Source organism: Sphaeramia orbicularis, chromosome 21, assembly GCF_902148855.1.
Source record: "Sphaeramia orbicularis chromosome 21, fSphaOr1.1, whole genome shotgun sequence".
Classification (NCBI taxonomy): Eukaryota; Metazoa; Chordata; class Actinopteri; order Kurtiformes; family Apogonidae; genus Sphaeramia; species Sphaeramia orbicularis.
The window spans coordinates 22,857,555-23,001,733 of NC_043977.1; the positions used below are offsets into that span (position 1 = coordinate 22,857,555).

The window sequence follows — 144,179 nt, forward strand, 5'->3', positions numbered from 1 at the left end:
ATGGGATTTGTTGTTTTAGTTCCATGTCAGGCAACACAGTGGACACTTATGCACCATCCCGTACACTCCAATTCACATCATTACAGTAACTTTGCTGTTCTTGATAAACCTGATCTGCAGTAACATGCTTGAGTATAAATCAATTGCTTGTCATTATTATTCAACAGTTTTGGGGTTTTTTACATAAAGGTTTTTTTGTTTGTTTGTTTTTGCATATTATCTCCATGAGGTGAGTAATGACCAGTATTAGAGTACGTTAAAATGTGAGAAGACATCAGATTAGCTGCATTAAAAGTGTTGTTATTTCATAGTTTTCACATGATCTATCAGTAAATACAGGTTTCTTTTCTTCAAAAACTAAATGCATGGTGTCAAGATGAGTGGATATTTTTGGAACTCCATGAAAAATAGATTCATAAGAAAAGTTTCAATCGAATTTTTTATTTTTTATTTTTTATTTTTTGTTTTTATTTTTATTTTTATTTTTATTTTTATTTATTTATTTATTTATTTATTCATTTATTCATTCATTTATTTTTAATTTTTTAATGCCTAAAGAGAGATAAAAACACTCGGGAAAATGAATCTTGATTAAGGTTCTCACAATTCACACATGAAAGGGTTAATTTATGTTTTTCCTGAAGCATTTTGTTGGTAAACTGTTATTTTAACGGACAGACTTATATATATATATATATATATATATATATATATATATATATATATATATATATATATATATATATATATTAGATAAATCATAAATTAGATAAATCATAGTATAATCAATATTTGGGCATGATTTCTCATCATTTCGACATTCAAAGTCATTATGCTGAGACAGACCTCATTATTTTGATTTGCAGGGTCTTTTTTCATGACTGAGGCAGAGATTTACTTCCACTCCAGGACTTAACTGTTGCTTCTTTTGCACACTGAGGTGTTTTTTCTTTCCTCTGCTGAAACTGGCTTCATATTGATAATAGATCCATCAGTGTGGGTGAAGCCTGTGGTGTGTGCGGTTGTTCCTGGGCAGGTGACATTCAGCTCAGCGGTGACAGACTGAGGGTTGATGGTCCCCCCTCCTCTCTCCTCCTCCTCTCTCCTCCTCCTCCTCCCTCCTCTGTGTTATCCTCTTCTCTTCTCTCTCCGCCGCAGCATCAGCAGCACGATCGCAAGATGGTAGCAGCGCACACTTCTTCTCATTCGTCGGAATCCGCCGAGTGGATTGTATGTCTAGATAAAAGGTAATCTTTTTATACAACCTATTCAAATCAAAGCTCCAACTCATTTTGTATGAACGAAGAGAACATGGGGTTAACACCGTTTGGATCAGAAGTAGCTGGGGCGTTGTTTCCATATGTGCATAAACAATAATATGGACATAGTTTTAATTTCCCAGCGGATCCTGACTTCTTTTACCAGAGCTTTAATGGGGTCACGATCACAGACTATTGACAGCTGTTAATATAACGGCGTCACCTTATAGGAGAACTATAGTCTAATGTACAACTGCAGTGACTCCAGTGTCACAGCAGGTGAAATAATGGAGTAAAGATCTGGAAATAATGACTGACCCTTAATTTGCTGCAATTTTTCTTTTCTTCTTTCCACATGATATAGACTGCATCAATCAGAGTGGGTTCATCACTTTCTTATTATCATTGATAATGTTAATGCAATTAACACTCTGAAGGACCATAGTCTTTGCTTAGTCTTTATTGCCATAATCAATAGGCAAATGTTTCTGAAAGCTGGAGAACACTTATGCATTTTTATGTCCTAAATCAGTGGTTCCTAACCTTTTTTTTTTTTTTTTTTTTTTTTAGCTCGTGACCCCATTTTAACATCACACATTTCTGGCGACCCCAGACATTCAAAACGGAGACTTTCTTTGTTGCTAAAACTGATCATGTTATAGTTTGCTATACTATGTTGCAAATAAAGGTTAATTTTAGATGACATTTAGGTTATATAATGTATATTATTATGGACGGAAGCAGAAAAGCCAGGTGTAGATTACTGCACAAAGTGAGACTTTTATTTTCCTTGGTCAGGATATGTACAGTCAGACCAGCTTGTATTTACAAGGCTGACAATTACTACTAAAAAACAATAACTCAAACTATGAATTATGAAAGAGCTGCAGCATCTGAAACCGACCACAGTGAACATTTGAAAGATAAACAGTACCACAGTGCTTCAGTTTCAGCTTCAGAGTTTGTCATGTCTTCTATGTAATGTGATTGTCTCTCTCAACTCATACATTTTTTTATCAGTAAGTTTTTATTTTTATGTTTATCAATTACTAGAAATTTCAGGTGACCCCATTTGAATTCCAGGCGATCCCACGTGGGGTCCCGACCCCAAGGTTGAAAAACACTGTCCTAAATTCATTCAATCTATAAATCTTATACAACTGGCTCTTGTTTAATGTTGTTAAAAATGTTCTGTGTCTGTAGCAACTGGATTATGAGAAGCATACTTTCAGTGGTTTGTCTAATATTTTGTCCTACTTTTAAAAATAGTAGATTTTTTTTTTTTTTTTACTGAAAATAGCTTGTTTTTTTCCCCAAGCCCAAATTAGATTTCTGGTCAAGATCTGTAGTACGTGTTCAGTACAAACAGTACAAAATAGTGGGACCCATCAAAAAAGAAGGATCACAAATCACAATGCATGTTTTACAGGTGATAGTTCTTGCAGATAAGAGACAAAGTTTATATTTCTAAACATTATGAATTATGCTGTTATAGACACTTGTCCAAGTCAGACTAAAGTTACATCCAGATTAAAAAAAAAAAAAAAAAAGCTGCAACCTCTTGCATTTTTACATAATAAACTGAGGAAATTAAAGAGGTTGTCAGTCATCATCATTTGTTGCTGCCACTGAAGCTAAAATGCACATTCATTTCTGTCATTTTGTGTTATTGTGCTCTTGACATGGCTGATAACTGATACACTCCAGAATTATTGAAGGCGGTGTCAGGTGTATAAGTGATGGTTGTTAAAACTCCATGGCTCTTACAGATAAAATGGTGCAGAGTGTGACCGTAGAGCCGTCGGTGTCAAACATGGAGGGACGTTGGATGCAGCTCAGGTGTAAATGGGCCACTTAGACACACAGTATGACGAAGGAGAAAAGGTGCACGTCACAAAGGCAGGTCCAAAGTACATCAGCTATAAACAGCCAAGTGACGCAGTATGCCAGATGTGTTTACACAGTAATATCCTCTGGTTAGATGTTCAAGCCACCTGTGCCACTCAAATCAGATGTGTGTGTGTGTGTGTGTTTTTCTTTTTTTTTTTTTGTATGACTCACTTTTTCCAAAATAGCCCTGATCTTGTTATTCTGATAGCAACTTTACACTTATAAAATATAAGTTTTAGATATAGTGCACTGTAGTCATATGAGGATTGTGCCATTTTGTAGTTTCAACACTGCAACAATCTGTTTTGTGATGAAAACACATTTGCTGGCTTAGTAGTTTCTAAAATAGTCCCTGGCTTCAAAACTTGTTCACATTATCTCTCCTTCTCTGATGTCCTCATGGTTTCATGTGTACATTTTTGAATTAATGGAAGGAAGCCGTATTGTTGTTCATCCAAAAATGTTATCGAAATAGAGCTTTGGCTTTCACACCTCAGATGTGACTGTGGGTGTGATTATAAAGTCCAGTCGGGAAGGGCATAGTATATATAATGTGACTAATGGGATTTGAAAGGTTGCCAAGGAGCACATGATGAAAAGTCATTTGGTTGCAAGCTGTTGCTCAGTGAACCGATTCTATTGTATGACTGCAGAGCTGATAATTGTATAAAATATGATAAATAGTTTTCAGACTTACAGGAAAACTGTATGTTGCAGTGGGCAAGCTGAATCATTGATACTACTGAGTTTAACTTTTTAGAAAGGATGGATGTGGATTCAAAGGTGATGTAAGCTACAGTACATCCACCCACAACTTACATCAGAGGACCTGGACTGAGCTGGGTTTTGCAATATGGGTGAAAAGCAAAGACTTTTATATGAATATCTGTCAAAAGTAAACAGAACACTGGTGTGAGACAGCCTCATGAGATTAGGGTTTTTTTTATCGTAAAAGAAAATTATAAAAGGAATTTTCTTATCATTTCACATACTTGGCAGCCCATGCGTATGTCTTTCTATGAGATATATTAAAAAATGCAGCAGTATAGAAGACTACTTTCCAGGGCTTCATAATATATTGGTTCAACATCATCATTGTGTGCACAGTATTCACACTACAACTCTTTTATTGTCAAAAAGATAAGCTCCTGCCATCATGTGATAATGGATTTTTAAAGGCTGCTATAATAATGATATTACTGAAAAAGATAATAGTTGGTGATTCAGCTGGTGTACCATGAACCTTAATCATTTAAAATGTGGGTGGAAGTAATTTTTATTTTTAACCCCCCCACCCCCCAAAAGGGGAAGTAAGGGGGGTATTGTTTTTGGTTCGGTTTGTTTGTTTGTTTATTTGTTTGTTTGTTTGTTTGTTAACACTTTAGCAGCAAAACTATTGGTTGAATTCATAGCACATTGGGTTTTATAGATTGCCAGTGACCCAGAATAGATCTGATTACATTTTGGGAAAAGTAGGTCAAAGTTAAAAATTTTTTTATGAATTTTTAAAATCTTTTTTCCCCCATTTACGTATAATGGGCAAAATTTCAAATGTCTGTATCAGCAAAACTATTGGTTGAATTCATACCAAATTGGATTTATATAGTTTGTTTCAATTTACTTCAAACTTGGCACAGATACGCCTGACATCAGCAGAGGCATAGACATGGTGACATCAGCTGGATCAATGCCAAAATAAACAAAAATATGTGCGAGGGGCATAGTTTGTTGAGCCTGGCACCACTTGTTTTTATTATCATCCCTCAAAGTTAGAAATTACAGTTGAGAATTTTGTTTTTATATATTAGTCAGTATTATTCAGACAAACCCAATAACTGACCAAAACAATCAACTCATACCCTTCTTATTTTCCATGAGTAATCTACAATAGAAGTCTGTTATATAATTTACTCTGAAAACCATCAGTCACTTTCATTCTTGATTTGTTTATTCACTACAACCTGGAAATGAACAAGTAACAGGACAAAAATGCAGAAAAGGTGGATTATACTGCAAAAAGTAAATAATAATTACCAAAACAAATTTGTCATCAGTGCTTTGCATTACCAAAACACGAGGCAATATGACTCGTTTGTTTTATTATTTTAATTGATACTAAAAACCTCTGCTACCATCTGTCAAGGATAGATATCTTCTGCAAGTGTAACTATTTTCATGGACATCATTGCTCAGGGACTAAATGGTGTCACATCTGTCACGCAGAGGTTTTCAGAATCTAGGCCAAGTTGAATATTTGCTGCTTTGGCTGCTGCAGCCTACTTCCACGCCTTGTACAGTATATGCTTATCTTAGCAGCTACCTGAACAATGTTCTCTGCTTTTCTCACTTTCAGACCAGCCGAACGCTCCGGGGAAGATGTTGACATAATCCTGGCACGTCTTAAAAATGTGAAGGCCTTTGAGAGATTCCACCCCGGATTGCTGCAGCAGATATGCCTGTGGGGGTTTTATGAATGCTTGGAGAAAGGCATCACCTGTAGGTCAAAACACTTCTCTGAAAGTCTCATTTCAATGAAGACAAAAAATAATGATAATCAGTAAAGATTAACATTTTAATTATTCTCTCATTTCTTAAAACGTGTTGTTTTTTTGGGAAATCTGTGCAGTGTATCGTCAAGGAGACATTGGCACCAGTTGGTACGCTGTCCTCTCTGGATCACTGGATGTCAGAGTTTCAGAGACATCAAATTATCAGGTAAGATCACAGTTTAAAAAACAAATGGAGCTGATATTAGAACAGAATAGAATAGAATAGAATAGAATAGAATAGAATAGAATAGAATAGAATAGAATAGAATAGAATAGAATGCCCTTAACTGTCATTATTCAGAATGTACAACGAGGTTGGAGGTTGGTGTCTATATATAAAATATAAGGTACAATAATATGTACAAGATAAAGTCCTACAAGACAGTGCAGTTGGCTTTATATACAATCTGAAGATAAAAGGATAGAATTGAGAATATAAAAAAATGTAAGAATGAATTGTACAGGATAATTGGATATATACAGAATAATTATAGTGCACATGGTGATTAATATCTACAGATGGTTATCTATTTAACATGTGATATTTATATTACATGTGGGAATGATTATATTGCACGAGATGAATGAATGTCTGTGCTCTCAACTCTTTTTATGCTGTTGACCATAAAGTTGGAATAATTTTTGTTTGCAGACACATTCCTCTTTTTATTCCTAGTTATACACATCAGTAATTACTTTTAATCAAGTGTAGTGATTACATAGTGAGTCCCAGTTACACTTTATCAATCATGTATAAATCACAATGTCACAATCATTTCATGAAAAGAAGCAAAAATGTTTCATTACAATTTATGACTTATACAGATCGTACTTTTCTGTAACTGCATTGTCTCATATATTATCATTATTACTTTCACTGACCTTTATTTAACCAACAAGCCCCATTGAGATTAGAAATCTCTTTTCAAGGAGTCCTGTCCAAGGTAGCAGCTATACAAAGTCATAGCTATATAACACACATACATGATACACAATGACCAATAAAGCAAATGTCAAAGTCTTTCATGGAAGATATGAAGAATTTGCACTGAAATAAATAACACATATTAAAGAATGCACATTCAGCCACTCTCTTGTTGAGAGTGTGGGCTGAAAAGAACATTTCTTAAATGTCACTGAGGCCTGCTGAATGACTAGTTCTGTATCTACTGAAGTGTTTCTGATCCTGTTTTTCAGTAGAATAAGGAGATAACATTAGTCATACACCACTTCCCTCTCCTTCACTGCTTATAATAATAATAATAATAATAATAATAATAATAATAATAATAATAATTGTAATAATGATGGATTAGATTTCTGTAGTGCTTTTCAAGGGACCCAAAGCGCTTTTCATTATTGATCCATTATTCATTCACTCTCATATAACACCATCCACGTATTTCCGCTGTTGCATATATCTCATGTAGGATGCTGTTACTATATGCACACTGGGGACGGGGACTGCGTTTGGAGAGTCCATCCTGGATAACACCCCCCGACATGCCACCATTGTTACGAGGGAATTCAGCGAGCTCCTACGCATCGAACAGAGGGAGTTCAGGTCTCTGTGGGAGGTGAGTACCTCCGTCTGCTCAGCGTGTGCTTTTATCAGCCTACAGAATTCCTCTGGTAACTTTTATTTTTATGACACATCTGAGAGATTAACTCCATTTAAATGTTAACAGCAGAAGATGTGAAAAGGCTGCGTGCCTAACACAACTTTTTTTTAGGCTTGTTTTGTTTCACTATTGTCTGAAGGTTAAGATTTTAGAGAAATTAATGTTATTTAATCTGTCTGGAAGAGAAACATCTTTCAAACATCATTACAATTTTAGATTTCCAGTGATTGGAATGATATAAAAAAGAAAAATAAAATGACAATTTATTCTAATTACAAAGAAGGAGGGAAAGGCGTAATCACAACAATGGATAAACAGTGATTGTTGATTTCACTGATTATAGATCCAACAGCCATGGCAACTGTCTTTAAAAATATCCTCAGATGTTTTAACCGACAGGGGGCTGCTTAACACCATGGAACATCCATCTTTTCTAGACTGTTCTTAAAGGACACAGATTCTTTTATTTGTGTCGTACACAAAGTCGCCCACCCTTAATGGTTTACAGGACACAAAGCCAAGCTCCAGCGGTCAAAATATTTCACTACATTTCATTATAAAATCACAGGTTCTGTTACAGCTCAATCTCAGTATAACACTCTGCTTTCACCCAGAGGCTTGGCAAATAAAACCTGCTGCAAAAACGGTGCCCTTTAGGAGGCGTAGCTAATTTTTCATAAGCATCCAGTCGAAATAAAACCACATAATGAGAGGATATTTTATTAAAAAGTAAATCTCATATATCCTTGTAGACAAGTTGGTAAAACAAAAATATTTTCAATAAAGAACGTCTGCTCTGGACTGGCATTAAACCTGCTGTTCTCTTCACTTAATATACAGGGTATACAGCTCCCCTTCTGCTCTCTCCCCATACACACATATACTACAGTAGTTATTACCTCCACCAAGGAGGCTATATTTTCATCAGGGTTTGTCTGTCTGTTTGTTTGTTTGTTTGTTTGTTTGTTTGTTTGTCTGTTAGCAGGATAACTCAAAAAGTTATGGAGAGATTTTGATGAAATTTTCAGGAAATGTTGATACTGGTTCAAGGAACAAATGATTATATTTTGGTGGTGATGTGGGGGGGGGGGGGGGGGGGGGGGGGGCAACAATGACGACACTGATCAGCCTTGGCAGAGGTCTGCGCTCTCCAAGTGCTTTTCTAGTTTATGTTGTTTTTAACTTAAAATCCATGATCTTGTAAAATATTATACAGCAATAACCTTATTTAAAGCGTTCAATAAATTACTACCAAGTAATATACAAAAAACTTCACAATTCAGGAGAGTACTCATAATTTGAGAGGCTTTGGAGATTTCACATTACCCAAATTTCGAACCACTCGTAAACGCTTTTGTGTGTCTGTATGTGGAGTGCAACTTTGGAACAGTCTGGACATCCAACACAAGCAATACCAAAATATCCACCGATTTAAACTGTTATACAAAAATATGGTCTGGTCCCAGTATAAAGATGGAGGGTCATAATACTGATGTTACATCAATATTCTGTCTTATGTGTTAATGTGTGCTTGTTGTTCCTCATCTAGTTGGTATGTGTTGTCCATTACCATCTGATATTGTTCTTAAGTAAAGTAAAGTAAAGTAAATTTTATTTATAGAGCACTTTTCACAGACAGAGTCACAAAGTGCTTTATCAATTCAAATCAGAATCAAATTAAGTTTACAGAGACCCAACAGAATCCTTCAGGGGCAAACACTTGTGATTGGTGACAGTGGCGAGGAAAAACTTCCCTTTAACGGGCAGAAACCTCGAGCAGACCCAGACTCCTGAAGGATGGCTGTCTGCCTTGACCAGTTGGGGTTAAAGAGAGAGAGAGAGAGTAAAGGAGGAGAAAAGAGAGAGCGATAGAGATATAGAGAGACTGGGGGGGGGGGATGACACATGGAGTACGTTATGATGAATACATAGAGTGTAATCAGTCTGTGGTGGTCCTGGGTCAGGTGGGAGACTAAAAAGCCTTTTTGAACAGGAGGGTTTTGAGGTGTTTCTTAAAGCTCTCTACAGAGTCCATGGACCGTAGGTGTAGAGGCAGGTCATTCCATAGACGTGGTGCCACAGCTTTAAAAGACCTGTCACCGCGTGTGCTAAAACAGGTCCGTGGAACCATCAGCAGGTGCTGTCCTGAAGACCTCAAGTTCTTATGTATGTATGTGCTGCCCTTTACCATTAGTGCTATTGTAGTTTTTTTTTTTTTTTTTTTTTTTTTACCATTGTTGGTATGTAATTATTGCTGTTCTTTACCACTTGTAGTACTGCAGTTTTTTTTGTTTTTACCATTGTTGGTATGTAATTATTATCATGTAAGTTGACGGTTAACTGTTACCTGTGGTAACACCACCAGGAATGTACTTTGTTTCTATTTTTTTTTTTTTACACACATTTGGTTATGCAATGTAAATACTGTCAAATGAGTTTATTCTAATTTGGTATAGGCCTATTTTGTTCTATTTTGTCCATGGTTCTGGCTTGAAATTGAAGGACAGGAGTGAGTATTTAAAATGTTATGTTCAGTTATTTGATGATGAGAATGGGGGTGGGATTAAATAAGTTTTCCTTCTTCCCACTCCTTTTCGAGTATAAATGAATGATTTTTTTTTTTTTGGAATTGTGAATTTGTTTGTATTCTATAAATGCTTGAAATAAACAAACAAACAAATGAATGAATGAACTTCATAGTCTCTTCACCATTGGTTGTGAGTCTTGGATTCATCTGCACTGTTTCTTTATATCTGTTTTTCTTTTGTTTTCTTTTGTCTTTGTTTTTGTCTGTTGGGGCCTCTTGCCAGGTCATCATAGTAAATGAGAGGCTGTTCTCAATTGACTTTACCTGGTAAAATAAAGTACTGAATGCTAATTTGAAATATGCAAAATAGAAGTCTTTTGCGCATGGAAGTGTAAGGGTTAATATGAGATCTGTCACCATCGATGACAAGTTCCACTGCTCTTTTGCTTGCATACATGAAACAGGAAAAAATAATCACATGTTAACCCCCTACCATCCATACAAACATTTCAGACATCGGTGAGAAACTGAAAATTAATAGCAAGATTTTCTCAGTGAGTCAACATTTGGGTTTTTCACTTCAGGATTTTAGTTGAAGGTACACACTTGTGTTAGTCGAAGGATTCCAGCTCATTTAATCTTCCACATGGGCCCCGTTCCTTAACAAAGCAAATTTGTGCCCTCCTTAACATATCTGCGTGGTTACTGGTCTGTTTCTAACAAATGAAATTACCAAGAGGGAACACCCAGATGACGCAATGAATTACATATGCTGACTGAAATATTTCAAATTTCAAATAGTCAGCTCAAAACAAGCTTCAAGAATCCTCACTAACAGCATTAACCCCTTGCATTTGGCATGATAGACTCAAAACTGTTGTTAAAGTGAAATATTTGTATGGATGGTCGGGGGTTAACATGTAATTATTTTTTTTCCTGTTTTATGCATGCAAGTAAAAGACCGTTGGAACTTGTCATCCATGGTGACAGATCTCATATTAACCCTTACACTTCCATATGCAAAAGACTTATATTTTGAATAATTCAAATTAGTGTTGTTCACTGAAGCATGAAAACTGCAGGACACTGGTGTCAATCAAAAGAGAATTACATGGTCAATAAACACATATGACCTGATTTTTAAAATGTCTTCTCATTTTGGTTTTATGTTGTTTTTTCTAAGAGTCTACTTCTTTTCATTTCATTTCATTTATTTTATTCACATATCTATTAAAAGATCCAAGTGTAAAAACATTACATTTTACATTTACATTATATGAAATGAGACACCCTGGGAAGCTGAAGAGCTTTTTGAGGGGGGCCCAGGCACAAATAATAAAAAACACATGTAACAATAATGCAACACATTTTACAGTAAGACAAACCCCAAAATACCCCCCTTTTCAAGCACCCACACTCTCATACAGAACAGGTTAACATGATTTTTTCTGATAAACCCTGTAGTACTGAATGCTACTTTAAGTAGAATTTTACAAGTCAAACTCACAATTTATTGTCAAGATGGTAAAGTAACATGTAGTTTAGTGTGAAACAGCTGAGTGGACTGGATCCCTTGTTTCATGTAGCACTACCTTGGCATATTTCACCTCGATCTTTGAGAATGAGGTGCAAAAGTACTAAAAAAACTGAAAATCAGCACAAATCGGGTTGTATCAAAACTGCAGAGAGATTTGCAGTGACTCTGAGCAGGTCATGGAGAGACATGGTAGCAGTAATGAAGTGTAGCCTTATACTGATACTTCAGCAGATTTACAGCAAAGTACCTTTATTTGCAAAATGATCTTTGGTATTCAAAATTCAAGATTAAATACTCAAGATTTTACTGTCATATGCACAGGAAAAAATATAGCAGTCATACCATACAGTGAAATTCTTGTCTGCTATCCCTCTTTCCACAGTAGAATTAAATACTTACCCATAAAGACCCAGTGCTACTTTTACGTCACTTCCCAAATGACTTTCTTCTCTGTATTCAACCTATCTTAAGTGATTTATCCCCAGTTATTATAATATTATCCTCTGTATTTTGCATTTTATTAGTGGTTCAGAAGTGACTAAACATTTTACATCAGTAGATGGTTTTGGTTGCCAATGGCTGTTTGGGTCTTTATGGGTTAAAAAAGAAATAGAATACAATTAAGTATATTTACAGTTAAACAGATTAAGTGTATTTAGTGTGACAAACATAACTCAAGTCAAATGAGATAAAAAAACAAAACAAAACAAAAACAAGCAAAAACAAATCATTAATCTCAAGCCACTGACAGTACAGTAATACAGTTATTTCTCAAATCAGGTCCCACCGTCAGGCACCGTCAGAAGGGGCTGTATTACAGTGCTACAGTTTACAATATTTATAAGTTAATTAGACAACACATGTTTTGTACATACAGTCATTGAAAAAATTATTAGACCACCCCTTGTTTTCTTCCATTTCTTGTTCATTTTAATGCCTGGTACAACTAAAGGTACATTTGTTTGGACAAATATAATAATAACAACAAAAATAGCTCATAAGAGTTTAATTTAAGAGCTTATATCTAGCCATTTTCCATGGTTTTCTTGATAATAACCAAAATCACTTAAGTTCTTACATCAATAGCTATGGCGTTGTACTGGCAAAAACAGTGCTTTTAGGCATTTCATGTTTTTTTTTTTTCTGTCTGTTTTAGCCACATGATACACACAGGAGTTAGTACTTGATTGCATAACTATTGTTTTTGAAGACTTTTGATGGTCTAATAATTTTGTATATTATATAATAACAGAATATTTTGTATTGGAATTGGAATTTTGGATGCAAAAACTTATAATTGAACTAAGTGCAAGTCAGATTATATGTGATGTTTAGTTCTTTTGTTTTGATGTTTGTTGCAGGTTGGATTATGATCACATTCATTGCCTGCAGAAAATCATGCACAAGTCATTGTAATCTAATACCAGGTTTATTGGGACACTTGAGGTCTGCTCATTGTGGCCACTAGATGGAGGTGCAGCTCTGTAGACTCTTCTATTTCTGTGTTGTTGCTGTTGCATGCATTGATTCACTCATCCCAACACAACTTTGAGACAGACTCGCTGTTCAGATGCAGTACTATCGCATGCCGTATAGCTTGCTGTGTCAACACAAACATGGGACAGAATGTAAAAAACTGTAGCAAATAGCTCTGAAGAAAAAATGCATGTCACAAGATACTGAAGAGAAACAGCATTGTTTACGGACAAACAAGACTCGTCTGGTGTTTTGCTCGGTCTCAATGCATCCCTCATCTCCACTTCCACAGCTCCATGCTGTTTGGAAGGTGTCGTGCTGTTTGTGGCCCCTCTCATCCTAAACCCCCTCTGCTCTGGGCTGGTTTCCTGAGTAAGACAGCCCATTTCCTCTGGGACCGAAGGGCACATGGGCTGTTAAATTATGGGTCTGTGTCAGTGCACTGGTCAGCAGTGGGACTGAATACTTACCCTGGTGTGAATGTGTGTTGAGGATGATGTGGCAGCACATCTAAGCTACATTTTTATCTCTTCCTTGGGGTGACCTTTTCAGCAAGGTTTGTTTCACACAAGATTTTACAGCTTCTGATTGTGATGTTTTGTTGTTTTTTTGTGATACAATAACAGAATGTTTATCATAGGGCTGCTGAGTTCTGCAAATACCTGACATGGTTGCAAATTTCACAGTTTTTGCAAAAATATTCTTGTATATTTTATCATTCATCCTGTCTTTTTGTGCATACTGCTAATGTGTTTTCATCATTTATACTGTGGAGGTTGTTGCAGGCTCTAGAAAATTACATTTATTTACCTTCAGTAGAGTTGTACACTGTTTCCAGATGTACTTCAGCCAGTAGCCATAACAGTTACAGCATTAGCGTCGATGCATTGATCTGAAGTTGTTAAGAGTGCTGAGTTGGCTTTGTCTCACAACTTACTGAAGCTGTGAGCAAAAAGCTGTGGAGTCTGACTTAACGTAATCAACCTGTTGACAGATAATCATTATGCTAGCTCCCAATACAAGTTGTTCTTTGGTTATTTCACATTGTTCAACCTGTCAGTGATGCTCACTTTTTTCTCACAGTGATGCTGCAGAGCTGAGAGACTGTTTAAGAAGTGTCCTATTACTGGTGGCGTCAAATGTGACTCCAGTTCTGTCTTCAACTCCTCTGGGGTTGGTTTCCCTGCTGTTTTGACTGATCATTTGAGCTGCTTTATATTTGTTTTATTTAAATTTAACCTATAAAGACCCAAACATCCATCACTGACCAAAAGCATCTACAGATCTAAACTGTTTAATAGCATTTCATCCACTAATCCAATCAATACATGGAAATAATTGGTGTAAAATACAGATTGTCGTCTTTTCATGGTCATCAGATATGACCCATTTGGACATTCAGAGGCTCCATAGTGAACATGGAAACACCGTCATTTTCTACAGCATTGGTTCACCAGTAAAACCCATGGAGTTGGATCAATGATAGTGAATGGAAATGCTTGATTTATGTTCAGTTAATGATAGATTTTACTGGGGGAAAAAAAGTCCCTTTTCCTGCCGTTTTCTCTGTTTGTTTTTTTGTTGTTTTCTTTAAAACTCTTTTTATTGAAATTAGAATAATGACAACATAAAAAAGTCATATATAGTATCCAATATATGTGATGTCAGAACAAGAACACTACACCTGCACTCACTCACATATACACACACACACACACACACACACAAAGGGCAGGGGGGTCTGCCTACTTACTTCATATTAAAGTAATCTACAAAGGTTTGCCAAATTGAATAAAATAACTTTACATTATCTTTTAGTGGAAACTTGATTTTCTCCAAATGTAAGTGTTGCATAATATCTTTTAACAGAGCCTGATGAGTAGGAGGATTTTTTCTCTTCCAGTTTAACAGAATAAGGCGTCTGTCCAGTAGTGTCACAAACTTCAAAACAACACTCTGTTTAGTTTGTCTCTGTTTTTGATATAATAACCTTCAACTTTAATCTGAGCTTTTATGAACATTTTCATGGTCAGTAAACAAAATACCTGATTTATACTGATAAAATGCAAAATACAGAAGATAATATTAGAACAAATGGTGATAAATCACTTAAGAAAGGTTAGATATAGAGAACATTTCATTTGGGAACTGACACAAAAGTAGCGCTGGGTCTTTATGGGTTAATCACAGTTTGTTATGCATGAAAAACTTTTAGCTGAACGAGGTTGGTAAATATAAAGACAAACAGTAGATCCTTGCAGTGATTAATGCTTGTAAGGGACTACAGCAAAAGAGAAAAATTTAGCCAACAGTCTCACCTCAAAGTCTAAAACACACTGAAACACCTCCTCATTTTCCTCCCACTTAGATCTGGCCTCCTGCAAGGCGCCTGTGGCCAAGTACACTTAGGAAAATATGCTACAGTTAAAACAGTGTCGTCCTAATGAACCACTGGATAGCATATCCACGCTACTGTGGCTGTCTGTGGCAAGTAAGGATTATATCTTTGTCCTGTTTTTGGTTCTTTCCCTTACACATTTATCAGAATCATCTTATTCCCTAAGTATGTGAAGACAAAAAAAGTTATTATTTACTGGTAGTTGTTGTTTCTCTAGTAAATTAGAAATACAAGATATAATGAAAATTGTACTTATTTACAGTTATAGTGCAATTTTTGTGCAACTGTGGATAATAAGGGAGAGTGTTAACTGTTCATTGAAGTGACTGCTGTGGAGAAGAAGCTACTCCAGTGCCCTATGGTCTTGGTCTAAGGATCTAACTGTTTGATACTTCTGATTTATATTTGATTGTTTTAATTCATATAAAACATGCTATACAGTGTACAGAGCTGATATTGAGCATATAAGGTATTTACTTCTTTCCACTCCTTTTAAATAACACTAAAATTGTTTAAAGTATTTCTTTTGTATAATAGGATAAATTTACAGTTTTTTTTTTTTTTTACTGCTTGTTCTCTGTTGATAATTTGCTTTGGGTATTTACTTGGTAGGTGGTTGTATTGAGATTTTTATGTCAGGAAAAAAAAAATCATTCATTCATTCATTCATTGATGCATGTTTTAAAAAACAGACTTCTACCATTTGGTTTCAATACATTATAAGTAACTATGACAAACTGCATTATTGATGGTAGATGGATGCATTGAGTTTTAATATTTATTCTCCACTGCTACATCCACTATGGTGATGGCTTTCATGTATCCCGGTGGTCGACAGAAGCTGGATTCTGTAACTGAGAATGAGCAGCCGTGTTCTTGTTTGTTTAACAGAGCAGACATGAGCCGAGCTCAGCACACCCAAAGCCTGGATGGCCTGATCATCAATTTGCTCTACACTTTGTGTCCTGCTTCCGATAGGCACTGAAGCTGAAACAACAACATTGCGATTTGTGTTTTTAGGGACGTAAGGCATTTCTTTCACTGTCCTTTCAGCCTACACGTGACAAGAAGCTTTGATGTTTTAGGTTAAATTTCACAGAACAGACAACCTGTGAGTGTAGTTTTATACTGTACATGTTGTCAGTAACATATTTCTAATGCTTAAATGCTGCCTGAAGTGTGTCTGTCGGTTGCTGGGCTGAGACAGTGGGTGGTGGGTTCGTGTGTCACTATCGTCAGTCCATAAAAGAAGCCTGGTGGGCAGCCAGTGGAGAAGGCTGATGAACAGGAAGTGGCAGGGACGCAGCGTGGCCTCTGGTGTCTGAGAATTGGGTGCATGGGGGGGTTGGAAAAACAAGGCCACATGGATGCTCTCGGGGTTCAGCGTCTGAGTAACACGCTACATCTGAGACCACAGCTCCTTTAGAATGTGTACCCGAACAGCAGGAAGATTGCATGAAACACACTGTTTATTTCGTTATTTCCGCTCAGAATTGTTGCATCATTGCCTTTCTTTAAACGTCTCCACCCTGAGATTGCAGATGATCTACCTTGTTTACACACCCACTAACCAACGGATTTTTGTTTTTTCTCTTTCAATTTTCCAATCAACAGGGTCATGAGGAGGTTAGATTAGTGAGCTTTAAGATCTGAAATAGAATGTATTAACTAACTATGTATTTTCAACATTGCATCTACCATTATTATGTTGCTTAGCTTATTTGGTAGAGAGAGAGAGAGAGAGCTTTAAATATATTTATATATTTTTCTTTTTCGGTTGTATTGGATCATTTGTTCCTGCTACTTTATATTATACTTGAATGGAGCGACTGTAACACCCAATAATTTCCCCCTGGGATTAATAAAGTATTCTTTCTGATTCTGATTCTGATTATGTCATTAAAGTAGTTGTATGTAGTACTGATATTCCAAACTCAACAGCAGGGCAAAGTTGCATACCAGAACATATTCAGGACTACCAAAACCACCAACATTATGTATCCACAGACTCTGTCACTAACTGAATAAAGTACAAAGCTCATTGTTTACACACATCTGTATTATGGAGTCGTCAAGTTTTCATCTTCAAATCCAAAGTCAGAGCCAGTTGTTCTGACAGCATTTTGTCTTATAATCTTCATGTACTGCATCAGCTGATAGTTTACATTATAGTTCTGCCACAGTAAAAAAAAAAAACAACAACAACTAATCACTTCGTCTTCAGTATAGTTTGTGTTGTCAGTAGCTGCACTAAAAGTCTGTTTGGAATCATCTAAAACAAGGCCAGAACTTTCACAGCTAAATCTGAACATGGATCAACAAATGGCTAACTTAGCAAAGATAATAACATCACATGATAAATTTATACCTTCTTTAGCCTCATAATCAAACTCACCTATGTAGAAGAAACTTTGTGATTTCAGCATCAAACTCCATTCTTCTTATTTGGGGCTGCGTCCAGTGATGACAACAACAAAAGTGCTTCTAGATTTATCACTTTCTTTGAGTCCAAAAGTTGTTTTCAGTGGCTCTCATCTGGTCACTTTTTGATGCTTTGGTCAAAGGGCCCGTGGCATTAGTTTTCTCTCTCCATGGGAGATCAGCAGAGTGACTCACTACTCCCTCTAGTGGTCACCTAAATCCCCCAGATTATTAGTGTAAATTAATTCAGTGTATATGTCTACAGTCTATACATTGGTATCTTTGGCAGAAGTTTGGAGCTCTTCATTCTAAACACTCTAAAAATAATTTCAGGTCATTTTTTAATATTTGAAAGTGGGAATACAACACATAGCCCCTTTACTACAGATTCAAATCACCAAAACTTTCCATTTTCAGAGAGTGGTTGCTAGCTCAGAGGTTGTTGTTTTGCATACTGAGGGGGTCATTTAAAGTGGTAACACGCAGACAGAGGAAGGAGAGGAGACTGAAATCTGTGAGTCAGACTAGTTTGCATCCAAATCCAGATTTACAAGATAAGGATATATGTGTTTGTCACATGCGCGTGTGTGATGTATTTGTATCAATAGCTTCTGTCTAAACAACCCCTCACTAATATGCTTAGTTTCTTAGTTGAAAATGCAGCTGTCTTGTGGTTTTGATAAGTAACAAGGTCAGAGATAAGGCACCATCTGGTCTCTGTCCTTGAAAGGAAGGAGCTCAGTCAGTGACAGGATACTGGATGATGAATTTAGCATTGTACAAAGAATAAAAGCTGAAAAAGTTACAAGTTTAACTAAATTCTGTATGGGTGGTCCTCAGAGGGAAATATGTCATAGAGGAGTTTAAAGTTAATAGAGGCAGAAGGGATGTTATCGCAATTTATTTTGATATGTCCGCTTGTTTATCATCAGTGTTCATGCTGGGATGAAAATGAGCAACTGTTTTATGTGGTCATATTAGAGAGAGAGAGAGAGAGAGAGAGAGGTAGACAGACAGACAGATGTATAGAGTGTGAGAGAGAGAGAGAGAGAGAGAGTTGGTGGGAGTGAGAGAAAAGAGAGAGAGTGAGAAAAGAAGAGAGTGAGAGAGAGAGATAAGAGAGTGAGTAAGAGAGAAGTAGTGAGAGGGAAAGGGAGAGAGAAAATGAAAGAGTGAGAGAAGAAGAAAAAGAGAGGGAAAGATTCAGTGAGAGGGCATGAGAGAGAAAGAGCAAGAGAGTGAGTGAGTGAGAGAGAGAGAGAGAGAAAGAGAGAGAGAGAGTGAGTGTGTTACTCCCGTGTGCTCAGACAGTGGAGTTGAGTAATCACCTAGCAACTGCTGCTGTAAAGCAGTCAGCAGCTGACTGGCACTGGGCTGTGTTCACAGGCTGACACAGTCTGCTCACTCTACTCTCAGACTGGGATCAAAGCTGCTGGATCTTGTAGGACTGTGCTCGATATGACCCACGACTAGAGTGTCACTCACTGGACCTACATGCTCACAGTCTGGATTAAGAGGCTGCAGAGGATCTTTCACTCAATAACAGCTATAGGCTAAGCACATACATGGGACGCTGGTAGCATCTTTAGGTAATGTTTGCTAAACTTTTTAAGCAATGCACTGCCTTTGTTTAATAGGACTATATTATCAGTTGATTGAATTTTTTGCAGAATTGCATTTGCTAATGTTTTAACACTATCTCTATCTCCAGAATTTGTGCTTTAAGTGTCATAAAGTGAACATATTTGATTCAAAAAGGATGATTCAAAGTGGGGAAATGTAGTTTTTAGTTCTCTAGCTGTTTCTGTTTGGAGAGAAATGTAACAGCGCTGAAGTGAAGTGAACCTCATGGGAGGGTCTTCCCCCAATTGTTCCCCAGAGTAGCCTGAAGTGTGTCTGCCCGGAAAGAGTTCAGAATAATCAGAGAATGCTTTGAGGACATCTTGCACTTTGTAGGTTATGTAATCTGGGGGGTGAATTATTCAAAATTCAAGAGTGCATTCATGCACAGTGATGCTCACAATGCAATAATCTGCTCAAGCATGAAAGACTGAGGAGTTGGAACTGAGATATGTATCTAATATTATGGCACAGATGAACTCATCAGCTGACTCTTTAAGTGCATCCATTCACACTGAATACATGAGATGCATGCTGTATATTCAACCCAGTAATCATTTTACACCACCATATTTCACACAAATAATTCTCTCAGTGTAGTAGCTCAGAGTTTAAGATGTTTTTGAGGTCTCCTGCTGCTGTGAACACTGAAGTCAGTGTATCAGAGCAGATGAGCACAACAGTTGACCGAGCTTCACTGGAGGAATACAGAACATCTGTTATTGCAGACATAAACTCCCCATTTATACAGAGATAAAAGCTGTTCAATGATGAATGCAGAATCATACCTTAGTGCACTCAGATCTAACTGTGCACTCTGATTATTATTCAGTTTGACCTTTCATTCATTGTGCTTTGAATCAGGATCTGATGTTTATCATTGTAATATTAATGTGTAGTTAGTTTAGTTAATTGACTGTTTTACTTACTGGAGGAAAATTAGACGTCATAACAGTCCAAAACAAATACATAACACAAAAGTACAAAGTAGCAACAAATATGTTAATGTTGCATAAGGGTATGATAACACTGCCTGGTTTAACAATTTAGAATTTTGTTAAGAATGCCATTAGTTAAGAAAATATAAGACTCTTGAAGACAAACCCAGTAACAGTGATGGAAATGAAATTAGCAGGTTCACTTCAGAGTTTCTGCTGCCTGGAAATGACAGATTTTCTGTCAGAGTTAATTGTGTTGAAGTGACCCTTTTAGCCACCCTCGGGGTCAAAGTCTGTCTGAAAAATCTAAATCTATAGAGTTAACTTTCATTTAAAGCGTCTGGATGTGATTGGATTAGACTTTTACTCTTTTACTTGCGTGATCACATCCCTTCAAACATCACGAGTCCTATTCTGGTCATTTCTAAAACACATTTCAGCCAATTAAAACAGTTACTGCAGCAAAGTCTAATCCATTTTTGCGATTGCATTAGTTTATTTACATAACAAACTGTAAACTGCTTATCAAACCTCTGTGTGTATGTGTTTCTGAGTCACAGTTTCATGACCTTGTCCAATAAGGTTTAGATCATATGGATTTACAGTTGTTATCCACATGTAACAAGATGATACACTGAAGTAGATCTGTAGAAATAACTCATTCTATAAAGCATATGCTGGTACATTGTCCTTTAACAAATGGAGATAAAAATGATAAGAACATAGAGCCTCTTACAGTATTATTGTCATATATAGTGACAGAATACATGACGTAACTGCACAAATCTGAACCACTCACTGTTGTATTAGGGCATGAAACACTGATGTAAATATTGGAGTTTGTGTATCAACAAAAGACAATTTTGGATTTAAAAAAAAAAAAAAAATGTTCCCACTGTATTTACAATTTTAATTTTATCGTCGACACTAACTAGTAAACTTTCTTACTTATGTTTAATTTAATGGTTATTAATTTAATGTTATGGATGAATAAGGTTGGGTATCATTCAGACCTGTTTGATGTTGATTCTAAATGATAACAAATACAAAACTACACAGCCCTCCATTGGATAATTATCGCAGTGATTAATATGTTTTAGGTGTAAACGATTTAACGGATGCAGTGAGTAGCTTCTCATTTCTTAAACAACTATCAGTTTGTAGAGAACATAAAAAATGGGCTGTGTTTCAGTGTTAAAAGGTCATGTGGTCTGATGAGTTCAGATCAACCCTGTTCCAGAGTGATGGATGGAGTGATTACCCATCATGCCTAGGGCCTTACAGTACAAGCCAGTGGGGGGAGTGTTGTGATCTGGGGTTGCCTCAGTTGGTCTGGTCTACTGTAGGTTCAGCAACATTATGTGACCAAAAACTAATGGAAGTAAATATTGTAAGAATACACAGGCTTATCAAAATGAATCCATAATGAAAGAAAAGCTAAAAGTTGTCCAGAGAAATAGTAGTGTGGCACTTTTTTTTTTCTTGCGCTATGTATATTACACATTATGTTACAAATATTAATCATCATCTGCATTTTTACACATTCAAAGCAGTATTTTAACATAAAAATATGAACCTATTTTCTTCAGTGCTCTGTACGTTTTTGTTCTACGTTTTAGCACCCTATCCTAACCATGACTCCAAGTTACTTGTAAACATAACATCATTAACAAAGATTTTACTAATCTGTGCATGTGTGCTGTGTACTTCTTTTTTTTTTTTTTTTTTTTTACTCATTATTTGTTGTAAACCCCCCCCCCCCCCCCAAAAAAAAAAAAAAAAAAGGGGAGGCAAGGGGTATTGTTTTTGGTTTGGTTTGTTTGTTAACATTCTAGCAGGAAAAAAACATTGGTTGAATTCATATCAAATTGGGTTAATAGATTGCCAGTGACCCAGAATAGATCTAATTACATTTTGGGAAAAGTAGGTCAAAGTTCAAATTTTTTATGAATTTTTAAAATCTTTTTTTCCCCCATTTACTTATAATGAGTGCAATTTCACATGTCTGTAGCAGCACAACTCTTGGTTGAATTAATAGCCTACCAAATTGGGTTTACAGATTTCCAGTGACCCAGAATAGATGTGGTTACATTTTGGGAGAGGTAGGTCAAAGTTAAAATTTTGTGTGAATTAAAAAAAAAAGAATCTTCCATTTACTGATAATGGGCAAAATTTCAAATGTCTATAAAAACAGCAATTTTGTTTCAATTTACTTCAAACTTGGCACATATGTAGAGGGAATTGATATGATGACATCACCACATACATAGACATACATCAGCTGGATTGATGCCAAAATAAGCTACAATTTATGCAGGGGGTGGGGTTTGTTGTGTCTGGCACCACTTGTTACCTCCGCCAAGGAGGTTATGTTTTTGCCAGGGTTTGTTTGTTTGTCTGTCCGTTAGTGTGCAACATAACTCAAAAAGTTATGGACAGATTTTGATGAAATTTTCAGTGTTTGTTGGAAATGGGATAAGGAAGAAATGATTAACTTTTGGGGATGATCTGGAAGAAATCCTGGATTCTGGATCACTTTGAAATTTTCGTTAACATTGTGGTAAATGGGGCCAAAATTTTCATTTCCCAATATCTCGCTTAATTATTGACCAAAACTCATGAAATTTAACTCAGGAATTGACAATGGGGTCCTCTATCACATTTCAAAGGCTGATCCAGATCTGATCCAGAAGGCGGATTTTATTTTAAAAAATAAATGTAGGATTTGTATCACCGATTATGTGGGGAATTTTTGCGCTTGGCGGAGGTCTGCGCTCTCCGAGTGCTTTTCTAGTTTAGACTTAATTTGCCATTAAGATATTGAAGATTGGTACTGACACAAGAGTCCTAAATGTTTTACGTCTTTTAGTAACCTGACATTAACTCTTATCTGCCAGTTGCTTACCATCCATGTTGTTGTTTTGTTTCATGAGTAATCTCTGAACTTGCACAATGACAGGAACCATGTCACAACCCATAAACAAAGACAACATGGAAAAACATTAGACAATAAAAAATAAGATGTTTCCATTAAAAGACAAATTGGTTTACACTTTCTAAAAACAGCAGCTAAACCCCAGACTGTTGTAAATGTGGTATATTTTGAGTCACAGGAGTCATTACTCACAAAATAGAAACTGAGTACCTTTTACCCACCTGACAGCAGTTCTAATCTTCCTCTTAAACAACACTCCCACCCCCCCCCACCCCTCCGCCCCTCAGGGATGCTGACTAACCGGCTCAGAGGAGCTCAGTTCATTTGTTCATGTGCTGCTCACTTTAAGTGCTCTTCCCTAATCCGTTAATTGTCAGCAAAGACAGATAAGTGACTTGTTTTGCTGTGTGTCCTTGTATTGATTAACTCTGAATAATTTAATCTGCGCATATAATCTGCTGTTTCAAGGCTCAGATTACAGAAACCACAGTTTTTTACAGCGTGGTGTTGATGTTAATCGCTATCATTCATGAAAGCAGCAAATCAAACCCTCATTTTTGCTTCAGAAGACTGAGGTCACCGAGACATAAATGACTTCTTAATAGTGGAAAAAAAGCTGTACGCCCCTAAAGGGTTGGTAAAGTGATTATCTGGCTTCAGAGGGTTGAATTGGATTTAAAACATGACCTCTGAGAGAACATTAGATCCTGGAACAAATGGCTCTAGAGTCATGGCTTTCATTTGGTCTCCACTGACTAGAAGATAGGAAGGTAAAGAGAATCGGAGTCACTAAGTGGTCCTCAATCAGCTTTTTATTGACCTAAAACTGCTGGGGAACATAATTAGGTTTTTACTCATCTCTTACCACAAATGAATCCCGAACCCTCTACTGGATAAATAGTTAAACCACTCACTTTATCTCCTTTCTCGTGATGTTTTTCTTCAGCATGTTGGAGCCTACTTACTTTCGCATTATGTTCTAGTTCTACTCTGTATGTTGTCACGCAGTGTGTAGGCAACATTTCTTCATGGCTCATTGGCTCTGGTTGGATTGACCTCTTTGTGCTGCGGTGTCATGAAAATATACGTGACATTTATAGTGCATGTGTGCAGTATGTTGACCATTACATAACATCTATGATGCTGCAGGGCACGGTGATTGTAGCTGTGCTCTACTTCCTCCGTGACTTCATCTTATACCACATTAAGAAGAACATGCCTTCTGACAAATAAACCTAATGTAAAACAGGGTTGGACAATATGAACGGAAATGTAAACACAATAAAAATGTTTGCATCAGTCAATATTGATGAGTAAATGAAGGTTGATTTGTGCTTTTGAAGGAAAGAGGAAGAAATCATAGAAAAACATGACAAACAGTATAAACTACAAATCTGAGGTAGAATAAGCTGATCAGTTGCTAAGCCTGTAAACAATACATGCTAACCTTTTTCTATTTTTTCATCTTTGCGAGCAAAGCAGATTAAATGTTACACTGTCCTATTTCTGGCTTCTACTTACTATGGATTTGTACATGCACGTTGCAATTATTGGAAAGGGAATTAAAATTATGTAGCACATTATGTCAAAAATGTGCCATGTTATGTGTTATTCCCAGCCCTTACCTAACATAAAAAAATAGAATAGTAATCCGGTTTTAGTTTAAAATTCTAGGCAATTATTTTTTCGAGTAACAAATATTTAGCAAATATGTATGTGAGTTGTTATTATACTGGGAAAGTTTGACTGAGATAAAAAAAACAAAAAATGTTGATATAAGAACATCCTGAGCAAGACAAGTTGCAGAAAAATTAACAAGGTTTAGACACAGTTGCAGCAATAATGTATGTATTACATACACTGTTCAGTTAATAAAAAAAGGTCACACACATTATTTTGTTGGACAGCCAGGCATTGTTTATGTTATGCAATGGTAATGCGCTTATGCAATGTCACAATGAATGCTAGAACATTTATTTCCATCCATTGTTGCATTAATTTTTGATGTTTTATTGATAAAGGAAGAGTCAAACCACTATGTGAAGTCTCCACATCCCAAAGATCACCAATATCCCATGCTCCCTGAACATCTCTTTCACAATCTGATCCTTTTGAATCATGGGATTGCCATCTTGGAATATACCCATACCATCAGAGACTTAAAAAAAACAAACAAATTTAAAAAAAAAAACAAAAAAACAGTTCAAATCTTGCTTTCCAGTATATTCAGGTATTCATTACGTTGTTGAACTCAGACCTGACCGACTGAATTAACCCCAGATCATAACACTGCCCCACAGGCTTGTACTGTAGGCACTAGGCATGATGGGTAATCACTACATCTGCCTCTCTTCACTGTCACTGTAGAGCACAGTCAGTCTTTATGTTCTCTAACAAACAGATGGTTGTTTAAGAAATAAGATGCCACTCACTGCATCAGTTAGAATCAAAGAACTTGTAGCTGAAACATATTAATTACTGTAGTTATTATCAAATGGAAGTATCTTTACTTATTTGTAGTGCTGTCAAACGATTACAATTATCAATCAGAGTAATCACAGGGTTGCTGTGGATTAATTTCAATAAATCATGATTAAATATCATTCATTTTTGACCCATAAAGACCCAGTGTAACTTTTGTGTCAGTTCCCAAATCAATTTTTCTCTCTATTTAACCTTTCCTAAATGATTTATCACCATTTTATTATAATATTATCCTCTGCATTTTGCATTTTTTCAGTGAAAATAATCTATTTTCTTATTTTTAATTCACTGATCATGTAGATGTTCATCAAATCTCCGATTAAAGTTGAGGGTTGTTATATAAAAAACAGAAAAAACTGACTTTTTTAGTAAAATATATCATTAACTGAACATAAACCAACCATCTACTGTCATTGAACCAACTCCATGGGTTTTACTGGTGAATCAGTGTTGCAGAAGATGATGGTGTTTCCATGGTAACTACGGAGCCTCTGAAGGTCCAAATGGGTCATATCTGATGACCATGAAAAGATGGAAAAACTGTATTTTACACCAATTATTTACATGGATTGAAAGGATTAATGGATGAACAGTTATTAAACAGTTTAGATCAGTAGATAATTTGATCTCTGGTGGATGTTTGGGTCTTTATGGGTTAATCTATATTAATCACATATTATTTTTGAGAAGGCCAGCGTGCTGTTTAGTGTCTTCTATCTTTATGGGTTGGTTCTGCTGCCTGTCACTACCCGATCAACTGCCCATTTGCGCATGCGTGACGCTAGCTTTACTTGGACAAACTACCCAAAATGTGTTAGCAGAGATGTTCAGAGTCATTCTGTGCTGCAGATGGGTCAATTGCATTAAAGTTTTTAATCAGATTAATCATGATGATGGATTAATCCATGTTAACCCATTAATTTTGACAGCCCTACTTATTTGCAAAGTTTTTTAAAAATGTCTGTACAGTGTATATACAAGCATACATGCGAATATCATATTAGCAAGACAATACGTCAGTATAATCAACAAATGTTCATCAAAAGTCAAGTGAATCTAGCAAAACATCTACAGTATAGTACAGTTTCTGTCTACAAGTGAGTTAAAATGATACTGACTGCATTTAATGAGGCCATTTTGTAACTTGTTATAAGCAGTGAAAGCAGCATAATTAAATGCTTTTTCCCCCAGTTCAGTAATGACCTTAGGTACTGAGAGTAAAAATAAATCTTAGGACTTTAGACTGTAACTACCCATACATTTTTAACAGATGCTGACCAGATGAAAGCAGAGTCTTGTGTAGGTCTTTCTCAGAATTATAGTCTTTAAAATTGAACACTTAAATACTTACATAATTCATGATAGACGGTGTCCTGTTTTGATGTGTGTATGTAAATCACATTGCCAAAAAGTTGTTACAAGTCTCCTTTTTGAGCTTCAAAGGAAAAACTAAAGGAGAATTTTAAAAGAAGAACCCAGTTTCCCCTGTTGATGTATATGAAGCACAAGGAAGAAAGAGTCATCTAGTAGAATACCAAGATATCTGCACTGGTTCTTGAAAGTGGATGAGAAGGTTCATCATCTAGGGTTTTACATTAGAAAACAGTGTAACTTAAAATGAAGCATTTGAATAATTTTATTCTTAACAGTTAAAGACAGAACTATTTTTGTGGTGATTTCCAAGTAAAATTTTGTCAGTGTTTAATCTTAATGCTTAGTCAGAATTTAGTCTGTTATCTGTCGGATTTTTGAGTTACTCATGGGATCTGACATGGGAATTTAGGGTAGGTAGGAGGATTGGGTAAGGGGGTGGGAGACTATAAATTGAACTTTATCCCCCTCTTTTTTGAATGTTTTCCTTTCTTTTTATGTAAATGTTTTTGTTGTTTGGTTTTAATGTTGTAGAAAATGCACAATGTAGACTCTACATTGTGCATTTTCTAGTATAAATCAGGTGTTTTCCTTCATGGAATTTGCTGATCATGTAGATATTCATAAAAGCCCAGAGTAAATTTAGGTTATTATATCAAAACAGTGAAAACTGCAAAAATAGTGCATTTTTTCAGCAAAATATGTCATGAACTATAGAAACAAGCAGCTACAACCACTGTCATTTATCATACTACATGACTTTACTGGTGAATCAATATTGGAGATCATAATGGTGTTTTCACATTCCCTACGGAGCTTCTAAATGTCCAGGAAAGACACATCTGATACCAGTGAAAAGCTGAGAAACTGTATTTTACCTATATATAATGAACATTTTAGATCAGTAGATGACTATGGTCCCTGGTGGTTGTTGAGGTCTTTAGGGTTAATATCCAGGACATTTTCATAATAATTCATTACACCCACTCTTCTTCCCTCTTATTAACAGTTTATCCAGTGATTATTAGTCACTGAAGCATTTATTCATTCTGCATGTCAGGACTAATGAGAAGAAAATATCAGCAGATACTCCAAGCTCTCTGTTCTTGTTCTCACAGCCTGCAGTCTAGTGATGTCAGATGAGTGCTTTTTTTTCTTTTTTTCTGAGGGTGGAGGTTTGGGGTCAGTTTGTGGGGAGGGTAAGAGGGATGCCGTGCGGTAAAGATTCCCAGTGAGAACCTACCAGAGATGTTGCATAAGGTGCAGTGACTGGAGGGTTGAGTTTTGACTTAGAGCTTAATCTGCTCTAGTTTCTTTTATATATGGAAACAGACTATTAAATATCAGTCATTTTAGAGTTTTAAGTGCTTTTTAAAAAATGTAAATGTCAGCGTTTGCGTTGGGTTGTTGTACATTAACTTCCTCTGACCTGAATAATTGTACGTCAGAAGGACTGAGGTGCTGGTGTCTTTAAGGTCATGTTTTTTTATGATTAAAGTACAATGCAGTAAGAGATGCAGGTTAATGTTTTAGGTGTGGTTTCGATCAAAATCTGCATTATTTAGGGACTCATTTGTTCCTGTGTTTTCTTTATTTTTTACAGAAATATCATCAGTGCATGGCTGGACTCCTCGCTCCTCCGTATGGTGTGATGGAAAGTGGTTGTAGCACAGACAGTAAGTATTAAATTATGACTGTTTCTGTTTATATCACAATTAAAGACAGTGTGTCGCACATTTTACGCTTCACATTTTCCCAGTTATAATTATTTTAACTGTATTAATCATAACTTAGGGCATATTTTCCCTTAATTGAAAGCACTCTTTTTATCTAAATAAATCTTGATTTTTAGCATAATTGTCCATGAATTAAGCATAAAATATTCTGCAGGTTCACTAAATGTTTAAACACAACAGTTGCCAACAGATGTCTAATATTTGCAGGACTGTCAATAGAAAAATACTCTTTATTAATTAAACCAGTCAAGAATGATTTTGCTGCCAGGATAAAAATATATGATTTTACCTGAATCAAGTACTTTGATTCTAAATCTGAAATCACAGTTATACAGAGATATGCATTAACAACATATTATGCCAGCGTTTTAGTTCAATAAATTCTAAGTGATTAAAATTCAGATGACTTTCAATACCTAAAAGAAAAAAAATGATTCAGTCTGAAAAAATGCAAAGCTGAAAACTAGAATTTTGGCTGGATCACCGACTGGAAACCTCATTGGTGATCCCATATTCTCCTCAAAGCTCAACTTTATGCAATAAACAGCTTTGAAATCATTTGAAAAAGTTGTGCAAATATGTGCTGAGCAATGTCATCTAGTTGAGGACACGTACAGAAGGATGGGTTGCAGAATGTTGCCAAAAATCCAATTCCATCACTTGCAACTTGATTTTTCCACGTCAACTTTAGGTGTTTTAAGTTTTTAACTTTGTGAGTAATTTTATCAAGATATTTCTGAAATGGAAACCAGATACCAAGGCTCTACAACCCAAACATGATGGTGATTAATATTGGTTCCTTTAGCAGGAAACGTCACAACCAACAACGAGAGAGTGTGAAGCAATAATTAGAATAACAATAATTGGACTCATTCTTAGGTGAGCTGATGGTCTCCGTAAGGGTCTATAAGTAAATGTAACCAATTTAGCACATAACTACTAATTGTAATTACACAATAAAAGGTTTTGGCCCTAGATTAGAAAAGTATTGTTTTTTGGTTTTTTTTAACATGTTCATATAACTCCAAATCCTGACATACCCTAAAATTCTCTCAAACCCCTTAAAATGACCAACAGTTCCCAGAACCCTATTATTTATAGTGTTATAAAACCTTTATTAATGTTCACATCCTTCTTATATTGTATGTGTTTAACAGTAGGAAATCAACCATTTCATATTTCTCTGCAAACTGTGATTTAACAAGTTCAGTTCAACTGTTTAATCTTGTTTCATTGTCTTGGTGAGTTCCTCTGTTCACTTTATGAAAATTTCCGCTTTTGTTTTTTGTGAGGACTCTATGTCCTGGATTCTTATCTTCGAATGCCTGACTCCCAGCGTTGTGGGAACAGCTGATGTTTATGCTTTTCTATTGCAACTTAACTCAATATTGACTTAGCTTTGCTCTGACAGAACACTTAAATTGCTGCAAAGTCATGTACCATAAAAATGATGAACAGCAGCATACAGACAGAAAATCCAGAATCTGCCAGCGCACGGGCAGTCACTTTTTTTTTTTTTTTTTACTGTTTGTTGCTATGTATTTCTAAATATATAGAGACAGATTTACTGTATATGACGCAGGTATTTGTGACACATTGCTTCGTCTGTAGACCTGCTGCTCTTTTGAAACTGTCATATTTGCTGTGTGAAATCATGATAACTGAACAGAAACTGAATGAAAACATGGTCCAATTTTGTTTTTATGTCTCTGTTTAGAAAATCATTTTGTGCAGTCAATTAAAATAAATCATGTCCTTTCACAAATTTAGACTCTAACATTTAAACGAGCTATTTTCATTTATTTATTTATTTTGTTTGTACTTAAGGATTCAGCACAGTTATGCGAGTGGGAACTCCAGTGTAAGACCAAGACTGAGTGTATTTTTGTAAAATACTGTAGAGTACTTCGGGGATTTACAGTACTCTATACATGAGTGCACCAAGACAGAAATTACACATGCATCAAGCAGCTGGAGGCTGATGCACTCTCCTGTATGACAGCTTAGTGGTATTCTACAGTGGCTACATGCAAAACATGAATTAAACATGTTTTAAATAGTTTTCTTAGTTGCAACAACACTGCACTTCAACAGCACTTTGGCGTTAACAGATGGAGCTTTTAAGTCAGCATTGTTTCATTTACTCCTGTCACGCATTCACTACTACACCACCTGAGACCCGTTTAAAGCAGCAAACAACACGTTGCTCATATCACTCATATAAGTCTCTCTGAATGTGATATTTTTTCCTGATAAAGTGTAACCTTGGATTTATTTTTTAGTGAATAGACTCAAGTCCTGATGATGTGACACTATAATGAGTGGTGTGTTGTCACGTGGACCACTTTAACAACATCACAAAGAAAATGATGGACACATGTGTTAACTCCTCAAAACAACAGTAAACAAGCTCCCATTCAGACTCACGGCATGTATATATAGAAATGTACAGTCCTCTTTGATGTACATGTGACTCCAGGAGCCAAAAATGAGATTTTCTTTACCATAAAGTGACACAAATCCTGCAGCTTATAACGAGGCAGTCATTATATGGCTTGTGTATTAGTGTGTGCCAAAAAACACCCGTATAATGTTGGCAGAAATGAGGCTTGTATCAGCAGGACATCATTTATGTAAAACTGAATTTAATAGGTGTTTTTTTGTTGTTGTAGGTTTTTTTTTTATATCCTGGTGGTCTGTTTATGTAAAAGCAGCTCAGTTACGTTTTTCCCCAGCGTTTGCAGGAAAATGATGTTTACATGTACTTTAAAAGCATGTATAATTTAGATAGATAGATAGATAGATAGATAGATAGATAGATAGATAGATAGATAGATAGATAGATAGATAGATAGATAGATAGATAGATAGATAGATAGATAGATAGATAGATAGATAGATAGATAGATAGATAGATAGAGTTTGTTCTGTTTATTATATTTATTTAAAGTGTTGCCTGAAGCACTAGTGTTGTATTTCTAAGCATTCTCCATTTTCTGTGTGTTGTGTGGATTTTGTTTTTGTGGTATCAGCAATCCGAGAAGCATGTCCAAGAATAGCTTTAGAGTTTTTCCCTGCAGATACAATTGTGACTGAGCAGCCTTGACAGATTACGCTGTTTGTCCTGGAGGGAACAGTACAAGCTTAAAGCTCTTAACCCTGAGAAGTAACCACACCCCTCTAACAAACCCTCTGCAAGGTTCAGATGGGATAAAAACTGGAAAAATGATTCTTCAACAGTGCTTTTTACTTTGTCTCAACACCAGAGTATAATAGCATGAACAAACACGCCTTAACTGTATATTTTTAAGATTCTTTTACCTCTCACTGGTACATTTGGTGCAGCCTTTTGTGTTTGCTCAGGATAACTTGGTGTTAAACTGGATTTACAATCATTTTTCCAACACTTGGACCCGTAGGGACCTTTTCTCTGGGCGAGTAAAACAAAAAACAAAAAACATGGGTCTTTTATTTGTACTGTCTTGCTTTTTACTTTCTCCCACTATATTATCTGAAGTCACTTCATAAATGTTTCCTCTTTTTCCACTCAGGAATGCCTGACAAAGAAAATATCAGCAACAACGCATTTGTTTCAGTCTCCAAACATCAGAATAAGGTACATTTATTATGTTGTTTAACCTGATACGTGTAATGTTTTGTGCAGAATTCATTTTATATCATTAAATGTAACTAAAAATGAAAGGTCTGTGGATTTCTTTTTTTTTTCTTTCCGCCTGACATAGACTTTGTGTCAGTGTTATCTTATAAACTATGTGCTTGTGTTTTTATTCACAGCTATTATGTATTAAAATGAAGAAGCACAAACTATAATAGAAAACACACTTTATATATACAACATATACAAAAATATATGCAGTGTATTAGTGAGAACTAATGAAGAAAAAGCAATTGCATATGAGAATAGGGTGATTATGCAGATCAATATGTCCCTAAAGGGCACATATGCATGAAATCTGCAGATGCTATAAAATACCACATGACTGTTGGGTTTACATTGTGACAATGTCATAGCTAATGGTCTGTTTAGTTCAGGCACAAAAACAACATAGAGCGATAAAAGAGGGTCAGGCAAAGGGCTGACACAAGGTTTAACACTGGACATGATGAAAAAAGACATAATTGTCATCATGACTGTTACAAAAATACAGTCACGGCTAAAATGTTTAGGAACGGCACAAATACATCCTTGCCTTAGATGTGATTCATTTGTCATTAACAGCATTTGAAATGTATATAATACATGCGTTTACATGAGCGTTAGTCTTCTGTCTACAAATTGCTTGCTTCCAAATAAATGCATGGACCATCTCAATTCCCTCCAGTATTCAACAGTCATAGCCAAAAGTTTTGGGAATGACACAACTTTGGTTTGGTTTTTTAGGTTATAGGTTTCAAAGACTAATAATGCATTTGTGTAACTCCATAAACCTTTAGACATGACTATATATTATTATTATTATTTTAATGGTGAGATCAGGGTGATGTTGTGACTGTTCCACCATGCTATCCTTTACTTTGTCTTATTTTCTAGTCTATTTGTCAGGCATTGTGGGCATTCAAAGTCTCAGGAGATGAATTTGTGAAATAAAACATACATGAACTTCAAATCTCACAGCAGTAGCCATTCATTAGCTTTTCAAATAGGTTAAATAAACATGTTTCTTTATGTAACTGCTTCCTTTATGTCACCCACCTCTCCAAAAAGAGGATGGAAATGAGTACAGAATGTCAAGTTTGTTTTAAGTGGCTCTAAATATAAACCAGCTGACTGGTCTCCATCAATTCCAGTTCCTGTCCCACCTTTCTCCTGTTGTCGTTTCCTGCCCATTGCGTTAAAAACATGCCTCCGCTGCTGATTTATTTTGTCCTGTGCTTTTGTTCCTGTGGAGTGACAGAGTCTCAACATGGCTACATGATTGTTCTGTTATGTAAAGTCTATAGGCTCCTTTTTACATTATGCAACAAACAAACAAACAAACACAGCTTTACTTGTGTTCTTTAACATATAGAAGTCAGTACTTCTTTGGCGACTGCATGGACTAATTTTCTGTTGAATAAATGATGAATAAAGCCTTCACATAAATGCATGAGTTACAGTTTTCTGCTCTGTGAAGTATACAGAATGCATTTTAAATGTCAAAGCCCTACAGCTCAGCCAGTGGACACGGCAGAACTAAAACACTTACACACAGTTATACACTATATCTGACTCCGATTTAAGTACCTCTGGTCAAAGGATATCATCTTAAAACTAATAAAAATGATAAAATTAATAATAACAAGCAATATCAAGTGTGAATCATACAGTGTGACTTTGAAGAGGATGTGAAGTGGCCTGCAATGAGTGAAAAGGTGACTTGTTAGACATTTTACAGCCTCTTAATGGTTCAGAAGATGTTGTTACATAATGCCAAACTTTAATTTTATCCAGTTTTTTTATGTGTTTTTTAAAGTCAAACTCATGTGTCATTGCCATCCATCCATCATGTATTTAATTTCTACTCCACTTATTTCCCATTTCATTTTATTTTGCAGAAGTCATTCATTGAAAGCCCAGCCAAACCTCACCCTAAATGCATTTCTCAGGTAGTAAAACGCCTTCACCTCCTAATGGCAGCGCCTGTTCATGTGTCAGGTTCTCAGCAGGACTTTGTTGTTTTATGCTGATATTTAACTCGACTGCCGCTGTGCCAACCCCTTTTTATGCCGTCAGGTACCCTCAGAGAAGATCCTCCGAGCGGGGAAGATCATCCGAAATGCCATTCTTTCCAGGGCGCCACACATGATCAGGGACAGGAAGTACCATCTGAAAACGTACAGGTTGGTGGATGTGTGAAAGTCATGGAGGTGGAGAAGGAAAAAGTAAAATAAAGTGAAGTAAATATGATGATTTGAAATCACAATGTATTTAGTGATGTTTCATCAGTGTTGAGGAGGACACAGTAGATTAAACAGTTAAAATGTAATTAGTGAAGCAAATATTTTAATTACCTTATCATGTTTTGTTGTTTATTAGGGAAACAAATGAACTTTATTTAGAGAATAGTGCAAGATTATGAGGAGTTACTACAAGACAGAATGAAAAATGTAATTATTGGTCATTTTCAGAGTGTAATATTCAACTTCCGGAGGCATTTGTGTGTAGTGTAGTATGAGTAACGATGTATCTGTAAGAACATATTATCATATAATCAGTGTAGTAAAGTACCTTATATTTCAACTGTAATAACATAGTATCACATCATCAGCATATACATTGACCCTGGTTCAGTTTCTTAGTGTAAAACCATCGGCAGAGTCGTTGAAACTATTGTATTGAGAAAAAATAACAAAGCCCTGATGTATTTCCAGAGACTTTAATTACCTTATCAAAGTAAATTATAGTATGATATTTTATTACTTTTGATTATGTTTACAGCTAATGTTTCAAAAACTAAATCCTAAAAGCTTTTCTGATCTGCATTGTCCAGAAATATGTTAAAAGAAGATACTTGCACAATGAATGTTATATTCTTTGTTTATAACTTCCTGGAAATTTACAAGACACAAAAGTACAGTGGTGTTCACACTCATTATTCTACTCTTTCACAAACTTCTAAGAAAATATAATATATAAGCTTTTAACTGATAAAAATACATCCAGATGTCTTTTGTTACCACACATTTTGATTTAATCTGGCAACATAAATAAACATGTTTCTCAGCAAATATGACTGCTGTCTGATTCTGATTAAATTTATTTTGTGACTTGTTGTCAGTGACAAACAAATCATCAGAAAATTGTTTTTGCCGGAGGGAACCCCATAAAGTCAAAGAACTACTTCTATTTTATTACTTTCGGGGAGAATTTTTTCTGCTGGAGATGATTTTAAATATTGTGTTTGTTCAATATGAGGTCCAAAGTGGTGTCAATGCAAGCCCAGATACATATGGACCTGAGTGTAGATAGATGAGCTGAAGTCATTTCATGCTGTTATGGAAATGTTATGGAGAGTCACATCCAGGTCACTGATCAGTGATTGGTAACTACAGCTGTCAGTCATGTATTTAACCCTCCTAGTTTTGTGAAAACGTCAAAATCAGGGCATCAAGCGATAGGTTTTCTTCCTGACACACAGTGAAGGAGTCGATGCAGAAGTCTCATGTCCTTTTAGTTTAATTGAATTATGATATACTGAATAACTAAAACTACTGCAGCTTTAATTAACCCTTTCATGCATGAATTAATGAGAACCTTAATCAAGATTTTTTTTTTCCTGAGTGTTTTTATTCCTCTTTAAGCATGAAAATTATCTTATAAACCTATTTTTCATGGAGTTCCAAAAATGTCCGCTCAAGCAAAGAAACATGTATTTACTGACATACTGTGTGAAAACTATGAAATAAAAACATCTTTAATGTGGCTAATCTGATGTTTTCTGACATTTTATCATACTCTAATACTAATTATTACACACTTCATGGAGATAATATACAAAAAAAAACTTTTTGTTTATAAAAAAAAAACTCCTGTTGATTACAGTCTAGTAACAATAACAAGCAACTGATTTACACTCAAACATATTAGAGCACATCAGGTTTATCAAGAACAGCAAAGTTACAGTAATGGTATGAATTATTATTAGGATAAAATAAGCCAATTATCAGAATGAATCTAAGATTTTGCTTAGTCTTTATTATTTGTTTTATTATATGATTGTTTAAAACTGTGCCATCTTGTTATCTTGTTTTGTTTCTGCAACTTTTCTTCTTGTAAATAGGGAAGGCATAAATAAGCTGCTGCTTCAGCCTATGCCTTTTCACCCATGTTTAATATAGAAATCCAAACTGTTTGTATGTATATATCATGTTCTGTTAAATGAACGAATAAATTACTACTACTACTACTACTAATTGCAGTGTATTGGATGGTGCATAAGCATCCACTGTGTTGGCTGATATGGAACTAAAACAACAAAATCCATAAATATATAAGAGAACAGCTGTAGAATAGATGTCCACTGTAGTGACCACTATGCATGAAAGGGTTAATGAAATATCTCTGTTTTAGCTGATATTTTTTTTGTCTCTTTCAGACAAAACAAGCGGTGCCAGGCACAGCAAACCCCACCCCTCGCATGTATTGTAGCTTATTTAGACATCAATCAAGTTAATGTCATCATGTCTATGCATGTGCTGAATGTTAGCATATCAGTTATATATGCGCCAAGTTTGAAGTAAATTGAAATGAAATTGATGTGTTTTATAGACATTTGAAATTTTGCCTATTATAAGTAAATGGAAAAAAAAAAAAGATTTTAAGAATTCATCAAAAATTGGAACTTTGACCTACTTTTCCCAAAATATAAAACATCTATTCTAGGTCACTGGCAATCTATAAACCCAGTTTGGTATGAACTCAACCAATAGTTTTGCTGCTAGAGTGTTAACAAACAAACAAACCAAACCAAAAACAGTACCCTTGCCTCCCCTTCGGAGCATGGGGTAATAATCTGTGCAGTATGTGGAGAGTCAGGTGTTTTCTGACAGTTTTTAGGCCAGAGGATTAATTTAACTTATATACGCTGCTGTTTTTCCCAGACAATGTTGTGTGGGAACAGAACTGGTCGACTGGCAGATGCAGCAGAGCTCGTACATCCACTCCCGCATTCAGGCTGTAGGCATGTGGCAGGTGCTGCTGGAAGAAGGTGTTCTCAACCATGGTGAGAGTCTGTTTGATGTGTGTGTCTGCATGCATGAATGTGGGAGGCAGAGATTTCACATTTTAAGCCTGGATGCCCATGTTGTGTTACTGTTCTGCAGTGGACCAGGAGCTGAACTTTCAGGACAAGTACCTTTTCTACCGCTTCCTGGATGACGAACAGGAGGACGCTCCTTTACCCAGCGAGGAAGAGTGCAAGGAGAGCCAAGAGGAGCTGCAGGACACGCTGCTCCTCCTCTCACAGATTGGGCCGGACGCCCACATGAGGATGATTCTCAGAAAACAGTAGGTCTCTGATCCAGTGAAGCAGTAATGTTAAATAAAGTAATGCAGTCATGATGTATTTGACATATTTTCTGTTTATAGTCCATCAGAGAGAACCACAGATGATTTGGAGATTATTTATGAGGAGCTGCTTCACATAAAAGCGTTATCTCACCTGTCCACCACTGTGAGTACACACTGATTCAAGGTTTTTTGTCACATTTGGAAGAACATTCTGATGAATACACTGCAAAAAAGGAATATCTGACTTAGATGAACTGACTTGAATTTGGAATATTTATCTAAAAAGATCCTTATTTATTTATTTGTTTATTTATTTACTTACTTACTTAATTACTTACTTACTTATTGAGACATAATCTTGCTAAGATTATTTGACTTGTTCCATGAATTTTCATCTTAGATATTACAATTTATCTTAAGCAATATTCATAACAAAACAAATATATATGTATATAAGACTTGAAACAAGTATATTCTGCTTAAAATAAGAATTTTATTTTAGCATTCATAATCCTTAGATATATTTTCTTATTTTAAGAAAAGTTGATAAGTGCTATTTTCTTACTGCACTGGCACATAATTTTACTTAAAATAAGACATTTATATCCAATAATGAGTTAAATTTGCTTATTTTTGTACTGGCCTTTTTTTGCAGTGTGCATGCATGAGAGTGATGATCACATACATTTATTAGATTAGGGAGACGTCATGAACCCATCTGCCCTTCATCATATTTGAAATGTTAAAGCAGATGTGAGGACTTTTTGAGCATTACACAGAAACAATGCTGGGGTTAATGCACATAAAAACTGAGAAACATGTAAAAGTTACCGTTTTTAACTCCCCTTTTGAGCCTTTCCATTTATTTCATGATGTAGAATTGTGCTTTCCATATTGTTTTAGTATAACTCTACCTTGTGAAATTTGTAGATAAGAAGTCACTGTTACAGTGTCTAGTCACATTTGTTCTTTTGCTCAAATTCTGCCAAACATTGTTCATTTCCGAACGGAACTGACGCTGCTTTATTGCTCTGTTGAGAACCACCAGACTCACAAGAGCAGAGATTTGTTTCCTTGTGTAACTGCCTCCTTGCTGTCTGAAATGATATAGTAAAGCATCATAATAACACAACAAAACAGGCTGCACAAGTGCACTGTCTTGTCAGGGAACTTTGGTAGATTTAAGAGCACTTCAGGGCCTCTGTTCACAGTAGGAAAAAAATATATGACTGCAAGAAAAAGCACAAAAAATATTCTAAAGGTAAATGAATTTTGACAGATATTTATTAGGTCTTAAACCAGAAGAAAAACTCAAACTAACCCTTTCAGCACCTCATACTGGTCTAAATGAGTGTCTTCTAATTCCCTATTATACTGATGTCCCTGAACTACTCCTGTCTCACATCCACACACTGGTCACCTCCATCTCAGCCTGTTTCTGACTTTTAAGTAATTTTCAGAAGCAGTGGCTGGAGGTAGATGATGAGGGTAAAGCCGCACTTTAATTTGGGTACAGGTATACTTCTACAGATTGCAGGTTATCAGTTCACAAAAATGGGCAGATGAAAAGGTGTTAGTCCTCAGAATCTGGTCCCCAGTATACCTGCAGGAGACCTGACAATAATCACAGACATTTTTTCAAGTGTCAGGCCTTTATTTTTATCACCAATTATATTAATCTCTGATATTATCACCAAGATTCACAAAGATTAGGGGGATGACTTAATTACATGTTCTGCAACTCAAATTAAAAACTATGCATGGATGTCCAAGAAATGCACTTCTGAGGCATCTGTGAGACTGCAGGAAGACTTCAGAAAACATATGCTTCTCCAACAGTGCGCAGATATTTGGGTGCACAGTTTTTGGTTTCTCCTTGTTGCAGCAGAAAGTAGAACATCTTATTGATCAGGCTGGGTTACGCATCTGTCTTTCCTGCTTGCACAGGTAAAGAGGGAACTGGCAGGAGTGCTGATCTTTGAGTCCCACGCAAAAGCCGGAACAGTATGTAAGTAAAGAAATGAAAAAAAGGAAACATGACCCTGAGTTTTATATGAAAACCTGATGGAATAGATGGTTAATATTACTGTTAGATTAGATTAAACTAAAATGTAAAAAAATATCTATTAGGACCATTGTAGGTACATGAATCAGATGAAAGAGAAGCTTGATATTTCAATAAAAACACAGAGTTTCTGAGATTACATGAACAATACAATTAAATGAAATAATGGAGTATCCTAAGTCATAAAGCTGTAAGACAAAACTCAGAAAAGGTCATTTTTTCCAGTAAAATATTGTTGCTCAACAACAACAACAACAACAACAACAACAACAAATAATTCAACAATAATACACAACATAAAGTATTTAAGGGGTTATTTATGACATTATAAGCTCATATATTACATGTGTCACTGTGCTTAAACATAACCATAGCACAGATGGTGTTCTCATACCAAATACACATGCATTAACATTATCTATTTAAGTCATTTCAGTGTTTTCGTCTATTGTAGCTCTTTTTACATCAACACATATACAGGTAGGTTTATTGTATCTGTAGTGGGCTGTGGTTACATTACACACGTCATCCAGCCATCATGCTGTGAGAACTCGATGACTGCTTGTTATGAAAAACATTCTTAAGTCCATTAGAGTCCGTCATCCGTCTGCTTCAGATTTCAGACATCTGTAATATTATCTTTAAGTGTGATATGGCAGGCTACATCTGCTAACCTACAATGCATAAGAAACCTCAGTTTGTCATAGTCATTACTGTGGTTTGGAAAAAAAGGGATTAAAAAACACTTCTTTTAGCTGTAATAGTTTTTGCTGAATCTTGACTCATTTTTCCACAGTCTGCCTCATTCTGATACTCACTGACAAAGGGAACTATCTCACCCCTCATACAGTATCAATCTGTAATATTAGAAACGTTTATTTCTCATTAAACTCTTGTTGTGTCTTTAATCTGGTCTCGGTCTCAGCCTGCTGTGGTCTTGGTCCTGACCTGGTCTTGGGCTATGTCAGGGCTCTGTAACCCACAACTCCTGAACCAGAGCTATGGTTCTTCAGCCTCCAGTGGCTCCATACAACTTTGTCCAAAAAACATATTAAACATATAGAAATAATCCGTATTGTTGCTTTTTTCAAATCATTGTTGTAGACCTTAAGCCATTCTGACATTTGTAAAAATGTGCAAAGAAATACACAGAATTTTATTTATTTATTTATTTATTTATTTATTTTGTGATCAGCAAAAATATTAATTGTCAAATCGTTCATAAAGGCCAAACTCAGTAGCACAATCTCAATGTGTATTTATTTATAGCTGGCACCCCTTCCCTACCCATTAAACAATCAGTCAGTTTAGTGTCTTGACAATATTGATCCCAATTAAAATAATAAAAATCTTGGCCCTTATCTTTATTGTAGTTCTATAATGCGATAAATGCACAGTACATTATATTATTGTTATGTTAAAGTACCAAATAAATACACTGCAGAAGAGTAAATACCTTGTGGTAAAAAAGAGATGGTTCTATATTTTTTTGTTTTCTGGATAGATTTTTTTTTTTCTTCTCTTTTGGGACGAAAATTGCTCTTTAGTTTGGAAAATGTACTGGCCCCTGGTTTAGGTGTTCTATATAATGTTCTCTTTTAGCCATAAAATTACAAATGAAAATTTATTGCAGATACATCTCTCATTCAAGCTCTTGTCAAAATATGAATTACTCGTTTACTATGTGAAATTATGGCATTCATTAATTATCCATTTTATAGTAACTTAAACCATTTTTGCTACAGCACTCACATCTAAACCAGTGAGGAAAGATAAGATCCTGTGTCTATATCATATACTGCATATATTTACAAGGAAAATGCTTATTTTTTCTCCAAAATGGTCCTAATATGCTGTTGCATTCATGTGGATGCTAAATTGTCTCTTGTTTGTTTTCTCTCGCAGTGTTCAATCAAGGGGAGGAGGGCACATCATGGTACATTATTCTGAAGGGCTCAGTCAATGTTGTCATTTATGGAAAAGTAGGTATTATACCACTTGAGACTGTAGTATTTGTGAAAGCAGCAAGCTGATGTTTATTCCTTGGCTGGTGTTTGATGAGGGTGTTGATTTTCACAGGGTGTTGTTTGCACTCTTCACGAAGGAGACGACTTCGGGAAGCTCGCTCTCGTCAACGACGCCCCCCGTGCCGCCTCCATCGTCCTGAGAGAGGACAACTGTCACTTCTTAAGAGTGGACAAGGAGGATTTCAACAGGATCCTCAGGGTGAGTGTGTGTTCACAGTAAAAATACTGCTGCCCTCTGCTGGAAAATACACAGTAATGCAGCCATAAAGGTAATTCAACAGTATTTAAAAAAAAAAAAAAAAACAGGAAATATGTGGATAATAAACTTGTGTTATGCTGGGTTCAATATGAAGGAAGCATTGGGTTTTGGGAGTTTTGTTTTTATCGTATATTTCTTGTTGTGATTGAGAAGCAGCAGAATGTAAACACTTAAAAATAGGATATACATGATAGAATCTGTTGCAAGATAATGATATGATACTAAAACATGTCAGAACATACTATAAAAAGTAGCAATATCCAGAACATTAGAAATAAACCTAAAAACTGCATTATAATATGGTGATGGAGTAGAGATAGTACATGTTTAACAATTGTTTTTATTACTTTAATTACACTTTTACGTCATAAGTGGTGCTGTACTTTTTCATTGCAACTGAAATGTTTTGCTTTTTTAATCAGATCTCATGTGTTTTATGATGATGTATCCTTAAGGTCTTATGATTTTTACTTCTATCGTTATATGTTTATTGTGTTGCTTTTTATTTGTTAATGTGTTTATTTAGTCAGGGACAGAGCACTTCAGTGTCATTGCTAATTTTCAGCCGTTTTACCATGGCCAGATGATGAGTCATCCAGTAAAACAACAATAAATTTGCACAGGAAAAGCAGGAATAACAGAGTAAAATCCTAAAAGAGTGACATGAGCAACAGGCAAAGCAAGACAGTATCAAATAATATTATAACACAGCATTACATTGTACAGAAAAGGCTGATAGTTGTGTTAATTTTTCTTTCCTGACATATGAAAAATGTCAGTTTTGTGTGTAAATATATTTCTTTCAATCTGCAGTAAAACTCACAACATCCTGCAAAAAACAGAAGGGATAAATTATCTGCTTCTCTGATGAAAATCCAGCTCATATTCATGAACACAGTCATAAATACACACGTCTTACTACAAACAACCCTGCAGTTTATTGACATTAATGTTCTGAAATTGTGTCTTGTGTCATTGCTTTAAATTTCCTGTGTGTTTGTGCAGGATGTGGAGGCCAACACGGTGCGTCTGAAGGAACATGGACAGGATGTTCTGGTGTTGGAGAAGAGTCTGAGCAGCAGCCGAAGCTCCGTCCACGGAGTCTCATCCTCGAATTACAAGTAAATGCACCAACACTAACACGCCATGAAAAAGGAGGAAAAAAATCCAACTGTCTGGCAGGTGCTCTGTGACTTTATATGCAGCTCAAGTTACTCTACATTTTGTTCAGTAACCACGTAACTACCAGCATGTTTTAGCATGCTGATCTAAACACAGATCTTTTCCTAACATTTTGAAGTTTAAGTTTAAGTACAATATGTCTGCAATAACTCTGAGCACTAATGTTTGAAGCAACATAGCTTTAGTCAGTGTAGATCACTGATGTGCCTCTAATACATCAAAAAAGATATGGCAGCCTTTGGCTGAACAGATATAAACTGATAATTGTATTATTATGTTATTATAATGATTTTGTTGTAGTTGGTTAATGTACAGTGACATTTCAAGGCCACTTCAGGTAATTATGTTTTTTGAGCAGGAGGAAGGGGGTAATATTTGGTAACATTTAATTTATGTAAAATTATGAGGAAAAAAACTCTAAAAAAAACAACCAAAAACTGATGTTCTGAGATTAGAAAGTCTTGAGATTGTGAGAAAGAAAATTCAGAAATTTGTAAAATAAATAAATAAATAAATAATAAAATTAAATAAAATAAACATAAATACATAAGTAAGTAAGTAAGTACGTAAATAAATAAACAAATAAACAAATAAATAAATAAGAAGCCATATTTAGTATAAATACAGATAAAATCCTGTAAAGCTTATTGATTTACTTTAGCTGAGTGGATTGTGTGCTGGGTTTTTACAGTTTTTACATTCTCCTAGAGTTACGTTAAGGTAACACATGTGGTAGTTTTCCAGTACTACTTATGGCCACCAGATGACGAAATGGATATTCTCCCATTTTCACCACAATCCACAAGACAAATACTGGAAAATGAAAAACTGAAAAACCAAAATAACACAAAGACCAAACTGTTGCCCATTCAGCAAAACTTTATTGATAAGCTTTGCAGGACTTTATCTGAGTTTATACCAAAGATCATCCATCTACTAATACAGTGCAGGGAAGGTTTCACCAGTAATATGAAACATAAAATATGAAAATAGATTAATAATACAGTAATAATAGAATAATAGTACATGTTTACTGGGAAATAACTGTATTTTCTCATGATTACCACTTGTTTTTACCTCCTTTAGAGGAGATTTGTCGAAACAGAGACAGGCCTTATATCCACTTTCTCTTGATTTGTGTGTCTGAGAAAAGTCATTTTAATGTCAGAATGTTCAGAGGAGATGTGGCTTGTGAAAATTGTGCCCAGTTTTTTCCTTGATGTGAAAGAATCAACTTTAATCTATAGATCATGTACACCACTTCAACCATCTAAACGTGGCGTCCTATTTCTCCAAGTTTTTTCCCTTTTATAATGTACAGTCGCGGGAAAAATGATTTGACCATCAAAAGTCATCAAAAACATGCAATGCAATCAAGTACCAACTCCTGTGTGTATCATGTGACTAAAACAGACAGAAAAGAAAACATGGAATGCCTAAAAGCACTGTTTTTGGCAGTACAATGCCATAGCTACTGATGTAAGAATTTAAGTGATTTTGGTTATTATCAAGAAAAGATGGAAAATGTCTCGATATCAGCTCTGAAATTAACCCTTTCATGCATAAATTATGAGAACCTTAATCAAGATTTTTATTTTTTTTGTGAGTGTTTTTATTTGTCTTTAAGCATGAAAAAAAAACAATGCGAATGAAAATTTTCCTATGAACCTATTTTTCATGAAGTTCCAAAAATGTCCACTTAGCTGGACACCATGTGTTTAATTTTAGAAGCAAAGAAACACATATTTACTGTTATATTGAGTGAAAACTATGAAATTAAAACACTTTTGATGCTGCTAATCTGATGTTTTCTCACATTTTAACTCACTCAGTCCCTACTCACTTCATGGAGATAATATACAAATAAAAAAAAAACCTTTTTGTTTAAAAAAAAAAACCCTGTTAATTACAGTAGAATAAGAATATTAAGCAAGTGATTTACACTCAAACATGTTAGTGCAGATCAGGTTTATCAAGAACAGCAAAGTTACAGTAATGGTATGAATTGCAGTGTATGTGATGGTGCATAAGCATCCACTGTGCTGGAACGAAAACAACAAAAAAACAATACAACCCATGAACATATGTTTATGTTTATGTTTACGCATTTGGCAGACGCTTTTTTCCAAAGCGACTTACAGGGGAAAACCAATTAAATCACTCAATCAATCAAATTTTATTTATATAGCGCCAGATCACAAGAAAGTTATCTCTTGACATTTTATATATAGAGTTGGTCAAAACCAGACTCTAAGTCAATTCTACAGAAACCCAACAGAATCATACAACAGGAACATATGTATAAGAGAACAGCTTTGGACAGCTGTCCACTGGAGTGACCACTACGCATGAAAGGGTTAAACTCTTATGAACTAATTTTGTTGTTATCATTATATTTGTCCAAACAAATGTACCTTTAGTTGTACCAGGCTTTAAAATGAACAAGAAATTGAAGAAAACAAGGGTGGTCTAATATTTTTTCCACGACTGTATGAGTTTTTGTCTCATAACTTTACATAATTACTGAGAGTTGATGTAAATAAAGAAATACAAGATGTCACCAGTTTGTTGAACTTTCGTAGTACCTCATGAATACTGGACTCTAACAGACAGTTTGACCAGTAAATAAAACCAGTGCAGGTTGCAGTGGGGCGATTCTGTGCACTGTGTGTTATCTTAATAGAGGCATCTGTCACTGCACCACAGTTGCTGTAATATAGAGAGACACATTAATGATAATAATGGCCTAGCTCCAAGGGGAAGAAGAAGGCCTGGCAAGTCACAATTACTTGTTCGGGGTCGCTCTCTAATCAACTCCTCTCCTCGCTCGTAAGGGTGTCAAGACTGTGGTCTCCCCCATGAGGGTGGGGGGGGACATACAACCTGCTTGTGCAGCTCCCACTTGTGATGCTGTTCTCAAGCACTGAAAACAACCAAGGTCCGCAACTGTGTTGATTCTCCTTCACAGAGAAGACGCCCCTAGTTTTTTTTTTCTCCCAGACACTTGGCCCAGACTCCTCTTAATCTTCAACTGGCCAAGAACTCTGTGATTGTAAATAGGATTGTTATCAAATGGAGCAATCACAGACACATGTTCAAGCAACACAAATCAGTCAAGGGCCATAGCTGCGTCGATAAGCATTAAGAGCCAGTGTTTCTTGATTAGTGAAGAGTGTGTTTTATTCTGTGTTGCTCCAGATACAAGGTAATGTCAGGGACGCCGGAGAAGATTTTGGAGCACCTCCTCGAAATGATGCGGTTGGATTCTCAATTCTCAGAGTCAGGTACATCTCCACATGCAGCCTCCAGTACGTTGGATTAGTGCTGTCTAATGCAGTCCATCAATATGACGCTCATTTACTGTGAAGGGCTTTCTCCTATGCTGTATATTTATTTTTCTCTCTCTTTTCTTTCCCATTCCTCTGTCTGCTGCTCTGCACTGACCCGTTTGTTCTCATCTATAATTAGACACACATCACAGAGCTGATCTAATTACTCTCAGTTGTGTGGATACATATGGTGTTCATTTGCGTGCATAGGTGATGGAGACGGAGCCATGTGGATTAAAGCCTGATGAATCTGAACACTCCTTGATCTCCTCTTCCACTGGTATCACAGGTGTTTGACATGGTCTGTTCTCTCTGTTTGCCTCCACAGACTCGGCCTTAAATGACTTTGTGCTCATGCATTGTGTCTTCATTCCAAACAGTCAGCTGTGTCCGGTGTTGATGGCTCAATATCCTTTCACTGTAATGAATGTAAATGTTTTGTCCTGATAGAGTCAAGTATCCCCTGGTTGATCTGCACAGGGTTGCTCCAAATCTTCATGAATCTTAAAATGAGACTTGAAAAGTTCATATTTAGTGAAATCTAGTGGTGAAGTTGGAGATTGCAACATTCCCAGTCTCCCTAATGGTGGTTGCAAAAAAAAAAATCAATACAATAAATTAACTCAGGTTGACAGTAATGCACATTAAAATTTAACCTCTGTAGATACAAACCATTCATTCTAAGGTAATTAAAACATATCTGCTCTCGTTTTCACATATTTATACACTAATGTAAGCATATTATTTTACAGTATTATTTGCCATTCATACAATTATATCCTCCTAAATCCTCCCAAATCATACAAACTACACATTTAATTGGTTTTAAAATATTTTTAAAGACTTTCTTAAAGATTACCTTGATAGTAGGATCTTGTTGATTTCTTTATAATTTACCAAATTTATTAGCATAGAGGCGGAAAATAACAAAGTAAAAATACTTTTGACAGTTTTTTTTACTTCATTTTATCACAATATCTGTACTTTCTTCTCTTTATATTTTAAGACACTAGCTACTTTACTACTATTATAATAAATTTTAGAGCTATTATTGATTATATTTATTTTGTTATAGTATGCGTCGTACCAGCAGTGAAATCAGTTTCAACCTAATTGGATTGAACAGTAACATTTATAAAAGACAATAGTTTGTGTACATATTAAGCATGAAAAAATTAACCAGAAGAAAACAACTTTAATATCAAATGAGATTCATTAGCTTTGCACAGAAACAGGTCGTAGATCTCTTCAGAGGGCTACTTTTTACTGTTATACTTTGAGCACAGTTTAGAACAGGAGTGTCAAACTTGTTTTAGTTCCACATTCAGCCCAATAAAATAACCAGTAAAATAATAACAGTGGAAAAAAAAGTTAAATTACATTATGATAATGTGTACATCTACAAAGTGTCATTAAAAATTTGAATAACATGAACAACTTAAAGTGTCTTAAGAAATGTAAGTGCAATTTTTAACAATATTATGCCTCTGTTTATCATTTACACACGTACATTTCAACTTACAGATCACAGTGGATTTACAAATATATAAAACATTTAGTAACAGACAGAATATTGGTAAAATTGAACTGACTTCTCTTAAGACATTTCAGGTTGTTCATATTATTTACTTTTTTTTTATTTTGAAAGGATAGTTTCTAAATGTAAACATTTTCATGTAATTTTACTTTTTTATACTAAAACAAAAAGAAAAATTCCAATTGTCAGTGTTGTCAATAGAACCAACACTCATATGATTATGTCTTTCATTTCATTCCAAGGTGGATCAAAAAAGTCCAACATGTAACTCTCCTAAAGCTGAATGAACCCTGTCTGTAGTTTAGCAAATAGTGGATGGTTATAAGAAAGACTCCCACTCTGTTACTGTAAATATGGTTTTTATCTTTAACTGCTGTGTACCTACCATGCCCAGGCCTCACAGGGCTCTGAACAAGAAAAACTAGACTACACACTCAACAACAAGCGCAGGGTGATCCGCCTGGTGATGCAGTGGGCTGCTGCCCACGGAGACCACCTGCAGCAGGAGGACGTCGCTGTGGCCTTTCTGGAGGTCAGCCAACACACAGCACTGTTCTGTGACTTTACAGCAGTACAGAGCATATAACAATGAAGTTCATGGCAACACTGTGCTTTAAAGTAACTCTGATTAACATGTATAATTTATTTATACAGTTTACAGTCATTAGCTGTGTGCCAGTACTATAGTTCTGGCACCTAACATTATCATTCTGGAAGAAATGTAAAATTATCTCGGTTGTTTGACTAGTTCTTGGGCAAAGATGAGGAAAGGATGCTGCAACAGTTTCTTCACCAGTGTTGTATAAAGTACTGGAAAGTTTCACTTGTGTAGAAGTACAGGTACCCTACCAAAAAATGACGTTGGTAGAAGTTCAAGTCACCTATTGAAATGTTACTCAAGTTAAAGTTTGTAAGTATCTAGTATTTACTGTACTTAAGTATGTCAAGTAATGTACAATTAAATGTACTCAAGTCATGAAAACAAAAGTACAAGTAAATGTTAACAACAACCAAAGGCATCAGAATTTGGAATATTACACTGCTGCTCACATCAACAGATCACCGGCAGGTTGAGTGTATTGATCTTCTGTTCGTTTCCAAAAAAAAATCACTTATGAGTTGTATTCTGACGCGAATGACAAGACTGTAATCCGTCCCAAAATTTATTAAAACAAAAAAGGCTCATTTACATCATGTCAGACGGTAGAAAAAACTATATACTCATAAGCTCTGTAAGCTCTCTTTTTTCTTACAGCAGAGAGGTCATAAGACACACATACACAGTGATGGTGCATTAAATAGCAACAAAGAAAATGAGAAATTTGCAACTTCACACAAATAAATTTATAAACATTAATGATACAGTGCATTAAAAATGTATCGGAGTAGAAGTATGCAGTTGAGTTAGGAAATGTAGTGAAGTAAAAGTGAAAGTAAACAGAATAAAAAATACTCGGTAAAGTACAAGTTCTCCCAAAACATTACATACAGTAGTGAAGAATTATTACTTCATTACTATACAACACTGGTCTTTGCAAAGTTGTTTTGATGGAACACGTGTGCGTGAGGAGGGGAACTGTGGTAATAAAATGATTAAATTTACAAGAAAGGAAATGGCACATTAAAATACACTTTAAAATGCAAACTTGTCTTTTTCCAGAGTGCAACATGTACATAAAATATACTAAAATAGGAACAATACAATACCATTTCCAAAACTAAAAAATGGAACACAATGTTAAATGTAAATAGAAACAGAATACAATCATTTGCAGATCTCATAAACCCATGCTGTCTTTTGTCGTCTTGTGTTTTGCAGAGGTTTTTCATGGCGGTGTCAGATGATGCCAAGGTCATTCTACCTCTCAGGGATCAGCTAACAGAGTTGGAGAGAATTGTAAAGCGCAAGTAAGATAGTTTAATATTGAAGAATTACAATCCCTCTAGTTTTAATGCATTTTATTGGCACTGACACGCCCCATACCTTTACCATGGTCAGGGTTCAAACTTACATCACATTTGTTCCATTTCTTTACCGTTTAGTGGTGAAGATGCCAGATCCTCACAGAAAAAGGTAAGGCTTTGTTAAATTAGAGTCATGGTGAATTTGTTGTGTAGTTAATGTGGAGACTAAACTTGTCAATTTTGTCACAGCACAAAGTTCTGCTGCGTCAGTTCAGTACAGGAGACGAGAAGCTGCAGAAACGTGAACCTATCAAGAGTAATGATGAACGTAAGTCAAGGGTGAAATTTAATTAATATTAATATTTACACAGATGACACTGTAGATAGTGACTGATTATGATCTGTCATATTTATCTCTATTTAGATGTAAAAGTGACTTAATATGTAGTTGTTTGCATTTTTAAGCCTGGGCAAAGGAATTAATTATTGTTCAGCAGTTCTTCTACATGCATGCACTTCACAGTTTATATTAGAGTAACTTACAGCTAGTTTTTCATAAAGGAGTGACTATGTAGAACTGATCCCAAACTCTCAACAGCAGGGGGAAGTTACAAACCCACTTAAAGTTACAAAAACTACCAACCAATCAACTCTCTGTATCCACAGACTGTATCACTCACTGAATAAAGTTTTTCCCTGCAAACAAAAAAGTCACAGGTGGTTATTTTGACATTTAGTCAAAAGTTACTGCATTGGCCAATAGTTTACTTTATAACTGTTGGCTTAACTCTGTTTTCAGACAGAAAACAGCCACAGTAAAAACACAAATCACCTCTGAATCAACAAATGGCAACTTAGCAAACATATTAGCTTCACATGATAATGTTATACCTTCATAATCCTCTTAATCAAACTCTGAAAAATTGCTATTTCAGCATTTTTTTTAATTTCAGAGCTTTGTCTAATGGTGAAAAAAACAACAATGCTTCTAACTTGCTAGCTTCTTGCTCTGGAAAAAAAAACAGAGACCACCCATAATTTTCAGATCTGAACTTTGCTGAAAATGTCTGAAAGTATTCAGGATGATGATAAACAGTCGCGAATATTCACAGGCCATGAAACAAAAATTGAGTTGTTTGCATTTTGCAACAGAAGTGGCATAAAACACTTATAGTAATATGAAAATGTGGGTTATTCCACCAAATATTGATTCATAAACTCTTCCTAAGTGAAAATGTAAGTATTTTGTTCTTAAATCATTAATGTGAGCTTTTTTTCTTTGCATTACTTGAGGTCTGAAATGAGGAAATGACACTAAAATGAGTAATTTCTTAGTTTTTTCCAAGGCTGTAGCAAGCTTTAATCCATTCCAGACGTACTTTTTTAACTAGTCAACCTTTAAAATAAAGCAGGTTTCATTTGTAAATGAGTTTAGATATTAACTTAAAGAATGTTACAAACAAAGCAAGCACTCTGCCTAACTGCACCTTCATTCCTCCTCACTCACTGTCCTGTATTTCCTCTGACACATGTCTCCAGTGCTGTTCAAAGTCTACTGCTGTGACCACACCTACACAACAATCCGGGTTTGTGTGGCTGCCTCGGTCAAGGAGGTCATTGGGGCTGTGGCCGACAAGCTGGGGTCAGCGGAGGACCTTCTCCTGGTCAGCCTCAGTTCAGCAGGAGGTGAGAGCGGCCACACTTACATGATAATCAAGCAACTGAAGAGTCCGAGACAAGTGCTACAGCAATGAATCTTACGTAAATTAAATGAGAAGTAAGTGCCTTGATGTAGTTAACTGTGCTACAAGTGGCATTTAAAGAAGCTTGGGGGAAAACCTGAGCTCAGGGCTGTTGTTGCTGATGGTGATGTGCCCTTTTCTCTTCCAGAGAACACAAATGAAGTTCACAGTGTGTGTTTGGGATACACTTTCTTATCAGTTATCAATGACAAGTAAACAAATACAGAGCAGAGGCTGTGCTCCGTGTGATTACAATAGCGCTGATAAACCTCCAACAATGAACTTTGGCTCTGCAAGGTAACGTGAAGGCTGTAGCTTCTCATGACTAAAACACTCTAGGAAACATGTAGTGTAATTGTCAAGTTACACAAGGTTTTTTCCACCTCGTGTCCAGAATTGCACTTTAAAGAACTCACAGTTCCATCAACTCTTCTTTTCTCTTGCAACTGCAATATGTGCAATAATGTGCAATAGGTTGTGACTGAAGATGCAGAGATGTGTAAGTGTAGTAGCAGGAGTAAGTAGTGTGTATCATTCTTTTATCTTGCTTTTATTTTTCTCATTCTGCTATTCTATTTTTACTTCTATTTATTTTACTATTCATCAATAAACGTGTTCCATTTGAAGAAAATCTATCTATCCTTCTTATTTTATCCCTTTTAGACTTTGCTGTGTTTACTTTTTCACTGTCTGAGTAAATTTGCTGTAATGTAAAAAGAGCATTTAATGGAGTAAATGACATCTGCAGTAGGGTTAATCAGGATAAGAAACAGGAAAAATGCATACAAAAGATATTATTTCCAAACAGAGGTATTCACTCTTTAATTTAGACATGCATTTACATTTATTTACCTATTACCTGGAAATATACACTCACCAGCCACTTTATTAGACACATATGTTCTACTGGACAATAATGCAAATATCTAATAGGCCAATCTCATTTTATTTAGGCCTTTAGTCATGGTAATGGTTTCAAGGTGTGAGGGATATTTTCTTGACCTACATGAGTATTGCTTCTGACCACAGTGTACCCACCCTATGATGGCTACTTCCAGCAGCAGCAAACAGTCCCAAAGGTCACATTATCTCAAACTAGTTTCTAGAACATGACAATGAGCTCACTTTGATTAAGTCACCAGATCTTAATCTAATAGACCACCTTTGGGATGTGGTGGAACAAGAGCTCTCCATCATGGATGTGCTGTTGACAAATCTGCAGCAACTGTGTGACATTATCAAAACCTCTGAGGAACATTTCACACGACACAAAGAATCAAGCCTGTACCTAATAAAATGGCCACTTGGTGCACGTTTACAGTATTTATTTATGTAATCATACTTAACCCATAAAGACCCAGCGCTACTTTTCTGTCAGTTCCCACATGAAATTTTCTCTATATCTAACCTTTCCTGAGTGATTTTATCACCATTTATTTATAATAGTATCCTCTGTATTTTGTATTCTATCAGTATAAATCAGGTATTTTCCTGTATTTACTTGACTGATGGTGCAGATGTTCATTAAAGCTCAGAAACAGTGACTTTTTCAGTTAAATATATCATTAAGTGAACATAAATCAAGAGTGTCCCTCCACTGTCATTGATCCAACTCCATGGGTTTTACTGGTGAATCAATGTTGTAGAAGATGACAGTGTTTCCATGGTAACTACAGAGCCTCTGAACAGCCAAATGGTACATATCTGATGACCATGAAAAGATGAAAAACTGCATTTTTACACCAATTATTTACATGTATTGATAGGATTAGTAGATCAACAGGTATTAAACAGTTTAGATCAATAGATGCTTTTGGTCGGTGATGGATGTTTGGGTCTTTATGGGTTAATCTGAACAGAAAATGGGGAAAACTTGATTCTGAAAACTGGCTTGTGATGTTTGCTCAGTAAATTTTGGACTTAAACACTGTGAACTTCACAAGCAGAAGAACAGATGAGTACAAAAGCATGTAAATATGTAGAATATACACTCTCATTTTGTCACTTTTATATATTTTTTTATGTGACCTGCTCCAGTTTTTTTTTTTTTTTTAATTTATTCGTAGAACATCAAATAATACAAGCAGTTCTAAATGATCTGTTTATACTTTATAGTTTTTCACTTGTTTTTCATTCAACAGAGAAAGTCATCTTCAAGCCCAACGATGTTTCCGTCTTTTCCTCGCTCAGCATAAATGGACGACTGTTCGCCTGCCGCAGGGATCAGCTGGATTCTTTGGTGTGTTAAAGATTTTCAGAAAACACGCCATAACATCATCATGTAAAGTCTAGACACCACCTGGATTTATGTCAAACTATAAAGCACGGGGGCATGTTACTGTTACTGTTTAAACTGTTTTAGATTTACAGTATGTTGATGATGATCGTTGTCAATTTAACCCATAAGTTTATGGGTTAAATTTATCCCATGTGAATTTTTCACTATTTCTAACCTTTCTTAAGTGATTTATCAACATTTATTATTATATAATGCTCTGTATTTTGTATTCTTAAGTGAAAGTCAAGTACTTTCCTATATTTAATTTATTAATCATGTAGATGTTCATTAAAGCTCAAATTAAAATCGAGGGTTTTTATATCAAAAACAGAGAAAACGGTAGAAAAAGTGGCTTTTTCAGTAAAATCTATCATTAAGTGAACATCAAACAAGCATTTCCATCCACTGTCATTGATCCAACTCCTTGAGTTTTACTGGTGAATCAGTGTTGTAGAAGATGACTGTGTTTCCATGTTCACTATGGAACCTCTGAACTTCCAAAGGGGTCATATCTGATGATCATGAAAAGATGAAAAAGTCCATTTTACACCAGTTATTGACATGTATTTATAGGATTAGTGGATCAACAGTGATTTAATTTTTTATATCAGAAAATGATTTTGGTTGCTGATTGATGTTTGGGTCTTTATGGGTTAAGAGATAACCCTGGAAAGTCAGATTGTATGATTAGAATGTTTACTTCTCTGTTTTCTAGACACCGTTACCAGAGCAGGAGGGTCCGACTACAGGGTCACTGTCCAGCTTTGAGTTGATGAGCTCTAAAGATGTGGCTTACCATATGACGTCTTATGACTGGGAGCTTTTCCACTGTGTACATGAGGTGTCACTTCCTTCTATGATGCCTTTTCTTGTCTGTTTTATTTGTTTAATTTCACTTTTCTAAAAAAATCTAACACCTTAATCTGAAATCTGTCTGTATTTTCCTGCAGCTCGAACTAATATACCACACGTTTGGGAGACAAAATGTCAAGAAAACCACTGTAAACCTGGATCTGTTCCTACGGAGGTTCAATGAAATCCAGTTTTGGGTGATCACAGAGATCTGTCTGTGCTCTCAGCTCAGTAAGAGGGTGCAGCTGCTCAAGAAGTTCATAAAGATCGCAGCCCAGTAAGTGCATCTTATGTCACAATCTTCTTAACACTTCTTCATTTTGAGGGTTTTTGTGGTTTTGTTTTCCTGCTGCTTCATCTTGTGTGTTCTCTGTCGAAGCTGTAAGGAGTACAAGAACCTGAATGCCTTTTTTGCCGTCATTATGGGACTGAGTAACCCAGCAGTGAGCAGACTGAGTCAGACCTGGGAGGTGGGTATCTGACCTCACTCCTTCCCTCCTTTCATTTCTGTAGTTGTGGCCCCTCGACTCCTCATCCATCCTTAGCATAGTTAAATATGATGTGTTTAGTGGCAGCTTGTGATTTAGTTTCTTAATGTCTAAACTTAACTGACCCTTAATTCAATTCATAATGTAACATAATGCATCACTAAGTGATTTAGAGATGTCATATATACAGTAGTGGAAAAAAGTTTCCTGACACCCTTAAAATTTTTACACAATCTCAAATACGATCATGAATTATTTGCAGAATTTTTTTTGTGTGTTTCAAAAGGTGTGGCTGCATCAGACAGACACAAACAAATGCAAATGATTTTTTTTGGTTTATTCTTAACAAGAAAAAAATAACACAACTAACTGACAGTTTTAATAAGTCATGCCCTGAATGTGTTTCATTGTTTTGCTGAAACATCCAGTTTTGACCTTGAAAGAATAAAGCACATGCAGAAGGGAGCTTGTGGGTTTGGAGAATGAAACAATACTTATCAGAATTCAGTGACTTAAGAGTGATTCTTAATGAAATATTTCATACATTCATGGGGTGTCCAAAAACTTTTTTCCACCACTGTATAGTTTTTATACAATACATACAATTTTGATCACACATTTAATCATTTTATATAAATAATACAACTGCAGATTGAGAAAAACGTTCATTTTTAAAGCTCTACTCCTGGTTAGTATAATTTGGATGTGTGTTTCCCCTCTTATCTTTTCTCTGTTCTCAATACTCTCCACACCTCCACACTTCCTCATTGTGCATGTCAGGGAGCTGAGGAGGTTCTTAATAACATCCAATCTTCAAGTTAACCTGTGTTACTATCTGTCTTCACAGAAACTTCCCAGCAAATTTAAGAAGTTTTATGTGGAATTTGAGAACTTAATGGTAAGTGAAGGTCCCTCATCTGGTCATTATTAATTAATTCATGTTTTATTCGATAGTGAGGCGTTTTGTCATATTGCAGCTACAAATTTAAATGTATTTTATTTGAATTTTATGTAATAAACCAACACAAAGGTGAGCATAATTGTGAAGTGGAAGGAAAATGATATGTGATGTTAAAAAAAATAAAAAATAAAAAATAAAAAAAAATATGTATATATATATATATATATATATATATATATATATATATATATATATATATATATATATATATGTATATATATATACATATATATATATATACAAATCTTAAAATTCCTAATTATTGAATAGAGTCCGCCTGTGTGTACTTCAATGTCAGTATTGTCAGCTGTTCTGTGAAGACCTCAGAGGTTTGTTAGAGAACTTGAGCAAACAAACAGCAGCATGAAAACTAAGGAGTACACCAGACAGGTCAGGGATAAAGTTTAAGTTTGTGGTTGAAATGTGGAAAAAGTTAAGGGGGGTGATTACTTTTACAAAGCACTGTAGATAAACTGAAAATCAATAATCCAATGTAATTATCATAGGGCCTAGATGGCTGGAGAGTTGGCTTGTGACCAGTGGGTCACTGGTTCGATTCCCTGGACTGGCGAAGAGTTGCTGGCTGATGTGCCCTTAAGCAGCTCACTTAACCCCCCATTTGCCCCTCTGGTGCCTGATATGGCGAGCCCACTGCAGTCCTAGTATCCTAGTATACAGTTTGTGATACATGCATGATCTAGTGATGGGTTAAAGGTAGAAGATAAATTTCGGTGTGTGGTGCATGTGCATGTTTATGTGTGTGAACCCCTACTGACAAAATAAAATGTATTAATTCTGAATCATAGTGTTTGCAGTGAATGCAAATTTGCAACACTTGTACCTAGAAGAGTTTTTACAGAATCAGAGAAGTAAAACATGAAGTACAAGCTGAAGACAGTTTGTAAAGAGTAGAATGAAAATAATAAACCTGATAGCAGCACAATAACAAGAATACAGTTCAAATTAAACATGAGTCCAGGTTTGTTGCTGAATAAATTCTCTTAAAGGTGAGAGGTGAGAACACGGTCACACTTTGTTTACTTCAAGGTGACTGGATTTTTTATCCATATTTGGGTAAATATCGGTTTAAAAACCCAGGATTTATTCAGGTTGTTTGGGTCAGGTGTGGGTTTAGCAGTGTCCCTGTCAGCCAGGACTGTGATGGATCCATTTAATAGCACAGTGACAGCAGATCTCAGGACAGTGCGACTGTTTCCACAGGACCCGTCCAGGAACCACCGGGCGTACCGGCTGACTGTTGCCAAGCTGGAGCCTCCCATCATTCCTTTCATGCCTCTGTTGATCAAAGGTCAGAATGTCAGCATTTATTTTAAGCATCATTTTGACCTGGATGTCACAGATCTGTTGCCTCTCAAATGTTTTGATCCTTCTAAATAGCCCACCTCCTGTTTACTCACTTCTATTTCCTCCTGTTTCACCAGACATGACGTTCACTCATGAGGGCAACAAGACGTTTATCGACAATTTGGTCAATTTTGAGAAAGCGGTGAGGATCTGTAGGAGCATTGATTTGTCAGATACCATATATGTTTGATTTTCACTAGTTATTTGCTCTTTCTTTGTCTTTCAGAGGATGATAGCAAATACAGTGAAGATAGTCAGACACTGCAGGAGTCAGCCATTCAGTAAGTCCTGAACATAACGTAATTTAATTCTCCTATCTGTTGATTTTTAACAGCAGTGCAAAGTAACATTTAACACATTTACTCCAGTACTCGTCTTAGGTACAGTTTTGCTGCCCTTATATTACTTAATTATCACCATTGTATTCTATCTTATGCTTTGACTTTTTACTCAGAAAGATATATTTGACCTGATTAAATGGTTGTTACTTCTAACACATAAAAGTAAGCATGAGATAGTTACACAATAGGACTAAATAATTCTTATGCTATATATTTGTATAGCTGCTTTCACACAAACTACAGACCAAAGTGTTTCAAACAGTAAAATCAAGACAACACAGGAAATGATCCATTGTGTTGTGAGTACACTAAAATAAATATATAGGTTCTAAATCAATTCCTGGACCTGTAGCAGTGTTATGACCCTAGGTTGCTTCAGTTGATCAGTTGGTTCAGCATGGTTTTGGGTCTATAAAATAATGAAAACAAGTGGTGTCAGGCACAACAAACCCCACCCCTCACACATATTGTAGCTTATTTTGGCATGGATCCAGCTGGTGTCATCATGTCTATGTGTGTGCTGATGTCAGCATATCAATTGCTTCTATATATATGTGCCAGGTTTGAGGTAAATTGAAACAAAATTGATGTTTTTATAGATATTTGAAATTTCGCCCATTTTAAGTAAATGGGAGGGAAAAAAAGATTTTAAAAAATTCATTAAAAATGTGAACTTTGACCTACTTTTCCCAAAATGTACTGAGATCTATTCTGGGTCACTGGCAATTTCTAAGCCCAATTTGGTTTGAATTTAACCAATAGTTTTGCTGCTACAGACATGTTAATTTTCAGCTGTTAAAAGTAAATGGGGAAAAAAAGATTCTAAAACTTCATAAAAAATTTGAACTTTGACCTACTTTTCCCAAAATGTAATCAGATCTATTCTGGGTCACTGGCAATCTATGAACCCAATTTGGTATGAATTCGACCAATAGTTTTGCTGCTAGAGTGTAAACAACCAACCAACCAACCAACCAAAAACAATACCCCCCCCCCCCTTTTTTTTTGGGGGGGGGGGGGGGGGGTAATTAAAAAGTAGCAGGAAAGAAATTGTCAATAGACCAGAAAAGAAATATATAAATATATAAAACTCTAAATATACAAATCTATCTATCTATCTATCTATCTATCTATCTATCTATCTATCTATCTATAACGCTATGTTAGGACACAAAATTACAACAGCAATTTGTACAATATGTACTAGACAATATATTATCAATTTGAAAGTTAAAGAAATATACATATACATAATAAGCGTGCAAAATATTGTTGTGTGTAATTATAATTATGTGGTTATAAGGTGGAGTTAAACAGTCTAACGGCCACAGGCATAATAGAATACTCTTACGGTGCAGAGTTTGTACTTGTGCTTTAGTAAATAACCTGAGTTCTCCTTTCACCTTTAAAGGTTTTTCTTGTAACTCAGTAACTAACGCTGCTCATGTGTCGGATTGAACAGGCCCAGATTCACCTGTCGCCAACAAGAACCACCCAGAGGTGCGGGGCTACGTACGTCATCTGAACGTGATCGACAACCAGAGGACGCTAACTCAGCTCTCTCACAGACTAGAACCTCGCAGGTCTTGAAGACACTCAGGGACAGAAATGTTACACACAGACGCTGCTTCAGTACATGACATGTGTTTGCTTAGTGTGAGTTTACTGAAATACAGGCAATCGTATGGAGGGCTTAATGACCTATTAGATAATGAGATATTGTCTCAGATGCCATTGCCTGACTTGTTAAGTCTTTTATTACAGTAATTTGTGATATTTTAACAACACTAATTGTTGGCGGGTGAAGTACCTCTCATATCTCTGTACTCCAGATATTACCATCATCTCAAAATCAAACAAGAGACACAATAGAAGGAATTCAATCTTCATCTTATGGGGATATCGTTCATCAGATTATTCTGTAACATATCAGATATAAACACCAATGTTATGCTGAAACTTTAAAGAATCCTGATATTCAGTTGTTTCGTATCTTTTGTATCAAACAATATTTATACATATTTAAGTTTGTGAGTTTATTATGCGTTGTAAATTGTATACAAATATTTATTTTCACACCAGCATGCAAACGATTATGATTTTTTGACTTTTTATTCATGTGAGCACATTTCTCATTAAAGGTCTGATATACAGGTAAAGTCTAATTAAAAGCTTTTGTTTGATATAAATGTAATATATAATATTTTGGATGTATTTATGTGCCATAATGTCATTACTGTTTTGTTATGCTGTTTCATTTATACGCTGGTGTCAGTCAAGGCATGTTGAAACAGAGGTTTATGATATAATAAAAGAGGTTCTGTTTTAAGTACTGAGAGAATGGAAAATGCACTTATTTGTCTATAACATTTTCCATTGACAGGTTTCACTTGTAAGAGCAGGTTTCTGTCACAGAAATGCAACAATTAACACTGATATTTCCATTTGATAATAATACAAGAGAAATTCATATCTGTGAAAGAGCACAATTAGAAACATCAAATAGTTTAAATTAGGTTAAAAGAGGAATAATGAGTAATTAACAAATAAAGTCCAGGTAAAAATGTATATGTAAATGCTTCATATATACAAAACTACAGCACAATTCAAAAACTTGGAAAAAACTAACTAAAATAAATAAAGCAAAATAGCAAGTGAAGTAAGAAGTTGCATCAAAATATATCAAAATACGGTGAAGTCTGAGTGGAAGAAACATTGATGGAATGTAACATGAGTACTTTGCGGCAAATTTGAGGTACTTTACTTGGCAATTTCTTTTTTATGGAACCTATACTTTGTCTTCACTACATCACAGAGGAAAATATTGCACTTTTTTCTCCACTACACCTGTCTTACAACTTTAGTTACTTTACAGTTCATTGTTTTTCATCCTTTTTTGTCCAATTAAAACCTACACTGAGTATTTATGATAACCTAAAGGATTAAATGTTTCTTTATGGGCTGAGAAAATTCCCTTGCCTCTGAACCCTCAAAAACAGAAACTGTTGCTAAAATGCTGAATATCTTTGGAAACACTAATCCTACGCATATGCTTTAAAAAGCCAAATAAAGTGGAATTTCTCAGCTTTTTAGTCACACAACCCTGTCTGAACATTCAAAGCACTCATAGCAGGATTAATTTAGCATTTTCTCTTCATTTGAGCCAGTAAATAGTGGACCTTGTTAAAAGTTAGACAGTGATTTGACATATCTACACCTTTATATGTGACAGATGCACTGGAGAATGGGTATTTAAGACATTATTATGTTAAGTTATTTGATGATGAGAAATGAGGGTGGGATTAAATAAGTTTTTCTTCTTCCCACTCCTTTTCGAGTGTAAATGAATGATTTTGAAATTTTGAACTTGCATGTATTCTGTGAATGCTCGAAATAAATTAATAAATGAAATGAAAATGAATGAGAAAAAAAAACTCTGAGGAAAACTAACTTTATTATAACGTTTTGGCCCTTTCGGCCAACATCAGACATGCCTAAGAAATAAGATATAAGTCAAGAAATAAGTCAAAAACCTCTCTGTAAAACCTTCTCAGTAAGGAAAAAAAAACTACTAAAGGTTCTACCTGAGTTTGTAGTGAAAGACATCACATTTATACAACGTTATTTAAAGTATATTCCTAGATTTTCAGACACTGAAAATGTAAAATCTGAACCTTAAATGAACCAGATGAAACAGAAGTTCTTTGGAATCAGATGATGTTACGCTGAGTTACAGAAAAGGATAAAAATAGAACTCAAGAATGCAGGAGAGTCTGCACAGAACTGCTCAAGGTCTGAAGGTTAAGCTAAACAAACTCATAAAAAAAACCCTCTTGGATTCCTGGAAAGAGCATGGTCACAAAGCAGAGAAAACAAGCCTGTTGTAGAGTTTTTAGACAAACATGGTACTTATAAAACAAACATGTGCCGCTATTGGTATTAAAGAATATACTACACATCAGAATAAATGCAATAATAATGCAATAATGCAATAATAACCTGGATACGATAACATTTAGAAGAGTGAAACCCAGACAGGGAACATTTTTCTTTACTTTTACTTGTTTAATGCCTTTTTTGCTGATCATATCCTCCTGAGACACAGGAAAGTAAGGGTTTTGGCATTTTTTGACATTAGATAATTGTCTTGCAGAATGCACCAGTTTTTCAGATACAGTTTTTATTTTTATTTTACTTTTTAATGGTATGTCCTTTGCGGTAAAGTAAAGTTGTGAAACTCTTGTCCTCTAGGGGAAAAATGCATTGTTGGGTCTTTTAGGCATGTGAAGTTTTATATTTTCAAACGCTCTTATTTTATTATTCTTATTCTTATTCTTATTCTTATTCTTATTCTTATTTAATTAATTAATTAATTTAGTTTTAATGTATTTTTTTAAATGAGCAATTGTCTTTTTATGTGGATGATAGTTATTTTGGAGTAACATTTTTAAAACCTAACGTTGAATTAAAATTTTGATGTTGCTCAATTTTATTTTGAGGCACTTTTTTTGTAGAAGTCTATTATATTTTAGGAGATTATTTTATTATTATTATTATTTTTTAAATCATACAAGTTTATTTTATTTCTTTGTGCAAATTAATTTTTTATTACAAGTTGGGTTTTTTTAGGAGATTTTTTTTTTCATACAAGTTTATTTTTATGTAAGGGGTACATTTATTTTTCAGATACTTCTTTTTAAATAAATCACAATCTCTTTTTTTTCTTTTTCTTTTTTTTCTTATAGTGGATACTTTTTTGGGCTGTTGCACCTCTGGGCCACCACACTGGAGGATATTTTTACTTAAATAAAGTTTTGAGTACTTTTGCTTGTAGTGGAGTATTTTCTCCATAAGTAAAAACTACCTCATGCATTGTGGTATTAGTACATTCTCAATACTTCCTCCATTACTGCTATTACATAAATTTCAATTGAGACCCTAAACCAGTGGTTCCCAACCTTTTTTGGCTCGTGACCCCATTTTCACATCACAAATTTCTGGTGACCCCAGACATTCAAAACAGAGACTTTTTTTTTTTGGCTAAAATTAATTTGTTTTTGATCAAGTAATAGTTTGCTACAATATGTTGCAAATAAACATTAATTTTAGACTATATTTAGGCTATATAATGTACATTTTTATTAGTAAGTTTATATTTTTTAAATTTTTTATCACTTACTAGAAATTTCAGGTGACCCCATTTAAATTCCAGGGGTCCTAAGGTTGAAAAACACTGCATTAACTGCTCCCAATCCCCTTTTTAAGTTGGTTGGTTGTCTGTTCTTTCTCAAACTGATAAAATTATGTGCCACAAGCATCTTAAACCAGTGTACACATCTGAGTGAAGGGGTTAAACAAGTGGTTCCCAACCTTTTTTAGCTCATGACCCCATTTTAACATCACAAATTTCTGGTGACCCCAGACATTCAAAGCGGAGATTTTTTTTTTTTTTTTTTTTGCTAAAATTGATTTGTTTTTAATCATGTAATAGTTTGCTACAATATGTTGCAAATAAACGTTAATTTTAGACAACATTTAGGCTACATAATGCAAATTTTTATTAGTAAGTTTTCATTTTTTATCAATTTCTAGAAATTTCAGGTGACCCTATTTGAATCCCAGGCGACCCTACGTGGGGTTCCGACCCCAAGGTTGAAAAACACTGCATTAACTGCTCCCAATCCCCTTTTTAAGTTGGTTGGTTGTCTGTTCTTTCTCAAAATGATAAAATTATGTGCCACAAGCATCTTAAACCAGTGTACACATCTGAATGAAGGGGTTAAACCAGTGGTTCCCAACCTTTTTTAGCTCATGACCCCATTTTCACATCACAAATTTCTGGTGACCCCAGACTTTCAAAACAGAGACTTTTGTTTTTTGTTTGCTAAAATTGATTTTTTAATCATGTAATAGTTTGCTATAATATGTTGCAAATAAACATTAATTTTAGACAACATTTAGGCTATATGATGTAATTTTTTATTAGTAAGTTCTAATTTTGTATCAATTACTAGAAATGTCAGGTGACCCTATTTGAATTCCAGGCGACCCTACATGGGGTTCCAACCCCAAGGTTGAAAAACACTGCATTAACTGCTCCCAATCCCCTTTTTAAGTTGGTTGGTTGTCTGTTCTTTCTCAAACTGATAAAATCATGTGCCACAAGCATCTTAAACCAGTGTACACATCTGAATGAAGGGGTTAAACCAGTGGTCCCCAACCTTTTTTAGCTCATGACCCCATTTTAACATCACAAATTTCTGGTGACCCCAGACATTCAAAGCGGAGATTTTTTTTTTTTTTTTTGCTAAAATTGATTTGTTTTTAATCATGTAATAGTTTGCTATAATATGTTGCAAATAAATTTTAATTTTAGACAACATTTATGCTATATGATGTAAATTTTTATTAGTAAGTTTTAATTTTTTATCAATTACTAGAAATTTCAGGCGACCCTATTTGAATTCCAGGCGACCCTACGTGGGGTTCCGACCCCAAGGTTGAAAAACACTGCCCTAAACACTAAGCACCGCCGTCCCAGGACATACAGCAGCAAAACAAACACACCCTGGATGCAGTACCTGTCGGGTCCATCGGGGGGAGCTGTTGTCATGGATATTGCGCCAGGGGAGCTGGTGTGAAAACAGGGCTGCAGCTGGAAGAAGTTGTGCAACCAGTAAAACCACCGAGGAGAGAGTGGAGAAATCACACAACGTCACATGAGTTTTCCCGGAACTCCGAATCGACTGTTGTCCGTCCTGTGTCCGGTAAAGTGTGCAGAGAAGAGCCGCTGTGAAGACCCCCTCCTCCACCCTGTATGTCGGTATGTTGTGTCTGTTTCTACTGCAGCCACTGGAAGTGAAAGTTGGTGTGAGTGGGACATCCATGTGAATAGGACCAGATCAGTGTAAGTGGGGATGCGTGGACTCATGTTTTATTATGATGCAGGACAAACATAGGCTTGTGTAATAACAGATGCGAGTAAATCACATTATTGTACTCTTTCTTTTAATTCTCAGTCGTGTAGGAGTTGTCAAAGTGGGCTATGTTTACCAGAAAATGAAAAGTAAAAGTAGGCATTAAGCAGTGAAGCGTTCCAGTGTTTAACCCTTAAAGAGATAGGACTATTTCTGTGAATGACTTTTTCTTTACATTTAACCTTTCTTAAATGATTTATCACCATTTCTTATAATATTATTCTCAGTATTTTGAATTATTCAGTGTAAACCAGGTCTTTTCCTATATTCAATTAGGTGTTCATAAAAGCTCACAGTGAATTCAAAGGTTATTGTATCAAAACTGAGAAAACTGACTTTTTCAGCAAACTGTAACATCAGCTGATCATAAAAACAAGCATCCACATTCATTTCCATTTGTCAAATTACATGGGTTTCTTTGGTGAATCAGTGTTGAATGTGACAGTGTTTCCATGTTCACTTGGGTCATATCTGATGTCAGTGAAAGACTGAGAACTTGCATTTTACCTGAATTATTTCAATGTATTGATAGGATTAGTGGTTCAGAGGTTGTTAAACTTATCTCATCAGTAGATTCATTTGGTATCCTGTTGCTGTCCTTTTATATTTGCTGTTTTGATGTCATATTTGTGTGTTGCAATGCATCACGCAGTTATTATACAAAGCACATTATCACAAAAATAAGCGGCTCAGAGGACCAGTTGAAACCACTCACTGCTGAAAGTGTTAGATTGATTTTGAGAATGAATCAACTGCAGCTTACAGGTCACAGGGTAATCTGCTGGAAGGTTTTATGTCTTTTATTTTTCACTTAGTTGTGATTACCTGCAGTTTGACATATGGCTATCAGGCTGCTGTATTGTTGCGGTGCTTTATAACACTGTTTGCTGTGGAGTGAGAACTGGCAGGAAGGAGAGCAGGAGAGCTACCATATCCCAGTAACCTCGGCTTCTTGAGTGGATGGACAATACAGGGGGCTGGTCCACTGAGCAGATTGCTCCGAGGCTAAATATAGCATGAATACAAGTAAATCAGCAGAGAGCAGTGGCTCCCCTCTGTGACAATGGAGGCATTTCCCGCTGGGATGGATAGCAATCCCAATGTCGACCCAGGTAACAACCTCTTAAAAGCTGTAATTGCTCAGCTGTAAATGGGAAATGCTATGAACAATAACAGACCAACAATTTCCTGTAATAATGGAATTATTTCTTCACTAGATGCTTTTATGCTGGTACAGACAAACAAAAGGATGTGTGGACTCCAGTTTGGATGCGTTACAGTCTGATCTCATCTTTACAGTATGAGGCCTTTAAACAAACAGCAGAGATAGTCGTACGCTGAACGGTTAAAGACAATATTTTCCAAAACTTAGGGTTGGGAACAAATTAACAGAGTACAATACATGGAAATAGTATGATAGGTTTGTTCATTTTACTAATCCTAGTAAAAGAAGTGATTAAAATGTTGACCTCAGCAAAGCCACGTGAAGTACAGAAGAGAGACAAATGTTGTAAAGTGCAAAAAAAATTACACAAAAGAAAACAACGTGATGATGAAAACCTATGAAACAGGAAATTAGCAAGATATAAAGCAAGGTAACATAGACAAAAGTGATGAAAAAAGATAAAACTAATGTAAAAGATGTAACCAGGACAGAAATTAAGTGAAAATGAAATGACAAAAACCAATGCAAATGATTAAACAAGACAGAATTGATGTTGCAACAAAAACAAAATGAAAAACAAGGTGACAAATGAAAAAAAAAAAGATATAACGAAGTAACAAGATGAAAGATCCATAAAATTTCAAGCAAATTTGAAGCTCTTTGGAAAAGCCACAAAAATGTAAATTCAGATTATGTGCATAGTCATAAACTAGTTTTTGCCAGTTAATAATCTTGTTTGCATTCTTTTGCCAGCAGGTGGTGCTGTAGGCTGCATTGTACATGGATTTAATAAACAGAGTAGAAGAAGCAGAGCACTCTACCTTGAGGATCACAAATTGCGAAATTTTGCAAATTTTTCATGAAGTGCATTAAATGCTTTTTCTGAAAACCCAAAAACAGCCAGACCTGTGTTTGTTAGCATTTAAATGTTTTGTTTTGGTTTTTTTTCATGTAATTTGTTTATAATTTCCGATCGCAGGGAGGCACAAAATTGAGTTTCTTGGTCACTTGAAGCTGAAAATATTTTAGCAACCACTGGTTTGTGAATATGAGACCTCACTGGGTTTTTTCCTCGAAATAGTCAGTTGATAATTCTGTAGTTTTTTTACCATCATGCTTTGCTTGGCGGGCATGTGGCCTTAGTCGTACCGAACACATTAGACTGAGCTGGAATAGTCTGTGACTTTGGCTGCATGAACACAACATACCTTTCATGCCATCACCGTTATACAAGCACAGCCTGGACCCTGAGCTCATAGTTTACTGGTACTGATGATGAGGACTGTGTGTGGAAAAAGGGACGGTAACACCCGGGATATCCAACTGACACTGGATGCACATCAACGGCCTCTGTCGGGTAACACCGGGTAACCCTGGAGCTGCAGGAGCGAGTGGGTTTCACCACAGACGACCTTGTTGAGTGAACAACACTTCCTTCTTTCTCTCTCTGTGATTCCCCAGAAGCTGAGTTGGTGCTGAGCGTCATTATGAAATGTCGTCTCCCAGTGCGTCCTTCGTGCAAATCAAGTTTGATGACATCCTCTTCTACGAGAACTGTGGCGGTGGCAGCTTCGGAAGTGTGTACCGAGCCAGGTGGATCTCCCAGGACAAAGAGGTGGCAGTGAAAAAGCTGCTCAAGATTGAAAATGAGGTAGGAGTCATAATTGCCCAGGCTTTTCATATACTTTTAATTGTCAGTATAGTAATCATTTTAATTGCTTCCCCATTTAGCGGGATGTGGTGACTTCTGTAGCCATCACTCATGGTCATTATACTCCCCCACTCTTAGAAATGAAAGAAACATTATTGCAAAATGAAAGAACGTATTTGTCCCAATTACAGCGCAGTCTTGAAATTCCTTTCAAAGCTGAGGCTCATTGTCTTAAAGACAAAAAACAAATTATCTTTGAAATCTTTTCAGGGAAACGGTTGCATTTGTTGGCCTGTGATGGGAAGTTCAGAAAATTATTCAGCGTCTCTTTTATGAAATTCTGAAAGATCACACATATCCATTCAACTTTGCTCAAATGTTGGAGAGATGAATGTTCAGAGAAATAATACTGTAATCCTTTCATATTGAACCAATTGTTCATTTAATTACAGTGTTTAGCTATAATTAAATGAACTGGTTTTGTCAGGTTTCTCTTCTTTGTAGGAGCCGTCACATGTTGGGCTCTCGGGGCCTGTATGTTATATAATATATCTTTACATGTGCTTTCTTCCATTTCAGCTCCAGACATAGACGTTTCTATAGCAGTTTCATTTCTCTGTAAAATAATTATTTTGTGTGTTTAATGCTCAGGCTGAAATCCTCAGCGTCCTCAGTCACCGTAACATCATCCAGTTTTACGGTGCGATTGTCGAGGCTCCCAACTATGGCATCGTCACCGGTAAGTTTTATTAAAACATTCAGACGCCATCGTATATACAGTGGATCTCTGTGAGCAGCGAGAAACAGATTTACAGGGTGACATCACCACGGAAAGTGCAGAAGCTGACATGTGTTTGTATCAGTTACACCGTTTGCTCAGCGCTGAATGGAGCAGAGGTTTCTATGGAAGCATTAGTGGAAGCCAGAGGGTTCAGGAAGTGCACACATTGATATAGTATCTGTATGTCCCTGTTTTATTGTCTGTGGGAGAGGCTGAAAATAAAGCTCCTGTAGCTGGTGTGGACTTTACGAAGGGGCCCTGGATACCTCTGCACAGACCGTTATCTGGTCATCCTCTGGTTTGTTGTGTTTACGCTCTTGGTTGCTGTTGCTACAGTGTTATTGTATTTTGTGCTGAGCGGACCATCATCTACTCTGTTTACACTCCTGTATTGGAGTTTTTACCTCAAAGCACAGCCAGACACAAGTGGTTTTCTGCCGATCGGTTTATGTGAAGGCTTCCAAATCCACTGTGAAAACCAAACACAGGCAGTGGTTAACCTTTTAACATCTACTCATCTCTAGGAGCAGGGAATAGTGTTTCCAATACTGACCTCTTGGGCAAGTTTAGGCATGGACACACAGCCTTGTGCTTAGTTTAAACCCCCGCTGCAATTTCTTTTCTTGTTCCTGGATCTGGAATCTTCAGCCATCTGCACCCTCAGGGTCTCCAGTATCTGCTCAGTCAGCTAGCTTTTTATTATTCAACAGTTTGAAGGGGTAAACACTTGACAAACTTAATATCCTTAAGTAATAAGTGCCTTAAATCCCACCAAAATAAACATTCAGTACTCACAATATAAGGACGCACAATAAAATAATAATCATATAATCAAATCAAGACAAAGGGAAAAGGCAGGGGTGGCAATGTTTTAGTTTACCACTTCCACATATTTGTTATCCATAATTTAATTTCCAGGAATGGAGCATTACATGTTTGATTTCTACCCCAAGTAACTTTAGTTAGTTCTTTTATAGTGGAGCTGGAAGTCCAATATGCATGTTATTACAATGGAGCAACATCTCTTTTTCTTTATTTAACATGTGACTAAAGCACAATCCAAACTACAGAACTGCACAGGTCAAAGGCCAACATTTGGTTTGTTGGTTTAATAAAGTTCTAAAGACCACACATATGTATTACTCAGTCTCTGCAGACTTTAAGATCCAATCTGGATATATGTGAAGTATGTACAACAGTAAAAACTAAAGTTTCAGAGAAAAAACAGTTTCTGTGAACCAAAGTGGTCGTATTTAGTGTGACCTCCCTTTGCATTTAAAGGTGCAGTATGTAAGAATTATGTTCTAAGTAATTATAAAATGGCCTTGACTGCCACCAGACATTAAGGAATCATGTTCATTTCAAATACTGGTATCACTGACAGTAGTAGTCCAGCCAGAATATTTGCATTTGAAAAGCTCAGTGTCAGCCCCAAAATGATGTTTATGTTGTTATTGTGTGTTTTGGTCTGAGGCTCCGCCCATCACCTCTCTTCCAATCACATAGTCAGTAGCCTTTCAGCATCCAGGTTACCAGTTCCCACTGAGCTGCAGCTGGAACATTTCTGATCACAAATGTCTGACGTTAATAAACCTAAAAGGCCTCTTATTATTCCCAAATACGTCCTGACCAAGTGAGAAACAAAATAAGGATTTTTATAGGAGATGATTTTGAAACATGGAGACGGATGAAAGCAGAGAAGAATTTGAAGACCGACACCGGCTCTGCCTTAGTCTCACCCGGTAAGAACCACTGAGAGCTGGGGCCGCGGTCTCTTCACTCGGTTCCAGACCATTGGTGTCTTCTTCCGGGTTCGGGCTGCGGTCTCTTCTCCTGGCCCTGGTGAAGAGACTGCCGGTCTGGGACTGGTGAAGAGACCGGGTACCAGTGTAGGACTTGTCACATGCCATGGTAGCCCCTTGTAGTACAGTGTTTTCTGTGGAAGTGACCTCTTCATGTAGCGGTGTGTAATCCAAAGGGGGGGGAGGATTGGCCGTTTTTTTTATAATACTATGGGGGGGTATACGGTAGCGATCCGTGCTGCTTGTACTTCACAGAAGTAAAAGTGAAACTTAAGGCTCATTTCCCTTTTCCCTTTCTCCTGAATCTTTGCAAACTTTCATTTGAGTGGGCAGGCCATTTGTCCTGGCCTATAACAAGTCTGGTGATGATTTTTTTGTATGAAATTTATGGTGCAGTGGCAAGGATTAGTGGAAACGCTAGTAGTAGACACTCATGCTGGATCTGGCAACCCCTAGTCTGGGGTGAGGCGGAGAGAATACCACGCTCTACAGCAGGGGTCACCAATCCAGATCCTCGAAGGCCAGTATCCTACAGGTTTTAGATATTTCCCTTTTCCAGCACATCTGACAGTCGTTACCAGGCTTCTGCAGAGCTTGATGATAGGCTTATCATTTGAATCAGGTGTGTTGGAAGAGGGATACATCTAAAACATGCAAGATACCGGCCCTCAAGGACCAGGATTGATGACCCCTGCTCTACAGTATTTTGAATGTGATTGCAGTACCAGTTTTGGCCACAATCCTACATATGGCACCTTTAACACATCTTTAACCCTTTTTTTCCAGACAATATGAGATTTATTGCATTAATTTTCTGATGTTTTATACCAGGTTTTATTCAACACATGTCAGATGTTTCTAATTGTTTGTGCTGCTTCTTGTCATAGGGTCAACCTTTAGAACCCATTTAGTTCAGCTTTTGTGTGTCTTTTAAGGCTGTGCACACATTTCCTGTATTTTCTAGTATTTGAAGAAGAGAGAATGACAAAAAAATATCTATGTATGACTTTTGCACAGTACTGTACATCACTTTAAACATCAGTTAAATGTAACCCTAAGCCAATGTTTACCCTAAATGTTTTGACTTGGTGGATGTTAAGAGGTTAATATTAAATGGCAGCCTGCACATCATCTGGAAAATCATTTTACCAAAATAAAATACAGGCAAACAAACTAAGTAAAACCTTATTTGTGCGTGAGATTTGTACATAAACCTGAGCCAAGACCTCAAAACAACAGTTAAACCACTTGAAACAAATAACATAAGCAATAAGTTAATACAAATTCAACATAAATGAACACACCTCATTTGTATATTTATGTCAATATGTCAGTCAATACATGTATTACTCTTTTTGTTTTGTTCTTTGTTCCACAGTGCCGTGCCAAATCTTTGTGTTCACAATTAATGAAGTCTCAATCCAAATGTACGACTGTGCAATTTTGAAATGGCAAAACAAAGAATTTTCTGCTCAGTAACCATTAAATAGCTTATCAGAATAGTAGCAGCAGTAGTAGTTTCCGCTCAACATGTAGTATTTGTACACCAGAAACTGAAAATAGGATGAGAGAGACATTTTCCGTTTTCTTTAGAGGCTGGTTTCAGTGAAACCACAAACCATCAGCGGAAATCCACCTGCAGCACCTGAGCAACAGATTGGCACAAACCAATCAGGATACATATAAACCCCACAATATTCTAGTAATCTAGGTTATTATATGTATAATGTGTAAATGTCGTAGGCTTGTGTTTTGGCCTGGTCATAATGACGTTACATTTGCAGTTCTCAGTCTCATAGGTTGACAGAACACGTTCAATATTTTTATTTTTGTGTGTTTTTTTTTTTTTATCAAGATCTTTTTATTGAAGTTTTCTCAATATAATACAAGTGCAGTGGTGAGTGGTCCTTGCAAAAATCTGAAGCAAGCATGGGTGTAAATCAATTGCAGCCTGCACCATAGAAAAAACAAACTGAACAAAAAGCAAAACAGAGCAAACAACAGACTGTACATAAAATAATCCCTCCTCAGTCATTACCAGTGCACTAGATATAGTAAAGGATCATTATCACAACAGAAACCTGTGCTAGGAGGAAGTATGGAGTGAGCAGCGTTGGTAAACTGCACCTAAACGTCAAGCATTTACAGGGTCTGGAATGTTTTTAGGAAGGGACCTATTTGTGTGTTTTTAATACTTTGCTTATACAGTATATGAAGTATTTTTCTGGTGTACAGTACTGTGTTTCGTTGTTTATGCAGGGTTGAAATGAACATATATGCTTATTTCATATTTGCTTTTCTTTAGATACAACTAGAAAATACAGGAAATATGTGTAGAGGCTTAAAAGACACACAAAAAAACTGAACTAAATATGTTATAAAGGATAAAGTCAGTATTTATTGTGGCCTCTGACCCCATGACAAGAAGCAGTGCAAACAATTAGGCTACATTCAGACAGCACGTCTTAATGCACAATTCTGACTTTTCCGATTTTCTTGTGTGCTCGTGTTATATATGCTCATATTACACATTCAATGCAACTTCTATCAATTTTGAGTATGAACTGAATGCGACCCTGAAGTGACCCGTATGCGCAAAAGAGGTCTTGACGTAATACATGGCCACACAGGCACGCACTGTGTTTACGGAAGTAGGTATGTTTGTCCCGCCGCTCAATTGTGGAATTGTGACGTTTGTTGCATTTCAATGACGTAAAGGTCAGATAAATGCGACCTGGCCGTTCAGTCTGAAGTCACATTGCAAAATATCGGATGCACATCAGATTTAGGACCACATATGAAAGTGGCCTGGGTCGGATTTGAAAAATATAATATTTGTGCTGTTGAAACTGTCTAACAGATCAGATACAGGTCACATACGGGCAAAAAAAATTGGATTTGGATTTACAGTCTGAACGAAGCCTTGGAAATATGTGTTGAATGAAACCTGGTGTAAAACATCAGGAAATTTATGCAACACATCTCATATTCTCTGAACAAAAGGGTTAAAGACATTATATAGACATTTAAAGAAGCTGTTTTTCCCCTAAATGTTTGTTTTTACTGCTGTACATACTTCACATATATCCAGATTGGATCTTGGTAATACAGAGACAGAGAAATACATGCGTGTGGTCATTATAACTTTAACAAACCAACAAACCTAACATTGGCCTGGGACTTTTGCACTGTATTGTAATTTAATACATGGACTGAAAAATCCTCTTACATCTCTGCAAAATGAACACAAGCAAACGGTGCCTAAGACTTTTACACAGCATCGTATTTTTTCATGTAATGACCCCAGTTTCACAAAATCAGCTTCTCTCTAAGAAAACAAGCTGAATACAGCATATGATTATCATAAAACTGGACTTAGATCATGATCTGAGAGTACCTCTACTATTTAGGATGTAGGAAATACATCCCACGATGCAGCTTAATACAAATAAACTGTTTGATGCAAGTTTTTGCTCACATGTGTCCTCATTAGATCAGCTGTTTTATCCGATGCTTATCTTGAGCTCAATTGGATTTTTTTCTTATATGATAACACTTAACACTTGCTTGCTCACCTGGGGTTTGTTGTTTGGATAGATCTTAACTGCCTTTTCTGGGTTAACAATGTCCTCACAGTGTGATATCCACAAGCTGCCCACTTCACTGTGGTCGTTTTTGTCCTGAGATGATTCTGTGAACTTCTCCCACGCTGTCCAGTCCAGTCCAGCCGGCCTTGGGGAATTTGTTGTTTTTCTAAAGTGCGGTCCTGATATCAAGAAACAAAAAATCTTCTATTCATGTCCAAGAGAGAACTATGGATGGCTTTGTTGTGTTTTTTTCTTTCATTCTGGCAGCAGCCTCCTACTGTAAACTGAACAAAACATCGTGTGTGCAGCAAAACGGTACACTATCCGATCTCCAGGCTCTTAAAACTGAATTTAATCACTGTATCAGCCTGTTGTAAACATGTAGATGGATGGCACTGGCCTGTTTCTTAACACTTCCTCATCCCTGCATGTGAAGTTATCTTTTTATGCGTAATCATTACATATCTGTGTGCACGTCTGCACCTCTAACTCAAAAACTAGTCATTTTTGATGAGGTACGTACATTCGTTATCCCAGCCTTCCCAGAAGATGTGGATCAGGACTTGGATTCTGCAGCTTTTTAAAACACTTTTCACCATTTAGAGATAATGAACTTTCACAAGATATTTACACTAAAGACCAAAGATTCCAATCTGACCAATGTAAGTATTGATGATAATGCAATTGCTGACCTGTGGCTTATTAGCTTAAGCTTCATGTGTACCACTGAAAGTCAGTCGCTTTATTTATCTTTATCACCCCCAAAGGGTAGGCAAGGGGTTTTGTTTTTGGTTCAGTTTGTTTGTTTGTTTCTTTTATTGTTAACACTCTAGCAGTAAAACTATTGGTTGAATTCATACCAAATTGGGTTTATAGATTGCCAGTGCCTCATAATAGATGTCATTACATTTTGGGAAAAGTAGGTCAAAGTTCACATTTTTTTATGAATTTTTAAAAAATCTTTTTTCTTCCATTTACTTAAAATGGGTGAAATTCCAAATGTCTATAAAAATATCAATTTTGTTTCAATTTACTTCAAACTTGGCACATATATAGAGGCAAATTGATATGCTGACATGAGCACACATACAGACATAATGACATCAGCTGGATCAATGCCAAAATAAGCAACAATATGTGCGAGGGGCGGGGTCTGTTGTGCCTGGCACCGCTTGTTTATTTATTTATTTATTTTTGGACAATGCAGTGAAACATAGCGGACATATAGAACTTCTAATTTTGTGAGCTGTAACTCCTGGCCCTACTTGGACTTTTCAACAGAGAAATACATTTACAGTATAAACAACAATAATATAAAAACTGTATTAACAATAGCATAAATGAACAATATAAAAGCCTATTCACATCACATCACACACAAAACAGTCTGACCTCACTGAACGTTTTACACACATTCTTGTCTTGTTTTCTTGTGATGTTAATGACAGACTTGGGGTTCAGTAGTGGATTTTTAAGCTGTGATAGGGCACATTAGTGGTACGTTGGGTGAGTTTAGGGATTTTTCCTTGGCTTTTGACGATATAAAAAAGTGAAGCGATATGCATAAAATGCATGTGTTCGATCCATGAGTGTAAAGCTGCTTTACGTAGACCTCACCTGTCTCAACACCTCAAACTGTCACTTGTGTCACAAGTCCATCATGTATTTAATGTTAGATTTTATTCAGGTGGTGTTAAAATTTGCTAGTCTGTAGATAAGACATGAGCGATCATCATAGAGGTTGTCTGACTAGAATGAAACCAACAGTTTTCACAGACTAGTTGTTTATTTGGGGAACTGAGCCAATCGGCCTGATTACAATCAAGGGTAACAGGATGGGTGCGCAGATAGATAAAAAATAATATTGCTCTATCAAAAAATCAGACAGCCCATTTTATTTGTCTGATATTTCTCTTTTAAAGTCCAAAATATTTTTGTATTATGGTGTCTACTAAAAATTTTGCAGGCTTGTACCCCTGTCAAATCAGAAATTATTGGGTGTACAGACACTCCAGCCTAATAGCCTCCATATTTAATGCCTACAAAGACATACAAATGTTTCAGCACTCAGGATAATCATGCATTGTTTATTGCATAGATGTCGTGTCCAAAGCATGCGTGCTGAAAAATTCCATATATTGACAGAAACAATAAAATTAGACCCACATATTTTGAATATGGTGTATGGTGTATGGACTCTACAAGATTGGAATGGAAATCTGGCTTACCACATGGTCACATCTGTTAGATCTGTAAGTCTTCTTGGTACAGGAGGAAATAAACATTTGTGAACAAGTTATAACAATATATCTATAAGGCATATACGCCATATTATTGATGGAAGTATATTGGTGTACGGAAACTACATGAATTTTGGTGAACAACGCGGCATTGAAAACTTGCGGTTCGACGTAAACATCTGTTTGCCACATTGTTACCAAATTTTCTGCAGCCAGGGAGCATACCAAAATCTGTCTAGTTGTGCATATTTAGTCATAATAATACTTAAATCACAGGTTCCCATTCTATTATTACAATTAAAGGGCTGTAAAAGAAGGGTTTTCATAACAAAATGGTTGATTGTCTTAATACTGAAAATAAGAATTGATAATCAAACAGCTGTTCAACAAAAATTATCAATAAATGAAAAGCAACGTGATGTGTGTATTTTGTAATAAAAAAGACACAGGAGTTGAGTAGTAATTATTTATTGTGTTACAAAACATTATGTACAATTATTGTGCTCTCTTATGACAATAAAATTGTGCACATGTTTTCACGCTCATTGGGTCACCATTTTATAAGTTTTTATCCGATTTTCTTCAAATTTGGAGGATTGCAAGATCTAGTCATAAGATGGCCAAAGAAACATTTTGGGAATGGTTTTGGGGGTATCTTTTTGCAATACTAATTAATAACTTCTGCAAATATACTTGTACACCTTGATTGTGATCAGGCTGAATTCTTCCACGGGATTCCATTCCACCAGTGCTTAATATTTATGTAATTACACCTTTAAATTGGAATTTGCATCTTTAGTCTAGTATCTTTATTGATTTTTGGACATTTTTGTGATTTTCTCAGAAATGAAGCCTGAAATCAGTCATATGCTGCATGACTATATCTATGAACGTAATCAATTTCTTGCTGATCCAGACCAAAGACCATATTTTATTTCTACATTTGCCATATTTCATAACATTCCTGACCTCTGTTTTGCACGTAGTAACTTGAGTTGATATTTACACCTATTGTTCTTTCCTTTTTTTGTATCAGACCTGCTTATATCCAGTCTAACAATAGAACTGACATCACTGACACCAAAGCCACATCCAGTCACATCATTGGAGCAAGTTTTAAAGGTCAAGTGAATGATCAGAAACACAAATGTTTCTTTGAGTGTATTCTCAACATAGTGGAATTATTCAGCATGATGGATGTGATCCAAAGGGGTGAGGGTCTCCAGAAATACCTTTTAAAAAATGTATAAAGCATAGGTGGCAGGCATGTATCATTATAACACTACAACCAAACTAATACAAAGTAGTAAATGTAAATGTATATCAGGATTTTAAATGAAAAAGAAAGAAAAAGACAGTTTTATTTATGACTCAGTATCTTAGCCTTAGGCCATTTTTATCCACTCCCTCTGTAACATTCCTCCGGCTCTGACAAACACTGGATTAGTTCAACCTTGCCGTGCCATTTGAGGTCAGCGTTGCATCTCTGATGATAATTTTGTTCTCACTTTTATTGAGAATGAGCTGTTTGGTAATGTTATGTATCATCATTAACTGCTGCACTGATGAACATTACACTGTCCAAAATGTGAAAGAGAATAGGTTGATCATCAGTGTCTTTATTGTGGACATTGAAGACATTTGCAGAAATGCATCCACGAAAAAAAATCCCACATTGAGATTATTTTAACATTTTGATTGCAATGTGAGACCTGAGGGTAATGGCAATGGAGGTTTTTGCAGAAAATATAAAAATGCTGAGGATTTTTGCTGTTCCTTTAGGCACCATGAATACAATTTGTAGGCCAGAGCATCTCTAGAACCACAGTTTTTCATTGATAATGGTATGATGTAACTACTAATCAATTCTTTGATGGCTATTAAATTAATTGATAACTATTTTATAGTGTATTATAATTGGTTTGCGTGATTTAGTTGAAGAAAATGAAGTAAAAATTTTCTGATTCTAGAGACTGATCTCATGAAACAGCGTTGTATGTCACTCAAGCTCTTATGGCATTTGGCATGCAATACGTATGCAGTTTTGTCCTTTCGCGTGTTATTTAACACCATTTGATCGCGTGTCAATTTATGCCAAGATCTCCGGTTCACATAACCCTAACCCTAACCGTAACTATAGCGGGAACATACACGCAGAAAGCTTATAATGCGTACAGATAACACGCCAATTAAAAGTGGCGTGTATATTTACGCAATTTCATGATATCACTTTGGATTCTAGCCTCTTAAATCTGAGTTATTCCACTTCTATGATGTTAAATTGAATGTCTTAAGCTTGTCAATGAAACAAGGGTTTTGGAAAACACTTTTTTATTCTATAGGCTAAACAATTACTTCATTAATCAAGAAAATAACACATGAGCACAGGGTTTGCACAGGTGCTTGAAATCCTTGAAAATGCTTAAATTTCAATGTCCTGTTTTCAAGGTCTGAAAAATGCTTGAATTTCAGTTTAAATACTTGAAAGCGCTTGCAGTTAGAACTCTGTGATGTGATTTATTTATTTATTTTTAATACTAACTCTGCCAGGTTAGAGGTCAAGCCAAAGCTACTTACAGAGAGGTGATGCGTTTTAAAAAATAGAGCTTTATGTCAAAAAGAAAATCAGTCGGTGCTCTCAGATCGACTCCAGGTACATTTTTATCTTAATCTTTGGCTCGGTGCAAGTGTGTCTGAAGAACACCATGTCGCTTCCCTTTTTTTGGATAGAACTTTGTGTTCTCCTTTAATTTCTAAACATTTTGCTATTATGAAACGTTATTTGAGATGTTTATAGCATAATACAATGTACATCATTGTGATAAAAAAGTGAAAAAAATAATCATGAGTACATGTGTTCCTGTATATATGCATTTTACCCCAGCGATAAGGTACTGTGCTGGAAATTTTTTTTGAATGACCCTTAGAAGTGCTTGAATTTGATCTTGAAAAATGTGTATGAACCCTGTGAGCAGTGATAACATTTGTTCGTTCCAGCCCTAGATGTGAACAGAACTTGAACTACCAGTAGTTTGGACCAGAACGTAAGCCAACACTATTCTCTGCAAAAAATCAGATACTGTCTGAGAAGCCTATCATCAGCATCAGTCATTATCACATTATTGAAAATCAGCCGATAACAAGAGTTTGTAAAACATCCTGTTGCTGCAGATTAAACTGTATCTCTATAGTTGCAACACATTTTACTATATATTATAAAAAAAAAATGCAGCCCCTGCAATGTACATCTCACATGTTATTGGAAGTTTTAGAATATTTTGAGTACTTTCGTTCAGCCCTACATCAAATACACAGACACGAAGCTAAAAACTGTGATGGACGGTGCTTTGTGAAACAGACAGAGTTTGTCGTCAAGGAGCTTGTGTTTCTGTTTATCAAAGCAGAATCTAATTAGCACCAGATCCAGGAAAAAGGTTTATGGCCATCCTGACCATGCCATGTCCACATTCATCAGCTCTGTTATAAATTTCCTCTGTCTGTTGACATAGAGAACACATCAGGCTGCGCAGTTCCCGCTTTCTGACAGACAATATCTACATCCATATTTATGAGACCTGTTGAATGAGTTTACCAATATCTGCTGTCACTCAGCGGCCTCATAACCTAATAAAAGACTAGATTAAGTATTGTATTGAGATAAAGGTGAGTTTACCTAAAGCCAGACCGACGACAGTGGCTTAATAATGCTCTGCTGTGACCTTAGGTTTATTTACTATAAGGACATGGATGAAAGTCAAATGAAAGTAAAACTTAACAACCACGAGGCATGGAGTCCTATTATCTGTGGAATGTGGACAAAGCTATTAAAGTTCAAAGTACAGAAGCAGACATGTCTTAACTTGCACACATACAGCAGATATCTAGAATTTGCAGCAATCCAGTAAACAAGGCAATGCATAGTAAGCTAAAATATAAGTAGCTAGTAATAAAAACGGAGTGTATTTACAACAGTGATTATCAATTATTCCTGGTGCCTGTGCGTGTTTATTTTACTGCTGCAACCTGATTGAGTTATGATGCAGAAACAGCTTTTCATGAATGCGATCTGGTTTATTCTCTCTTACAGTGATAAGAAATGTTTACAGTATTTGCCTGTTCTACATATTCGTTCTTGAACACAGGCTTCATCCGAGGTTTATTTCTTGGATACATGTGTGCCGACTGTTTTTGAAAAGTAATTTGAAAGGGGCTGTCAGCGTCTATAGGTTGTCATAAATCCACTCAAGTGTTGGAAACTTTAGAAAACATAGCGGGAAGACGATTTCCTTTCAAACATCAAAATGTGACAACGTGTCTGAGGAAACAGGAGGCTCTTTTTGTTCACTTACACTGTGATAAATTGAGCTCATCGACGGTGACAGGTCAGTGACAGGCGCAATCTGTAAACAAGACACTGTCAGCTGGCGGAATCTCAATTTTCAACAGTTTTCATGTTATGCTCTCACATATTGCACCTTTATGTGTAATATAACGCTTCAAGACAGAAGGTTAGTCTCTGTAAAACCATCACAAATTAGGTGTTTAGTTACATTTTGACTCCATATTCCTCCACAGAGTATGCAAGCGGTGGATCCCTGTACGATTACCTGTCCAGTGATGAAAGTGAGGAAATGGACATGGGGCAGATTATGACCTGGGCTGCAGAGATTGCAAGAGGTACTTTTGACATTTATTTATTCTTTTATCAGCATGTAAACTGCTAAGTTTTAAAATATATACAAAGATAATCTGAAAGATGTATAGAGCTGCAGCTATTGATTGTTTTCTTCCGTTCAATTAAACAATGATTTGAATTGTAAAAATGTAAAAAAGACATGTCTAAAAATGACAACTTTTTTTCTACAACCAGCTGAAACAACAACCACAAAAAGTTTAAAAGCATATAAAAAATATCTATATAGAAATAACAGCAACAATATCAATAGTATAAATGTATATATATTTAAAAACAACAACAAACAAGTTAAATGACATCTACAAACAACATGTGCACTGTAGTCTTCAACAAATTTGTATCCAACTTACTACCAACTTAAGATGGAACTAACATACTGAAAAAAAAAAAGAAAAAATAAAGCCAGATATTTTTGATCCTTGTGTGAAAGCTGAAAAGTTTAAAGACATAAGTGATGGTTCCATGTAGTTTGACAAACAGACTCTTGTTTTCAGATTCAGTTAATGATATATTTTGCTGGAAAAGTGACTTTTTCTTAAGTTTCCTGTTTCGATATAGTAACCTTTGATTTCATATAGAGCTTTTTTTGAGCATCTATGTGGTTGGTAAATTAAATTGAGGAAAATATCACTTTTTTAATGGAAAACACAAGATGCAGAGTGTTATATAATATTTCTAATATTTCTACATCTTTAGGGCTTTAATAACATATGAATAGTTTTTTAGTGACAATAAAGCTCTGTCCACACTAATGCAGATATTTAGCAGAATGGACATGATGGTGTCATATTTCTCATGTCTGGTAACCCTTTAAACCCTGAGCCTAAAACAGTCCACCTGGACTTTTTTATTTCTTATTTTGACTATAAAAAGGTTAAAAAATATGCTCTGAGTGAGTCAGTTTGCCTATTTTTCCAGAGCACTTTTTTCCCTCAGATTTTTCAAAATCTAGCAATCATTTACAATTTACTGCATGTTATAATTCTGCTAAAATGGCTTCTTCTCCAACTTCTAGTACAGGCATGAGTGAAATTACCGTAATGACCCAATAAAACCTATAAAGCACAATGTCTCAGGTTTCATTCAAACTGCATATGTGCAGGGTGTGTCAGCGATGACACGTCAGGTTTTAAAGAGGTAATGGAGCTGCACCTGAAACATCAAATCCAGGTGTATAAATGAGTGTATGACCTGCAGTAGATTGGACTGGTGTTATGGACAAATACACATAATGTAAATACACTTTGACAGCCCTGTTCGTCACATAAAGCCTCTGCATCTGCCATGTCCAGTCTTATCCACGGTGTCCACAGTGTTAAGTCCATCAGAAACAATGGTCTGTCTGAGCCTTTGTACGGGTTTGTATTTATTTTTCCATTGTTATGTATACAGAAATATTTTGTAAGAAAAAGGATGTGAATAAAGTCTCAATTCGTCGATTAAGACAAAGAAAAATACAACAAAAACAGCGAATGTTTGTGGAGTATTTAATCATGTACACACTTAACATATATACACACACACACACACACACACACATGGATGCATAGATTCATTTATTTAATTTTGTATTTACTATATTTAACTTTTATTCAACTGGCAAAGACTCACAGAGACCAATCATAAATATTCTCAAACATTATATGAAACAGAAGGCAAATATAAAATGACAAATGTAATGATGTTGTTAAAAAATGTAAATAAATCAGGTAAAGCATCTACAGCCTGATGTTTCTGCCTCTATGTCGTTTAATTTTGTCATTTTTTTAATTGATTCCAACACTGATAGATAAGCAATAAAAAAAGATTTTTCAGCCAATAAAACTCCATTGTTACTTGACATCGTAACAATGGACTATTACATCATAACATTTGTAATTTCACCTAATTTCTATTTTCTTTTCCTCTAGGAATGCACTATTTACATTCAGAGGCTCCTGTTAAGGTTATTCACAGAGACCTGAAGTCCAGGAACGGTAACAGATTTCACCTAAATTAATGTACAGTGACCCAAGTGTTCTAATGTTTTTACCCCTTAAACACAACTGATCTGTCTTTTTTGTGACTTTTCTGCTTTTAGTTGTTTTGACTGCAGACAAAGTCCTCAAGGTATGTTTTCAGTGTGACTTAAACCTTATACACATTGAGCTCTGATGCTTAAATATGGTTGACATTATCTGTAGGGAAGTTTCAAGAAAGGAATGAAATTTAGCTGCAGTATATGGACACAAGAGGGCAGTGACTAACTTATCATGTTCAAGAAGCTGCAGAGTGATTCACCATTGAGCTTTAGACGGGTTTGTGCATGAGGCTAAATCCATGAGGCCATTAACATAAAATTAACAAGTCTAAGTTTGTATGAGGTACAGAGTCTTTAGAATCCGTTAAAAGCTAAAAACATTTGTCTGGATTTCTTAATGTTTCTTGAGCACGTTTAAGTAAACAATACAAAGGCTTTAGTAATATCTGCTGCAATTTGTGTACAATATATAAACAAAGAATCAGCACAAAATACAGACTTTACTCCTCTTATGCACTTATGGTTTGATTAATGCATAAATATCCTCTTGACACCCAACAATGATTTTTTGTTCTCTGTAGGGGACAAGAGTTTCACAGCTTTACTAAAAAGAAAAGGTCATTCCATTAAAAAAATGTATGTGGAAAAAAGCTGTTTTCAATTATTTAACATAAAAAAGCCAAAACCTTTACTTTTCTGGGTCTCAGGAGGATATGACAAGATAAAGATGTTTTTATTTGTTGCACTTTTTGCCACAATTCTGTTTTGACTCTTTCAGATTTGTGATTTCGGGGCCTCAAAGTTCCTGAACCACACTACACACATGTCTTTGGTTGGGACGTTTCCCTGGATGGCGCCAGAGGTGATCCAGAGTCTGCCGGTGTCCGAGACCTGCGATACCTTCTCCTACGGCGTGGTAAGCAATGCCAGTGGTTTTATTTTAATAATTGTTTTATATTTATTGTAACGGTGATTCCATATTAGTAGAACTGATGCTGTTATTGAAAGTTCAACACGTTATTAAGCATTCAAGTACTGCACTGGAAAAAAATCAAAATCTTACCTAGTGTATTTTTCTCATTTCTAGTCAAAATATCTCATCACACTTAAAATAAGACATAATCACCTAAAGAGTAACTTTTTAGTGAGATATAAGAACTTATTTTTAGACAATAGAGTGTGATGACATATTTTGACTAGAAATGAGAAAAATACACTTGGTAAGATTTAGATTTTTTCCAGTGTGTATTTGTTCTGTGGGAGTCTTTTTAGCCTGTGATAATGAGATCACAAACACAAATGCTTTTTTCAAGGATTTTTTGGACACAATTATTTCACTCTTAAGGGCAGACATGTTAAAAAACAATGAAATTCACAGTGTATTCAGAATTATTTCAAGAGAAAAACTACTCTGAAGTCACTCAAGGCTAAAACACACACCTGGAAATCCTACCAGTTTCCATTTCTGCATTTTTCTGTTAAAATTACTTTTTAAAAAAAATTTTTTTGTTAAAATGACTAACAGTGGGTTTGACCTTTTCAGAACTGAAGGTTTTCTTGTTAAGTTACTCTCTACCACATTTATTCTTGAAGACTGAATCAAGACCCACAGACGGGTTGTAGGAAATTGAGTTTAAGTTGCTAAATAAATTCACATTTTAAGAACAAATTGTCTGTCAGCTCACCCTAAATACTTTAAATCTGTGTCATGTATAAAGTATTATAAACCATAGTTATGATTTGTCAGAAGTATATCTCTTTAAAGTGCAGGTTTACATATTATGGATAATTATGATGTGATGCAGAAATGTCAGATAAAATGTTCAGGAATGATCATTTATGTACAAAATTTTCAAGAATTAATAGATAAAGACCTATTATCAACTGGTGGCCAATGGTTTGCCAAGTTTGGGAAACAATGTCATTCAGAATTTGGGAAATTTAGCAGGAATAAGAGCCAATAACATGTTTAAAAATGTGTAAACTTTTGGGAAATTCCTTCTCCCTAAAGTCTATATCTTTGGCATTACTGTACACATCTGTATGTATTTCCTGAAATGATAAAAAGACAGTTTTTATGATTGCAATGAGTTGTCTTTGTGTCAAGTGTACTGCAGTATGATTGCAAATTTAAGCATGTAGTTTGGCCACTTAAACACTTTTCTGATGAGTTGATTTGATTTCTATAGTAAAATACATACATAATGAGATGCAGCTGGCAAGTACAGAAATGCTGAAATATATGGTACAGGCATGCAATGGGAAATATGACTCTCTACGTTTTTGTGAGACGTCAACGCAGCGGTGACACTGATGAATGGCGACTGAAAAGAGTCTAAATTTCCAAGGGAGTGCAGCTATTGTAGGAAAATCATCCCTGTTTTTAGTAGGTTTTAGAAATGTAAAGAAGAGGGACAGCAAAGTGTTTCTAATGACTATTTGTGCATAAATTCACATAAACTGATGCATACTCATCTTCTAAGCAGAATATGTATGTGTTTATACTTTTATATTGAATAGACACATACGTGAACATGACCTCAGCTCTTTTTTTCTGTAATGTAGGTGCTTTGGGAAATGCTGACGCGTGAGATCCCCTTCAAAGGTCTGGAGGGTTTGCAAGTGGCCTGGCTCGTTGTGGAGAAAAATGAGGTAATCTACTACATAATCACATGTGCACATACAATACAGTTTATTTTTACAGTGTTTTCTCGGTCATAAAGTTGGATTAAAATATTTTACTTCTTCTCATGAAATGTATTTATTTATTCATTTATTAGTTTATATAGGAGGGATAATGCATATTAATGAGCACCTGTATTGAACAACATCAGATGTAAATGTGCCGCATTATAGCAAAAATGCTCTTTTGCATCCGCCGTCCCTAAGCACTTAACAGAATGCATTACAGTTAAAACTTACAAATAGAACAATAAAAGAATAATACAATAAAAGTACAACACATTAAAAATGCAACACATTAAAAGGTTAAAAGTTAAAAAGGATCAGAAGACTGGTTTGCTTTTAGCCACTGTTTTTAGTTGAGTTTTGAATGTGGGATGTGTGGAGCATTCTCTTATTGAGTGTGGTAGTCTGTTCCGGTATTTAGTTCCCTTCACAGAAAGGGTATTTTGTCCAAAAGTGGTTTATTGTTTATTGTTTATACGGATCCCCATTAGCTTCCACTGTAGTGGTTGCTACTCTTCCTTGTTCTGATTTGGTTTGTGACAATGTGATTTATTCTTGATAGGTAAATGTCACTTATTTTTTTAGTTTATATGTTTTTTGTCAGAATTTTAGTTTTATTTCTATTTCTCACAAATTGCAAATAAAACTATCTATCTAAGGTGTAACTGAGACCTGGTCAAAGGTGATTACTGATGTGTATAAATAGGGTTAAAAAAGGAATGTGTCTGAAAACAAAATTATTCCAAATTTATGGGTGACAATGTACGTTATTTGCGCATAGTAAATCCCTTTACAGTCATTCCCTCCAAAGGAAACCATATAAAGCCATTAGATAGCTCTGATTTAGTACATCTAACCTCACCCCTCCCTCCAAGCCCAGCAAGCAAAGAAATAAACAATTTTTTTTACTGTATATAAACATAATTATATTGTAAATGTGTGAATGTATGCAAATAAATAAAATATAGTATTCAAACAAAGAACAAAAGAAAAGAAAATGTTCTCATTCATGTATTATATTCTTAATAAATAAACCAACTGCAACACTGAGTCACATTTTTTGTTGATTTGGATTTAGACAGATACATGATTCTAGTGTGAGGGCTGAGGAGAAATCCGCAGTCTGTTACAGTTGAGTCAGTATGGGCTTTTAACAGTCAGAGGTAGAAACAAAAGAGGTTATCTGTTCCAAAGTCCTACATGGGACAATGTTTTCTTTTCAGCTGCATTAGATGAATAATGAACTCTTTTCTTGAAAAGTTAATCTATCCTTAAATTCACTTTGATTTAGCAAAACACAAAAGAAGAGACATAAACTCATAAAGTACACAGTTAAGTTCTTTAAATCCTGTCCCCCTCTTATTTATGCCATATAATATTATCAATATTAGCCTCTTAATTCGCAGTACACAACATTAGTTAGAGTTAGCGCTGAAGTTCTATGAACACAACTATGATAATGCATCTTGAGGTACATACCATAATGTGACCAAATGACAAACTGGTTTATATGTTTAAATATATACAGTACATGTGTTGCATCTAAAAATCGGATGCGCTTCATACACTATGAGATAGAGAGATGAAAGACGTCATTTTATCGATGTTTATCTGCTGCGTTACATTAATAGTTGTTTCATAGATACTGTTTGTGTGATGTGATAGTGGAATGAAAGCCTGAAAGACTTACTGTAGACACATGTAATTATTGATTTCCCTCATACAAAAGGGGGAATAATGAGCAAAAACAAAATTAACAAGCAGACAGTAACATTAGTACCGCCATCAGGTGTCGGCCAAATAATTATTTTTAATCAAATTGTTATTTTTGACATCAGTGTCGGCCCAGAATTTGCACTGAATGATGAACTGTAGATTTTATCCTCATCTCTTAAATTAAAATCACATTAGGAAGGGATTCTTTACTTAAACTTGCTTTTAATACACTTGCATGTGCAGTTTTTCCTCGCTAACTTGTAGCTCATATTTCAGAGGTTAACCATCCCCAGTGGCTGTCCTGTGAGTTTTGCTGAACTGATGAGAAAATGCTGGGCAACAGATCCAAAGGTGAGTTATCTGCTTAGTTTCTTTAACCCATAACGACCCAAACAGCCACCGACGACCAAAACCATCTACTGATGCAACATGTTTAATAACTTCTATCAATACATGTAAATAATTGGTGTAAAATGCAGTTTGTCGTCTCTTCATGGTCATTAGATATGACCCATTTGGACGTTCACAGACTCCACAGTGAACATAGAAACACTGTCATCTTCTACAACATTGATTCACCAGTAAAACCCATAGAGTTGGATCAATGACAGTGGATGGAGACACTTGGTTTAGTTCAGTTAATGATATATTTTGCTGAAAATGTCACTTTTTTTCAGTTTTCTCTGTTTCTGATAAAATAACCCTCAACTTTAATCTGAGCTTTTATGAACATCTACATGAGCAGTAAGTTACATATAGGAAAATACCTCATGTTCACTGAAAAAATGCCAAATACAGTTTATAATGTCAGAATAAATTGAAGAAAAGTTAAATATAGAGAAAAAAAATATTTTGGAACTGCCACAAAAGTAACACTGAATCTTTATGGGTTTATCTTTATGGGTTTATATGAAAATACACAAAATCTGCATGTTTTTAGATAACATCCAGATCTAATGCTTTCGCGTTTCTTTTTTTTTTATGTGGGTTTAGGTTAGGCCAGTGTTCAAGCAGATCCTCTCCACTCTGGAGTCCATGTCTAATGACAGCCAACTTCCTCAACAGTGCAACTCTTTCCTTCACAACAAGGCTGAATGGAGGTAATGTAATCAGCTGTTCCACGGGCCCAGTACATGTATTTATAAACCTCTTTTTTTAGTTTTTTCTTTTTTTTTTTTTTTTAACCAATATACTGTCTCAGCCTAAGGAAATGTGAATGTTTTCCAAAGAATGATGTGGAAATGTAGCTGATGGGAGCCATGAAACACAGAAAAGAACTTGAGATTGTGCATATAGATCTTTAATAATTACACTGATAGCTACATAAAGGCATGAAAACCTCCGAAGAATCATCCATCTGGATATACTTCCTCTCTTTACCCATAAGGCCCTAAAAATAATCACCATCTTTTTCAAGTAGAAGTGTTTAATTGGCCTGTATGAGCAGCTGGAGGTTTGGTGATGTTCAGCACAGCCTGAGTCTCAGCTGTTACTTTATTCTCTGTCTGCCTCTCTGTGGGGCTTGTTTGTGCTCCGAGGTTTTTCCTCAGAAGTTTCGCAAGTGGCATCGTGTCCAGGCATCCATGTGCAAGTGGAGGAAATCTACGCACTGGCAACTAGAAACAAGCAACGTGTGACACAATGTGTTTTAGCCTGAGAGGTTTGATCCTATAATACACACTCGTTGAAAGTGAAAGAAGAGGCTGACAGATGACCAGAGCAGGACAGAAGTTCACCAGAAATGACAGAAGAGTGGATAATGAAGGCAATGAGCAGGAATAGGAAAATAAAGGAGGTTAAGCGTTAGTTTGGTTGCTTTAATTAATGAGCCTGTGTGAGGTATTTAGACTTTTATGTGTGTATTCTGACCCCTTTAAAGCAAAGTCACACAAAACCAAACTGGTCGACTCAAGGCAACATCCGTCATGTTCGACAAAGTAAAATGATGTTTTTATTGAACAAATCTGGTTTTGATGAACAATGTAATGAAAAGTGGTGAATATATACTCAATATATCGACTTAGTGTATACCAGAAAGTCCAGTGTGTAAGCATTTGGTTGGATTTAGGCAGACCTAATCACAGAAATGAAATAGAATGTTACAGAGGATTTTTTTTTTCCATGAGTCTCATCACATGAAAATAAGAATTAACTGTGTTTTTCTTAGAATCCACCATTTTTTTTGTCACATCCACCCTAATAAGGGTATTTTTTCCCCTCCATTATAAAAAAATCTGCTCATACAACTTTCATTTTTTGAAATATCTCTGCCCACACTACACAAAGGACTTCAAAACAGTAGCAATGTTTCAACAAACTATTGTTTCTGGGGAACTGCAGACACAGTGGAAAATATTGAATGTAGTCGCCACAGAGGCTTTATTTTGTCATGAAGTTTAGTGGCAACAAAAGTTATGAACTTCAGTTAAATTAAATTCAGGTTCAGGTTGTCGAAGTGTATTCTCTATATTATGGGGATTTTACTGTGACACGTCTGATCCTGTCCACCTCCCAAAGAAGTCCATTCTGATTTATACACCTGATTTATTCACTTATATGACCTATACTTGCAGTTTCCTTCTCATGCAATACACATGAATTGCATTGTGATACCATTGATTTCTAATCTTTTCATTTTCCTGTACACACATACACACAACACTGGGGTGTGGACAACATGCCCAAACGTAGCTAAATTTTGCTAAGTTTAGCCATTAGTCCCACCCATGTTTCTACAGTAGCTCAGGATGGACTACTTCTTTATTCTGTTTGTGGTTAAAGTTAATTACCACTTAACCATCAAGACCAGAACAAACAAAACAAACACTGATCTAACAATGGACTTTCACATTTTTAGAGACCACAGTCATCAGGCTGAGGTTAGGGCAATGTTCAAACTCACCTTTAGATGTCATTAAGAACCCTGAAACTCACAATAATTTATTTCAAGTGGTTAAAATATGTTTTTTCTGATGCTGTAGAGGATGCTGAGGATGTTCCTCATTCAACCCGACTTAAAAAAAAATCCAAACTAACCTTTTAAGGTTTTTCACATCCCTTTTAGTGGGCACTGTGAAAAAAATTATATCCTTTTTTTCTTTTTCTTTTTTTTTTTTAACTGCTGATACTATGAAATAGACTATTTCTCAACATTTCATGTTACGTGGCAATAAAAACTGGTGCTGGGTGTCATTGTTTTACATTGTTTATTCTTATACCACTGCATTATTCATATAAAGCTCAAATTCAAAGTTCTGACTCAGATTATGTCTAATCATAGCTATATTTATGTCTTTAGTATGAACTGTGTTTTGGTTAGGGTAAAGCAGTATATATTTAGTCCCATTATTTTGGTTGTGTGAGAAGTAAAATCATGTCTTTATTCTGATGCAACTGCTGTGTGAAGTACAGAAGAAAAAACACACCATTTTACATAGAAATGTGGCAGGGAGAATGTGAAACATGTTAGAAAAACCATTTCATTAGAAAAGTTGAAAAGTAAAACCACATTTTCAGGGAAGTTGAGCGAATTGTTTGAGGTGGGAAGCGCCAGGGTGGAGGACCAGAAGGAGCACGGCTGGGCCTTCCTGCCTCGGCTGAACGTGTTTACGGATAGTGTCTCAGAAATAAGTTTTGTTGGGTTCGAGCTCAGCGTGGATTTCCGTGACACAGTGTGCAGCCCCACCTGCTGGGCAAAACAAACGTCCCCAGCGTGAGTTAAACATGAGACATTTCTCTGTCCTTGGCATTCAAAGCATCAGACAGAGACTAAACCTAATCACCTTCTGACTGCAGGGCATCACTGGTTGTTTACAGGACAGTTTTGTTTTTCGACATAATGCTCTGACTGTGTGTCTTCCTTTTCCATTGAAATGCCCAAAAAATAAGTTGGGTGATATTCCTGTTTCTTCTTACTGCTCTGCCAACAAATCACATAAAAAGATGAGAAGCCAGTCTAAACTGAATCCAAAACGTGATATAGTTCATTCCTTTGTATTAAACCGCCACGAGCCACTGGGTGACATGTTAGTTACTTCATCAAGAGCAGAGGGACTGTACATCACAGTGTCCTGCTGCTTTAAGGATTTACATGATCATAAAGTGTGTCTCTGTGACTGAAAATAACAACCTCAATGTTTCGCACATGCTTTTTTTTTTTTTTATCCTTGTATCTTTGACCTTTTTTCACTATTAGTCCTAACTAGGCTCAGGACTGACAGCCCTGAGATTTAATATTTAAGAAGAACATTTAGTCTGTATCTCCAAAATATATCAAAATATATGTTCTGTTATTGTACAGGTGTGAGATCGAAGCTACACTTGAGAGACTTAAGAAGCTGGAGAGAGACCTGAGCACTAAAGAGCAGGAGCTGAAGGAGAGAGAGCGACGGCTGAAGATGTGGGAGCGTAAACTCATTGAACAGTCCAACAGCCCGGTGAGTTCATAATCATCCTCCTCTTCACTTTGGCACACCTTCATCCTCAGGACCACCAGTACTGACAGTCAAGTAGCCGCACTGCAACGCCTCGCTTTTATTCACATGTGTGGCCTCCACACTGGAAATGGGAAAGCAGTGGAATGAAAATAAAAAGAGTGGAATGAATGAGAAGCAAGAAAAGGCACATGATGTGAATATTATGAGTGATGCACATATTTGGCAGGATTGTGTTTACATATGGCTGCATAATGTCACATATGCATCATGATGCACATAGTAAATGCTGTTCATATGAATTTGCATCCAGACTGTCCTGCAGTTCATGTTTCTGCTGCTTTGCTTTTTTTGGTAACATTTTATATTTTTGTACATATATTCACCATTAGCTGGTTGCTTATTATCATACATAGTAGTTGGATATTGGCTCTTTATGCAACATTATAAAACACTTGGCTGAGCATATTCTGTATCTACTTGACCATTAGCAAACAATTTTCCCTCTGTAACCTCAAATTACTGTTTATTAATAATAATAATAAGGACCTGTAATACTACTACTACTTTATAAGGACTAAACTAAGTGAAACTTAATTATATTTAATAAATGTTTAATGTAGGGGCCACATTCAGCTCCATATGATCTCAAGTAATAACATAATAACCTATAAATAATGTAAACTCCAAGCTTTTCTCTATGTTTTAGAGTGAAAAACTAAAATTATCTTTTATTAAAAATATGAATGACCTGAACCATGAACAACCTGAAATGCAATTTTGATAATATTATGTCTCAGTTTATAATTTACTCGTGCACATTATGACTTACAGATCACAGCGAGTCTACGAATGCACAGAACATTTAGTAACTAGTAACATTTAGTAATTATATTGTTCAAATTGCATGTACTTCTCTTAAGACATTTCAGGTGGTTCATATTTGTTCAGGTTTTTCACATTTTCTGTGAGAGGATAATTTATAAATGCAAAACTTTTCAAGGACTTTTACTTTTCTCACACTAAAGCAAAGAGAGTTGCCATTATTTAGTAGTTATTATGCTATTATATACCGGTCCACACCAGTTTAGATTAAATTGGTCTGTACGTGGCTCCTGAACTAAAAGGATTTTGACAAGTTTGACTGTTAATATCTTCAGTGTAATTTTTGCATTTCATAAATTCATCTCATGGGTTGGATTGGACTCTGGGAGGCCAGTTATGGCCTGTGGGACGTATGTTTGACACCCCTGGTTTAATGTATTTAAAATCAACATGCAATAAATAGATAGGGATTAAGGTAAAATGTAAATATCCTAGAAGCTGTACAATGTGATCAGGCTGTAAAAAGTGTTTTATAAGGACTAATAAAGAGTTATTATGTATGAATAAGCAGCTAGTTAATGTAGAGTACGTGTACCATAATATAAACTGTCACAGCTTTTTTCCTGTTTCAATTTTTGCATGTAAAAGCCACTTAAGATTCTATTTACCTGTTTTCACTTGTGTATCTTGGACTCAACCACATGTTTTGTCTGGACTGTGTGCGACTGAATGTCACTGTAAAAGGAATAGAAAGCACAAAAAAGCACCGTTTCTGTGGTCGACGTGGATGTCAACAAGGACTTTGGTTGAAACACTCTGATATAACTACCTTTCTTTCTCCATGCTACCTTTACTCTGGTTCTGTAGTGTTAATGCTCCCTACCATCTATTTTTCTAAATCATACTTTGGATTAGGGCTGGGTAATACAGACAAAATAAATCATATTTCAGTATTATTTCACCTTATTGCAATATAGGACAGGTCTTGTGTGTGTGTGTGTGTGTGTGTGTGTGTGTGTGTGTGTGTGTGCGCGCGTGTGAGTTGATTTTTTCTCTGATATGGGTTACATTTTCTGATGTAAGCCAAAGCTATACTATACAGGATGTCACAAAAACACTGGCTTTATAACAGCTGATTTAGCATGTTACACAAACTCTTGCAGGTTAAAATAGATAAATTAAATGCCTTCAGTGCTTACAGTTACTAAATAATCACTATAAACAGATTGAAAGAGTAGTTATCCTAGCAACACTTTTTACAGCCTGATCATATTCTACAGCTTCTAGGATATTTACATTTTACCTTAATCCCTATCTATTTATTGCATGTTGATTTTAAATACATTAAACCAGGGGTATCAAACATACGTCCCACAATGTTTGAATTTAGGAGATGTGCTTGTGCGCATTAACATTATGTTGAAGTCCTGTTGAAGTTTCAAGATGCTTGAATCCACAATAAAAGCCTGTACCCTGATATATATATTTTAAGACAGCTTGGATTGTTTTGGGTTTTTTCTGCAAAAATCCTCACAGTCTCTCCTTACTTCTTCTCTATGTTCAACACTACCTACTGTTAGCTTAGAAGTTAAAACTCAACCCACTGTGGATTTTTAAAGGCAGATTGGAACAGGAAAATAAATGATACCAACCCTAAAAAAAATCAACACTAACAGATATGAAGTATTTGCCTTTATAAAAACTAGATGACAACTAAATTAAAGATCAAAGTGAAAGTAAGCAATTAATAAATCTGAAACTATACCATAAGAATAGAATTTTTTTTTACATTTTTAAATGCTTTTAGTTAAAAGTCAGTAATTCCTGTCATTAAGTCTACTATTAGCAGTTTCTACTATGTTGATAGTTTGTAAAATGTCCTATCAGTGCAGTTTATCAGTCTATTAATCTCTGTTAGAGCTCCAACAATTAATTAATCTCTGGATAACTGCTAAATTAATCAACAACTATTTAATAATCCGTTTAAATCCTTTATTTAGAAAATATTAAAATGCTCATATTCTGTATTCTTAAATGTGAATATATTCTTGTTTTTTTCTTGTTTTTGACAATGAACTAAATGTCTTTGGGTTGAAGCCAAATCAGACATTTGAGGAAGTCATGTTGGCTTTTGGAAACACTTTTTATAGACCAAAAATGACTCATTTAATTAAAAATATATTAAAGAAATGACTCCCAGCATACTATAAATAAACATGCAGCATGAGCATGTGTGCACACACTGTAAAATATTGCATTTACCTTAAACAGCCCAATAAAAATGAAAGTGTTTGTGAGAGTGAAAGTGAATCCTATGAAATTCTGTGACAGTTTGAGCTCAATATTCATGATAAAATCATTTACTACATCCTGCATAGAGCAATCATGCATCATGTATGTCCTACATATTGCCCAGCCCTGCCTTAGATTAAGCTAAAAATGATCAGCTTGTCTTATCTTCCTTATTGTAGTCTGTACATGATTACTTACTTCCTGTTCTTCTCTATCCTCTCTTCTTTCTCTTCTTTTACCCCTCTGTATCCACTCTCCACCTGTCTCTGCCTCTCAGCTCCTCTTACCTGTGGCAAAAAAGATAAGTGCTCAGTCATTCTATCAGTCTAAGACGGAGGAATCAAACAGTTCACAGATGTCATGTCAGATAATCGCCTCCGGTAACAAGGAGGTGAATCTGCCATCCATGATGAAAGGCTTTGGGGACATGTTTTCTTTGGACTTTGGTCGACCTGCCCTACGCTTGGGCATGCAGGTCAACATGCAGGCCAAGCAGAACACTTCTAAGTCCAGCTTTGTCAGAGAAGGACACAAAATCAACATGACTCCGGGGATGGGACGCTTCACTTGGTCTGACGACAGTGACTAAACCTCATCAGACGCTGCTCATTCTGTCAGTCACTGTGATTGTTCAGATATTTCCTGTAATGTGTTTCTGGTATTGTGAAGCACTATTTTTTTTTATGATTATTTCTGACATTTTTCCTAGTTTCTTTATTCTTGGAAAATATTTCCTGGCACATTATTCCCTCTACTTTGTTCAAATTTACCTCTTGAAAGAACTGAAGTATGTGCATTTATTGAATATATTTAAAGCCCTCCACCTATGGATATTAAAGATGTCATTTACTGTACTGTAAGCCTAATGTACTGGATGTATAGTGCCATGCTGTGAAGACAGAGCCATGTGAGCCAGTTGCTTAGAGAAGGCCAGGCTTTTATGATGAAGTGACATTTTGCTGACATTAAGATTGGCCAATTTGTTCTGGATGTGGTGGAGTGCAGTTGTTGAGATGCAGTCTCTTACCAGGATGAGAAAGCACATGTTTTTTCTTCTGACTGACCCCGGTTCAAAACAGCAGGAGAGGGACTTTGCTGTGTGAAGACCAACTTCATTCTTTCATTTTCCTTTTTTCTCCCCTTTTAATATATGTCAATCTGCAGCAGAATAAAGAAACTATTCATAATAACCCACATTTTATTTGACTTCAATCAATTATACATAGTTATACATGCAAATTTGACGTCAGTACCTTGGCTTCAATACCACTTCCTACTCTATACTTTCTCTGATACCTGGTGTGCATTTCCTATACCACTAATACAATAAAATCACAGTTCTCATTACAATTGTAGTTAGTTTTATTCATTTTTGGGTTTTTCTAGCTCATATGCAATCAGTCGAAGCAGTTTTATAACATAAATCTATTAACACAACTTACAGGTGCCTCTTAACATACTAATACAATTTACTTTTTCAATATTTTGTAATACTTTCTACTATCTAAGTAGTTTGCGTGTTGCTATAAAAGTACCCAGCCCTAATTATACCTGTTTTACACATATATAATCATTCCTTGAGTATTTTTTATCATTTGTTTTATAGACTTCATCATTTAGAATCTAAACTGGCTCTTCAACAGGCGCAGAAACATCTCTATACCTGATGTTTTTAACATAAATTTTCCTTATTTAGATGTATTTTACACACAGTATCGCACCATGTCCTCTGACTGAATATTATCCCAGAGGGCTGTGCTTTACAGTGGGGAAACCATATTAGCATTAGTGTTGGGTTAGGTATTATGCTTCATGTGGAGGAAGGACATGCTTCCCTGAGCATAGCCCATTAAATAGCCCCCTTGTTATCATCAGTCAGTCTCATGAGGATGTAATCCGCTGTATCCCTGTGTTGCTGCTTGTTAGCTTCTTGCTATGAGCTAATGTTCCTTTCCAAACACTGTTGGTGCTGCTGTGCCATCAGCACCAAGACGTGACAATTAACACACCAATATTTACATTTTTTCAGTGTGAAATTTAGTCACTTCACCCGAAACATTCTCTCTTGTGAGTTGTCTCTGTAAAGTCCAACAGATTCACCTAACAAGCAGCTTCTTGGTGTGACTTGACTTTCTACATCCTTCACTGTTTTGTCAATAAACCAGTTTCATTCAACTCTCTCTGTTTTATATCGTTTTTATCACTTTTCATCAATAAGCCAACAGTGTGCCAGTATTCACTGAGGTAATGTGTTGTATACTATTTTATTTCACTCCATATTTTGTTAGTGAATCCTCTGTGTGCTTTTGGAATTTTCTCATTTTTCTTTGCTTTTACTATCTCCTGCTTAGTCCACATGGGGGCAGGATTGTGTGAACTACTGTAAACCCATGTCAAACTACTTTTTTCTTGAGATTCGGCTCACCATCATCACATTAAAACCCTGCTCCGTGTTTTAAATCTGAAATCTATTTACATTTTGTCAACACCATGCCATGGATCCAGATATAAGAAGCATGGCTGCTCATTTCTGAAACGTATTATGCCGACTGAAAAGTGGTGTAAAGTCAGTCCAATAAGACTTTGGCAGAGTGTTTCTCAATCTGTTTATTTCCGAACTGCAGCACTGGAGGAGGCGGAAAAAGCTGCAGGGCTGAGTGGCTTTATGAGGCGGCAGGCTGCACTGAAATGTATGGCAGTGACTTTCTATTGAGACCGACATTCAGTTCATAATCTGAGCTGTTATCAGATGTTGTGGGAAGAAGACAGTGAATGGAAATTACTCATTCATTTAGTCATCTTTCCTCCAATTTTCCATTGCATTATTTCTTTCATTACACAGCAGCCTCATGATCACAATGATGAAATCTTTATTTTGGCTGGCAAGTTTCTGCCTGATTACATTTAATGAGCAATAAATGATTTATCATTCAAATAGATCACATTAGATCAGTCAGATGGACATTTCTGTTTGATATAGACCATTAGAGGCAAGTCTACTTCACCGCTTGGCACAATAACAGGGAAACGGATGACTTTGAAGACAGAAAACATGGCTATTTTCCATTTTAATAACATTTACTTAAGTTGTGTGATTTTGAGTTTAAGATGACATATGCTTAGTGTCTATCATAAGAACACACACACACTTATACTTTGTGCATACTTTGTATTACCTGTATTTGTCTTGTGTTTCTGTGCAGTTGCTGCCCACTCTTGACATCTACACCTGGACAGAGGAGCATGTGGTCAGTATCAGTGTTATTACCACATAACTAATGCCTTCATTTCCCTATAACTACTACACCATATGATATCAGTGAATAAACTAATATGTTAACATTTTGTTTCTCCAGTATTTCTGGATGCAGCAAATATTTGGTGCAGGTCTGTTAATTCTCAGATAATATTTCATCAGACATCGGCAGCTTTTGACTGCTCATTTGTGCCATGTTGTTTAATAATTGGGTGTTTCCTTTTGCATCACAGGGGAAGATGCATGTGGCATGCAACGCTATGCTGACCTGTTCAAGGAAAATCACATCACTGGCAAGAGGTTGCTGTTGCTGACAGAAAACGACATGCGGGACATGGGGGTCAAGTCCAAAGGTCACGCTATACACCTCAAGGCAAGGCGGGGTTAACCATTAACAATAGATGTTAATTAACAATCAATCCTATATACGCAGCATCATTTACTTTAAGAGATCTGCACTCTTTAAATTATTGTGAAAAGTATATTTCCTCTTTCCAATTTCAGGGTGAAATTGAAAAGCTAACCCACGATTACCTCGGCCACGTCCACTTCCCACCACTGTTAAAGGTAGATCTATTATATTCCTTCTTTTCCTTGGAACCTTGTTGTTTCTGTTCTCATTCTTATCTGTATTTTTTTTCTTAGGAAGAGCTAGAAAAACAGGTGGAACAGAGCAAAACTGTAAATCTGGAGCTGGTGTTCGGATATCACTGGAAACCAGGAACAGGACAATCTGTAAGTTTTCTCCAAATACACACACATTAACCCACATATTCTACAGCTACAAGAGTGTATGTCGACCAAAACGTGAGAGCAGGCATGACATGGTTGATATCAATGTCGTAAATATTTTAGTAATTCTGGTAATACCGCACTTTCAAAATGAATAAAATAGTCAAATCATGTTTTTGCAATGATTCAATCAGCCGCCCTTGTACTGAAGCAGCTTGCTCTGTGAATTCATGATGACGGCTGTTTTACTGACCATTGAAGGCATCACAGCAGAGACATGTATAAAACCAGACAAATAAACATTTCATTCTCAGCCATGTACAACATCCACCTCGGCTTGCTCACAGCCCTTTGTTAGGGTCTCAAACTGTGGAGAAAGGGTGGCTCTTCACTTGCTGTTTGAATTTAATCAAAAATAGCCCATTTAGCCAGAAGTCATTTTCTTTTAAAAGGCAAACGTTATTTAATCTTTCAGCTGTTCATTGTCCCATCATAAATAGTCCTCTTTCAGTGTGTTCGGCAGGGCTGAAACGAGCCTGCTAATTGCCTCCCATTTCTTCTGACATGTGGTGGTTTAGTGGGTAGAAAACACAGCAGGGAGAAGGAAACAGGAGGCTGAGAAAATGAGAGCTAATTATTTTCCCCTGCCTGGTGTCAGGTTCCGTGTCAGCCTTGTTTTTACAAACTGGAAGGTTTTTTGCACTAAATAAAACAAACCCGCACTGCATTTTTTTCTTCGCCCCTCTTTGCTGGCGATGTCATGGAAGCAGCTGCACTTCTCAAAGACAAAATGAGGGCCTGCAATTGTGCGGCCACCATCTGACAGCCACTGAGGGTCCCCTACTAATGAGGATATCACCGTGCAGCCAAGTGAAAGGTGCTGAATTATGTATGAGTTGTCATTAGACGCACTCGGGTCCTAGGCATCATTACCAGACATTGTTTCTGCTGGAGTGATTAGACTAGCATGGACCTGGGAGCCCCGGTGCGACCGTCCAGGGCCGACACCAGGCCAGCGCAGGGCCACTGGTGTGTTTCTGAGCCAGAGGCTTGCTGAAGCTTCCCCCTTTGAGCTGTTTCCAGCCCCTGGGGAGGATGCAGGAGAGGGCGAAGGCTCCTCAGACGAGTGTGTTAGTGCCACTCCTCTGATGTCTTTCTTTGTGATCACTACACAATGGATTGGCCTGTGCCATGAACCCTGTGTGGTTAAGCAGTGACCTGTGGCTTCGTGGCTGGCGTTTGGGGATTGGCAAAATCATTACTGCTTCGTCAGCATTCAGTATGCAGGAGAGGAGGACAGGGGGCAATTGTTCAGATTTGTGCCTCCTAGTGAGGATTTGATGTGTGCTGCATGTAGCAACTCATGATAAAAAGCTTTTCCTCTGCATCATGTAAAAGTGACAAGCCAAACAAACATTTAACAAGACATATATGAATAAAAAAAAAACAGTTGTTATTTTGGAACTTTTATAAAACTTTATTTCTGATATAATACTTTTAAAATATAGGACTACTTTTTACTTTACACAGATACTGTTCATGCAGTAACTGGCAGTAAAGTTTATATACATTTCTCTTCTAATCTAATTCCTCCTCCACAATATGAGGCTTTGTGGCCAGTAATTTGCCACTGCCGTTACTCTACCTCTAGGTTGTGCTGTTGGTTTAAGAGTAACCACAAGTTCACACTCAGAATAGTGCAATTATGAACTTTTTCATACAATGCAGCTCTCAGGTGTCACTTCTGAGTATGGCAGATGACCTAATTTATTCCATCACTGATTGTTTCTTTCAAGGACTGCAAATGGAAAATGTACATGGAACTTGATGGCGATGATGTTGCAATAACCTACATCAAAGATGTTGTGTTTAATGCCAACCGTCAGGATGTGGACGTCCTGCGGATGACTAAGGTGCCACCGGAAACATACTACCCGTATAAGTTTAAATATAAAACATCCTTTTGGTTTTTTCCTTATTTTTCAAACATATTTTATTTGATGCACTGCATCACACATTATTTCTCTTATCTACATACACACCATTTATACTGAATGTGTCAGAAGTTTTTTTTATTAAATGCATATCTTCACACTACAGCCCCCTTTTGTAATGGACAAATGGATCATTGGAATACAGCCGAACCAGAGAGTGGACTATATCGTGAATTATGAGGTGAGTCAGTTCAGCAGCTCCTGTATCTTAAAACCATTGGGCAGTGCATTTTAGTACAAAACAATGCAAATATGTACATCACCTGTAAAATACAGTATTGATTTAGGTGATTCGAGAACTCTGTTCAGGCTTTTTGATGATTAAAAGTTCGACTTTTAATTGAATGCCTCAGAATGATGTCAAATCACCGAAGACTACGAGACACAGCGGCACAGTGACGTGGAGTCTGATTGGTGGACAAGATGAAATCAAGACTGTGGAGCTGATCATTGAAACACCAGCAGCAAACACTGACTGCGGCCCCAGGAGCGCTTTGAACTGTGGTAACTGTTATATTAAATTATTTTTAAAAATGCTGGAGAAATGTCACCTGAATGTGCGACAGGTGCAGCAGAGGAAAACACAACTTACAGTCTCACACAGTGTTTCACTTTGGCTTTGTTCAGACTGTAGACGAGTGGCCAAAATCTGATCATAAGGACTCAGATCTGTGTTTTACAATATCAGAATTAATACAACTTTTACATTACTTTCTCTGTCTCTTCATCCCCTGTCCTTGTTATCACATATCCACTGCACATTAACCCAGAAATAGATCTGTATATAATATCAACATCATTGGACTCCGTGTTTATTTCACTACAGCAGGCAGCATATGACATCTTTGTTATTCTTTTTTTGTGCATGTGGTTTATTTCAGGAGTGTGACAGGTTCACAATAGAGTCTGATTTAAAAAACATTCATGTGAACAGGCAAAAACAAAACAAAAAAACCCAATAAGAAGTAGTGTAAAAAAATCTAAACAATGAATCTAAATTGAGTGCTACGACTGGCAGTGTGGACAAACCCTCTTTGCGGTTGTCCTGCATTTATTTGAGTAAATTTAGATTTATCCACAGCAAAGCAATAATTTCAAATACTATACACATTAGAATCGGAATCATCTTTATTCGCCAAGCATGTAAACACATACAAGGAATACTTTCCTGGTAGTTGTTGTCTCTCTAGTTATTTAGAAACACGAGATATAATAAAATAAATGTGAGAAAAGTAAAATAAGAAAAAAAACTCTATATGCAGTATATAAAGACACAGTATCAACTTATAGTGCTTTTTTTTTTTGGCAGTTGTGGATATCAGGGGAGAGTGTTAACTGTTCATTAAAGTGTTTGCTGTAATTTTAGTTTTAATTGTTAGAACATTACTAAATATACTATACCTTGTGTATTTGCACAATATGCACTATTGTCCTTTCATACTATACTGTTATCCTCATATAAAGCACTATTGTTTTTTTTATACTTATATCATTGTTCTGTCACCCTGTTTGTACAGTTTTGTAAAAATTCTTATTCTTTATTCTATCTTTTATTTATTTATTTTTTTACACATATACTTATCTAAAACACACGAGAGCTGAGTCAAATTCCTTGTATATGTACACAAACTTGGCCAATAAAGCTGATTCTGATTTTGAATACAAGATATCAGGAACATATTTTAGACAGAATGCACTTATTGCTATCTATGCACATCCTCTGTTTTAGGTATAGACCCGTGGTGGATGTACAATGTAAGACAGAGGCAGATGACGGCAGAGAAACCACACCAGCCGGCGACCTTCACCAGTTCTGACACCTGCACTCTTTCTCAGTTCCTGTCTGCTCATCAGAGCCAGGAGTTTTCCTATGCAGCAGCGGTGCGTCGCTCTCCCAGCCGCATCCATGCATCTCCGTGGGGTGACTCACGCAGCACCTCACCAACAGCAAACTTGTCACCAAAGCTCTCCCAGCTCCATCTGGGGTCAAAGGGCAGCAGTCCCTGTAGCACGACATCAGAGAGCGCCTCGGAAAGAGAGCGAGAGCGCCCACTTAGTGCCGGAGCAGTGACTAAACACTCCAGCTACTTTGGCAACACTTTGAATGTGGGAGGAGGGCAGGGTAGGGGGCAGGCATGGACCTACACTAGAGGTAACTATGGTCATGCTAAAACCAGCAGAAGCTCACGCCAGCCAGGGAGGCCACGGTCCAACAGTTACAGTATCGCAACACATAACCGCCCAGCCATGATACCGGGGATATTGTCTGTGACTGAAAACCCCAGTCAAGAAAAAGAGGAGACTAAAGCCAGCGACGGAGGGTGGATCAAAGTGGAGCGACAGAAAAGATTACCACGTCAGGACAATAAACAAGTCAGAGGTCGAGTGAGGAGGGGGAGCAGGGGAGGGCGTGGCGCTGGAGGAAGAACTTAATGTGGACTTAGACGTGAGCTGACAGCCTCAATTTGTTCACAATGACATGCACTGGAGACATTTGTCATATTCAGTAAATCATGCTTCAAAACAAACTGCTTCTTCAGAGAGAATCATACTGATGCTTGTAATGTATATATGTATTATTTTACTCAGTAATGTTTTATTTCATGGCCATGCTCAACATGTACTGTATTTATTAAAGTTATCAAATGCTTTGAGAGATATTGTTTTTGATGATTAAATAAAAGAACATTTAATACTTAATACATTATGTTTCATTGTCTTTGTAAGTTCTCATTTGTCCAAGTCATCGTTCATCATTAGTTGTTGAGAGATGGAACGTTTTCAAGAACAAAACCAGTCCATTTGAACTTCAAAAACAACTAAAAATTCAGTTTCATTATTGCACTTATTGGCACTGCAACCAATTTTATGAATCTTTTACAACCACAAATATGACAAAGACCAAACCACAAAGAAACCAAACAGATCTACTTATCACTCCAATTTCTCAATAAATAAATAAATCTCAGCCAGAACAGCAAGGCTAACAATTCAATACACATGATGCATCAATTTTCCCTTTGCAATTTGCTTCACAAACATTCAGTGACAGATTTTCTGTTTAACAACTGTCTCCTAAACCTAGTGACTACTTATTTATTAAGTGCAAACTCAATTCATTCTGCAAAGAAGAGCTGTGTTGCAGTTCTTTGCAGACTTAATCATGCCTACTTCCTGTTGTTCTTCCAAAGATGCTTTGCACTCATTGTACACACATCATGATTGTGGTTGTTGTCAATTATTAATTCTGCTTCAACTTATTGTGCACGAACTATCCACCAAGTATTGTTTCACAGTTTTGTTTGCCGATTCCATAACAAATGCCCACAAGACAAATGCCCACAACCTTAATGAAAAAGATTGTGGAAACCTAAGGTGCTTCATGGTGTGTGCTACATTAAATAAAAATGCAATGGACAGCTCAATTTAACATGTAAATGCAAATACAGATTTTTCTTACATGGGACTTTAACATATTCTTTAAGTTTATAACTCGTCGAGGTGAATATTTCACATATGAATCCTCAGGTGATGGGAGTTGTAGTGTTTGTTTAATTTATCATATAACATTTTTCCTTAGTAGCTATGTATATGTCTACATACAGAGGTGATGGGATAGCACAGATACTGTTTTTTACATTTCCTAACTAACAATGTATATAATTTTGTTACTTTTGTTGCTAACAAAATATTATGAAAAAAAGTTGTGGGGATTTGTCTCTTTTTTCATTAAGGTTATGGGCAATTGTCTTGTGGGCATTTGTGTTGTGGGTATATGTCTGCACACCTTGTTTGCCAATACATGTTGCTAGAACTTAAATGTGACTAAAATATAAATGTTTTGTCCAGTTCAATACACATTTTACTATTTTCTGTTCAGTTTGAACGAAAATGGACCTGTATTACTGATCAAATATGTAAATCTCTTTAAAAAAAAAAAACAAAAAAAACTACCTTGGTCTGCTTGACCTACATACTAAGATTTACAAAGTTGGAAAGGTTTCAACATTTTACCCGCCGTGTATGCAAATTAGTAGTGGAAAATTCGCGCCGCTTCAAAGTTCCTGGAAGATCAGCTGATTTTGTCTCGCGCATATTTAACAAAGTGAAGAATTATTTTTTAGAATATTACAATTTAATACAAACAACGTCTTTTAGAATACTTATAACGATTTTTACTTTGACAGTGCTCTTTTTAATTTTGAATTGTAGTTTTATTTCTGTCTAAATATTTTATGTATCTTCCAGGACCTTCCGGTGGCGCGGGAAACGAACAGTGTGTCTGAGCAGAGGAGGCGCATTGTTTCATTCACAGCCCCTGATTCTCAACAGAACTGTGTCTGTGTGTCTCTGACTGCCCTTAAAACTCAAAATGCCAACCACTCGCTCCAAGGTAAGACGAAACGAACAGCAATATACTTAATTAACCGCTTACTACATTTGTAAATGACTGTTTATGTTCCTGGAGGTGAAATATTTCTGATTATAGTGAATGTTTGACCATTTAAACCCATAGAAAACTTTCATTTCCGGTTACAGCTAGCTTAATTTACTTCATAATTTCTTTTTTTTTCTCGAAACATACAATTGTTGGTTTCAAACCTGCAGAATAATGTACTAAGATTTAAGTTAGTAATAAAATGCTAAAAATGGATGAGTAAACCGCCACTACTCTGGTTAAGTACAAAGAGTATGAATGCAAGGATTAATTAAGATTACTATTTCAGAAAAGTTGTATATGTATAAATGCTATGTATAATTTTAATTATCTGCAATAAGAATATTACAATAATAAAAGTAGTTGCCAGTTTTACAGCGTGGGTGTGTCCCGTCGATTGAACCAGACTAGTAAACACTTCAGTCTAGTTTTAGTAATGTTATCTATAATATTTGTTCATAAGGTCAACGAGAGCTAGTTTTTTATTTATTTATTTTTTGTGAAGCTGGATATTCATGACTAAAAGAATTAACTATAAAAGTCATTTCAATTAACTAGAAATTAAAATAAGTGGTAAAGATCACAAAATCAGTCATTTAAGTAGTTGTTTATACTACTTTTAAAAGTCATTGGAATGTTTGTGTTTCATTGTTAATTTCATGTGGAAAAACTTTGCCCTCAAATACTATTGGGCACTTGGTAAAACCTGATTCAGTTTTATTACCGGAAATGTCCATTCTTGTTTTCTAATCTCCGCCTGTTTATTATCTACAGAAAGTAGCAGTGCAGCCTCCATCCACCAGAATGAGTCTGAGGAGTTTCCGCAGCGTCCCGTTGGTTTCCATGGAGACATCATCCTCATCCTCCGATGACAGCTGTGACAGCTTTGGCTCTGATGGAGGCTTTGCAAATACGGTAATGAAACAATACTGCTGCGTAAATGTAATCCCAAAAAATGGCAGAGCATTGCTTGTTTTGTGCAGCACCATTGGATATTTAATGTTGCCTGTGTGTTTTTTTTAGAGGAGCAACTTAAGACAGAGGAGGAGGTCGGTAGAGAAACCGAGGGTGTTTGGGGCCACGTCAGAGGAGGATGCCTGCAGTGGGTTTGAGGACAATGTGATCAACAATCGGATGAAAGCCATGGTGAGTTTAGAGTGAAATATAGCTGTTTCATAATGTTGAACTGACAGTGAGGACTATTAGACACTATAGAATGCATCTTCTTTCAGAAAGTGGACTCGGACTGTGAAGCTCCCAGACGTGGCCGTAGGTCCAGTGGTCTGAAGGTTGCCATGACGTTTCCCACCAGGAAGACGGCCAAGAAGCGTCCGGCCTCTGAACCAGTCCATCAGTCTAAAGTAGAAGATGCAGACTTGGATGAAGAAAACTTCATGATGAAGAGAGCCCTGAATATTAAGGAGAACAAAGAAATGGTATGTTGGCTTTTATGTTATTAGTGTACACTTCTGGAAAAATGTCTTTAGACCAGACCTTGAAAACCTCCGGAATTTGATCAAAAGGTCGTTGGATGTCTTTAAGTCAAACTGCTGGTTGTCTTTGTGTCTCTTAATTTTTCCAGAGCTGTATACTAAATTGTTGGGATCAAAAACTGAGTGTTTTGTTCAAATTGTCACTCATTCTGTTTATTTACTTCTAGCTTGCAAAGTTAATGGCAGAACTCAACAAAGTAAACGGACTCTTCCCAAGACGGATGGCGACATCTGCATCCACTACGGTAATTTAACCTGAATACGTGGAACTGTCTGTCAGGAACGCACCACATAAACTCATTTGTCTTATCAGTGCTGTGCTAATTGGCTTGTTTCTAAACCTTCACAGCCCAGACAAACACCTCGACGGACAATTGGAACCCCACGATCCTGCAGGAGAAACCCGGAACGTTTGTCTCGACCCCACACACGATCCCGCACCTTGGTTGACGGACCCCCAAGCCCGACTACAGAGGAGGATGAGCCCGAGGATAAATTCAGCCTTGTTCGCAGGAGCCGGTACTATGAGGAATACGATGAGCCGGTACGTTCCCTCACACTGTTATTGCAGGAAAGTCTCTTAACGTACATCCTTTGATTTCATTATAATCAACCTCGTGTATTCTGCACAGCCCCGTCGTCGTTCATTCAACGGGAGTAAGGCCATTCCTCATGTGGTCAGACCTGTGGAGGACATCAGTGAGCTGGAGCTACAGCGCATTTGCACCAATGTGCGAGAAAAGGTCTACAACAGCTCCACTGTAAGTCCAAAACTCACTGTAGTGATTAACAAATGTGAGTAGCTGTATTTTATTTGTAAAGTTGTGTAGCTAAACATGACACTTCTGTTTTCTCAGGGATCCACTTGTCACCAGTGTCGACAGAAAACGACCGACACCAAAACCAACTGCCGTAACCCAGACTGTGTTGGAGTGAGGGGTCAGTTCTGCGGTCCGTGTCTCCGTAACCGTTACGGCGAGGAGGTCCGCGATGCTCTGCTGGATCCGGTAAGTATCAAAACAGAGGTGTTCATTTCAGGATCAATTTTTATGATTTAAGTTAACACGAGAGCCTCATATTACTACATATTTTTGGTAAAATTTTGGTTTGATCACACTGACAAAATGAATAGAACATGGAATAAATATGCTCTGAGTAGGGTGTCTGGTCAGAGTTCAACCCAGAGTGTCGCAATGTGGTGTGCAGGCTTGTGAAAGTTAAACAACACAATATTTGGTGCTGGATTTAAAGTAACAAACCTCAGTCAACCTTATGCAAGAAAACACTTAAATTAGCATTGGAGCTGTGGAGGTAAAGATTTGAGATTGTAAAGGGAAGCACGAAGCTGCTATAAAGTAAGGCCTCAGCATGAATCGCTTAACGGTAACGATTAGGGCTTGAACTCCTTCATAATGGTCTTAAATTTAAGTTCTTGAACATTGCAGAAACCCTGTAGTGAGGCACAGTGAATGCATCCATCTACTAGAACAGAATATCTTTGTCATTGTAAAAAGTACAATGAATTTAAAAGTGCCATCCAATCTGTGCATCATAAAATACAAATAAAAAATAACTAGGTACTAAAATTACTAGGTACTCATTTGACTCCCATTTACTGCCCTTTCTCTACTTTGTTGGTAGCATAGGTATGAAATAGATCTTCATAAGTTCTGTTGTTTACATCTGCATGTATGCGTCTGGTCTGATGTCTCGTTGTTTGGTGACAGGAGTGGCAGTGCCCACCATGTAGAGGGATCTGTAACTGCAGCTTCTGTCGGGCCCGTGATGGTCGCTGTGCTACCGGAGTGTTGGTTTACTTGGCCAAATACCATGGCTATGACAATGTACACGCCTATCTGAAAAGGTAACTAGTATTTTAAGTATTCACATTTACTTATTCATAATTAGTTTTTGTTGTAACCTTGGGGTTCTCTTCTCTGCAGCTTGAAGAAGGAGATGGATGAGAGCAGTAAGTGACGTGTGGACGGCGAAGCTGATCTGGATCTGACCGTTTTTACACAGCTGGGGTTCTTAGTCTTTAGAAACACTGTTAATCTTCCTGCTTGTGAACCGTTTTGAAGTTGACTGACATCTGGAGGAGGTGATCAGATCTCTCCACCGTTAAGCTTTCATTGTGCTTGTTCTCATGTTCTACCGCTTCTAGAATGCTTGGCCTTCTCATAAAAGCTTTTTAGGTAGTTAAGGAGGGGCAATGAACATTGTTAGCTTGTCTGAACTGGCCTCCAAATATTTTTAGACTGTTCTAAGGTGTACATATTCTCTGAGCTTGTATAGATCCTTTTTTTTTTTTTTTTAAATACTGTAAGTGAATGATGCTATGTGCTGCAAAAGTACAGCCGTTTTACATTGTTTTAAATGTATAGATTCTACACAGCCCCTTGACTTGAATTAACTTCTATGGAAACATCTTTTCTAGTGGCAAATCATTGCTTGTGTTTTTTACAAGTTGTTTAGGCTCTGTAAATCTCCTCAAAGTGCAAATCTTTAAAAACATATTTGCTTTCCTTTTGGATGTTTTGTGGAAATGGCTGAATAATCTGAGATGGTGCAGGTGTTAAAGCTGTAGACTGGGGTCCACTGCCTCCCACTCCTAAACCAAGACGAACTGTGATATACTACAGCGCCTGCTTAAATATCCTTCATTAGATAACTGTCACTAATGGTGTGGAAACAATTAGCACACTCTAATGGGAATCTCATACCTGTAAATCACTTTCTCCTGTTAAAGCACATTCCCGCTCTGCTCCAGTCTCTTTGGCTCATTTTCTGCCTTACACTGTTAAGTAGCAATGGTTGAAGGTGCCACTGAAGTGGCAATAGAGTTATGGCCTGCATTTTCTGTTCAGAAGTGTGATACTCCACAGGAAATGACATGACATTAACCTTTGTGTCGTTCATCTTTTGAAATGTACTTCATTTGACCTGCACCCGGTGATACTCTGATTATATGATACTGTTTCGAAAATAATCAGCGGTGGAGATTTCCTCCAGTGTATGCTGGGGCGAGTGGAGGTTATTGTACTGTTCAGTGGGTGCTTTGGTCCAAACACGAGTAATGTGGAACTATTGACAGGAAGATCTGTTATGGTGACGCTTGCTTTTGTGCTCATTGAGTTAACTCTTCATTTTCATTAAAGTGTTAATCACTGCAGAATCGTGTTATCGCTTTTCTTTGACTTGACGATCATTCTCCCAGAACAGTGGCAGCTGTAATTACTGTTATTGGAACATGGAGGAGAAATCCTGAATAGTACTGGTGATTGAGGATCAGAGCTGTGAAGGCCAGAGGTTTGTCACTATTTTAAAAAAACAACTTTAATGACTTAATATAGTTTGACATAACTAGACTTTATTAACTTTGGTATACTGCCTGATTTCCACCTCATATTTTTAAAGATGACAGAAAAACATTTCACATATAAATGGACAGTGAAGTTAAAGTATCTGGTCCCAAACAGTGGAGTGTGACCCAGAGGAGGGTCACAGCACATTTTATTCTGGTCACCAATTAAATTTGCATCCAAAAATGTAACTTCCTAATTTCTTTTGTCTATACTTGACACTAAAGCTAGTATGAAAGTCTTAAGTACATATTTTGTTGTGATGCAGAAGAAAGCACCAAACTAAATGTATTAATTTTATGTAATTCATGATATTAAAATATGCAAAAAAGCTAAGCTGAAATTTACCAAGAGCAGAGCATACAATAAAACAACAAATAGCAGTTTTACACATATTTCCTCTATTGCTTGTAGTTGAGGCCTATTGTAAATTAGGTTGTGATGGTTAAAAAAGTTAAGGAATCACACATCATAACACACAAACTTACCTAAGGGCTCATAATTGAACCATTGTAATGAAACCATTTAATGAACCATTCTGAAACTAACAGCGACTAACAAATATCAGATTGTCAAATAATTACTCTGAAATACCAATAAATATTCTATCATTTTAAATGAAACGTCACCAGAATAATCTATACTGTTAATCACAATGGCATCGACACAACAATAACACAGCAACAAAGTATTATTGACAAAACAATACAATAATAAGATAGTTAAAAATGACCACACTGTTGATTTGGTACCTCTATAACACAACACTTACACTGGAAGAGGAAATGGAAGAATTTAATGCAGTTTTCTTATAACAAAAATCATCATGTAACGTCAATACATCGCCTCTTTTTTCCTCCTTTTATCCCTCCTAAAGAAATGTTTCAAAAACTATTATTAATATAATAAAGATGCACTTGAAAATACTAGTCCTGTATTAAATACCAATGATCATCCACTTTGGGGTGATGAATATTTAGGGAAGTAATTGTTTACAACGCTCAAGCATTGAGCTGATCTGGTAATCAGGCTATGAAATACAATATTTATTCATTAGAGCAGATTTAATGAGGCCTTGCGGCGCTAATTATGAAAACCAGTGTAGCAGTAAATGAGTAGCGCACGGTGGCGGGCTGCGGGGTACCTGTAAGGAGGGACTGGGGGTTGAAGTGCCCTGAGAACCATGGCACACTGAGCAGAGACACACAACCGGAGTGTGTCCGTGAAGGCAGCAGCCATACATCACCGGACCCACCGACAGGTCACAGATGGGCCCCCCTTGTACCACCTCTACAGATAAAACCTGTATTTCCCCCTATGTTCATGTCCAGTTTGTCTGTTTTAGTCCACGCCATAGACAAGAAAATGCAAAAATCCAACCTGAAATGCTGCTTCAGGTGGAAATATGTCAACACAGCTCGGCTTTCAAATATTGCTCCAGTGATACTGCGCAAGCCTTGGAACAGGTTGAGTGCTTATTCTGCAGTTTCTATTTGTATGCAGGTCTGGAGAGATGTGGTAGGATTTCACAGCATAATATGAGTTTTGATTGACTGATATTTTCATTATGGCTGCAGGGTAGCGTGAAGACTGTTAATTTGCTTGAGAGTCCTGCAGGTCTACTGTGATTGTAGTAGAGCCAGAAGAAAAGCTGAATAAATGAAACTCACAGGGCACAATCACAATCTGTGGGTCAAAATCAACTGATTAATTATAATTTAGAATCAATCTGTCAGGCCTCTGTAATAAACACCCTTTCAGGCTTGCTGCCTAATAACCAGCTCTACATGGGACACCTTGCTAGACCAAAGCAAAGCTAAATGATTGCGGCAACTACTTGAATATTTGCGATAATTAAGTGTAAGATTAAAACTGAAAACAGGATTTATTCAGACTTTTCAATGCAGCTCAGCGACAACTTTTCCTCACAAGCATCCCCGTCTGGCTCTGACCTCTACATCCTGGAAAGTATAGTGAGGAGAGTGCTGTTAAATGCACAGTGAGTGACTCTGGGTGGCAGGAGGCTTATGACATGTTCCTCTCCTCCTGTTCCAGACTGCAAAGTGATGGAAACAGCAGTTTGGTCCAGGTGTCAGGGACATTATCAAAGAAAAGGGCTGCCTGCAGTTGCTCCATCTCACAGGAAATTGCCAACTCACCCTAACAAAGGAAGGCATAAGTGCACTTGCTGCTGCCTTCAAGGGGAGCGTGATAAGATGACATTATAAATACAGAATTGTTCATGGAGGTGGAGGGGTAGGCACATCAGGCAGCTGAACTTGACAATTCTGTTTTTCATGTACATGTCTAAAGACTATATAGGTTCATATAAAAAAAAAAAAAAAAAAAAAATCTGCTCCTTATCTCCTTTCAATGTGTTTAACTGTAATTGTTTGTGTTTACACTGACAGTACTTGGGACAGTAGCTTCACATAGTTTACAACACTGGAGCCTCATGAACACAATCAGATACACTCATTTGGACTGTTCATAGCACTAATACATATCTGAAAATGGCTACTGATAGGATATTTTTCACATAAATCAACTTTTAAGCTGGTTAAACATTTATTTATTTTATTATTTGTGTTAAATTCCACTTTGAAAAATCTGATCTTTGCTACCTGTAGTTTGCTATAACACATAAATTACATCTATACATTCAATTCATATTTGTTAGCTTACACTTCAATTAGTTTAACATTTGTCAGCTGACTTTTAGCTTTCTTATTATTAGTTTACATATTTGTATTTTTTAACAACCCATGTTAACTTGTACTTCAGTCTATTAATTTTCCATACATTACATTTTGTTAAATATGTATTATGTTAGTTTATTTACACACTGAACAATTTATTCATCTATTAATTTAAGCCTTTTAAGCATTTAGTTGTTACTTTTAGCTTCCTAAATGAAACATTAATATATTACATTTAGGTAACTTTAGCCGACTGAAGAACTTTGAGGTAACGGTGGGCTGTGTAAATAATACTGAATTGAATTAAATGCATTAATAGATTGCACCATTAACACCTTAACAATGCAACTTTTTTAATATTTATGTTACTTTTAGCCTGCCGTATAGTTATAAAAACCTGGCTGATTCTTTATGTTACATTTACATTAACTGTGTATTAATGCTAGTTTATACTTTTCATACTTTTTAATCTTACTTTTAGCTTATACACTACATACTTGATACCAGTTTTCATTATTTTTTAGCATTCTTTTTGACCAATATATAATACGTTAATTTAATCTTTTACTATTTATTTGTTGCCGTTGTGCTTGCTACCATACATTACAGTCAGTTAACAATTTTATTATTTACATTGCGAATGATCTACTGAATTTACCACTTACTCTTTATCATTTATTTGTTCCTTTTAGCTTGCAATGTGAAACACTTAACCAGCCAATAAATGCCATTTACATCAGTTATCTTTCACTTTGAACAGTTTATTAGTTTAACTCAAGGACATCTGTTTTATCCCTGGATCACCTCTGGACTAAATTCTAATAATAATCTGTTTCAAGTTTCCTATTCCATAGTGAACTAGTGTTTACCAACCACGGCATGTAGTATAACCAAGACGTACTAGTTATAAACACTGAATTATTGTGGAATCCTGTGTGTTTTTCTCTTCTTAAACTGTATGAAGGCTACACATTTTGTCTACTGTTTGTATTCACTGATACAGAACATCTACATATAATGACTTGTACATAATAGAAATGAATATTTAGTAGCAGTTCTGATGCAAATATATAGTCTAAAACAATAGGCTTAGTGCAAAATTAAGATTTTAAAAAGGTCAAATATATGTGACCATTCAATGTTGGATAATCTGCTGCTTCTTATCATGTGGACTTCATCTGCCTCATACATAGTTTTCCCTGACACCTGAAGGGGGAGCTCTAATACAGGCAACTTTGCATTTTCAACTTTCAACAAGTCTTCAAGACAGAATGAGAAAGTGAAAAGGTGATCGGATCTTCACCTCGCATATCCCCCCAAAAATGTAATCAATACTCAGAGGAGCTATGCAAATCATAAACCCATGTAAAGTCTCATCACATTTCTGAACACCTTAGGTTTTTTTAAGAACACTGCTGCATCAGATGAATATATTCATCTGTACAGAAAGAGGACGATGACATTGTGTGTGCACAGTGTTGTGAACTTTGAATTTAATTTTCTAAAGGAGTCCAGCAGCTCACTTCGGCAGTAAGAAGGGGAGGGTGGAGGGGGTAATTATGACCAGGGGAACACAGAGCTGTAATCTGTAAATCTATTCTTACCCTAAGTGAGAACTGGTACATTGGATTGATTTTATTGAGATCATACATTATAAATGGGGCATGGAAGAGCTTACAGCCTTGAGATGGTGGTGCTCACGTGCTTCATTAATTTTTACTTCATTAACTCTCTCCTTCAGACCCTTCAACACACAATTCATTGCCGCCCATGAATCCAGGCTACAGGCAAATGGACAAGCCCGGGACGACTTTCAGTGGAGTGGATACACTGAGTAACACTGTCAAAACAAATCAGTAACACATGAAATACACATAACCTCAGATCAGCCTGGAATCATGCACGAGGTCACTTCCTTCAAGCTTGCGGGTTTACATTAAAACCATGTTCATAAGGAATAAAAGTATTCATTCCAGTCATAGTAAGATGAAGTGCTGCAACAATTTAGCTGTCAGAAAGTCATTACAGATAGAAGACAAAAGAATGGAAACAAAAAGTCTTTTTCTGGAAGCTGATGTCGAGGAGAAAAAGAAACCTTATTGATAGTTTTTCTTTCGAATTATGTAGAAAGGATGTTTTGAAACAGTTTTTGCTTCTTCCTTTTTTTATGCATTATTGTTCAAATCAAACGTGATAATTACACATTAGTCATCCAAAGGTAACTATAACTGCAGCGCGTTTGCTTATTTTTTTCTGGTTACAAATCAATAGGAGCTGAAGCAGTTTTGTTTCACAGCGAGAAATCTAAAAAAAAAAAATCCAGTTGGACGCTTTAGAACGGACCATTTGTTTAATATTATAGCCTTAAACCCAACAATATCAATCAGTCATGAAAGCACCTATGCATTCCGCTCTGCCCTGCGTCACCATTAACTGCAGACAAGTGATGGCCTCCGCTGGTTCTGCAGGAGAGCGAAGGGAGGGTGTCGGAAGGTAAAGAGGGATAAATGGATAGTGTCGCTTTGCTTTTGCTTTTTCCTTTTTTTTTTTGTAGTGATTTCCTTATTCAACAACAATAGGAGTGTGTGCCGCTCTGAAAAATTAATAGATGCAGAGCTCTTGAGAAAAGTTTAGGGTGAGACTTTGAAAAAAAACTGAAGGTGAGAGGAAGCAGCTGCAAATGTATGAAATCAGATCATTTCAGATTAAATCAAACAAATATGTTTATAGGATAATTGTATTTTTAGAGTCAAATGACAATAAATTGTAAATTAATTTCCAAAGGGACATTTTGTTAAAATTCGGTGCATCGGTGGTAGATGTTGAAGTTGTTCATGCAGCAAACCTGTTGTCAAACTCTTCCCTCACTGAGCATGAGAACAACATGCATCAGTGAATAGGCGCTAAGTGCTTTTCCTCTAAGGCAGCATAAACTTGCTAACATTTTAAATCAGTTACGACAGCTGTCCCGAGGAACATTTGTAAGATCTGTTTCACCACACATGTTGAAATGATGATTCCTTCATTACATTTGCCATCAAACAATGTCTCCAAAGCTAACAGTTGACAAAATCCAGTTAAAACATTTGGGGCAAGCTCTTAAAGGAAGAATTAATGGGAGCAAAAGAAAAACAGCTCTTAGACAATTAGCACCAGAGACCACTCTATAATCTTAAGATTATTTTCACCACTTAAAAGCAGCACACATGGTTTGTATTGTGGAGGGGCAGAATGAACAACACTTGAGTGGATTTGATTTGGTCTCCCTAATCTGCATTTCCTTTAACATGCCTTTCTTCTGTTCCAAAATGTCAGTGTTGATCAACTCCAGCTGGAATAAGCCAGTGTGTGTCATCCCAGTTGCAAAATCCTTGAGAAGATTTTTCCCAAGAGGAAGGAATAAAGCATTTGGTCTAAGGCGTGTTTCCAGCTAATGCCTGTCATATTATGCAGATTCAACAATCAGTTATTTTGTCATGTCTCAGTAACTCTAGAAATGAAGATGCGACTTATCCGACACTTTTCTATAATGCTGATGTACAATTTAGATTTAGATCACTGAAGTGACTTTGCACTGTTTCTGAATACTAATGCACTAAAACATCCAATACAATAAATATAGACATTTTGTTAATGACCCAAAAACAGACAATCTACTCTTCATGTATAAATCTGTGAGCTAAAATAGAGTCAAATTAATCTGCAATTCATTTTTCTGGAGATCCCTCAGGGCACTCAAATAGGGCCCTCAGTGGTGCCTAGACCTCACTTAGAGAACCACTATATTGGATCTGGTTAACAGAAACATCCCAAAGCTATCATCATTTAAATAACACGTATTTTGTGAATTAAAAAAAAAACCTGTAATTGCAAAATTTGAGATTTAACCCTGGGGCCGGTTGCTAAACCAAACATGCTTTGGCTGGTTAGGCTTAGTCACAGAGGAAATGTCTGGCGCACAGATTGAATTTGTTCTCTCTGAAGTCAAAGGCAGGAAAACAATTAAGTGTCTGCCGCACATTTCACTGTGTACCACTTGACACAGTTTTCACATCACTGGGGCAATTGTCTGCAGAGAGCGGCGAGACAAAGCCATTACTTCCAATGTCTCAAAAAGATGGCATTGTTATTTTCTGATTTTGTAACATTTCAATTAAGTCACTGATGGAGATAATAAACATAATGGTGTGAGACTTACACTGTTTTCTTTTGTTCTATCACATCCGTGTTCCAGAAGCCAGAGGTGTATCACACGGGGCTTTGGTCCAAGAGGTGTACATATGTAGGTGTATGCGAGTGGGGGTGTGTGTGTGTCTGTCCTCCGGAGCCCCTTCCCCTCCTCAACCTTCGTCTTTCATTCAACGTCGAGTCCTTTCAAAACAAGGTGAAGTTCAGCAAAGTTTCTCTGCAGAGATGATCAAACAGTCACATCACTAATGGCGATGGGTGACAGGGCCAGTGAATACAGATCAGCTTTAATTGTGGTGGGTCTTACTGCCACTGTCTGTCAATCTGAGCCTTTGAATTGGTGAAAATTTGCTCTGTTCATTCTGTTAAATGATGTATCCAATTAAATGCTTTAGAATTCATGATCTTCAGTCAAGGTTAAATGAAAGCAGTTACTCCTGTCAGTAAGGTGATTAAAAGCTGCCTACATCAGGCACATTTTGTGCAAAAATTTAAATTTGGGACTAAAGCATGAATCTTTATTCATTATGTGCAGTCCTGCTATATAAATGTCCAGCACAACCGCTCTTAATCACCTTGTTCATTTTAAATCTCACTTTAGTCCTTTTTATTAAAAAGGCATTTCAGCCCTTAAATTACAGTGTTTTACATTCACATTAAGCTGATTCAAAGAACTTTTTCAGCAGCAAATACTCCTTTTAAAAGCACTTCTCTTTTGTCTTTTTATCCTGCAATTACATGTTTGGTATAGGAAAAACAGAGCAGGTTAAGACCCTTGTGCTTTCTGTTCCTTGATAGCCAGCCTGTTTAATATGATGCTAAATATTATCCATCCCTATACTTTTACAAATATGATTGAAAAGACAGAACAAGTCCTGTTCTGAAAAACAAAGCATAAGGTTCTTTGACAGTTGGTTAAAATGAACAAGTGCACAACAGCAAGGAAATTAATTTTCTCTCCAGAAGATGAATGTTGTAAAAGGTTATTAATGAGCATATAATATGCTTATGCAAGTACGTTTTCCGTGTCGCGGTGATAAATGTGACGATAGAGGTGAAGAGCGTGTTGACTAATGAGTATTGTCCGGGGATGTGATCTCGGTGCCCTCTGGGGAAAAAGCCACCATCTGGATGTGACACCTCACATGACGCTAATGCCCTGAAGTCCACCAGTCAAGCTCTGTCACATCTAGACTCCTTTAGATCCATCCTCATTCAGTCTGGACTCAATTTCAAAGTCATGTACTCACAGGCTCTTATAGGATGAAATCTGTTTGGAATATTGAGTCAAAAATCACATGTACTATCACACATGAGGCAAACAATAATAATAATAATAATAATAATAATAATAATAATAATACAAATATAAAAAAAAGAAGATATTGTTAATTAGTAGACTTATTTGGTTATATGTACTATACGTTAGCCAGAATAACCAGAATTTTATTGTTACCTATTATAGAATGTTGACTGGTTGATTATTATTTATAGAAATAATCAACTAATCAGTCATAACTTTATTTATCCAAAGTGACGTAATTTGTAATGGTATGATGCATTTATTTACCCCCCTACAACATGAAGAAGGGCATAAAAACACACAAAAACTTTTTAAAAAAATGCTCAGATTAGAATTAGTTGTATAAAGGATGGGAACAAATGAACAGGAGGCATTCTGCTTTCTTAAATACAAACACCTAGAATATTAGCGATAGAGAACTCCCTTTACCACACAATACATTATATAAAACATGACTTACTACAATACATAAAATATCAAGAAAATAACTGAAGTAATGCTTCTATAGTCATAGTTACTATAGGGAATTCCACTTTTGTGTTCACAAGACAAAAGCTTTGTAAAAAGGTTAAGAATGGTTTGTGCATGAACATTAAGTGATTGAGTGACTGATGGTTTGTAGCAAAGAGTGTAGCACAGTTTGTTGTAAAAGTTATAAGCACTGAGGAATGCAGCAGCAGCAGCAGAAAACTTTAAAGGGTCCTGGTTAAAACGTTCCTTGGTTTGTGTGTTTTGTGTCTCCTATAGATACATAATGGGATACAGGCCTGGGGCCAAGATGCACATTTGAATAACTGCCAAATACATAAACTAGACTCACTCAAGGGCTCATGGCGAATAAATAAGGCTGTGGATTACATCAAATCTCTTCTCAAACCACTACTCATGCACACCATTCCCAGTGTAGAGACCATTTAAACTCTAGAAGGGGCCAAACATCAGCAGTTGGTCTCCTTTAAACAAGTCTGAGCAAAGTAGAAAAATAAATAAAGCCCCCGGCGCTCTACTTTAATGTATTCAATTAACTGGGGTCCCTCTAGAGAACTCCAGCGCACACTTGGATAAAGAGAGAGCATATCGCCTGGAGATGAATACGCTGAATGCTCTCATTCTGAAGACCATGATTGGAAATCTTCTTCAACAGGTTCTTACTTAATTAAACTTCCCTTCATCTGACTTTCTGTCGCTTTCGAGGGAAAATTGGGAGAGACACATTCAAAGCCAGAGAAACTTTGTTCACTGCTGCATGTTGTTTACAGGGCAATTCGGGGGACTTGTAGGGCCTGTGATAACCTCCACCATCACTGTGGAAAGTCAGCTCAGGCTGAAAGAACAGAGAAGTATATAACATCTCCAATTCAATCACAGACAATTATGTTGTGAAATGAGAGAAATTCAGCTGCCGTCAAGTCTGAGTGGGAGGGATAATTATCTGGCAGTCATTACTGCTCCCATAATAGCATTTAACGACATTCATATACTGTATGAACATATTGCACTTGTTGGAAACATGTAAGTTGAAAATAATCAGATCAGCCGTTCCTCGGAAATATATGAAATCCTCTGTACGCCGAGAATTGTAACATGTTCATCATGTCCTTGGCTGAATAAGTATGTTAGTGTGAAATTTACCTAATTATCTCAAATATGCCTCATGAGAATCCATTCAGCATCCCTTTGTACCTTATTTTCCCTCTGCAGCCCCTTTGTGCAGCGAAGCCCCAACAGAATATTCTATCTATTAAAATCAATCTCTCATCACATCGCCTACATCCACCATGTGCTGCACTTCTTCCTTCCATAACAAATCAACTTAATCAAGCTCATTAAGTGTCATTATTAGGTATTTATTGTTATCTCCCTCTATGTAGCGCTGACAGGTCCACCCCGCCCACCCGTGTCCCCCCTGATACCAGGACCTTTGCTTGTCACGGCGCCTCTGCACTCACTCGTTCTAATTGGCCTTCATTGTTTTGCTTTTGCAAGAAAATTGAGCGGTTTGATCCACATCTCTATCAACCATGAACTTCTCTGTTCCACACTTTAGTTGGTGCAGAAGGTGCAAGAGAAAACGGTATTAAAATAGTTTAGTTCCAACAGATGAAGTCATAGCAATACAGCACAGATAATGTCCTCTGTATTGTATATAATACAGTATATGTGTAAACTCCTGTCACCACTACACCTATTGCACTGTGTGTCCGTCCTGGATTAGTCACCCTTCCTTTATGGTTCTCCCAGAGGTTTCTTCCATTTTTCCCTTCCTGCTAAACAGCTTTTTGGTTCAGTTTTTCTCACTCACACTGAGGGTCAAATGGACAGTGGACATTTTGTTAAACCCATTCAAGAATGTCATACTAGGTGATATGAATATTATACATTTACTTTAGTTATTAAGTAATAAAAATGAGAGCTTGTTTTGTCATTTCTCTATTTTAATTTCTTCTCATCTATTATCTTGCAACTATAGGTGTTGGACAAATAGTGCTGGATAAATCCGCCTCAAGTCACCAAATTTCCCAGATTATTCCTGACTGAGCATGTCCAATTTGTTTCATACTTTTGGAAAATAACCTTATTAGTTCTAGTACACACCAAACAACATTGCAGCCTTATATCTTTACTAGTTTTAGAAATACTGGGGCTTTGAAAAAATGACATAGCATTGATTTTACTATAAAAATGAGAGGCACAAAAAAAAGATGCTGTGCTCAATAAACCTCATAAATCAGACAATTTTATTTCTTTTAGAAAAATACTTGGACCAAAATAGTCAAAATAACTAAAATAGTAGTACAACATGAGAAATAAAATCCAGAATTTGAAAGATAGGATGTGCTTCAATGTGACGATACAGTGACAGAAACTGCTGCAAGGCATAAATTTTTATTTTTTTTTTTTAGTTTTCAGCAAGCTGTAATTTAGCATTTATGCAAATGTGGATCTTTAAAGACATTTTGCACCTGAACATCTCCTGAAAATTCCATGCATTTATCATGAATAAATCCAATATTATGACCTGTAGAACTTAACATTGTTGTTTTTACAATAAAATCAGTATCACTTTCTATTTTCGCAGCCCCAACATCTCTAAAACTAATGAATATATAAGCAATTTATATGGTTCCTACTAGGACTAAAAACATAATTTTCTGATAGTATGAAGCAAATCTGAAATGTTTAACTTCTGTGATTTCACGTGGACTGACCCAGATGGGTATCGAGAACCAGTTCTGCTTGAAAACTGTTTCCAAATTGTTCTGTTTGGAATGATTCACATGCTCATCATCGTCTTTTACAGATGCTGAAATATCTCTAACAGTCACTCTTTGCAAAACAATGGCATCAAACTCACGTGTCTACACTGCTGGAAACAAATTACACATAATGAAACCGTCCAGGCCTACTTTTCTTCTGCACAGAAAATGGATCAGGAAAGTAACTGATAAAGAATAAATAAGCAGAATTTATGGTACCGTTAGGATCAGTAAATCACATTTCAGAAGTTAATTCTAGCTCCGGCTATAAATAGTGATCTGACCTGACCCGAGTTACTAAAACGAAACCTGTGCGTTAAGCTTATAGTAAAATAAAGGGACATTCTTTTTAGGACGTCCGTGGAAAATGGGCTCAGACAAGGTGCCCCAGATTCCTTTTGTGTTTAAGTGTGGCGTTAAACACTGTGGATGCTCTTTAATGCAGCATGGCCAATGTATTTCCACAGCTGTCAGGGTGATGGACAGAGGGGCGAGTCTCTCCACTGCAGGGACAGGCTTCTACCTGCACACAATAGACCTGCACGATGGGAGCGTGGGGTAATGACACACAGGGAGGAGGGTGGGTGTATGTGTGTGTTGGGTGGAGGGGGCGGTGGAGGGGTGTGGGAAGTTTGTCCCATCGCAGGAGTTATTAAGTTTGTCTCTCGGACACACTTGGTTTCACCAGGGTGCTCGTCCCTCATTCATAATAGATGCTAATCTGTTCAGGGCTGACTGATGACAGAGCTTCCTGCCCTTCATAGAATTAGTCCTCAGCTTTATCAAAGGACCCAAACTGCCTGCTAATTAGACTCATTTCCTCCAGCATGAATTATTTATTTCCATTGTAACTGATCAGAGGCGATTGTGACGCATCATGCTGCCACCAGTTTTCACACAGATGCGCATACCAACACAAGTTTCCAAACTCCGTCAGTATGTGAGGTTTACTAGGACGGGGTGTCTGCAGGTTGAAAGGAGTTGAATGTATGATGCTTTAAGACATTTTTCTTTGGTCAAATTTTCATTCTAAAAATAACAGTACATTGGACCTCATAGTTATTAGTTATTGTCTTGAACCAGTCTGTACCATGTTTCAATCCAGTTTACGTTACATTTCCATCTCTCCATGACTGTTTCTACTGACGTTCATGCTGCTAAAGCTCATACCTGAACCCCTCCACACAAGAATAAAAGACTCCCTCAGATCTCCATTATGATAAAATTCCAAAGATTTCCAAAGCAAATATACAGTAGTAATAACATTTATTGCCTCTGCGGAATTATTAAGACCATTGAGTGTCAGATTGAAGGATTAATAATCAATTTTAAGGATAAATATGGCCTTAATTTAGGACAATTACATTTAAGATTTTTTTAAGGATCCATGGTTTGGTCCACTGGTTGAACCGCATCTGCTTAAATGAAGGGGTTCACAGTAGATTCAGTGACACAATACCAGTGGTACCAACTTGTCGCAGCCAAAATATATTAATCACTGCAGTTTTTATCCAGTAGAAGGATGTTCTGTATTAGATAAGTTAAATCCAGGCGAGGATACCGTATTAGATTTGTAATTACTTGTAAGATACAGATTTTATGCAAAGTCTCAATAGCAGGGGGGTGTCTTGCATCAGAACACGCTAAGGACTACCAAAACCTCCAACAAATCAACCCTTTGTTTACACACCTGTATTATGGTATCATCAAGTTTCTTCTTTAAACTAAAACTCACAGCCTATGATTTCAACAGTTGGTCTAAGTAACACTGTGTCTTACAATCCTCACGTGCTGCATCAGCTGATAGTTTACATTATAGCTCTGTTAGCTTAGCTCTGTTTTAAGACAGAAAACAGCCACAGTAAAACCTCAAATCACCTGTTTTCTCTATGGTTTGTGTTGTCAATAACTGAACTAAAGATCTGTTTGGAATCAGCCAAACAAGGTCAGAACTGTCACAGTTTAGTCTGAATCATGGATCACCAAATGACAACTTAACAACGATAATAACATTACATAATAACTGTACACCTTGTAGGCCTCAGAATTAACTCACCCATGTAGAAGAAATGCAATGATTTCAGCATCAAACACTTCTTTTCATTTACAGCTGTGTCCAGTGGAGAAAACAACAGTGCTTCTAGCTTTTATCACTTTGTCACTTTCTTTGACTCTAAAAGTTGTTTCTTAACAGTTTTCATCCTATCTCATCACTTTCTGATGCTTTGATCAAAGGCCCATGGCATTAGTTTTAATCCCCATGCAAGGCCATCAGAGTGACTCGCTACTCCCTCTAGTGGACACATAAATCCTCTGGACTGTCCGCAATCCAATACATTGACCTCTGCCATAACATCAAAGCTCTTTATTCTTAACACTCTAATGACAGTTTAATGTCACTTTTTAATACTTGAAAGTAGAAATATTATATATATATCCCCTTTAATATTCCAAAGATGACATAGATAACAAGTGGTACCAGACAACGATCCAGTTGATGTTATCATGTCTATCATGTCAGCATATCAATTGCTTCAATATATGTGCCAAGTCTGAAGTAAGTTGAAACAAAATTGCTGTTTTTATAGACATTTTAATTTTCGCCCATTATAAGTAAAAGGGAGGAGAAAAAATATTTGAAAAATTCATGAAAAATTTGAACTTTGACCTACCGTCCCAAAATGTAACCACATCTATTCTGGGTCACTGGCAATCTATAAACCCAAAGGTATGAATTCAACCAACAGTTTTGCTGCTACAGACATTTGAAATTTTGCCCATTATAAGTGAATGGGTAAAAAAAAACATTTTAAAAATTCATAAAAAATTTGAACTTTGACCTATTGTTCCCAAAATGTAATGACATCTATTCTGGGTCACTGGCCATCAAACCCAATTTGGTAGGAATTCAACCAATAGTTTTGCTGCTAGCCTGTTAACAAACAAATAAACCGAACCAAAAACAATACCCCTTGCCTTCCCTTTGGGGGGAGGGGTAATAATACCTCAGTTACAGTTACAAGGATTAGATGCGGATTAGAATGGTACTTTCCTGCAAACACTACGTACTTTTACTTAGATACACTTTTCAGGTAGGACTTTCATTTATGATGCATTTTTTACATTGGTACATTTACTTAAGGATTTGAATAGTTCTTCCTGCAGAATAGCATTCATATGAGTTACATAATCTAAAGAATCTTCAAGCACATTCTTGGGTAAATATTTAAGAAATGCGAATTACACTTAAATGAAGGACGGAACACAAGCAGCTGATATCACAGAGAAGTAATAATGCACACTCTTCTAGCTTCGATGTTACAGACTGAAGGTTATTGATATATTCCATAAGTTCTGTTCTCCTCATCAAAACATTCACTCTCTAATTACATCTACTTAAGCAATTTTGTGTTGTGCTTAATTGCATTACTATCTAGAAGGCAGAAATATGCAGAGCGAAAAAACGTATAGCAACGTGGGGGAACTGCTAATTAGTCAGATATTTGGTTTGCATTACCAAATAGCATCGCGCAACACACACAGATAGAGAGAGTGAAGAGAGTGAGGGTCCCGCTGTTGAAACTGTAATCAGACAAAGACAGATGTACAGATAAACACTAGAGGGAAAGTTTGAAATAATTGTTCATCTGCTCCTTCTGTTCTTCTGGGAGGGATCGGTGGATTACAAACACTTCCATCTCTGCCCTTTCACATCTATAGGCCCCAGGTATAAGACACCTTATGATGAAATGTCCCCCTATTACAATGGCGGCTGATAAGGTTAATAAAAACAGACCATGTAACACAATAGAAAGAAATGTGTAGCGGTTGAAATATTCATGATGGTGTATTGTGTTGCATTTCAAAAGCTCATATTTACAAATCAGCTCGATACAATGTGCACCAGAAGCCTGCCATTTTCTGTCTGTGAGGGTCAATGCACAATAAAGCTTAGTTTCATCTCACAATTTTAAAGTTTATTCAGACTTTGAAGCGGGCTTTAAAAAAAAAAAAAAAGAGATGCCCTTCTCTGTGCGGTAACACTTAAAATGCTCCTTTGGTTGCCATTTTCACACGAACAATAGGAAATTATGTCGAGGCAAAGGGAAAAAAAAACTTTTATAATGAATACCACATTTAGTGATTGCAAATAATTGCGTTAAGTGGCTTATTTGCCTTAGGTCGGGGAGGGTGACTCCTGTATAACTAATATAAGGATCTGAACCCTCACCTTCACTGATGAGGCCTATTCACAGCTCGGCTGCCCTGTGCCCCCTCCCAGCTCCTTATGCTCCAACATGATGAGGAGTGTGTTTTTAAAGTTTCAAAGCAATGATTTCTTCACAATGAAATTCATTCCTGTGTTAAGCAGCAGGAAGTACAAGAGTGGTGTTATTCTGTTCTTGGTGTGGAGGAAGGCAGTGGGGACTAGAAGGCACACTGTAATCTGCATCACAACACAAAATACAAAACATGCGATCACACGTTTGAACGCAGTGTTAAGACTAGATTAAAGTGAAAAGATGTATCTCTATTTTCATGCATCGCTGACACTCATATTTAAGCAACAGCGTTTTTATTATTGGAGGAGTAGATTTCCAGGGGGGATGCAGGGGACATATGTGTATTTATCCACCACAATGAAAACATGAGGAATCCTACTGAAAACTGCAACATGTCGGATAGGGATGGCTTTTTTTCTTCTACACTGGATGTTTATTCATTTTCAAAACATACATTAGCCAATTTATATTTTATGGTGACTTGACCTCAACAACTACAGGCTTTCACAAAGTCCTAATCGATAGTTTTAGTAGTTAGGGAAAAAAGCCTCGTCTGGAGCCAGCTTCAACATTTCTTAAAATTATCAAAAAATACAGATGCTTTTGGAATTTTTTTGGAACAAGCACAGAAATGCAACACAATATGAGGTGTTTCAGATGCACCACCAGTAGAGTATCATTGATTTGAACAGGTGACATTTAAAGAAGTTATTTCTCCAAATGAAAGGCACAAAAGAGGAAATCTGGTCTATATGTGTGAATAATATTACAGTAGAAAGGTTGATATTAGGTGCGATATGGACACAAATATAGGAACACATTTCACCTACTGCTTATTATAATAAAAATGTTCAGGTCAGTTGTTGTCAATAATTATTATGACGAATGAGAGTTAAATAAATGAGACAGTTACTTACCTAACATTTAAAGTGATTATTTGGGGTCAGAACATGACTAATATTTCAGATATCTAGGGGCAGAACATCTATAACAAGTATAATGGTAACAAAAAAATCAACATTGAGTAAAATTAAATTAAAAACTGTCGCATTTTGTAAGCATAAACAACAACAGTCACAGAATTAAACCTTTTATTTACCTCTTTTAATATGGCATTTGTTATTACTGTTTTATAGAATCCTGTTAATCACCTGAATTCAATCTGTCTGTATAGTTTTGGCCATATAGTGTATCTGAAATCTCTAATACCTAAGAGTAAGTCATTATATTTTGAATTAATACTCCGTATGCAAATTTTCTCCTCTTCTTTAAATAGATAAATACATTTTTACAACAAACTGATGCAAAAAAGGGAAAATTTGTGCAAAAAAAATACCATAATGCAAGAAATATTGTGTTTGATGCCCTGCTTTCTATTGTAAATGAACTGTATTAAAGTTAAATTTTATTTTACTGTTTAAAACCAGATAAAGTTTTTATTTATTTGTAATGTATGAAAGTTGCTTGTTGTTTATTTTGTCTCAATATCTATAAAAGTGTCTAAGCTGCTTTCTTAGCCTTCTTTGTTTGTTTGTTTCTTTCTTTCTTTCTTTTATTTTTTCACTCAAATACCCATAAATAGACTAAAAACCTCAATAACATACAGTAAATACACCAACAAGCCTGTATCCTGTACCAAATATTATACAACAAAAATAAACACACGGGAAATTATAGTCCTTATTTCATCAGTGGGAGTTCCTCTGCTTTGTGCACTTAACAGAGACATTATCATTAAACTCCCCATCTCCACATTTGTATAGTGTTCATCTTTTGTATTTCTGACATGTGTCTGTCTCTCTCTAACCTGCTGTAAAAAAGTGCAAGTTAATAAATTCCTACTTCCAACAGGCATAAAAAGAGGCAGATGCAATTGTTCCCCAGTCTGTTTTACCTCACACTGAGCTGTTTGTGAGTGAAATGAAAACGATGTAACATAAACTTCATTATGACATGTGGTAGTAGAAAAGAGTATTTTCCGTGTCTAGGCAACATTTGTTTATGTCATCCGAGTAGATACGCGTGATCTTGAAGCAATCAGTGGGAAAAAAATAGTACTGTCGATTACTTATGGACACACACTATGCAACATGAATCCGATTCTAAACACAGGCTCGAAACAAAACAACTTGATCTGTTTTGTGTCTGCGTTGACCCTTTCCATTTGGCTCCACTCTGTTACAGTTTACCTCTCAGAAAAAAAAGCCTTCATGGATTATTAGGAGTATTTTGGCTGATGGTGGAAAACAAAAATATAGAAATGATTGCACACATTGTGTTCCATTTGAAAAGAGATACCCAGGGAAATCATCAAGAGAACAAAAAAATCAGGATGCTGCAATAATTACTTTAGGGTATCCAGTACTCTCTCATGGAATATATCAGTGGCCACCATGCCTGGGGTTTGACCCTCAGATGCTGCGAAAACCTAGAGCAAACAAGGGACCAGAGGAAAACCTCCCTTTATGGGCAACTAGAACCGTCCCCTGGTATAAAAATACATTTAAAAACATAGAAAAGTGACCACCTGGATAGCTGCATTTTGGTAGAGGAATAAAATGTGTTTTTGTTCAAGAAATATACATAACCAGGTGAGTAAATATCCATAAAAAAGTAAAGAGAAAAACAGTGAAAATTGCCTCAAAGACAGGGTTTGAGTGAGGTAGAGAAGTGTGTCCTTGCTAAATTTAATGTAAATTTAATAAATGTATTTAATCAGTTTAATTTGAAATGGATTTTTAAGACTTTCCGTGATATTTCATTTAATTTCAATGGATTTTATGTACATGTTTTTAATGGTGCGTTGTGATATGACTGAGATTTGAACGTAATTGAATGTAGTTTTATGTGTTTCTGAGCCTTTGTAAAGCACTTTGAATTGCCTTGTGTATGAATGGTACTTTACAAATAAATTTGCCTGGCCTTTCCTTTTACTGACACATACTGTATGTTACTGGATAAAATAAGAACAAGAGTTTTAGTGCAGCAAAATGAAAAAGGTGTATTTCGGTACTAAACAGAAACTGCTCTCTTATATCACGTTAAACAGACTGTAGCTAAAAATGACTGCAGTTCAATTTATTCACTCAGACAAAATACAAACTTGCTGATAGAAAAACTAGAGATTTCTGAAATGGAACACCCTGAAAAGAGATCTTGAGATTAAAAGCTGTAATCCAAACACCAAAAATACAGCTACATGTCTATGCTTGAAAAATATTAACAATATTTTTAACCAGAAATGCAGATGAAACTAATGAAAACCCTAAAACTAAAGGTGGGGACTAGCCTAAAATAAACCTAAAACCTATTTCTAACCTGACTAAAACCTGAAATGACCAGAAATATCTTAATTCATCAGCCAAACCATTGGTTAAATAAGATACAACAGACACATACAGTATAATAGATATAAATTACAGTAAGTGGAAGCAACATTATATTTTACCTAGATCTTATGAAACATTTTTTGATCTTATTCCACACTCGAGGGCCTCTACAAGCCAGACTAAAGTACATTTAAGTTTGCTTTTTTTCCCTTATGAGATGCTTTTCTTTGAGTCCTACAAATGAGCTTCTCATTGTTTTCTCATTGCTTCTTATTCAGGAGCGCAAAAATGTTTTTAATATATTTTGAAGAAGTAAAAATAATTAGCGTCATATTATGTATGCATAATAATGAGCATGAGGCATATTTGTTTGTCCCAGAGTGATAACAATAAATAATGTGATTATTCATGCTAGTTACAGCCTATAATCATCACAGGGTATCATGTCCTGTTAACTTTAACTGGTGAGTGTTAAATAACCTTTAAAATCACCACAATGCATGTTGGGAAAACTATAAAACTGGATTTGTGAGTCTCAGTCTCCGAACACAGGTGTAAACTTGCATCTAAAGCTGAAATAATTTGTTATATATTTGAGGTATAAACAGACTGGTTGTACAGATATTGCCGTTTTGCTAAAATCTGGAGTAAATTAAGTCGAGATGGTCATTTAACAGGTTAATAAAGGTAATATTTGTGAAGGGAGTAGAGTTACAACTTTAAATCATCAGCTAATTTCCACAAATGTGTCATAAATGAGGTGAGAAATGTGATTTTTAAGAAGCTGGATGCAGGAAGGAGGAAAGTTTCACAGTTCATATACAGTTCATGTAGTCATCGTAGGAGCCAGCACTTAGCCTATTAGAGCTGGTGCCACAGCAGTACGCAATTAAATGTCTCCATGCAAAATGAGCACTCAGGTCATGTTTAATGGGCAGAGAGCTAATAAAGCTTGGGCTGAGCAGGAGGAGAGGTGACTCACCCTACAGTAGCAGCATAAAGGTGTCGCAAAGACAAGAGCAGGGAGGGCTGCTGGTCGCCATGTGGACTCCATAAGGCACCTCCGTCAGCGTCCATCACAGGTTACAGCTCATCAGCAGCAGCAGAAGCAACTGTACACAGACTGAAACATGACGCTCTTTAGCAAATTCAGCATGTAAACAAGGAAAAAACAGCACCCTACAGTCCAACAAAATGGAAACAATGCTGCAAAACAATGTTTAAATGCTTTCTAAAATATTCCAACAGACCTGTGCAGCTGCTCTGATGTTACAAATGTAATATTTGCTTTAGCTGACAGCTGCAGCATTACTGTTGTCACATTGCATAGTGGATTAGTCTCAGCTTTGCACTCTGGAGCTGCGTGCTTCATATTTTCTCAGTAATAATGTACACAAACAGAAGACATGACATAGAGCATAAACCTTTGAGTCAATACTTTGCTTTTAATGGAGAAAGATGAAAATATCAATACCAGCTCATTTACAAAATGTGCTTTGTTGCCCAGTTACTTATAGTTAATTGATTTTAACAGCCACATGGGAGATGTAGCAAGAAATCAATTGAAGGGCCAAGTTAAGTGACTGCATGACAGCTCATATTGTTGCCAATTCAACATTGTCTAATCCGAAAAGACAATAATCCGAGGGGAGCAGCCAGGAGAGGGGAATATTACAGCTGAATTGGGCACCACACCTCCCTCTGCAGCAGCAATACCAAACTGTCTTTCAAGAAAACATGAGATGAAGTGGAATAAATTCTCCTGGTAAATGTTATTACAAACAATATGCCTTCACGAAAGGAAGAGGGAAGAGCAATCTGTACAGACTGACCATTCTGCGAACCGTTCATCAGCTTGAAATGCTATTTCATGCATTAATACTCCACAAACTGCACCCCCCACCCCCCAACACGTTCAGTACAAAGCCCTCCGATTTATGATTACCAGTCAACTAAGCAATAGGCTGTGGCCCCCGCAGGCACATGACTTCCTTTTACTTCCTTCACTGCAAGCTCGGCTCAGGGCCCCTGCAGATTCACAGACAAGGCTGTCAGGATAATGTGATCAAGGTGGATGCAGGCAGACAGAAGCTAAATCGTGGCTGGAGGATGACATTCTTTGATTTTTAACCATTACAGAGTTTTCATAGAGCTGCAGTCAATTTATTTTATTTATTCTAATGAAGAGCATTAGGAGTGCCATAGTGTGCTGCACTGCACATTGATCGCCTCGTTAATCACACTTTGCAGACACTCGCAAATCAAGTTCTAACAGCAAGCACTGAATCAAGTGCAATGAAGCATAAGCTCCTTCACAATTTATGATCTTTCAAATTGCATCTTTTCAACCATTAAATTGCAAGATACCATAAATTTTTATCCTCTCTTCGTCAGTCCTGGTATTGATTCTCTTGTGTGAAAAATAGAAGAGTAGTAAATTCAGGCAGTTAGACCAAATTTAAGCCTTGTCTTCAGAAAGGAAACTGAATGGCACAAGGAAGGCTGTTAATTTGCCATTGAGAACAAATATCGGCTGTGATAAAAATTTAAAAGTCCAACAGGGGCTTCAAAGACGTGTCTGAGATGGGTTTCAGTCCTCTGCAACCTTGAGCTCTTTTACTTGACTACCTGTGAAATGCTGGTGCACCTTCAGGGTATTTTACCCACCATTTTTTAAGATTAGGTACCTGATGTGCTGCAGAATTAGAATTAAGTCCTCACCTTAAGAAAATGACCAGATGTGGGTCCCACAGTCACAGACCAGGCAGCTTTTATGGAAGAAGAAATGAGAAAGGACAAACTTAAAGAAGTGGTAAAAGAAATTAATGTACTATTCCGTTGAAGGTATCTGCATGTGTTCTTGAGAAATGTCAGTATTTCAGATATTTCTGAGAAAAACGAACAGTAAAATCCAGCACTTAGAGTGGTCATTACATTTAACTTGTGGAAATCTAAAATGGTTCTTACCTGCCCTGCACTGTTCTCAGAAAATGGCATAATTGTTCTTAGATTGCATCTCACTCACACCTAGCTGCAAGAAACACTTGTCAAACAATACAGCCAAATTAGTTCTCTGTGATTGAGCATGTGGAGGATCTATCCAATACATTATATTTCCAGAAAAGGAAACAGAAGTGCCATAAAAGAGTCTAAATTACCATGATAGAGTCACCGCTTCCAAAAGTGAAGGGTTAACCTCTTCACATCTGTACAGGGACCAACACTTAGGTTATGATTGGAGAGAAGGCCTGCTGTTACATGAAAATAAGAATATCTGCAATGTAAGAGCAGGAGAAAAGTTTGAAGAAAAACAAACCTGACTGTATGTGTTTGGTCTGTTGTTAAAATCTTGTGTTAAATATCTGACACATTCTTAACAGAACATGAATACTTTAATGTAACGTGAGGGGAAAATAACAAAGGTTGATCCTCGCATGTTTTAAAAGGTAAAAGAGAATTCAAGGCAAATGACATTTCGAAATGTCTAAATTAATTCTTGTACTCCTTAGAACGGTGAAAAAGAAAGCCTTCACTAACCTCTGCACAGAGGAAAGCAGGGCGGCATTAATCATATAGCGCTGTGCCAGACAACTGCTCTGCAAAGGTGAACAGTGAGACTGCAGTGGCATGGCTGACAGGAGTGGAAGATAATGCTGCTCCATTCACTTTCATGGGAGGTGCTGCCCAGCTCAGATGGCACACAATATGACTCTGCAGTCTGAGAGAAGAAACGCTGGTCAGGCAGCAAAAGTGTTTTTTGACACAGTCCCTCCCCAAGGGAAGGCAAATCAGCAGAGGAAATAGCACGTAAGGAAAACAAACCATAATAAAAGGCATAAAAGCTCACAAACATTGGATTGATCAGACAATTACAACCCATCTGGCTTGTTAAACTCAATCTGCTACCACAAACTGGCTGGCACTTCGCCTTTTTGCAGCCGGATGTGCAGTTGGACTGATCCCAGATCTGCGAACACTGAAAGTTAAAGGATATGGGTGGTGAAATTAAATGTTTTTATGATTATCAACATGTTCCATTAAAAGACCAATTGTTTCCCAGTAACAATATTGAGTGTAAAGCCAAAGCACGACGGACTTTAATCATGTTCAGTCCTATGTCATAGACTCCTACCGGGTTTTTGATTTTACCTCATATATATATTCTCTATTACCTTGTATATATCCTCTATTTATGGTATAGAGTTGGCCTTTTGTATATTATCAGTATTTCTTTGTATATTTGAGTATTGTCAGTATTTTCAGTATAATTGTCATGTGATAGTTCTTTTTGCACTATAAGAATCTACTGCTTAACAAACAGAGCTGCTAAACTGATTTTCATTGTTCCTGTAACAACGAGAATAAGGATCTATTCTATTCTATTCTCCATCATTTATGTACATGTACGTATCAAATACACAGTGTATAAAGTACTGCAGTATTGTAGTTTATTGTCAGTCCAGCTGCAGTAAATAATCCCTATAGAGCACTGACTTAGTCCATATCGAAAGCACTATTTTCTCCTGACTGACTAACACTGAGTTAATAATAATAATAATGATAATAATAATAATAATGATAATAATAATAATAATAATAATAATAATAATAATAATGATAATAATAATAATGTCATGTTACTTTCTTTGATGCTTTTCAAGCCACATCATATAAAATACATTATAATTTGCATAGAATTTGAGTAAAAAAACATGACTTTTTTCATAAAATCAGAGGAGAGGGATCTATCTTAGCATTTATCACAGTCACTGTAACATCCAACATCATAGCATTACTGTCTGTGCAATCAGAGCAAAATAATTGTGGATCTCTCCAAAAATTATTCCAGCAAATATATGCATATAAACTATAAACCACTAATTACAAATCTATCAGAGAACATAATTTTATAATACTCAGCTGTAGCAGTATTTTCTTACCCCCTAATATAAGTGTGTTTGTATGTGAGACACATAGACTCTGAGTCCGTTGATACTTGGAGGTCAGGTCTTCCAAAGTCCAAATCTTGAACACATTGGTCTGGATTTTGGACCAACAAACAAACCTTGGTCCACAGTTCATAAGGATCTCAACATTAAAGCATGCTGAAGTACTACCATGTGTTGTCCTTTGTCCCATTTTTTTTTTTTTTAACCATACCTGCTTCACAAGTTTTCTGAATTCCACTGAACTGAGCCGTTACAGAGACTGTACGGGTCTGAGTGTTAAAATACATATCCATGGTCTATTTTTAAATAGAATTTTAAGACTTTGCAGCAGCAGTATGGCAGAGAGAATAAGAAAACTATGCGAATTGTGGGTCAGACACAACAAAAACAAGCATGACATCTGGATGCTAATTTGATGGTCCATGACAAAAGGCTCCTCTGAGGCTCCATAACGATCTATATAGAGTCGAGATCAACTCCACATATACCCCACTGCATGATAACTCAAACAGACAAAAAAACACACACCAAAACACGATGTGACTCTATAGGCAAGCACATATCAACAAGCTCACAATAGTGCACTCAAAGAAAAAAAAAAGAAACGACACTTTCACCAGCCCGACAAAAGAAGATGCTACTGGGTATGACAACTTCTCGTGAACGACAAAATGCCGCCTGACAAGCTTTCAGGGGATGGTTGAGCTCTGGCAGATTACAGAGATCTTTATCTTTTCATAAAACGGAGTGCAGCATTTAAGTGCCAATGACTGAGAATACAATCTGAATTGTAAAGTGTGTCACAGCCATTACATGGAGATGTAGGGCCAGTAATGGTGAGAGTAATTGTGTGATGACAGTTTCACTGCACAGTGACATTCTCCAGGGCATTGTCATCATCCCTGACAGGTAATATGGGTCCACTGGGATTTGGGTATGTCTTACAGTTGGAGTTTCTTCTTCATAAACACCCAGCAGCACCCCAACCCATGGTTACTTACAGCTTTGTCAAACCCCAGAACTCATGTTGGCTTTTCAGTATAGCTGCGGGTCTGGATGAGGTAATTAGATGTTAATGTGAAATAATGGAATCATGTCGGGCTGTTACATAGGCAGAAATGCAGACCTTGGCGTGATCTCAGAGTGAAAAGCACAATTGCTTAAAAATCAAAACATGCTGTCAGCGGCTCACCTAAGCAGCAGAAAATGCCCTGACTTTGGAATGCATTACAATGGTAATTGCTCTGACTAAATTACCTTGTCTAAGATGAGCTCGACTAGACATCTGAGACATGCATGTCGATTGGCTCAATTTCATGATCATTGGGAGGCTGAAATCAAGGCCTTTATGTGAAAGGAAATCAACGGGGAAATTGACATAAACATCTCATCGGAGGCATTATACTGAATAGTAGACAGAGCTCCATTTTAACAATGCATTCAGGTGAATCGACCTGAAGAGAAGCTGTACTTTCAAATAACCATTCTTCAGGTGGAAACTAATGAAAAGCATTTGGCCACATCACACTACAATATACAGATACTGAGAACAGTGTAGATGAATTAACCATTTTAGGTTTTTTTAGATGCCTCTCTCATCTTTAATCCTGTCTTTGTATATTTAATGTAATACGCTTAAAGTAATGTTTAATTTGTGCATCAAGATGTCAGTCGTTCTGGCACAAACAAGCCTCCTTTTCAATGCTGCATCAGTTACCAAGCCTGTTGTTTTGCTTCTTTAAGATTAACAAAAGAGGTTGGACAGCAGCCAGGACGCTGTAAAATGACTTAATAATCAAGAGCATAACGTCATACACTGACTCCACCTTTGATTGTTGGTTGTGGTTCTTTCTGTCTGGATTTTTCCTCACACGTATCAGGACAGGGAGAGTTAAAATGCCTCTCGTGTCTGTGATCTGATGAGGATCACCTTCATCCATTTGAAAGGTGATTTCCAAGCAAAATTGTTTCTCTGAACACACGCTGCTTGAGCCGAGAGCACATTTTTCCAGCATGTTAACAAACATGTAATTTCCATAAACACGTCCAGTAATTGACAGCTTGATTTGGGCTCTGCCAGGAGGCTGACAGACAGTTCTTGGCTGCTTTAATGCAGGCAACACAGGCTTAAGGCCTCACCAGGCTGTAATGAGCTTCTCAGGGCTTTGTCTGGATTAGACCACCAAACACAGACAAATCTCACACAAATCCTTTCTTGCAATCTTTATCTTGTTAGATTATAACAACTAGTGTAATTCAGCATTACCTTAAAAATGAATAAAAAAAATGAAGCCAAATATCAGCGGAAACAAATGTTATATTTAGTTCAATCCAAATGAACTGAGCGAGACAAAAAGTGGGGAGTTAAGCCTTATACAGATCGTCAATAGATATCACAGAATTAATTGTAACATTTTAAGACCTTTTTAATGCTGAATATCACATTCACAATCTATTTTTCTCTGCAGAAACAGTATAACAGGGACAGGTAACAATGACAGCATTTTGGTTTAACTGTTGAACAGAAATACATACAAAGTAAAAAATAATATGTAAACAAAGATAATGTAGACATTGGGCTGATGATTTTACTAAACCTTAAAGCTTTTAGACATCAAATATTAAAAAATGCAATGTTTGTACATTTCTAAAAAATTCTGAAATGTTGTTATGTATGATGATGTACATTTTATTCTGGCGACTAGCTTGGTTAAAACAACATAATGTTGATATACATGTACCTAGAAATGTTAATATGAATGCATTTCTGACCCATAAATGTTGACACTATACATATCTCTGGTTTGCAGACATGTACAATGGAAACATTTTATTCAGGTGACTGGTTTGTTTTCTCACTTAACCTAAATTATGTTCGATTTGGCGCGTCTGCAAGCCTCAGTTGCAGATCAGTGGAGTCTGTATTGAATCTGCAGGCAAATGTTAGCTCCTTGAACATCAGCAGCACATTCAGGTCTGGTCTACTGGTGAAAAGCTGAGGTTCAAGAGCAGCAGAGAGACGATGGGGAGCACAAGAGAGGGAGGGAAAAAAAGAGTCTGATAAATCTGTATTGAACAGTGTGTGAAGGATGTTAATACATATTAATGGTGACAGGAATATTTGCAAGTGAATACACAGGCAAAGGGGATTAAACATAACTCTCCAAAGAAGGGGAGGTATCATCACTCCCATTCTGGCGTGGGACTCAGCCGTATCAGATCCATCCCCATGCACATTGCCAGCAAACACTAAGCCCTTATCTCTTCACTGGGCCTCTCCGGAGAGTTTACAATTTCTCGCTTCGTTGGAGCCTGAGCTGAGCTTGTTACTGGCACAAAGGCTGAGAGGTGGCCTGGTTGAGAGCACAAAGCCATGCTCACCTCTGGACGGACACATTTCCTTCAGATAACGGACGACTTGTTGGACAGCGGCACTAGAGTGTCCCTATACATTAGTACGACAGACACACATCCTCCTCGTGGCGGGACTCACGGCAAAGTTAAAGTTAAAAAAAAAACACATGACACTATGACATGGCTTTTGTGAAGAATCCTTATTAATGAGTTGTGTAAGATGCAACAGAGGGACATGAACTCAGCAGATGTGTCCTGGGCCCTGGGAGACACTATATCATCTGCCCATGGGTGCTATTCTCTGAGGACCCAAGCACCAGAGAAAACGTCCCATTTGCTACTCGGCTGATCATATTAACTCCCGAGGGGATTAATGATAGGAACATAGACATGAAATTTAGGCTAAATGTGCCTTTTAACCACACCAAAATCTATGTTTCAGACAAATGAGCCCATTTAGTACCGGAATGTGTCAGGATAATGTCCATACACATTTTCCAACCCTCTGAAAGCTTCTGCTGAAAATACATATGTAATCATTGAAATATACTTAACACAACTAACACACATATAGTTGTATTCTAGGATTGATAATAACGTTTTCATGATCTATCTTTGGAACATGAATGCATGTGAAATCCATGTTGGTGACCCAGAGAGCATTAAATTCTTCTGTTATTAATACGTCACCTGCCACTTATTAATAAATCATTCTTTGTTGTGATGTAAAGGCAGATTTAAGAGCACTGGGTATTAAAGAGATGAAGAATAGATCTATTACAACTTAAATATTAGTGACTGTGTTACCTTTACATTTAAAGAGGTGAGAATATTCTTAAAGCCGCTAAATTACTTATGGATTAGGATTATTTTCTCTTAAATTTAAAAGGCAAGATAAATGAAGCTTTCATGATCCAACAACAGGAAAATTCACTGGTTAAAGCAGCAACAGGATAAAGTGTAGGGCAAAGAAACTGTGCATGCAGCATAAAGAAAGATGCAAATGTCAAAAAGTACCAAAAATAAATCAATACAAAAATAATAATAATTTTCTTATTATTTCCCATAAACCCCTGAGTGCAAGCGTATGTGGACAATAGTGGGAGTTAAAATGGGTAATCTACTGTAGACGCATGTTAGATTGAACATTAATGATACTTATTTTCTATCCTTTTCTGCAATTTCATGTTGTAGGAAATAGAAGCTAAAATTAACTTTTTCTGGACCTGCTTTTATCATAAGAGGATTAGTTGTAGAGAAACAAAATGTCCTTCGAAGAGTATATCACGACAAATGTTCTACTGTTGAATTGTAGATTCATCATAGTTTTTCCTCATCTTTGTTTCATGAATTTCACACTTGATGCTGTGAGACATAAAAAGGTCAGGAAGGTCAAACAAAATGTGGGTCTTCATCCAAAACATCACACAGCTTTGTGTTTACACATTCTTATAGATTATGTCTGCAGCATTTAGAGCGACTCCTGGGTTCGGTGTACCTCAAACAGCAGTCGATCTGTCCGTCCGTCTGTCTGCTTGAAACTTGGCGGAAGCAAAGGGCAGGGGCCAAGGATGAAGCCTTTAAATACTGGAGTAAGACAGGATCCTGACAAAGGTGCAGAGATGGTTTATACATAATTTTGGACTTCACAACACAGGGCTAAATCAGAGCTTAGACTGACAACAGTTTAAATAAATAAATGAATACATAAATGGATGAATGAAGAAGACCTTAGTTACCATGACAACTATCAGTTAAACTAACCAATGGCACTAGTCGACAAAAAGGGAAAAATAATATCAATAATAACATATTCCATGAGGAAATGAAAGGAAGTCTGTGCTTTCCCTGTTCACACTGTTACACACTATAAAAATGTCAGAAAATGCTGAAATAATCCAAAGTACATATATAAGTAACTCACTTTGGGTATCACTGGTCTACAGGTTAAATTAGTGAAACCATACTAAGTTTGAATCACTAATAAAGAAAAATTATGTCAAAAATTCTGGATGGCTGTAGCTTCCAAGATACAGTCTTGGGTCAAAATGTGAATTAATGTGAGAATTGGTTTTACTCAAAAAGAATGTTCATCTCAGATCTTCTGTAAAACACTGTTTACACATTGCAATATGTTCACTTTACAAGATCTTTCTAGTGGAAGATTTATAAATATGTTGTATAAATGTACATAAACCAATATGTGGAGTAACACATTATCATATACATTGAAAACATCAGTTAACCAGCACTTTTGTCATTTGTTTTCCAATTCATCTTATTAAAATATGTACAATTCAGCAAATTAACCTCTGAGTCAGATAATTTCTAAATTAAAAAAAAAAAAAAAAAGTAATACAGTGCATTAATAATTATTTAAGGGCCTGTATTGTGGAATTTGTAGAGAAAAAGCAAAGCCTGAGATAAACTCACTGTTGATTTCTTGAGTCTCAAGTTCTGAAAGGACAATTTAAGACTTCTTACAGTGTCCACAGGAGACCACAACAGAATGGATAGTTCTGTCTATGAAAAGCTGCACTAAGAGCCATTAAAAAAGTCTGGCTTATGACACAATAGCACCCACTTTAAGTGCTTTGTGAATAAAGTTTTGCATGTGGCCTTGTTTTGCTGCACAGGGTATAATAACAATATGAAACCCACATGTTATTTCACTCAATTTTTTATAAAAGGAGAAACTGTCAATATGGTTTCAGTAGGTTTTAAGTTGACAAGTAATATTGGATTGCTGCTTGTCTTACAGTAGGTCTCCCAGTCGCAGTAATTTCAGCAGACATGTTGCTGAGACAGCTCTGGCATTGTTTTCTGGGACACAGTGAAATTCTATTTTCAGTTTTACTTGGTGCAGTAATTATCTGCATTGTTGGTGAGAATAAAGAAAATAAAGTGCATGAATATGTGCCGGTCAATTGGATTCTGTCAGTTCAAGCAGAATTGGGTACACAAGCGAGCGGCTTGCCAGCTTGTAATAACGATGGTGTTTGCGTGGAACAATTTCCCCTCTAAAACAGCTCATCAACAGCAGAGAGAGTCTGTCACCCAGGGTACGGAGTGACAAGTCTTCTGCATCTCCGTCTGTTATTAACATGTCTCTTACGACAAGCTCAATTATCTGACACTGCCCGTAATTTCCATTCCTTTTTCTGGCACAATGTAAAGTTCCTCTCCTTCATTTTCAAAGCTGGTCGTTTTGGATCCGGCAAATACTGATATAAGACATGTGTGGGAGGAGGAAGTGAAAACTGAGGGAAAAACATCTGCAAGTCAGAGTGAAGTTGCTACAGGCCTGCTATGCTGAGGTCTTGATAATTCCTGATATTTACGGTGTACAAAGGCCGAATGTTTCTAAGATCATGCTGTTTGAGAGTGACTGTTAGACAGAATATGTGGAAGACATAAAGGAAAAACTAAACCGAGTTAACTGTATGCCTATGAATTCCTAAAATAACAAGGCATTATGTGTTTGTATTTCAACCAGCACACAAATGTTGAGTTTCTTCTGCTGTTTGTGACACACATAGTATTGTCTATTTATTAGTTTTCCAAAATACAACCAAAATTCTTCTAATTACAGTACATTTGTTAAAATAATTGCTTTAAGACAAAATAGGTTTTCAAGTTTTGTATGTCTGAAGTTGCACTCCTCTTGATGTCATCTGCTAATGAGGGGGAGAAATAAGTTATATCAAGGTGTAAATCTTAGTTAACTAACATGCAGTAGGTTATTTTTCTTTTCCACTCATTTTAATGAACAATTCAGTGATCCTTTTTCAAAGAACTGCCTAACGATTATTTTCAGACTGTAATTTCCCAATCATTTTCAATAACTCAGCCAAAATAGAAGATAAATGCCACTGAACCTCATAATCCTCATGTTCTGACACTGATTCTTTCAGAGAAAGCATGGGTAGGGACACCTCTAAAAACCTTTTATCGTTGAGATTTTTTGGCAATCTGAAAAGTTCAAGACAAAATCATACTCAGTAACTAGGGATTTTTTTTTGGAAACGTTATGTTTTAGTGTGCACCCCAAAGGCCTGTTAGAGGTTACCTTACCGCTTCAAATCTTAGGCTAGACTGCCTTCACTCGTGTACGGAGCGATGCATGATAAAAAGTGAAAATGTTCCACCAAAGTGAAATATCGCTCTTAGTGGGAGTGTCTGGGTTGCTGTGGGGGAACGTTAGAGGAAGTGGTAATGATGACAGCTCTAACTCAGTGCAGGTGCAGTAAAGCATGGCAGGTTGGTCAATTGCCCAGAACCCATTACTTCTCCCTTGAGACCAACCTTGTAATGTGCTAGGTACCTTCTGTAAAGGATTGACCTATTGTCAACAGAGAAATCTCTCAGGTTTTACATAAAGACGCGAGTGTACCTCACAAGGTTACACAGCCAGGTTAAGAGCATGTTAAATATCTGAGTGTGCTACTTGCAAACATTACAATTTGGGTAAAAGAAAAAAAAAACTTCCAGCACTAGTTTTATCAAACCAATTTCTATTTCTAGAGAACAATAGAGATTATCTGCTCCTTGAAAATAATTAAGAGACCACATCCAAGAAACACTAGTGGAGGGGTTAAAACATTACAACATTATGCTGTTGGAAAATGAGTATGGACATATTTTACTTGTATGATGTGTGAAAACACTGCCTTTTTATTTTGACAAGTTATTACTTTATGTTCTGGAGTAATCTAAAATGTTCATTCTACTCAAACACATACCCTTAAATAGCAAGAACAGTTTTTTCTAGTATTCTGTATTCTCTGTTGCATTTCATGGTTGGTCTTGCTGGACAGGTTCAGTATTGGCCTGTTGAGCTGTAAGAGTCACTTTGCATTTTGTAACCACAGAGCACAATACTGCTGAATGTAAAATTCATGATATTGTTTTTTTTTTCTTTGTGAGTGCCTGTACAGGAGCTCTAAACATTTGCAACTGTGCTGGAGATGGGAATGGGATGACCTTGGGTCCCAGATAAATCTCTGTCCCTGTGTCATCTTCAGACAGCTACTGTTTGACCACTATCTACCAGATGCATTCTATCCGACACTTGTAACAATAGTGTAAATGGGACGAAAATTGAGCTCACCTTAAAGGCGGACTTCAGTCCTCTTGAAGGCTGAAAGCCCTGGATGAGCCCAGTGCCCAGTGGCAGCTCAGAGTCCTTGTTTTGCTCCCTGAGATGTGTGTAATCAGAGAGAAAGTCCAGCACAGATTACAGTCTTCAATCAGTCAGTGAGGAAAATGATATGTACATCATTGTCTCTGCCGCACATCCCAGGCACTGTCAGCCTGCATGCATATTACCTGTGTCAAAGCTGCCAGAGACATGACGAGAGAAACTGAGAGCCATCACAGAGCCGCCACTCAGGGGGGTGTCGAGTCTTCAGGCGCAGCAGCCAGATTCAGTCTCGGTGGGGACTCTATTCTGACCTCTGGGATGTTGTTGACACCATTTAATGTACATTTTCAGATACAAACGTCTCCTTTCATATCTGAAATCGTTTTCAATGGGCTGAATAACACCGGAGGCTACCTCTTGTCACCAAAAGAAAATATTGAGCACACGCTCACAGTTATTCCTCGAGTATGAGTAAGCGGAAGCCACTGTCAAGTTTGACCTTCAGGTGCATGATAAAGACAAAGAGTTATCTCGTACAGTGGGAAAACTATATCACCGCTGTGAGGAAAGGCTACAAATGATCACTGCTAATCTGCTCATGCATCTCAGCGTCATTTCATGCAATTGTCTCTCAACCAAAAACAGACACATACTGAGTGCCACTACAAAGAACAACATAATGTGGAAAAATTTGACAGAGGTGTCTCATTGTCGTCGATTCAATTTTCACAGTTGGATCTGAAAAGCATATATACAGTAAATTCAAAACAGCAGGAGTGAGAAATTTTACAATAAAGACAGCAAATCTGAATTAAACTTAACCCTCCTGAAGCAGAACCAGTGTCGAACCATAATTTACCTGAAACAAGTGTGTTTAATGTGGAGCGGTGGATGCATGTGAGGGGATGATGGAAGATGATTTGCAGTCACACCATACTTTTCAACTCAGTGTACGTCTGTCAGTTTAAACATCTGGCCCGACACAGGTAATAACTGCTGACAGCAAATAATGACCTAAAATACACAAAAAACCAAATCCACAAGCATGTGACCACCAACCGCAGCTTCCAGGTTTGCATAATAGTCCCTCTGTCCCACTCCAGGTGTCTGTTCACCTTGAGAAGTCCAGGCCGACACGCAATGTCAACACAAGCACTTTGTAGCTCGACGATTCTGTTTGTCTCCTCTGGTCCTGCTGGGGCTCCAGAGGGAGGTCACCAAATTGTCTCTGGAATAAAAAAAGGCGCTGACCTTCTGCTAAATTGGCCACATTCAGTAGACAGGGAATATCAGGTTATTGAGTTGATCCATGCTGTGTTTCCTTGCCTGGGGAAAATGATCTATGCCATTGTCTGCCTTCTGCAGTTGATCAAGGGCAAGAATGTGTAAGGAATGCAGAAATATGAGACACTTTTTTTTTAG

At 36.5% G+C, this 144,179-nt stretch overlaps 3 protein-coding genes across 8 annotated transcripts; all 3 read left to right on the forward strand.

Annotated features, from left to right (window-relative positions):
* Window positions 1-1,138: 1,138 nt before the first annotated feature.
* rapgef4a (Rap guanine nucleotide exchange factor 4a) lies at window positions 1,139-60,436 on the forward strand. Of its 4 annotated transcripts, XM_030125414.1 has the most exons (31): window positions 1,139-1,247; window positions 5,503-5,645; window positions 5,776-5,864; window positions 7,129-7,275; window positions 28,631-28,703; window positions 32,315-32,379; window positions 34,320-34,370; window positions 34,498-34,604; window positions 37,365-37,486; window positions 37,587-37,770; window positions 37,852-37,936; window positions 39,721-39,781; window positions 41,744-41,820; window positions 41,918-42,064; window positions 43,130-43,245; window positions 46,505-46,590; window positions 46,964-47,042; window positions 48,554-48,704; window positions 49,992-50,080; window positions 50,216-50,246; window positions 50,327-50,405; window positions 51,617-51,763; window positions 53,961-54,058; window positions 54,813-54,938; window positions 55,048-55,226; window positions 55,329-55,419; window positions 56,285-56,335; window positions 57,620-57,707; window positions 57,841-57,905; window positions 57,990-58,044; window positions 59,567-60,436. In XM_030125414.1, exons 1-31 carry the CDS (start codon window positions 1,180-1,182, stop codon window positions 59,692-59,694), a joined length of 3,078 nt encoding a protein of 1,025 aa, XP_029981274.1. In that variant the 5' UTR covers window positions 1,139-1,179; the 3' UTR covers window positions 59,695-60,436. The 4 variants fall into 4 exon arrangements, with proteins under 4 accessions (XP_029981274.1, XP_029981275.1, XP_029981277.1 ...); XM_030125415.1 differs by lacking the exon at window positions 34,320-34,370; XM_030125417.1 differs by lacking the exons at window positions 1,139-1,247; window positions 5,503-5,645; window positions 5,776-5,864; window positions 7,129-7,275 and adding an exon at window positions 13,303-13,416.
* Window positions 60,437-64,790: 4,354 nt separating this feature from the next.
* Window positions 64,791-103,653, forward strand: map3k20a (mitogen-activated protein kinase kinase kinase 20a). Of its 3 annotated transcripts, none has more exons than XM_030125637.1 (20): window positions 64,791-65,011; window positions 67,708-67,897; window positions 68,549-68,636; window positions 80,883-80,984; window positions 82,914-82,979; window positions 83,084-83,112; window positions 83,802-83,939; window positions 85,589-85,675; window positions 87,704-87,778; window positions 88,421-88,527; window positions 91,728-91,863; window positions 98,181-98,225; window positions 98,334-98,364; window positions 98,467-98,606; window positions 98,738-98,800; window positions 98,879-98,968; window positions 100,762-100,878; window positions 101,066-101,140; window positions 101,313-101,463; window positions 102,689-103,392. In XM_030125637.1, the coding sequence occupies exons 2-20, from the start codon at window positions 67,739-67,741 to the stop codon at window positions 103,390-103,392; spliced, it is 2,403 nt and encodes an 800-aa protein (XP_029981497.1). In that variant the 5' UTR covers window positions 64,791-65,011; window positions 67,708-67,738. The 3 variants fall into 3 exon arrangements, with proteins under 3 accessions (XP_029981497.1, XP_029981496.1, XP_029981499.1); XM_030125636.1 differs by having other exon boundaries at window positions 64,791-64,927; XM_030125639.1 differs by lacking the exon at window positions 64,791-65,011 and having other exon boundaries at window positions 67,739-67,897; window positions 102,689-103,653.
* Window positions 103,654-105,268: 1,615 nt separating this feature from the next.
* On the forward strand, window positions 105,269-110,056 carry cdca7a (cell division cycle associated 7a). The gene is made up of 10 exons (XM_030124029.1): window positions 105,269-105,352; window positions 106,172-106,312; window positions 106,421-106,543; window positions 106,630-106,833; window positions 107,058-107,135; window positions 107,240-107,434; window positions 107,523-107,651; window positions 107,748-107,897; window positions 108,618-108,754; window positions 108,834-110,056. Exons 1-10 carry the CDS (start codon window positions 105,332-105,334, stop codon window positions 108,865-108,867), a joined length of 1,212 nt encoding a protein of 403 aa, XP_029979889.1. The 5' UTR covers window positions 105,269-105,331; the 3' UTR covers window positions 108,868-110,056.
* Window positions 110,057-144,179: the final 34,123 nt, after the last annotated feature.

What these genes read in the sequence shown, in the direction of transcription:
- rapgef4a (XM_030125414.1), top strand. Translation starts at nt 1,180, where the DNA reads ATGGTAGCAGCGCACACTTCTTCTCATTCGTCGGAATCCGCCGAGTGG. An exon ending in AGAAGGTGTTCTCAACCATG is followed by an intron (nt 37,487 to 37,586) that starts GTGAGAGTCTGT and finishes ACTGTTCTGCAG; the next exon opens with TGGACCAGGAGCTGAACTTT. An exon ending in GTCTCATCCTCGAATTACAA is followed by an intron (nt 43,246 to 46,504) that starts GTAAATGCACCA and finishes GTGTTGCTCCAG; the next exon opens with ATACAAGGTAATGTCAGGGA.
- map3k20a (XM_030125637.1), top strand. Translation starts at nt 67,739, where the DNA reads ATGTCGTCTCCCAGTGCGTCCTTCGTGCAAATCAAGTTTGATGACATC. An exon ending in TCGTTGTGGAGAAAAATGAG is followed by an intron (nt 85,676 to 87,703) that starts GTAATCTACTAC and finishes CTCATATTTCAG; the next exon opens with AGGTTAACCATCCCCAGTGG. An exon ending in GCAGCAAATATTTGGTGCAG is followed by an intron (nt 98,365 to 98,466) that starts GTCTGTTAATTC and finishes TTTGCATCACAG; the next exon opens with GGGAAGATGCATGTGGCATG.
- cdca7a (XM_030124029.1), top strand. Translation starts at nt 105,332, where the DNA reads ATGCCAACCACTCGCTCCAAG. An exon ending in ATGGAGGCTTTGCAAATACG is followed by an intron (nt 106,313 to 106,420) that starts GTAATGAAACAA and finishes TGTTTTTTTTAG; the next exon opens with AGGAGCAACTTAAGACAGAG. An exon ending in GCGATGCTCTGCTGGATCCG is followed by an intron (nt 107,898 to 108,617) that starts GTAAGTATCAAA and finishes GTTTGGTGACAG; the next exon opens with GAGTGGCAGTGCCCACCATG.